We start from the raw sequence: 121896 nt of genomic DNA, 5'->3' as shown, positions 1-121896 counted from the left end.
AACACTATTTGCAGCATTGGTACTTATCATCTTTAAATAATAAAGTTATCCACCTCCTGTGCAGCCCCCTCACACTCAAACAGCTGACCAAAGCTAATTGATAGTTCGACTCAGCTGACTGAGCACAGCCTGCCATGTTGAATCTGAACCTCATCCTACCGTATACTGACCCTCGGCAGGAAGGTGAAGTCGTCTCCACAAGTCTCCTTGAGGAGCACCAGGCCTTAAGAGAAGACGAAAAAAATGTTGAGACTTACCAATCAGGAAAGGGTGACAAAGCCACCATGTCTGAGGGTTCGGGGACTTTGTGATGGGCAGGTGATGTGTCTTCCTGATTTTTTTTAGATAAAGATCTGAAGCTGCCAAAACCGTGACATCTGGTGGGTTACAGACGTTGTGGCCGTCGTGAGGTCAATTCAGCCTGGAATGGCACATGCAAGTCGTTGTTGACCATGTAGCTTCAATCAGACAGGTGCACGAAAAGTCTTAAGGCCACACTCTGTGTCCACTTATAATAACCGTGTTGTCATTAAAATTATGCCACAAATGTACATCTTAGTATGGGTGTAAGTTTTCGACAGTGTAATAATACTCCCCCTAAGGGTGACCTGCCTGCGAATTCTATGTAAGTACAGTTAAGCCCGAGTCAGACTCGAGGTGACGTGTATTGAGCCACTTTACAGTGTTCAGCTCCAATAAGCTTCAGGACAGTATTCTGCTGCCACCTAGTGGATGAAATAACATCATACTGTAAAAAAAAATATTTCTAGGTGTTCTGACACTCTATGGGAGCTCATCAACAACTTGTTTCTTGTGTAGCACAGAATCACAGAAGGAGTGCTGCCTAAAGACAAGAAGAAAAAAAACCCTGTAGGGAAAAAAATGGAAGAAATCTTTGGAAGGCCAAGTCAGAGAGAGAGACCCCCTTCCAGGTAGGTTGGGTGTGCAGTGGGTGTCAAAAATGGGGTAAATGCAACACATAAAACAGAACACAAGTGAATCCTCATCACAGAGCTGAATGGCCAGGCGGTCATTGCCACCTCAGGAATACAGCAGTACAGTAGTAAAAGTACAAGCTCCAAACCAAAGCACAAGGCTAGATGATATCACATCAGAGGATTACAATTTGTTCAGAGTCCTGGTGACCTCGGCCAACCCTACTGGGCATTCTATGGCTGAGTCAGTGTAGGCCTGACCAATCAGATAAAATCAATGATCCCAGTGCTCATTTATCAGAGATGGCATCAATATTCATGAGTGGGTGGAGCCTTCAACCAAAAACACAACACCAAGTGCAAAGCTGTAAAGCCAGGTGACACTTTGCTCGAATTGAGTGACAGTAATGTTGATGTGAATTGGTCGTCATACATGGACACCGACGGTGAAACTGACATCTGCTCAGTAGATTCTGACCTGCCAAGTTTCTGTGATCTTTATGTTTGGTGTCAGGCTCATAAAAACTGCTGCCATTCCTGTACCTCCTTGTTGCCCATTAATGTCTAAAGATGCCTGTTGATCCTAATTAGCTGAACTGTTTACAATTTGTTGATGAGTCTGTTGGAGAAAATGGAGAAACAAGCTGCTATGCGGAGAAGTGTGAGGATCATCTGGATAGAGAGGTGAAGTGAAAGAGGTGGCAGAATGTCAGGTTAAGTTTGATACCTTCCTGACCAGACGAGTTTTAATTTTGTTTGTTAAAGGAATGATTGGACTCAGCTGATCTCATTAACTTCGGGAGGTCATTCCAAAGTCAGGGCGCTATACAGCTGAAGGCCCCGTCACCCATAGCGTGCAGGTTAATGTGGGGCACAACAAGATGGCCAGAATCAGAGCACCTTGGTGGGCGAACAGGAGCAGAGTGATGGAGAAGGTCACTGATGTACTCTGGTGTGAGGCCTTTTAAAACTTTGTAGGTTAATAACTGAATTTTATATTCAATCTTGTAAGACACAGGGAGCCAGTGGAGGAGAAGCAGGATGGGTGTGATGTGCTCACTGTTGCTGGTTCATGTTGGGACTCTTACAGCAGAGGTTTGAATCAGCCAGAGCCATGATATAAAATTAGGAGGGACACCTATCAATAAAGAGTTACAATAATCAATGGAGGATGTGATAAAAGCAGGGACAAGTTCTTCAGTATTAGGAAAGGAGAGGACTGAGTGAACACGGGATGTTACAGAGGTGAAAGAAGGAAAGTTTCTTAATGTGGGTGGAATAAGAAAGGGAGGAATCAAAAACAACCCCAAGATTCCATGCATTAAGAAGACGGTCTGCTGAGATCACTGTCGAGAGTGACTGTTGCGCTTTAGTGCCCATGTGCAGGTGTTCAGCTTTATCACAATCTAATTATAAACAGTTCTGCTCCATCTAGGTTTTAATTTCATCTAGGCAAGTTGCGAGCTGAGAAAGCTCTGATGAAGTTTCGCTTTTAACATTGAAAATAGAGTAGAGTGTCTCATCTGCATAAAAATGATAACCCAGTCTAAAGCTACAAATAACATGACCAAGGGGAAGTAAAAAGATACAGAGGGCCAAGGACAGAGCTCTGAGTGACTCCTTGTGTGACCGGCGCTGAGCTGGACCTGCTGTTGCCAAGACTAACAAACTCTCACATGGCAGTCAGACAGGACTTAAACCACTGGAGGGCAGTGCCAGAGACACCCAGCATGTTCTCCATTCTGGACAGCAGAACATCATGGCTGAGCCGAGTGTCAAATACTGCACTGACGGTTAACAGAATTAATACGCTGGTTTGTCCAGTCTCTGCGGCCATAAGCAAATCACTGGTTACCCGAAGCAGAGCAGTTTCACGTCGGCACTGTGCCCTGAAACCAAACTGAAGGGGTTCCATCAATTAATTAGGCATTAAGTAACTGGTGAGCTGGGAGGCTACAACATGCTCAAGAACTTTTGACAGAAAAGGTAAGTGAGAGATGGGCCGAAAATTGTTAAGACTGTAAACATCAAGACCAGACTTTAACATTGGGGTTACAGAAGCGATTTTAAAAGCAGCCGGAGCAAAGCTGGTGTCAAGGGATGTGTTTATTATTGTAACGGTCAAGATTATGGCATGAAGGCAGGAATTAAGAAGTGATGTGGGGATGGGATTCAGGACACAGGTCGTGGGCCTCATCTTGCAAAGCAGGTCATTAACACAGACACAAATTAAATGTATGTTTTTATTGTATATTAGTAACAGTAAGTGCAGCTCACTACTCAAAATGTTTATTTTGGGACTCGTCAAGGCTCGACTTCTTGATTATGAGTCTGCAGTTCTTACTGCTGTGCTACCAAAGCAGTCGTGACAACAAGCCCCACTAACCCGATTTCTTTTTCATTCGGTTATATTCTTGAATAAAAGTGCACTTGTTCTGTTATATTTGTACCTTTTGTGAAAGTGCTTATTTGATATTTGGTCTTCAGTTTTCACTCATTATACACTTCATGTCAAAATTCTGTCATTAGTACTAAAACATGAAAAAACTGTTGTCTTTTAGGTATGTGTTCCAACATTTCTTGCAATCCTCCACTTACAAAGATAGACCCGGAACACACCATGAAATTCATGTGCTCCAAATAACGATATATTATTTACCCAATACAACTCCCGGTACCTCACTAACAGATGATCAAGGCTTGAGCTGGGACAGCTTTTTGCCCTTTCTGTGTTGGTGGTGGGGGAAGTGTGCGGTGGGATAGCAGGCTGCTTGCGCTTATTGACACATTTACAAAACAAAAGACGTTGACGGAGAGGTGCGAATGAATTTAAGGTGGGCCGGGATTACAAGATGTTTTTTCATACGCTTCGGTAATTCTAGTGTTAACAAATGCAGACGTGACTGGTGAAAATTTAGAAAAAGCTGGATGGAGTGGAAAGACGGGGAAAGATATAAATGGATGATGGATTTATGTTAGTTGAATTATTTAGATCTTTAAGTTGATTGGGAAAAGTTCCTCCACTGTTTCCTCAGACTTTGGTAGAGGAGGTAATTGTGCCAGACGCAGGCTGAAGTAGTTTATGAACTACACAGAACAAAACCCTCTGGTTATCAAGGCCACTTTCTATTTTTCTGCCATAATGTGTGTTCTTGGCTGCAGTAGGTACATCCCTGTAGGCCCCAACAAGCTAATTAAGGTCTGAGACCTTGAATATCTCCAAATGTTTGTATGGTGCTCCATTCCTTTTTCACTGTACAATTGTACAAAACAAAAACAATACACTAATCAGGCTGAAAAGAAACGTGTCATCTTTAACTTTATGCCTATTGGTGATTAATTCATCTTCTGCTCCCTTACCTATTCACAGTAACAAACGTTTTAAGCAAGGGGGCCCACACTTTTGCATGCCATTGTACATGACAAGAGAACAAGTTAAATCACAAAATGGCAGTAGACCTTGTACATCTTTTAAAATGCTGGCCAGGTCGTCGCAAGCGCTAAGAAAATGGCCACCCCCTGTTGTAAAGGGTAGGGAGGTGCAGCAGAGGCAATGCAAGAGCCTGCTGTCGTGTAAGAGAATCAACCATCTGATGAAGTCACTGTGGAACGTGGCATTCGTGAAACAAACAGAACTTAACCTACTTGAGGACTGCCGTACCACCGACAGCAGGAGCTTTGCTGATACTCCTCTTAAAACTGCTATTTCTGTATTTGTAGGACCTGATATTTGTGATTATTGTCTGTGTGCACTTGTGTTGTTCAAAAGAATGAATGCTCTGAATTGTGAAAGCCACCTTGGAGATTGGTGAGCTTTTATGAGCCCAGATTAAGAGGAGACTGCATCACTTTAGGGGACAGGGAGTTAACTGAGTAAAAGGCAAAAAAAGCAAAGGGCAAAATTACTTTTGGTGACAGGATCATAGTTACGTTTGGCTTGATAAGGCCGGTCCATGAGATGATGAAGGTGACTGAAGTGAACAGGTCATGTGCAAAGAGGTGAATTTCGTGAACAGCAATGCAAGAACACAGCCGCCTGCCAGACTGAGCATCAAGCGCTACCAGGTTGTATGGTGTGGATTGCCACATTTGTTTCCCTGCTTTTAGTTTGCCCAATAAGATTGTTTAGTATTAACATTTTGAACATTATTCTATTAAAACAAACAGGTAACTGGCTGCTTCTCTGGCTCACATTTATATTTACTTCAGTGCCAGGATCAAAGCATATTATTTAAGTCAGCCAGTGCAGGAGCACACTCCAGTAGAAGCAGCACAGTAGTACGACACCGAGTAACATGTGGGTTGTATACGTACCTCAAGTGCTGTTAAAGATCACAGCAAAAGTAAATTTGACATTACACTGTAAAAAAAAGAATCTGCACAAGTAAGAAAAGGTACATGAAGCGGTGTCCCCCCCCAAAGCATTTTCATAATAAAACAATAGCAGCCGGGAAGAGACAAACATAACCAGATAAGTTGAAAGAGACCCTCGCTGTTGCTCTCCATCACAAGCTAGCAACCTCATCAGCAGTTGGCCACGTTATCATCTTAAACTCGCTGCTTTAACCCCAAACTCCTGAGTTCATGGCATAACGGCCATCTCAGACTAGCCACTGGGAAAGGAAGGGGCAACAACAATGGAAGCGTTCTTGGCCGATACTCGTCATCTCAAGCTACCCTCCCCGAGACAGCAGAGGAGAGAGGTGAACATGGGGGTCACCGCTCAACTAAACACAGTGACACGAGAAGTGGGATTCTTCTGCAGTGGAAGAAATGGGATGCAAACTCATGACCTTGGGACTACAAGTCACCAGTTGTACCTCTACACTAAAGAAAATGTCCCTCAGGCAGTGGCAGATATGGTGGCTTAGCTTGTGACAAGGCTTTTCTTGCACAGAGACTCTTTCTTGCAACACCCTCCTGAGTGAATACCGGAGTATAAAAGAAGCATGAAACACAACTGTTCAAGAAAAATTCCAGAAGGCAGCTGAAGTATTAAGGAAATCAATACTTAATTGATTTGACCATCAAACACTGGGTTTTGTAATAATGGGGCACCACTGCTGTCTGCCACCACTCTCTGGAGTGGGCACTCTCAGGTCCCTTCGTATCAGGGGTGTCAAACGCGAGCCCTGGGGGACTGCAGTGGGTGCAAGTTTTCTTTCCAGCCACCTTCTTCATTAGTCACCACTTACTGCTGCTAATGAAACAGCCTAAATATTAATGGACTCGATTTTTATGATTCAAGGACCCTTAAAGGAATACACCACCAAATATTAATTCTTCTTTTTAATTTGTTACTTACTCTGTGTAATGTGAAGTGATGACTGAGAAAAATCTCCTGTTTTCATTGAGAATGATGCTGAACTATCTGATAGAATGATTGTCTATGGTGACCAATGCTGTTAAAAAAACAAAAGCAAGCAATATTAAAATGTCCATGAAAAATCTCATGTTACTCAAGCAACATAATCCACATGTGAAGTCATGCATTAACATGCTGCTCAATTAGCAGCAGTAATTAGTCAATAATTAAGAAAATAGTTATAATGAAAATCTGCAATGACTGTGACCCCTCAGGATCAGCGTTGAACACCCCTGCTTTATATCGCGAATCACCCAAACGTCTTTCTGTGGTTGAATTTGTTAATTTGATATCTCCTTATTTATGTCCCAGGCCTTCCTTACCTTACTGATGGAGCTAATGAACACCAGGACCACTATGGCCCTCACAAAGGCCCCACTTACCTTTCTGGTTGAGTTAATGAACACTGAGACCACAAGGGCTGAACTAGGGCTACTGAAGTTTTACATGTGATCTGGAAAGGAACATTAATGACAAGGTTGTTAAGTTTTCAGACGATAACAAGATAAGTGGATTGGTAGGTAAGAGAGAATCAACATTGAGTCATTACAGAGGGACTTGGACGGCATACAGGCTTAGAAAGATTCGTGGTGGATGAAATGTAAAGATGGCAGTGGAGTTTTTAATCAGGTTATTTAATGGAATCTTGGAAAGTGAGAAGATGCCTGAGGAGTGGAGAAGTAGTGTACTGGTGCTGATTTTTAAGAATAAGGGGGATGTGCAGGACTGCAGTAACTCCAAGGGGATGAACCACAGCATGAAGTTATGCAAAAGAATAGTGGAAGCTCGGTTAAGAAGGAAGGTGATGATTAGTGAGCAGCAGTATGGTTTCATGCCAAGAAAGAGCACCACAGATGTGATGTTTGCTCTGAGGGTGTTGATGGAGCAGAAGGAGTTACATTATGTCTTTGTGGACGTAGAAAAAGCATATGACAGGGTGCCTTGAGATGAGTTGTGGCACTGTATGAGAAAGTTGGGAGTGGCAGAGAAATACGTGAGAGCGGTACAGGATATGTACGAGGGAAGTGTGACAGTGGTGAGGACTGTGGTAGGAGTGACGGATACATTCAACATGGAGGTGGGATTACATCAGGGATCGGCTCTGAGCCCTTTCTTATTTGCAATGGTAACGGACAGGTTGAGAGACGAGATTAGACAGGAGTCCCCGTGGACTGTGATGTTTGCTGATGACATTGTGATCTGTAGCGAGAGTAGGGAGCAGGTTGAGGAGACCCTGGAGAGATGGAGATGTGCTCTAGAGAGGATAGGAATGAAGGTCAGTAGGACCACCAAGACCAAATACATGTGTGTAAATGAGAGGGAGGTCAGTGGAATGGTGAGGATGAGGGAGTAGAGTTTAAATACTTGGGATCAACAGTACAGAGTAATGGGGACTGTGAAAGAGTGGTGAAGAAGAGTGTCAGGAGTAATTTGTGACAGACGGGCATCAGCAAGAGTGAAAGCGAAGGTCTACAGTACAGTAGTGAAATCAGCTATGTTATATGGGTTGGAGACGGTGCCACTGACCAGAAAGCAGGAGACAGAGCTGGAGGTGGTAGAGTTAAAGATGCTAAGATTTGCACTGGGTGTGACGAGGATGGACAGGATAAGAAATGAGGACATTAGAGGGACAGCTCAGGTTGGACGGCTGGGAGACAAAGTTAGAGAGGCGAGATTGCGTTGGTTTGGACATGTGCAGAGGAGAGATGAGGGGTATATTGGGAGAAGGATGTGAAGGATAGAGCTGCCAGGCAAGACGAAAAGAGGAAGGCCTAAGAGAAGGTTTATATTGTGGTGAGAGAGGACATGCAGACAGCAAGATGAAAAGGACAGGAAGATCCATATGGAACAAGATGATCCGCTGTGGCAACCCCTAACAGGAGCAGCTGAAAGAAGAAGTGGACTCGACAGTATCAACTTCCAGATGGTGTCATTAAGGCGGCCAACAGAATGTGAGATTATATATCACCCTGATGTGTAGAATACCAAGGAGGTTCTGCTCAAGCCTTAATATTCAGTGGTGAGGCCTCATCTGGATTATGGTGTGCAGTTTTGGTCTCCAGGCTACAAAAACGAAACAACAGCACTGGAAAAAGTCCAGAGAAGAGCAACTCGGCTGATTCCAGGAGAACAGGGGATGAGTTATGAGGAATAAGATCTGAGCCTTTTCCATTTAAGCAGAAGATGATTAAGAGGAGACCTGACTGAAGTGTTTAAAATTATGAAGGGAATTAGTCCAGTGGATTGAGATGGTGACTTTAAAATGAGTTCATCAAGAACACAGGGACACAGTTGGCAACTTGTTAAGGGTAAATTTGCACAAATGTCAGGAAGTTTTTCTTCACACAGAGAACCACAGGCACTTGGAATAAGTGACCAAGTAGTGTGTTAGACAGTAGGACTTTAGGGACCTTCAGAACTTGACTGGGGGTATTAAGTTGATAGGATTAGTGAGCTTTGTTGGGTTGAATGTCCTGTTCTTGTCAAAATGTTTCTAATGAACATCAAAACCACTGTGGCCCTCGCAAAGCCCCCACTTACCTTACGGACTGAGGAAATGAACACCAGGACCTGTATGGCCCTCAAAAAGCCCCCACTTACCTTAATGGCTGAGTTAATAAACATGGGGACCACCATGGCCCTCACAAAGGATCCACTTACCAAACTGGCTGAGCTAATGAACAACTGGGACCGCTATAGCCCTAAAAGACCCTCAATTTTCAAAGTGATTGCAGAAAGCCAGTGTGGCACAGACTCCACATTTCTTTCAGAAGTGGGTACAACGTTCTCATTTAATTATTAAAAGCATTAATCACTTAAGTATCAATGATTTATTTCAGTAAAATTGGACAGTACAAGATGATAAATGAAATTAAATTATTTACTAATACTGTTGTTAATTTCTCCTTAATAAAACACTTTCAAAACATCTGTACATCATGGTAAGCCACTACTTAATAACTGCAGCAGTAAATGGGACTCACTATACGTCGCTATGTCTCTGTACAAAGATGTACAATATGTACAGTAACATTCTGTGCAAGCTGTGCAAAGCAAACAAAGCGCTACTCATGCCACTATTCAACAGAAAAAAAAAACTTTAAAATGCATAGAAACAAATCTTTGAAACAGCAGTTTAATTTAAAGCAAGTCATTAATATCTGACAAAAATGTGTGTATATATATATATATGTATATTTTTTATATATATATAGAAAACCACATGATTTTAAGTAGACACCTTGGCTCAAACAACATGCAGCCAATCAGTTCAGTTGAGTCCTGTTTGTGAAAACACTCATCCTGGGTTGCCCCTCGGCTAATGCACTTAAGACCCCTGAGATTCTTTTGAGGCAGGTGGGTGGATTGTCACAACTCCAGAAGACTTAAACTTGGGCAGGTAAAGACCAAACTTGTTCTCTATGCCCGCAAATGTGGCAGCAGCAAGTTTGTATCCTCCAAGATGCTCAGGACTGGCTGGAGGAAGTTCTGAAATCCTGGACTTTGGAGCGGGTTCAGAGCCAACTGGACGGCTGGAAAACAGAGCAGAATTACAGAAAATCACCATTCTGTAACGACTGGCTCAAAATGCCTTGGCCGGCTGCTGTGCTTCCAGGCCTCGGAAAGCTCGGACTAGGCCAAGTCAACACTGTACTCTGTTTGCAACAAATTTCCCAACCTCATTCTCTCACGGTTCAAAGACAGAAAAAACAAAACATAAACAGCAGATATATTGTTAAGAAAAGAGAACATAAAACAAAGTGACCCAAGGTATACAGTGAATTAATAAATACGAAAAGTAAGAAAACATTTACATACAACAGAAAATTACCCTCCCACATTTCCTCATCAAATAAACACCAAACACAGTATGTACATAAAAGACATTAAAGACACACACACACACATTCATATACACAGTCCTGGTGGGAACAATAATTGAGAAGGTGGTCGTAAATAAAGAAACTAAAGTAAAATCCATCCATCCATTATCCAACCCGCTGAATCCGAACACAGGGTCACGGGGGTCTGCTGGAGCCAATCCCAGCCAACACAGGGCACAAGGCAGGAACCAATCCCGGGCAGGGTGCCAACCCACCGCAGGACACACACCAAGCACACACTAGGGCCAATTTAGAATCGCCAATCCTCCTAATCTGCATGTCTTTGGACTGTGGGAGGAAACCCAAGCAGACACGGGGAGAACATGCAAACTCCACGCAGGGAGGACCCGGGAAGTGAACCCAGGTCTCCCAACTGCGAGGCAGCAGCGCTACCCACTGCGCCACCGTGCTGCCCCTAAAGTAAAATGAACACCAAAAAAGAAAAGTCTGAAATGATTGTGCTATGCTCAAGTGAATGAACCAAAAAAAAAAAAAGACCTTTCTGTAACCCTGTGATGAAAAGGATACTGAATTCCCTTGGCACTGCTAGCCATCATCAAAAAAATGTTTCTGCAATCGAAGTCAAGATGTCAGAGTATGAAGAAGATCAAGATGGAATGAAGGAACGGATTCTGCATTTACATGAGTTTTCCAGGTCAGAAATTCCACACAAATGCACTACAAACTCAAAGCTACGAGTTCAACAATTTGGAGAAAACAGCACAACTTGAATTCTCTGGGTTGTGACAGAGCACTGTCCTTTTATCTTGGTCAAACGGATATTATATATAAATATACAGTATAAATAAAAACCTTTACCTGGTCAGCTGGAGACATTTTTTGGTCAAATTGCATTGGGAGCAAAGAGATACACATTTAATTTTTTTTGTTTTATTCTTTATTGCAAAGAAAAATGCCCTTTACCTTTAACTACTTTTTTGTAGAACAAATACAAAATCAACAAAGACCTGACATTTCTCTGTATTGTCTGACTGGAAACCCATGTGAACGACCTGTAGTGCAAAGGTGAAACTTCACAAATAGTTCCATAGCATGTGAACACAGCATGCACCTTAACGTCTTCTATTATAAAGGAATGACCTGGAAAACATTTAATGGAAAGAAAAAAATCCTACCTCAAAGAGTCAGCAGGAGTCAATCACATCTTCTCCATTCTATTTCAATAAGCGATTAGTTTACAACAGGCACTAACTCACAATTATGGAATGGAAAAGGAGAACAGCTAAAAGAAATATCTAAATGCGCCAAACAAATAACAAACTTCATGTAGGCACTGCTAACATTCACAATTATTAGACTACTAATGAATTAAATGAACAACCAGACAGTCCTCACATCTCATCCAGTTTAGATAGCAAGTTAACTCCTAATCACCCATGAGTAACCACTCAGGACACTGCTCCTCTCCTTTTCACATCCTCACTGGCTGCAAACTCAGAGCCTCCGAGTCAGAAGTGCCTGCTGATACATGTGAGCTAAAGGGAATCTCCCAGCACAGCTGAGGAAGCAGGCCTCTTGACGTCTACTGTGGTATCATATTACTTGGCAATAGACCCTCAGCTTCACACACTTCTACAATTATCCAGCTGCTTTGAATAGTCCATGTAGCTGTGACACTACTATACTGCAGACAACAGCATGAGCATTAAATCGGGGCAACAAGGGAAATTCACAAAGTCTGTGTGGTGTGGCGGACGGGCCAAAGCCATGGTATGCAGCACTTCCACCACACCAGGAAGTGCTGCCGGACCAGGAAGCAGGTACACCTGGAGTGCTTCTGGGTGGCCATGCAGCACTCCCACCACACCAGGAAGTGTTGCAGGAAGGTCATCAGGGAGCGCTTGGAGCATTGTAAAAGGGGCCGCCTCGCTCCATTCAGGGAGCCAGAGTCGGGAGGAGAAGACAAAGCCTGAGGAGGAGTGGAGGGAGAAGGACAGGTGGCAAGAAGGGACTGTTGTGTTGGTGAGTTATGCACACTGTGTTTTGTTGTAAATAAACCCGGGAGTTCTGTGGAGCCTGTGTCCTGCCTGTGTGTGTGTCTGGGTTAGGATGGCTGTACACCCCCTGGTGCCGTCACAGTGGCCATAAAACAAAGACGATATTCTTATCTTGAATGCTTATCAATCAGTACGTCACCTGTATGTGGACAAAATCAGCCAAACACAGTTTTGATTTTTAGACTTATAACTAAAACAAAATTTCAGAGAGAGATTGTTGGAACCATAGCAGAACGTGTTAGCCACCTTTGACACAACCCTGCTGACATATGGCTGTACTACTGGTTCACATTTTACATTGACGATGAACTACAAGTACAGAGTTTGAGTTTGGAGAGCTGCTGTATACACGCTTTCAAAAGAGGCTTAAGATAATGCAAACGTTCTTAGTCTCCTCTGTCAAGAAGTTTAATCATACACTGGTACATTCATGCTATTGTTGCATAGTAACAGTCTATAAACTTAACACTTTATTATCAGTTTCAATACTCAAGAACAGTAAAACCTTGGACTGCGACTAACTTGGTCTGCGAGTGTTTTGCAAGACGAGCTAAAATTTTTAATGAATTTTAACTTGATAAACGAGTGAGGTCTTGCAATACGAGTAGTACGCATACGCTATGTCTGCCGAGCACCACGTGATCACAACTGAGCCGATGGTTCTTCTCTCTTCGAAGGATTGTGGGAAATCGTCTCCCATGCTCGGTCTCAGTCGGCGTGCCTTACTCATATAGTCAACATCTGTACAAGCGTATACTGTTTACTATACCATTGTGACCACATGTGTGTGTGCTGTAACGTGTGAGTCCCCGTCTTGCACCCCAAAACACAAAGCTGAGTCTCAATACTTTAGCAACACCAGCTTTATTCAGCTTGAAACAGGAATAGCGCGGTTATTTATTGTAGTGTGATCTGCCACTCTCCTATACACAGACACAGCAGTCAGGCAGAGTCATGCCCAGGTTAGTGGCCAAGTAATCCTGTGCCCTGTGCATTTATAATGTTCCTTACATCACCCATCGACGGAAGGAGCTTATAGCATGACCGTGATCTTTTCAGATTCGCTTTTGCGGCGAACTTCTACAGTGATGGGAGCCTGTGGTTGCTTTGGGACACTCTTCCGCGTTTCGTCCCGTTGGGGGGAATCCCAAAAGAGTTTAGAAACCTTACAGTGCGTAAAGTATTTTTTTAATTTTGTGTCCAAGTGTAGTGACTCTTCAGGTAAAAGCAACTGTCGTTGGATAGGTGTCCTTGTTAAAGTCGCAAAAAAAGAAAAAGATTCCAGTGAGCCAACAGATAGCAGGGATTCTGTTAGTTAGAGTGAAAGTCGTCCTGCACAATAACCCTCCTCCTCCTCTCTTGTCTCCCTCACAATATTTTTGGGTTGTAGAATGAATGAGTTTCCACTATTTCTTATGGAGAAATTCACTTTGATATACGAATGCTTTGGATTACATGCACGTTTCTGGAACGAATTACAAACCAAGGCACCACTGTACTTATTTTTTGGACCATTTTGGTATGCTGTGCAGCTACCAGTTTAAGTTAGTCCCAAGTAGGTTAGCACTGGATGGTCAAACAAATCTTGCAGCTCAAAGGAATCACACAGAGAGAGCCGTGAAATTCACCCAGACCTCCCTCAACCGCTGATATCAATGCACTGGGGGCTGGTGCTTCCCAATGAAATCTGGGGGTTCATCAGCAGTCCTGGTCACAAGGCATGTGAGACATGTACAGTACACCAAGGTTCTTCACTCTTTGAAGTAGCTGCAAACGAGCAGCAGCGATGCAAAACTTAAAGGGGTCTCCATTGTCAAACCAGATGACATGGCTACAATAACTTTGCTCATCCTGAGTTTGTCTGAAATGTTTGAGTCTAAAACACACTTACACTGCTGAGCAAGACAGTGAATGTATTAAGGGTTGGGCAGAATAAAGGACACAAAAAAGTTTGAATTATTTATTAGGAAGATCTTCTGTGTACACGGCACAGAATCCACTGCCATATTCTAATCACTGCACAACTCATAGTGCTATTTGATTTATAGTTCACTTCACATTCCTGTGTTATGTCCTTCTAAATATAATATAAATTAAAATATATTACACACTGATATGAGAATGGACCATGCATAACTATCTGGATTGACTTGCTATAACATATAATGTTAAAACATGCATATCTGCAGTGATAAGGCACGTCTTTAGAACAACTTTCACTATACAGGTGAAAAAACCTGTCTTGTTTCCGTCTATTTACCAGAGTATACATAAGATCATAATACATAACATCTTGTTATACCTGTGCTACTCAGAACCAGTACAAACTACGAACTAGGGGCCTGCTATGAATCTGCAATGTTATAAAAAAAGTTTGCCTCAGCCCAGGGCTATAAGTGAAATCTAAGTTGGAAGAAAATTCAAGGACAAAGGTTGTTGCTAGCTAGAGTTGGTTAAAGGCCTGAACATGAAAACATACGACTTTCTATTGGTCCAAAAGGTGCATCAGTGAAGCACAAGATCAACATAAATTCATAGCTATGCTAAAGACTAACCTCACTCTCTCTCTTCAATTCCATCCAGAGACCATGCTGGGCCACTGACCAACCAGCACATAACATAACAGATGAAAGTGCTCCCTGATCATCGAGGCACTTTGAACGCCTAGACTCCTTGCAAGACTGCTGTATCAGTGTAATCTGTCACACTCATTTTGCTTTGCTTCAGCTTTAGGCACATCAGGAACCTTACATTAGTGAATGCAAATCAACAGTAAAAGAACAAAAGTGTAAACCTCCTGCTCATTTTAGTGTTCTGTCTTGTTGCCTGGGGTTATAAATATAACTGAAAGGGGGACACATTTAGTCACAGTAGCAGTCAACCCTGACATTGACTTTAAGTGGAGGTGCAGAATACAACAGAATCTTTGAGACAGACTGGTAGGCGTAAACATATGAGGGCTATAGTGGGGATTTGGCACACTCTGATAACTTCTATGTAATAGAGTCTGAAAGTGAGAATAGGGTCACCCTAGGCACCCTTATGATAAAACATACACATTAGCACATTAAACAGATTATTCATGTGTATATAATTAAAGTCCTCATCAAATAACTTAAACATAGCATATTAACTGGCCTACCTGCCACCAAAATCAATGTAGATCCATCTTTGTAAGAGCTCATATGTTACCAGAGTAACACCAAACTGCGGAGATGACCGGAACACTCGAGCTGTAAGAAGGAAAAATGACTGTCAGGCTTGGGAACACTTGAAACTAAGGCAGCAAATGTTTTCCTATTTGGTGTCCTCCTTTCAGTACCTCCAGCTCCTTTCCAGAAGGCTCTATGTCCTTCTTCCCGAAGGATTTTTCTAAAGCAATCTATGACGCCACTGTAAGTTGTCTGACCAGCACGGGCTGCCACCTGAAGTCTTGTTTTAATGACATCAGCAGGGGTTACTAAAGAAGCAGCAGGAACACCTGAAAATAAAGGATAAAGGAAAAATAAAAAAACAACTTGTATTAGAACACTGTACATCATTAAATGTACACACACAAGAAATTCTAAGTCTTTAGAGGTGACATGCTTAGAATTAGTACCCCTCAGGGCCGATGGTGTGCATGAAATGTAAAACTTCTTATTCCCAACATCTATAGCACCTTACAAAAATCATTTTTACTTTTAAGTTTTCAATAATGTCGGTACGTTTCTCAACACTTCTGTTAACCTTGGCAAGTACAGAGTCCTGCTGGGTGGGGTGAGTCACTGGACACCCAGTGGTGACTCTATATGACCCTGAGTATTGTGACAGCAAGTGTGGCTAGGCTCCAGCTGTAAAAATGTACTTTAAAAGTAAAGCATAATTAGCAAGGTGGTTAATGTGAAAGAAGTTTATTGTAGCTCCCAACAGCAGTACAAATAACATATTTTGGGCTAAAAAAACCCATTTTGAATATATAATTATAAATAGTAGTGATTGATATTCATGATGAAATTCTTGTCCTGGTGTGGATTTTGGAAAAAAAACATGTTACTGGTATACTAACAATTAGCGGAAAACTTGCAAACACAATTAAACATTAAACACAAAACAAGCATGTGAAAGGAGATGCAAAATGTGTTTTTATGTTAATGTGTTTAGTTTCTTAAAGGTCATGATTTTGCGTATAAACTAGGGATGTTAAATTAGCCAAAAACTAAGGTTCAAATACAGTGGGTATAGAAAAGAATCCCCCCTTCAAAATATTCCCTTTTTTTTGCTTTACAGCCTTAAATGAAAACACACAGACCAATATTTTTTCCAGCTTTACTTATTCAATGTAATCTCTAACATCCAAGTGAAAGATATCACAGCTACAGTTCAAAAGAATTAAAAAAAAAAATAAAAAACAAGAAATACTGAGATGAATAAAGGATCACCCCCTCCTAAACTCAATCAGGTGTAAGTGCCCACCATTTCCATTGCGGTTACTGGCTTCCGTTCACCTCCGACCAATTGTAATCAGTGGGATTAGTGAAGCTGTTCCTGGAGCATTCATTCCCTTGCGTGGTAGTGCAACTGACAGCAAACAACTGACTATGGGTGGCAAGTCACTTTCAAAAGATCTCTGGGATGGAGTTGTGGACAGACATAAGGCAGGAGATGGAGACAAAAAAATCTCTAAGGCTTTATCATTCCCAAGGAGCACAGTAAAGCCCATAATAAAGAAGTGGCGAGTGTTTGGTACTACTAGGAAACTCCCTGGATCCGGCCGTCCCTCCAAACTGGATGGAAGAGCAAGGAGGAAACTGGTTAAGAGAGGCTACCAAGAGGTCAATGGCCATTTTGAAGGAGTTACAGGATTTTATGGCAAAGAGTGGTCATTGTGTGCATGTGACAACAATTTCACAAGTGTTCCACAATTGTGGCTTGTTCGGGAGGGTCGCAAGAAAAACGCCACTTCTCATGAAAGGCTCATTTGAGCTTTGCCAGAGGAAGATTTTGATACCAAGTGGAAAAAGGTCTTATGGTCAGATGAGACCAAAATCGAACTATTTGGCCTCAATACCAAACGGTAAACCAATGCAGCTCACCATCCGCAACACACCATACCTACAGTAAAGCATGAAGGTGGCAGCATCCTGTTGTGGGGGTGTTTCTCTGCTGTAGGGCCTGGGGCTCTCGTTATAATAGAAAGAAAAATGGATGGGGCAAAATACCGTCAAATTCTTGAGGAAAACCTGCTACCCTCTGCCAGAACGTTGAAGATGGGCAGAATGTTCACCTTTCAACATGACGACAACCCGAAGCACACAGCAAAACTGACCACACAGTGGCTGAAGGAGAAAAAAGTGAATGTCCTCGTGTGGCCCAGTCAGAGCCCAGACCTAAACCCACTGAAAATCTGTGGAAAGATTTGAAGATAGCAATCCACCAACGGTCACCATCCAATTTGACCGAACTTGAACAGTTAAACTATAAAGAAGAGTGGGCAAACATTGAGTGGGCTCAATCTAGATGTGCAAAGCTGATAGAAAAGTATCTCAACAGACTAAAGGCTGTCATTAAAGCAAAAGGTGGGTCAACAGAATATTGACATTGGGGGGTGATCCTTTATTAATCTCAGTAGGTCTTGTTTTTGAGTTCTTATAAGTTTTCTGAACTGTAGCTCTGATATCTTTCACTTGGATGTTAGAGGTTGCATTGAGTAATTAAAGCTGGGAAGAAATATTTTTTGTGTGTGTTTCCATTTAAGGCTGTAAAGCAAAAAAAAAATGGGAATATTGCGGGGGGGGGGGGGGGGGGATTCTTTTCTATACCCACTGTATATTCACATTTTTTTTTAATGATTTTGGCCATTACATATGTATATATGTACCTGTACATTTACATGTGCTTTTTTATTCCTTATTTTATTACAGTAATGAACGCACAGCAAGAACAAACCTCTTCCGAAAATAAATAAATAAATAAAATCCTAGTGGTACCTGTGAAACTCTTATTTAAATACACATTACAGTACATTTACAGCACAGAGACACAAGCTGAGTTCTACAAGACCCACAGAAGATTGTCATAAGCACCATGAATGAAAAAAGGTAAAAAAAATTTAAAAAATTAATAATAATATAGGAATGCAGTGCTAGCATGTGTGGCTTGTAAAGGTTTAAGCTTCTTTTTGTGGCAGCTTTAAAGGCTCGCTGTCCTGACAGGGAAGCACGAGGAATACGGGTCAGTTAGGAAGACCGCAGCAGGGTGAGAATAGAGAGCAAAGTAAAAAAGCAGTAAAAGGTAGGCAGGTCGAAGGTGGGTTTGTTTTGTTATTTTGGAGGTGCCCAATAGGCAGTAGCAGGGTACAGTTAATATCACAGCATTCACAATAAAAAGCCTGTCGGCACCTGTGGACTGGACCAGAAAAGAGGGTTTTGTGTGGGCTTACAGGATCGTTACAGCATCAAGTCATGGTCTTAGCATTAAACAAAAGTCAGGGAAATCAGGTTTAAGAGACAGAATCAGATGCAAAATGACACTTTCAGGGTACTGCTCCAAGTAGACTTGTGGGTTATATTAAAAAAAAAAAAAATACACTGTGAAAAGGACAAACTGTAAGTTTTACTAAACATTCAAAATTACGAAATGGCCGATCATTGAAAAGAAGTGCAAATCAGATCTACACAAAACTGAAGCTCTGCCTAGCACATCTGTAGTAACTCAAAGACAAAATTAATGCGGATAAAACAAACAACTATACTTTTAAAAGCGAATGTCAGCTTTTGCCTTTGAATAAGACCTTTTTAAAATAAATTAGAATTATATTCGAATAGCAATGTTTGGTCTGACAGGCTTAGTATATACTTGTATGTGAAAGTGTGTGTAATAAGAATGTACCCTCTTAAGAGAATCACCCAGAATGCTGTGCAGTTCAGTCTGATTGGTGAGTCAATGTGGTCAGGAAGAAGCAGTGTCTTCTGCTGTGTTTGCTTCAATGGAGTCTAGCAGTAGACCTCCAGAGTAATGCTCCATTGATGAGCTAATTAAATTGTGCACATCCTAGGACGTTTAGCATCCTTTGCTTTATACATCAGTGATGTTTTACGATACACCCAGTCACTTGTGTCTTTCTCAATAGACCCATTTTGAAGGCATACCCTTGTGCTTCATTCTCAAAAAACATCTTTACACTATGGTTAAGATTAGGGCTGTGGGAAGGTTATCTGGCTCATGAACGATGATGACTGTCAAGTTGGAATGGCTTTGTAAACCAATGTTAAATAAACATGCAATTGGATTGGCTGTTCAACAAAGTTCCTGAATCAAGGAGCTCTGGAGATCTGCAGCTAGACCCTTCTTATTTGCTTAGTATCAGACAGGGTAACAGAAAGACAGAACAAAGCTTTTGTCAGTAGAAGCAAGAAAGGTGAGCAACTGCAATCATTTTTTTTTTTTTAAACAAGAATTTTAAAGTACAAGAGATGCATCTTTGTTAATTAAATCCATCGTATATTATATACTTATAAAAAAAAATGCTCGAGTCTGAAAAGTATATACAAATACATTACACCTTTATCTAGTGAAACTGTCAGTATGGATTTTAGGCCATACCATCCACTTCTAATTATAAAAATGCAATACTCCAAAAATCTGCAGTTCATTTTCTCAGAATGAAATATTCACTAGTCAGTGCAGTTTTTCCAATGGCATGAGTACACCCAATAGTGGCAAATTACCTGCAATGGCACCAGCAGTTAGCAGCTGCAATGGACCCAAGTGCCCTTTCTCATCAGTCAGCAACAGCTTTGTGTGTGCATACACTGGGAAGTAAATTGCTGAGAATGGGATGTCTCTGAGGAAGCAAGCTTTAGCACCCTGTCAAAGGAAGCAAAGAAAAATGCTGAAGTGCTACATTCCAAAAAAGCCTTAATGGATTTAAGCAACATCACAAGAGAAAATTCCAACTTAATAAAACAAATTTGTTACCGATCACGTTAATAGTAATTTCCTAAAAACCTCACTAATCTAAAACGTTAAAGAGCAACATGTGGGGTCGCCAGCTCCGGTCCTGGAGGACCACCATAGCTGCAGGTTTTCATTCTAACCCTTTTCCAAATGAGTGACCTGTTTTTGCTAATTAACTTCTTTTGAATTAATTTGAATTGACTTGCTCTTGAAGACTCAGGTGCCTTAATTGTTTCTTTTTCCTTAATTAGCAGCCAAACAATAATGAGATACAAAATGAGCCAAAACAACTGGTATCCATCATACAATATTTAAAAATAAAGGAAGCTGAAGGTCTCAGGAATGTTGATCTGCTCAGGTCCCCAAAACATTTTAACAGTGGTCTGAGAAAAAAGAAAATCAAAAATTTCAGTAATGTCTGTTAATGCACCACGAGAGCAGCAACAAGCCACAGAATTAAAGAACGGGTTTAATTAACAACAAGAATCGGCGCCTAATTAAGCAGCTGGTTGGAGTTTGAGGCCCTGACTTAGTTGGTCTTCTGTTAGCTCACTCACTTCACATTTCATTTCTGTTTGGGTGCCATTTAAGGAAAAAAAATGAATTCAGTGGAATGATGAAGAAATTCAGGGGAACAAATCTTAGAAAAGTAATTCAATTAAAATTGAAAGTTAATTAGTAGCACAAATAGGGCACCCATTAAAAAAAGGGCTAGAATGAAAACCTGCAACCACGGTGGTCCTCCAGTTCTGGAGTTGGCGACACCTGGTTTAGTTCAATACAAACACTTGAAATAAATCATTTAGACAGAATTTGGACTTGTGCAGAAATGTGCCAGATACAATTTCACATACATTACTACACACAGAAATTAAAAATATTAGATTGGAATACACAATGGTAAATTTGAAACCAAAAAAGTGCACCTTATGAAAAAGACCTATGAGCTCTTATAGACTCGTTATTGTGCACAGAAATGTCCTAATAGGACATTTGGTTATATAGCTCCTAATGTGTGGGGTACAAGTCAAAGGAGGATATTCTTAAGGTACATAGTGCCCTAGGGAGGTCTCACCTAAAAGACATAGCAGCACTACAAAACGTTCATAGGACAGCAACTAAAGTGATTAAGGACCTGAGTAGTAGGAGCTAAAAAGAGAGGCTGAAATATCTGAGATTAAGAAGTGGCCTACTTTCACTGGGCAGAACAATTTTTACTGGAAAAATTAATCATGGAGGGTCGATAACATGGTTTATTTACCAAATACATCTCTGTGAGCAGAATGCCTATTATCTGATAACCAGGGACCTCATGTATAAACGGTGCGTATGCACATAAATGTTACGTACGAACGTTTCCACGCTCAAATCGCGATGTATAAAACCTGAACTTGGCGTAAAGCCACGCATATTTCCACCTTACCTCATACCCTGGCGTACGCAATATCTCCGCTCAGTTTTGCTATTGTTCTTGTGTGGTCACCCTTTCTTTCTTAGATCCACATTCCTGATGCGGCTTTATAAATACACGGAAACTAACTGCATATTGTTTATTAGTGTAATGCATCTGATTGTAATTAACCTGCAGCAATATAATGGTCCAGGGAATAGCCATAGTATTCAAAATACCATAACTGCTTTAGCGTTGTTACTCTCAATGCATCTTCTTCTCCTTTCAGCTGCTCCCGTTAAGGGTTGCCACAGCAGATCATCTTTTTCCATATTACTCTCACTGCACCACTCGGAGTATTTATATCACTTTATCTGAGTGGGGAATCACAGCAGCAGCTGATTGGAAAGAGAATTATCGGTACACAGCATGAAGCAGATGCTGCCTGAGCCACAGCAAACGCTTTAGTCCCTGTACGGACTTCGCGGTTTAGAAACAGTTTCATCCCAAGAACTATAAACACACTCAATCAGTCCATCAAGTGCCCCTTGTAGAACTGTTTGTACTTATAAGTACAATTACCTCACTGTAAACTTGCACTAGTTATAATATTGCACAACCTGCACCACTTTATAAAGAGCGTATTTACATATGATGATGATGATATCATTTTTAAGATGAAATGCAGCAAAATATGTTGATTATATTATACAGATAAAACTTTAACTTCATTTAAATAATCTGTATTGTTAATAATTAAACATGTGAGGACACGGTGCCGCAGCGCTAGCTAGTTCAGGGATTGTTCCTGCATTGCGTTGTATTCTTGCTGGTGCTGACACGACACTGGAAGGATAAACAGATAGAATAATTAAACATGTACTACGAAGATATTTCAATGTTCCTTAAAAGTTTTGAAGAATCTGTGTTCTAAGCTTACAAATGGCTTCAAGTCTATTACAGAGCTGATTGTGTGGCGATTGGGTATTTGCAGAAAGAAAAGTAAGGACAGGAATTGGAGGTTAGTACATTTGAAAGAGACAGTACTTCTGTAATAAAATTATTTCATCGAAGGTCTTGTAGCAAGCCTTTTGCGTGAGACATGAACACACACTGCGCCACCGTGTTCCCATGTTTAATAACATGCTTTCATTCCTATCATCATGAAAAAGATATCACATATACATCTCAGTATTTTAATTATTCAGAGACCTGTAATATCACGAATGTAATGGATTATGTGTCCTGTTGGAGAAAGAGAAAGCCCGTTTATGAAGCAGGTAGTGATTCACACACAGAGCACATAGAAGATCAAATACAGAACAAAGCATTTAATGTGCTACTTTAGTTACAATGGGATTTGAGAAACTAGTAAATTAAACGATTATAAGATGAAGTTTATGATGTTCAACTTTAATGGCAAAATAAACTATGTGATTAAAGTGGAAATTTCGAGATTAAAGTTGACATTTCGTGCTTTCTTCCCCACTGTGTGACTATTTTTTTTTGTCTGTACCCTAATAAGCTTTCATAGGACACTCAGACAGTGGGCTATGACTTGCCTTTTCACTGCAACTTTGATATGCGGCTTCTTTTTTATTTCGGGCACTATGCGACTTTGTGAACTTGAGCTTTCGAGTTTCTCCGACACTGTCACTCTATCAACTTCCTTTTGTTGATTATACCACTGTTTAAACCAACAAATAGTACATTTTTCCTTTGCCTCCACTTGGTATTCGCTGAAATTGTTATATTTTCCCCCGTGCTTTTCCCATTGTCTTTTGACAGAAAGCTATTTATATTGATTTGCATATTCAAAGACACGTAATTCTGGGAGGAGTTGGGGCGGGACAGAAGGCGCGTGCACGTGCGTTACTTTTCATGCTGATCGGGATTTATGTAGCGGAAGAACGTGGAAGTTTGCGTATATTCAGATTCCTGCATCTGGATTTTTCTGTGTACGCACATTCCCGCTTTTGTGCTTACGCCATGTTATAGTGTGAGTTCTACGCACGGTGTTATGCATGAGGCCCCAGAAGAGCACATGAAAGTCATGAGCTACTTTGTATGCTACAGAAAAAACATGTTTCATTTAGGTCAATGGTTTCCAAATTGGGGCTGCAGCTGTCCTGGCAAGGTTGATGTTCTTTATAAAAATAAAAAAAAAAATTATAAGTATTGTCTTTAAAATGCCTCATATAGTTTTTAAATAAACATATCCGAAATGTTCATTACTAGTTGCATAAAACTACTTCTGTATCACTGTAGTCATTTACAAGAGTTATGGTTCTCAACCTGTGCAGTACGCAAGTAGCTGACAGGTGATATAAGAGGACACAATCAACGTACGTACACCACTGGTCAATCGTTTTAGAACACTTCAGTTTTATGGAATTGCCTGTAGTTTAATGTCTTAATGTTTCATGAAATCAAGGCACAGAACAAATAAACAATGGCAAATAAAAAAAAAAACAAGTCAAGGAATTATTAAGTGTATAAAAGTTTATTCAAATTTTTGAGTCATCAAAGCAGCCACCTTTTAATTGATATAACAGCCAAAGTGTGATAACCCTTTTGAGTCAGAATCCCAGTCACTCTGTATAAGTCACCAACTATGCCTCCAGCAAAAGAACCGCACTTCCTTCTCCATGTTTGACAGTTGGTGTCACACACTGAGGAACCATCCGTTCACCAACTTGACGGCATACAAACACCCTGCATGACAAACTGAAGTTTTCAAATTTTGATTAATCTGTCAATAAGACTTTCTTCCTGCTTGCAAGTAGTCCACAGCTGGTATTTCAAGACCCTGTTTTGTCCTTTAAGGAATGGCTTTCTTACTGCCACTCTCTCTGTCCAACCTGAAGAACAACGTCTCCACTTCACATGCAGATCTAAACTTTAAATTTAAACCTCTGTCAGTTTACTGTCTACCTTTTCACCATTTTATGCCATTCACTGAGTTTCAACTGATTCAATTTGAAGAAAAGCTGCAGAAACTGAAGTGTTCTAAATCTTTTGACCAATATTGTAAATACATTCATTCATACACACATAAACAGGGAAAAATGGCCTCCAAAATTGACCGTTGGTTATACAGTGGCCAAATCCAAATCTCCATGCTCAGCCACATTACAATTTTACTACTCCATCTCAGGGTGCTCCTGCTGTAGTAACAGAATTGGAAACCGTACACAAACGTATCATCTGTTACTATAAGAAAATGACTCCAGACTCTCTTCCATGAAAAAGAGTAATGATTTAAAACCTACTGCTAACTCCACCCAAGGCATAATCACAATGACAGACAGATGGAAAACCTTAGGCTGGTTTGTTCAATCTGTTGACTTAAATCATAATGATCAATCTTTTTGCCTTCTGAGAATGAGACTAAAGTTCGAAACACTCCAAACAAATGACAACTGGAATGGACAGCAGCAAAGACTTGGCAAAGCAGCTTATATGGGTTATAGCTTGATTCGGTTATTGTGTGGAAAAATGGTGAATGCAAAACCCACGGGTTATTACGCTGGAATTTACTTCAGGTTAAGTTTTATCTTGAAATGCAATAGATGCTAATATATAAAAAGTTAAAGCATTCACACACAAATGTCAGAAAAAAAACAATAAAATCAAGAGTTGCCTCATGTATAGCTCTTTATTTAAAACCAAATTGCTAGTTTAAAAGTTAAAAATTAATAGTTTTGACTCTACTGTTCCAACAGTTATTGAGCACACTCTCTAATCAGCCTTGTACACTGAATTATTAGTGACCTACTAAAGCAAAACAATATACATGGTGGAGTGCCTCACAGCACCAGTGTCCACTGTCCAAATCCGAACCTGGGTACAATATGCTTAGAGTCCGGATGTTGTCCCTATATTTGTGTTTTTTCAAACAGAAACTTCAGTTTTGCTTGCACATACCAAACAGATGTATATCACTTTTCAAAGTTAATTTAACACTGGAGATTTGTCTATGTACGTAAGTAAATTTGTGGACTTGTATTCCTATCAAAGGCTAATTCTTGTTTTGTATTGAAACCTTGCGACCCGAAAGATTAAGCAGGTTGGGAAATGGATGGATGGATGGATGGATGGGTGGAAAAAAGATATGCAGTAGATGATGTTAACCAAAAAAAAAACTTGTGTGAAACCCATTAAGGAGTAAGATATTAATATCAAAGAAAAAGGAAAAGTGCAGGAAAGTGGTTTAAAATGATAAAACACAAACTCACAAGCTACTGCATATGCACCCTGTACAACTAGCTTGGGCTCCTTTGTGCCGCTGTCAGAAATAAAGTGGCTTATTCCAGGAGACAGGAGGTCTGCTAGCACACGGCTCCCTGTGGCTTGGCATAAAAAGCCTACGGCGCAGAAGTGAGGGGATTTTTTTTTTCCTTGCTTTTTTAAATAAATCACACTGACCCACAATAATGTGGGTTCTGTTGTCTATTGTGAGTCACGGTAGGGGAAAATTTGGAAAACAAAGACAGTTTTGTCTGCTCTTACTTAATATGTATACTGGGACACAGGATAAAATAATGATGCTTTAAATGGTAGTTCATTCAGAATTTTGATCTGTAATCTACTAAATGTGGACGTACATGTATGTATAAAACCATGTGGATATACATGTGTCCGTGTTAAATTATGTGAATTAAGTATATATACACATATATCATATACATAAACACTTTTTTTTTTTTCTTTCTGTCAGTGTGCTATTAAGTTGAATTCAAATCATTTTTGCATAGCATTCCTAACTGAGCACAGCACTTGAGGAGTTTCCAGCTATAATGCAAGGACAGAAATCATTAAATTGTGCATTATTTACATACAAGTGGAATAAAAAATAACATATAGATTTTAATCAGTAAGTAAATGACTTACCTTGTAAAGTCCAAAAAAGCCCAGATCCCGGACAACATTCAGTGCACTAACTCTTGGGCCAGTTGTGATTTCTCCAGCAACCTGCAATCTAATTTTTACAATCTCCAGAGGGTTGGTGAATATGACTTGGGAACCTCCAGCCTTTGCACAAATAAAAAGACATGAAAAGGCTACATTACTTGCTTGGACACACTCAAACACACACCATGTTCATTGTTATTCTCGTGTACTGAACTTTTCAGTATGCCAACACAAAGCATGCCATTGGCTGTCAACAACAACAATATGACATGGTTTACAAAAATGCAAGTTAATAATGAAAGATCCCATTTCACTATTAAAAGAAGTTATACACTCCCCATCTCTAACATTTCCTTTCTCTCTCATTATACACTGTATGAATGTATATAAATATAGATATATATATATATATATATATATATATATATATATATATATATTTTTAAGCAACTGGTAAACTGAGGTGTCTTAACCCAGTTATTATCAACAGAGTAAAAATACAACTTCAGTGAACACTTTCTTAGGTTCACCGGTTTGTGAGCGCAAACAGCCTTCTTCTCCAAACTGCCAATCATGTAGCTGCATCTCAGTTTACTTAGCATGCATGGTCAGGAGGTTTAGTTGTTCAATAAAACATTAGAATGACCAAGACGCGTGATGTAAGAGACTCTGACCGTGGTATGATTGTTGGTGCCAGACGAGGTAGTTCCAGCATCTCAAACAGCAGCCTCCTGGGATTTTCACGAACTAGAGTTTACAGAGAATGGGACGATAAACAAAAACATCCAGTGAGCAGCAGTTAAAAAGAGGTCAGAGGAGAATGGCGAAACTGGTTCAAACGAACAGAAAGGCCCCAAAAAAAAAAATTCAGATAACAGCGGTGTGCAGAAGGGCATTTCTGAACGCACAATGTACTGAACCTTGAAGTGGATGAGCGCAACAATTTCCACATGTGTCAGTGAAACTACAATGGGCATATGATCACCAAAACTGAACAGGTAAACAGATGATATAATCAGAATTTGACATATACAACGTAAATACATTGATTAATTCTGCTTATGGGGGAATGTTGCAGACCGCTTAAACATCACTTGAGTGCAACAGTACACACAAGCATTGCTGCTGACCATATTTTAAATGGATAATGCGCCACATCACGAAATGCGTATCACCACAAGCTGACTCTACAGACATGACAGTGACTTCAGTTTACTCCAAAGGCTTACACAATCCAAAAATCTCCATCTAATCAAGCATGTTTTAGATGAGGAACTACAAGAGCCACATGATGCTATTAAATAAACTTGGACCATACAGAACTTTCCTGAATACAAGCCTTAAATAAATCAGGGTATTCTGGAGGCAGTGGATCCTGCCCAGTACCGGGGATTTGGACCTACTGCCTTAAAATTGAATGTATAAATTAATTATCATATACTGTATATTTTATGTTAATTTTTCTGGACTACATAAAAATAGATCAACACTGTAATTCATATTGTGTTGGCTTGGCTCATACTTCATTTACTGTATCTATCTATTATATTCAATCTTTTTACCAACTGGTAAACTGGAGTGCCTTAACCTTGCCAAAAGAGTAAGAAAAAATGACACTATAATTGCTTCAAATGGTAATATAAAGTGAAAAATAGCTTCATGCTTTAAGATAACAAACAAACAGTAGAAACGCTAACTCCAAGTTCATTTTTCAGCTTTATTAACTTTAAAGAGGGTGTGACGAGGATAGACAGGATTAGAAATGAGGACATTAGAGGGTCAGCTCAAGTTGGACGGTTGGGAGACAAATTCAGAGAGGCGAAATTGCGTTGGTTTGGACATGTGCAGAGGAGAGATGAGGGGTATATTGGGAGAAGGATGTTAAGTATAGAGCTGCCAGGGAAGAGGAAAAGAGGAAGACCTAAGAGAAGGTTTATGGATGTGGTGAGAGAGGACATGCAGGTGATGGGTGTAACAGAACAAGATGCAGAAGACAGAAAGATATGGAAGAAGATGGTCCGCTGTGGCAACCCCTAACGGGAGCAGCCGAAAGAATTAGAAGAAGAAGATTAACTTTGATGTATTTTAAATTTTGCAAAAGCAAGCTTATGCCACCCTCCATTTACAGTTTGAATCATTACACCTCGCTTTATTAAATTCGCAATTCATATTACCAACTTACGAATATTTAAATTCCAGATTCAGTGACACTGAACTTAGCAGTTTCAAATCTTAAAATACATGCAGACAACTGTAGTCCCCTTCTACGGACACAACCACATTGCTGCAGGCTGGTGAGAAGCGGAATACTTTCATGCTTTAAATGTTTGTGACATGAAAACCATACAAAGAGTTTTGACAAGAGTGTGTCGTTCTGTCCCATTTAAGATGCCCTTTCTAACAAACAAATTTTCTCAAAGTACTGCTGAAGATCTTAACAGGTGCTGCTGCTTTCAGTTACACTATTTAACTACTTGCTATACTGTCCTCTGTGTGAGGAAATATTTCCAAAAATCTTTGAGCATTGCAACGACTTTCCACCTGTGCTCCTGTGTTCTTGTTCTATAACAAACCACCATTTACTTTATATGATGCATTTCTATAGTGAGCATCATGCTAATTACTTATTTTACTTTTAACCGATGGAACACAAGCAGGTTATTTAACTTGTTCAGGGCCGCATAGAGAGTCGAATGTGGGGAATGAACAGCAGTGTTTTGGCTTAGATTCCAGTTCCCCATACAATAGACCCTTCTGTCCATCTAAGAAAGAACTTGCTCAATAATAATAGCTGGCACCCATCCTACTTATGCTATTCCCCCAAAAATCATACCCTGCACCCCTGTTTTAAATATTACTATTTTTTTGTAATATTATTTACAATATGGCTGCATACATTATTCCAGAGGTCATCTATCCAGTAAACTACATTTTGCACCTGGATGCCACACAGTGTACTCTAAGCTCCAAAATCATATTGTCATTTTTTTTATTCTGTGTGTATTCTGGCCAGATGAGAACACAGAGTCGAATCTCTTTCAGAAAGTGTACATTCTGTAATATTTTTAAATATTTTTACTACCTATATGTAAAACTTCACCTCCCAAGGTACTGTCCACATTAGCTGTCCATATTTGCAGGGTTTCTTCTGCTAATCAATACTGTTTGGTGCCACTTGTAAATATATGTTAATTATTGTTTACATTTTTTTAAATAAATGATAAGCATTAGTAGCCTCATAGAGTATAGTTTGATCTTTGACCACAACTAATTATGAAAATGTTTTTCATACTATAAAAGATTTTCTTCCCACTTAAGTCAATTGGGTATTTAATGAGGTACTTTATGAGAGGGATTTTAGAGCTCAAAATAACTATACTTATATAAACAAAATGTGTTTGCTGCTTTTTCATTAATAATCTGCATACCAGTGCAACACATCCTCCCTAATCAAACCCATATTGACTGTCTGCTAAACCAACCTTCCTAAATGGATAGTTTTCCAACTTGTCTTTTAAAATGGCTTCCATTCATTTTCCTGAAATTCAAAAAGGACTACAGGTAGCAGGTTCAGTCAAATGAATGTTCATAAAATGCTCAAAGCTTAAATAAGAATGTATACAGTCTTTACCTTTTTACTCCCAAAAAGCACTTTTACATGTCCTGACTAAAGACTGAACTGTTTATTTATATACAGCATCGGCTGAATGCAATTTTTCAAAGCTACAGGACTCTACCACCATATAAATCAGTTTCAAATGTGGCTTTGTTGTATTTAAAAATGATAAATATTTCCTGGGAGTGTATGCATTACTTCTTTTCTGTCAAATACAATCAGAAGGCACCCTGATAAGACAGAAAACAAATGGGCATTGACTGCAAAGGTCAGGCATAGAATACACTTGGACTGAGAAGTAGCAGAATGGCCCTTCCATTGAGCTACCCCTTCTCACAACGTGACACTAACTAAGCTGCAGGGATCTGACCTTGCCTGTCCGTCTCCTGCCCTTTGCACTTCTTCCTCGGGCATCTCCTGTAGAAGGATGAATGGCCAAAGCTTGGCTTTTTACTTCCTACTGGGAGTTTTGCATCCTGTTGCAAACTATTTTCTGCCAACCACAATTCCCTCCCTTCCCTGCCCCCGTCAGACCAGACAGGACTGAATCAGAGTAATATTTTTGTGCATTCTTTTAGCCTGGAGGGTTCCTGACATCCAGGAGCGCATTTACATGTTGATTTGTTCTCTACTGAAACACAGAGCTATGCTGCCAACAGGAGCCAACCGAGTCACTAATACATATCACAAAAATCCCATTAAATCAATCTGCAGCAGATGTGGTAGTGAAAAGCTTGTGTTTTGCATATGAGTTACGTATTACTCTGACAATAGGATTTTGTAAATTTGCTTCTTCCTCATTTTATTTGTTTCCATATTGCTGATAAAGGTTACAGATGTAGTTCTTAACGAACCTGTGCAAAGGTCATAGCCTACATGGCCATACTGATTGAGTTGTGGTAAATAATTAACTACTGAAAATGTAAAGGTATGCTAAACATACCAAAGAGCTTGTGCATATGCAAAGTAGTCTGGCGCAGTTTCTTTGAATGTCCAGCAAGCCTTAATTTATGTATAGTTACTGGATCTGAAGACAAATGAAACTCTCAACAGGATGAACAGCACATCATGCCAAGTTACTTCATGCATATGCAAAACTGCCTGATAAAGCACAATTTGCCAGAATTACAATAGTTTGTAAATGGATGGGTTAACATATATACCATATTGGTTAGGTATTTCATGTGTAGGAAAAGCTCTGTTTTTTGATTAATTTAAGAAAGCAGGGGTAAAGAGGGGAATGACAGAAATGATCAGAATTATAAAGGAAATCAGTACAGCGAATGCCAGCTGTTGCTTTAAATAAGTTTATCAATAAGAGCATAGGGTCAGATGCAAGCTACTTAAGGGTAAATTCCATACAAACATGTTTTTATTGTATGAAGCAGTGCAGTAGAAAGATGTACACTGGGGACATCTGATATCTGTATTTTGCTGAAGTTAGGTAGGTAAAGACTGGCAAGAATGGCCATTTCGCATGAAAATTATTCTTATGATTGTTAGGATACAAAGGACCAAAGGTACTTAATTCTGTAAGGCATGGCCTGTTGAAACAGTGTGTTCATATATGGCTAAATAGTGAACATATTTAAGTATGCATTTACAGAACTGTAAAAAAAAAAAAAAAAAAAAAAGAGAAATTACACAAATATGTAAGACACTATGTCCTAACAACTAGAAAATTAAGTCAACAAGCATATGTAAAAAAAACACATCCCCATTTTCCTTTTTCAAACAATAACAATTATACAGATTGCTTGAACAACTTTAATTAATTGGGTTATACCCTTCCCAGCAGCCACAAGCTCCCCTATTTTTTGCTAATATTCGCTATCAGTTTTCCTGTGCAGAAAACCATTCCCAAAAAGGTAAACATTAAGATGCAGAAGCAAGATAGCATTTTCTCTTTGCTTGCTTCTTTCTGCACTAAAGGCACGGTCCTGGGTAAAACAGGCACAAAGCGCAGATACAGCTGACTGCCATATTCCACATCAATTGAATTTCCACTGAAAAGGTTCCCATTAGCTTCAGATGCTGCAGGTACTCTGCTTTTCAATTTCTTTGTTACATTTTAAAGCACCAGAACAACTTCATGGGAAAATACTGTTAAAAAGTTATGAATATGACTAACAAGAAACAAACATGTAAGAAATCCGGTTTCATGCTGAACAGAGAGCAAAACACCCTTCAGCGACAATTCTCAAGTCTATTTCCAGATAGCACATGGGGAAAAGGAAAAACAGAGCCCACTTACGGAGCATGCCTTTAAATCTCCAGAGGGAAGAGACTGCCTGTTATAGTCTGACTCAAACAATCGTCACGCACATGCAGAACAGATAGGACAAGGCTCTTCTGTAGCAATTCTACAACTCTAAATAGTGGACAAGAAATCAGTCCTTTAAAAATACAGGATTTGTTAAAATTTAATGAAAATCTCAATGTAAACACATGGCAGCAACATGAACTGGTTTTAGCAGAGAGCACAGATGGGTTTCACAAATACTGAGCATGCCTTCTTGCAGAACGTGAAAATGCAGCAGTTGTCCGACTCTATTCAATTAGTTGCATTCCTTTCACTTAATTCTGAGAGTGCCCTGGGCCACATTTTACTTTTACATATAAAACTCAAGTCAGATTGTAGCATTATATAAAAATAAAAAACAATCATTTATCCACCCTGTGCACCCATCTTCTGGTCTTCTTACCCAGGGTTATGGAGAGAGCTGATGTATTTGTAGCTGAAGCACAGGGCACAAGGCAAGAATAAACACTTGACAAGGTAGAGCACACTCACTCGTGAGGGGCCAATTTAAAGTTTGACAAATGAGAGGAGACCAATTAACCTGACATGCAAGACTTTGGGTTGACACGATATAAAATGAGTGGGGTCTGTTCATCTTATGCCCCGAGTTATATTTTTTACTGTGCAAATATCAGCAAAAACAGCAAGTTTGGTGTAATACATGATGTGTCAGAAACTGAAGATTAATAATTAGTAACTGAAGATTATGAAGTCAGTAGACTAAATGGGAGAGCTTGTGGGGTCATGAGGTTGCTGAAAAGGGATATGTGGCACTCCCAGGAGTCTTTAGAGTCCTGGTGTTTCCTGTTTGCTATGTGGTTGTGAGACATGGACACTATCCAGTGACCTGAGACAAAGACTGGGCTCCTTCGGTATTGTGTCTCTTTGGAGAATTCTTGGGTACCCCTGGTTTGAGTTTGTGTCGAATGAGTGGTTGCTCATGGACTCCCAAATGAGGCACATTACCTGCATTGTGAGGAAGCGTCAGTTACGACACTACGGCCACGAGGGGTGATTGCCAGAGCGTGATCCGGCTCGCAGAATACTCATTGTTGAGGACCCATGTGGCTGGGCCAAGCCAAGGGGATGCCCACATAACACCTGGCTGCAGCAGAAAGATGGTCATTTTTGTAGGGTGGTTATGGACTGCATGTCTGCCTGGGGGTTGCCAACCAGTATCTTGAGCTGTTTCGCCATGTGGTGGGTGCGGCAACTCACTGTACACGTGCATGCTGCCCAACCTGACCTGACCTGAAGATTAGTGTTCAGCAGCACTGTGGACCATCATTAATTTATTTACTCAATACTGCAAGCATTTAGGAATTCAGTTCAAGGTCTTTCCATCCTTAAATAACTGTTAGGGCAGACATATTATAGCAACACCAGCAGTTCATTCCTCAGGATGTAATGTGAATCACACACAGTTTTACAACTGAAATCAATGTTAATAGCACAAGAAAGATTGGTCAGCATTAAGTGATAGTATTTGGTGATTTAATTAAGAGCAATGTTTTCAGAAGAAAATTATGCGCCTACAGAAGTGGAATATCATGCAGTATGAACAAAATCATCTGTCATAACTAAAAAAACATCTGTGTAACAATTTGGGGATATAGTTGGATACTGATACTTTAGAGATGTATAAGACAATCTGATTATTTACCACCAACAAATGCAGGTAATTGTTCATTTTAGATCAGAATAACAAAAGAACTTATGGGAAATCATATAGAATAACTGTTGATGTTGCTATAAGATGTATACAAAGCTATTTGGATTAAACAATTTGCAAATCATCTTAAAAGTAATTAAAATGTATTTGCAATAGAACATAAATGACATTGAAAACATAACAGCAAAAATTTCAAATCAAACAAGCTGAATGTTTCTATAGATAATTGTGCTAAAAAATACCATATTTAGTTAATATCTACTTGTAAACTACATTTTTACTGAAAATGTTCTATCACATATTGTGCTACTTGTAAATGCACTTTCCTTCTGAGATTCAACTATTTCTAATATAAAACTGTTTAATCAAGTCTAAAATATTTAATTTGGATGCAAGGGGACCCCTAGAGTGTACAAATTAGGCAAAAACTGAAATTCTATTACAGGGATTAAAATGTGTTCTACAGAAAAACCACAGGAGCTTAACATTAAAAATTGTATCCAATTACAACCTGACAGCATTTACACAACAGATAGACAGCCAAAATGATGTTAATATTATCAGAATATAAAAGAGAACAGGATCAAAGAGGTAAAATGATTTTTTATATATTAAATTGAAAGGAAACTATGAGAGAACAACAAACACAATAAGGCTGAGCACACAAAAAGGCTCAACTTTTATGTTGCAAGACTTTCATGGCAAACAGCTATAATTTCTCTTGATAGAGGTCTTGATCACAAGTTTCTTCTCAAGTTACTCTACAAGGACACTTTGTACCATTGACAGGTGAAGGCTCAGGTAGGCACTGCTCTGTCAAGCCAAATCAGCAGAAACTAGAAGCAGCTTTATCTGTGACCCTCAGGGCTGCTTCCTTGAATTAAAGCTCAAAAGAGGTCACAACCCATATGCCTGTAGGTCCCGAAAAAAAATGCAAAGGATAAGTGATGTATTTCAGGCCATAGAGGTTTGTTCAACTGGAAGTTATTATGTTTGTTGAGGTTGATCAGAAAAATAGGTTATCCTTTAGTTTAAAAATTCTGTGACCCAATGCCAGGCAAAACGTGCATTTGAAAATAGGACTGATATAAATAGCCAGTTCACAGGCGTTCTGCTGCTTTAAATTGCTCCTAATTGCTGGGTGATCAGAGGGCGACAGAGGTTTGCATGTCAGGCCTACTCTTTCCTATCTGCCTTTATTGTAATAAAGAAAACACATTTTGCCTGATTTAAAGTGATACACCAGTAAACAAGTAAAATATTTTCTCCAACAATTTTTAAAAACTACATATCCCAAAATAAAATATAGATGTTCCAATACAAAAATGAAGTCTACACTGTGTTAGAAAATCATATTATTAATAAACCTCCAATTACTCTTCTAGGTCCAGCCATATGTTTTTCATCCTGGTTATGTATCTTTTGGTATTTTATTAAGGCATCTGTCCATAATTTTACTTACACATCCTCCAGCAAGGATCTCAGCAGGTAAAGGAATTGAGCCATCTTTCTTTGAAAACTTATCCCTCACAAAATCATTTACCTGTGTGAAACAAGAATGACTTTGTTAGAAAGGTCAATGATATGCATGGCACTTAATAAAAGGGACCATAAGCAGCTACTTACTGTAAGTTTTATGGCTTTTTCTGGAGCGACTCCAACAAGCTGTGGTAGTAGACCTATAATGAAATGGTTATATGATTTCTTGCACAATCATATTTATATGTGTCACAGTAAACCTTCAATTTTAACAAACTTATGGGTAAGTAGAAGGGGGCTATAAAGTGTCTAGCAGGTGCTATGGTAATCAGTAAATTCAAAAGTCTTTAGATCATGATTTTCTGCATTAAATAGATAAGTAATATGAAATTGCCATTTACAATAACAGATATTGTTAAAACATCACAATGTAAAATGATAATCGGGTGCCAAACAATCCAAAAAACTTTACATATGTTTAGTTATGGCGACTAAGCTTATATATGAAGTTTTTAGTTTGATGGGCTAAAATGCCAAGACGGGGCGTGAGCAATAGGTAAACTAGGTAAACAGCATATACAGCAGATCATACACAAGTTGTTAATTAATACAAAGACTAAAACACAGATTTCTGTCTACAAAAGGTATGAACCAAATGAAAAACCTCAGCTTTGCTTGTTCAAAACATTTGAAAGACAGGTTCAATTAAAAAAAAATATCCTTTAAATGGAGTGTTTACATAATACACATGATACTACTGTATTTATATTTTACAAACGTATATGTAGAAAGAACATAAAATATATCAAGAGTCACACATACAGCTTAAAACAACTATTTTTTTAAATAGTCCCTTCATTTCAATATGATATACATAGCATGTTTTTTTGTCAAACATCATTAAACACACACAGTGACTCTAGACGCTGGCAGGACATGACAGACCCAATCCATCCTTTGAAAGATTATCTTAGTAGATTTTAGTCTTGTGCAGACAAGTAGTAACTGTTCACTTGCATTCTTCTTTAGGTAACAATTATTGCAATCCACAGTAAACAGCAGTAGTGGTAAAAGGTCAGCAGATGGCAGTCTTGACTTTGTCAGATTGGAGAGAAAGAACAAATTATTTCTCTGGTAGAGATCCAAAGACTTGTTGCCTGCTGCCACGCAATCACAGTGTAACAATGGAGAGGAAGATACGACGGCAACTCTTAGGAGCAATGCTTAATGAAGTATAATACTGCTACATTTTAAATTAAGTTTACTTTTCAAAAACAATTTTGCTTCTAATATACATTTTTATTTCATTGTAAATGGCATAGCTATACTGAAGAGCTTTGTGCTAACAATATATCAAACCTATTAATAAGAATACATGATAACTGTAAAGCTAAAAGAACTGCTCCAGAATAGATTTAACCACATTGCTTTGAAGTTTCAGTCTTCAGACTTGGCAGAATAATCTTTGCATACACAGCTTACATCCATATAAACCTAAATCATACATGATTGTAGCACCACCCTCTGCGATTTTTTCCTGATACTTAATAAATTAGTTCTGTCAGTCTCAATATTTGCATTCACATGTGACATTCATATTTCTAGTTTCACATTTCTGCATCTATAAAAGAAGCAATGGCTATGGATCTAAATAGAAGTTGCTGTCATCCCATCAGCTCACTTAGTTAAACATCAAGTCCCCTGAATAAGTACAGGAAAGTTTCTCTCTTGTGGAGCTTGTTCTTTAGGAACTACAAAATCTTCAACATATAATGGGTGCATACTGTTTTCATAGATATGAACTGGACCCTTTTTACAGATATTTTTCAAATCTTACAGATATTATTAATCTGACATCATTAATATAGATCTACATATTAAACATATACATTTACATGTGTGCGTGTGTGTGTGTGTGTATATTATTTTATAATATAAATATATATATATATATATATATATATACACATACACACAAACATATACATGTGTGTATACATGTGTACACACGTGTGCACACATACATAAACACACACACACACGCATATATAAACATACATATACAACAAAAACCACAACTTGATGAAACCCACCTTACAAATGATTCATAAAATAAAGTGATCTTTCATCTAAAATACAGAATATTTCTTTGATCCTAATAAAACAATGTAAATAATAAACAGAAAGCTTAATTTTTATTTGCACAGGCAGCAATCCAGATTTCTAAAGACAATGTGGCTGAGCGTAACACTTTTTATTTTGAGCAGAAAAAGATATTGGGTTTGGTGGAGTATTAAAAAGGTCAAGGCTCAAGGCTACATGAAATTACATGCTATATTGCTGTCATCTGACCACAGCATCAAACAAAGCACAATTAACCCTGCTAGATTAATAATTTTCCCTGTTTTACCTCTAAAAAAGTTGAGGAGGTTATTTCAATATGTTTTAACACTTTACAAAAATTGCATAAAGTTGCTCATATGTATATGTTTTGAGAAAGTTTAATCACACTGAACATTGCAAGAAAAAATCAGGAATTAGTGAATCGCTAGAAAGTCTACAGTAGAGGACTATGTGAGGTTGTTTTTTCAGTACTACTCCCACCTGTGTGTTCTAAAGGTTTCCTCCTGCCCATGACAGTTTGAACACTAGAATTAGATGACACACCGCAAAGCATTAAGTCAGGTTCCACACTTCCTGCAGGAATGCATCCTCATAAGTGTCATTCATGTGCTGTGTAAATGCAACAAAAGTGCATATTGCTGAAAATTTCAACCACTATGACTTACAAGTTTTCTTTTATTTTTTTTAAATGTCACTTAAATGGTCATTTTTGGTTATGAATGACTCTTTAGTTTATGTTTTAGCAGTAGTGCATGATGAGTGAACATATGTGTGATAAAATTTTTAAACATTTATCACAACAAGCAGAAGAAGGTTTACTTTAACTTGGAACAACTAGTGTTGTCTGCTTGTGTGCCTTTTAGCAGAAATCTGAACACCATTAAATCATGCTTTGGAACTGTGAATTTATCTTTGATAAAATGACTTTTACAATAAAATACTGAAATTCTCACAGGGTCAAGAAATCAATCATTAATTATTCTTCTCTAGTAAAAACACCCCTGCAGGACTTCAGTTGTTTTTCCTGTAAGGCATGTATGGATGGGTTTTAATACACTTGATTACAGTGTTTGATTTGGATCTGTAAAATTATATGTTGTTTTAATGACTGTTTTGGAATGACAACAAACTGAAAAAAACAAATCATATACATTCAAGAAGTACACATATATTCATTCTAAAAACTTTTAATCCTTGACAGGGTCAAATGGGGACAGAATTTAGAAAATATTTTACACTAAAAAAAAAATCAAACACAAACTTGGACAGTGTAAGGTATAAATTAAAGAATCTAGACTTGAACATTTACCTCAATCAGCTAAATTATACATGAAACTCATAATTCATGCCATACCTCTATAGAGTCCAAAGAACCCTTCATATCTCAGGACCTTCTTGGCACAGTCAAAGCTATTTTTATACATCAGCTCCCCAACAAAAGAGCCAGTGGAACGTTGGTTCTGCATTCGCGTTTTTACAAGGTCAATAGGATAGACAGCTGTGGCTCCAACAGCTAAATGACAGAAGAAAAAAATGATTATATATTTTATGTTTAGTAATATTCCTCATTGTTACACCTCACTGTTTGCATTTTTTTCGGGTGTCCTTCTTTAACCAATGAAAATTCACTGGCTAATTACTTTTTCATTTCCTGGCCCCCTTTTTCATGACCTTAGCACCTAAAACTTGGCAAACTAAAGAACCACTCTCCCCAGTCAAGACGCACCAAGTGCTCTTGCTTCTCAGACCAGAAATGAATACATAAAAACCTATTGATCATATAATGTGACAAAGTACTAACAAAAATAATTTTTAGTTCTAGATGTCTGACAATTCCTGTATAGCTTCAAAGGCTACACAAGAGGCTAACCACAATGCACACTCTTTCAATAAATAAAGGTTTGTTTTTTTACAGAGTTGTCCAACTCCAGTCCTGGAGCACTACTGTGGCTACAGGTTTTCAGTCTAACCCTTTTCTTAATTAGTGACCAGTTTTTACTTCCAATTAAATTATTTTTCCTTTCATTATAATTTAATTGTTTCTTAACATTTATTCCTCTGAATGGCTTCATTTTTTCCTTAAATGGCACCTAAACAGAAATGAAATGAGGGGTGAGCAAAATATGACCAGCTACATCAGGGCCTCAGACTCCAACCAATTTCTTAATTAGAATCTAATTCTTGTTGTTAATTAAACCCCTTGTTAAATTCCATGTCTTGTTGGAGCTCTCATTCTGTCACAGCAGACATTTTTAAAATGTTGATTTTCTTTTTTCTAAGAACACTGTCAAAATGTTCTGTGGATCTGAGCAGATCAACATTACTGAAATCTTCTTTATTTTCAGATACTGTATGATGGATACATATTGCTGGTCATGTGCTGGCTTGTTTTGTATATAATTGTTTGGCTGCTACCTAAGGAAAAAAACTAAAAAAAAAAAAAAAAAAGAGGTCTAAGTCTTAAACCACAAGTCAATTTAAATTAAGAAAAAATGGATACTTAGAAGCAAAAACTGGTCACTAATTCAGAAAAGGATTAGACTGAAAACCTGCAGCCACAGTAGTGCTCCAGGACTGAACTTATAGACCCCTAGTTTATTACAATTTAATTTTAAGTAAACACAATTCTTGAAACTATGTATGACACATATAAACTAATTAGACCATTTAATGTCTTTATATTAAAAAAAAAATTACAAAAGTATATGAGATTCACTAATAAGCAACATGAATCAAATATGATCTTCTATCGGGGGAGGAGGGGGGGGAGACAATAAAAATGTGCTTTTATTTGAATTCAAATAAATCTCAGTGCACTTTTGTTCTAAATGCCATAAAAACCATATGGATTTCAGGCCTAATCCTTTTTGGCATTTTCTGCAAGAATTTCTTCCTTTGTAATTAGAGTGAGCTTCTGTACAAGTCCGGAAGATCTGTCTCATTGCTGAGGTTTCACCCTGACGACTGTCTGGAGCCAGAGTTGCTATTCCAACACAACATCAGATTTTCAGATCATCATGGAAATTATAAAAGAAGCCCACCCAGTCTTACAAGTCTTGAACTACATTGCACTACACCTTAGCTGAGCAGTGTCTGTCTATCTGATATTAGATTACATGACATGTAGAAGGCTGAGAACAGCATACAGACATGTCACTCACCTCCAGCGATTGAGCCCAAAGTGAATCTATAAGCAGACTCAGCAACCTGGAGCCAGATTGGCCTACTGACATCACCATAAGATTGCTAGAATGGAATAAAAATGGATTTAACAAGAGAGTAATGGATTTAAATTAACATACATAAATCTTATAGTACACTTGCAGAAGCAGAGCCATTTAGTATGCGTTAGAGTGAAGAATCTGAACATAACAGCAACGAGTCCTTCACCAAATAATGCAAAGCTGACTCTACTTTGCTGCTAAGAGTTAAAATAAAATTTGTGTACAAAGTAAATTAAACCTAACAGTATTTTCTATTCAAGGGTAAACTGCAATATTGTCTGACAACTATAAATTCTAAGATATGTAGCACAGAAATACAGTGGTTAATTCCTTTCATCCTTCCTTGATTAGTGTCTTGGACACATGACCAAAGAATGGAAACTCCCACTTTGCCTCTGGCAATGTCCAAGTCTAACACTGTTCCTTAAGGCCCAGCTGTTCCTACTGAAATGACAATGCCTATGGGATATGAAGCATCAAAGAAGATCTGCTCTTAGTTTTCTATGAGAAACGTCTGGTAAAATTTCCCGTAAATAGTAGGTTTTCATTCTCACGCGCAGACTCAAGAGACGATTACGCAAGCTCTGTATTTCCCAGCCTTCAGAGTTAACCTTTTTTCCCTTTTTGGAACAGTAGACCATACACAAAGAAATATATTTTGTAAGCAGACACTTGTATTTATGTTACAGTAAGCAAGTACTCCCAATCAGACACAAAATCTTACACCTATCTGCGTAGAAAGTGGAGAATAAGTGATGGACGCAATACAGAAAGTCAAAAAATTCCTCTCCAAACTTATGTATAGTATGCTGGGGGATGTAACAGCTTTTGACACACCTTTTGAACTTTTCATCATAAACATAACATGAAACTTTTCACAACCATTTTGAACACTGGAATGTTAGGTTTACCAATATTTCTGTATTCTCTGAGACAGCAGACACAAAGGTGTGCAGCTCTACTTTAACTATATTATATATATATATATATATATATATATATATATATATATATATATATATATATATATATATATATATATATATATAGCAGATTGCTGGCCAACCACAAGCGTTACCTGGTAGGTAACCACCCTTACAATCAGATTGTGACACAGACTTCGAATGCCGTGAATGTAATTACCCCGATCTACATGCTGTCAAATAAACGAACCACACGCCGTGGCGCAACGTTAGGGGCATCGCCTCTGGCGCCGACGTCCAAGGTTCGATTCCCGAGAGGGAGTGCAGTGGAGTTTGTATGCCTGATGAGCCCATAATGAGGGCGAAACACGTGTCGCGTACTCTTTGCCATTATTTGACAGTAAACTATTTCAACCATTCTATGATCTGCTCCTCACAAACTGAGGGCACCGTGGCGGATGTTAGCAGATTGCTGGCCAACCACAAGCGTTACCTGGTAGGTAACCACCCATACAATCAGATTGTGACACAGACTTCGAATGCCGTGAATGTAATTACCCCGATCTACATGCTGTCAAATAAACGAACCACACGCCGTGGCACAACGTTAGGGGCATCGCCTCTGACGCTGACGTCCGAGGTTTGATTCCCGAGAGGGAGTGCAGTGGAGTTTGTACACCTGATGAGCCCATAATGAGGGCGAAACACGTGTCGCGTACTCTTTGCATTTATTTGACAGTAAACTATTTCAACCATTATATATATATATATATATATATGTTGCATAGTTTACCGTCAAATAATGCAAAGAGTATGCGACACATGTTTCGCCCTCATTTGGGCTCCTCAGGTGTACATACTCTACTGCTCCCCTCTCGGAGATCGAACCTCTGACGTCAGCGTTAGAGACGAAGCCCCTTTACGCTGCGCCACGGCGTGTGGTTCGTTTATTTGACAGCCTGTAGGTCCGGAGTAATTACATTCATTGCATTCGTAGTCTGAGTCCCGACCTGAATTGTTTGGGTGGTTACCTACCAGGTAACGCTTGTGGGTGGTCTGCCATTCGGCAAACATCTGCCACGGTGCCCTCTTCAGTTGCGAGAAGCAGATCATGGAATGTTGCACAGTTTACTGTCAAAAAATGCAAAAAGTACGCAACACATGTTTCGCCCTCATTTGGGATCATCAGGCGTACACACTCTACTGCTCCCCTGTCGGGGATCGAACATCAGGTAACCAAAAGAGAGCAGTAGAGTGTGTGCGCCTGATGAGCCGAAATGCGGGCGAAACATGAGTCGCGTACTCTGCATTATTTGACAGTAAACTATGCAACATTCCATGATCTGCTTCTCGCAACTGAAAAGGGCACCGTGGCGGATGTTGGCCGAATGGCAGACCAACCACAAGCGTTACATGGTAGGTAACCACCCACACAATTCAGGACTCAAACTACGAATGCAATGAAAATATTATATATATATATATTATATATATATATATATATATATATATATATATATATATATATATATATATATATGTGTGTGTGTATGTGTGTGTGTGTGTGTGTGTGTGTGTGTATGTGTGCGCATTTGAGTGTATATGTTATTTTAATTTTACTGATTTTTGTACATTACATTAAAGTGAATACTATACAAAGACAAAGGATAACAGATTCTATATCTCATATAGTTCTGTTTCCTCATTCATCCCCTACTGAGTTCAGAGAGAGAGAGACAGAGAGAGACAGAGAGAGAGAGAGAGGTGATCAGTCAATCCAATACAAAATACAGCATTACACATACAGAGGCGCACACACACTGATAAGTTAAAACTATTTATGGATATTTTTGCACAGATAGAACACAACCTGCCAAAAGTACCTGCTCAGTGTAAAACTAGGTCAAGGGATGGAATTCAATTGGTAACCTTAAGTTGAAAGTCCAGTGCCTTAGCCACAACACCAAACTGCCTGCCACTTAGGAACAGAGAATTTGTCTAATAGAAAGAGGCTTAAAAGCAACATTCAAATACTAAGCTCAAATCCTGGACAGCAAACTAACGGTCAGCACAAATTAAAATAATGACAACAACAGCACAAACTGAATGTAGACTCATTAATCTGCTTCTCTCTTTATAATCTTAGTTTTGTATAAATATTCCAATATTATTTCATTTAACGTAACACTCTTCTTATCAGGTATGCGAAAAGACCCAAATTTAGAAATAAAATACAAAAAAACAAAAAAAAACAAATAATATTTCCCAATTCAGGAATAAAGAAAGTGTTAAATCCTGTCTACCTGAAAATGGTAAAAAAAAAAAAAAAAAAAAAAAAAAAACAAAAATAGGTAAATACAGATTTTGGAGCATAACTCTAAATTTATTCAAATTAATTTTTCCAAACCATTTTGTAGCTAAACAAAGAGTATTGAAAAATTTGATTTGGCAGCATACCCTTGTTAACAAGAAACACAAAATTCCCATTACCACCAGAAATTCTTATTCAAAGTGAATACCATTATATTTATCTACCTTACCTTCAAAATGTACATAAAAACAATAAGTAGCAATAATCAATATTAACAATAATCAATTTCAGATTGAAGAATTTCCATTGATATTTTAAGGATACCATTTGTAGAAAAACCTAGTCCTAACTTTTAAAACAAAACACAGTGTTTATCTGCATCAAACTCAGCACAGAACGTCTAGCTTTTTGTACAGTTTTGCTTGAAGTTCAATCTGCAGTGTGGGACTCTCTGTGTACCCTCATTCCTCTCTTTCAACAAGGGACAGATTGAAAAAGAGCCAATTTTTGACAAGAGGCTACAGTAATTTTAACGAAAGGGTAATAGAGTAATGATTTCTCCTATGTAGCCTAGGGTCTTGGTGCTATGACATAGTTATATGAAACATGCAATTCACAACTAGTCAGCAGTGGAAAAAGAAATGCAAGTAAAAAAAACTACCCATAATTTATTTTGGAAACTTGCTTATTCCAAAATAGGGCTAGATGGTGTTAGAATCTATTCTCCTAGTACTGAAAGCAAGGCTGGAGACCCTCCTAGTGTATCACACCGACTATTTAGATGACATTTCCATACTCGCACACCTACACTTACTGATACAGGGTCAATTGACAGTATATACAAACAACCTAAACTTAGACATCGTTGGTATGTGGGAGGTAATATTACCCATAATCTAATACACCAGCTTCAAATTAGTTTTATACATTTATCATCACCGGTTTAACAACAAGAATCCAGGTTTACGCAGGTTAGCCATTAAGCTCCCATTAGAGTAAGATCCCTGTAATATGTCGTAAATGGCAACTAAAGAAGGCTGGTATCAGGAAGGAGCCCTTACCTTAAAACTGTATATACACCAAAGCTACCTTGATGATGAGAAACATTTAGTGCTATATACTGAAAACTAGAATAAATGTCATAAGGAGAATCGGACATATCACAAATCTTTAGCAGAATTAATGAAGTTGTACCTGTCTTTGGATTTCAGCAAGATTATATGGCAAAGCACCCTCTTCCAATGGAGCTATTCTCTCTATGTCTGCCAAAGTAAGCCGCCTGCAATGAGGGTGGGGGGAAAAAAAGTTACATTTTTAACAAAAAGAATATGTATTAGGGATTCTTATGAAAAATGCATTTACAACCCAAAATTCTGATCAAACAATGAAATATAGGATTTTCCTTTAAAGATTTTCATCAAAACATATCCCGGTTGCTTATCGTTAAATTAAGAAACCTGTTTAAAAAATACCAAAAACCTACTGAACAATCACATTGTCATAACAGCATGAAAATGTATTAGTTTAAAATAAACTGAATCAATATATAATTGAAAATAAATAGTTAAAGCTATATTACGTATGTGATAGTATGTTATGGGGAAAACAATATCACTAGAATTAATAAAACAAGCCTGACTTTTAAGATTAATTTAAATAACTTCACACTACCTTAATTACATACAAGAAAATAAACAATAAATAATTACCCAGAGTGAGTATGAAGGCTAGAAAGCTGAAAAAGAATGTCAATTTCCAAAGGTGTGATTTGACCAAACTTATTAGCAGCATGAACAAATTCCTCTGTAACATAAATTGAGAGATAAAAGAAAATTATATCAGGCAGAGCAAGTTGGGAAAAGAAAACCACATGAACACACCATCATCTCACCACCTTTACCATTCTAAATAACAGCAAAGATCTAATGTATGTGTCCATTCACAGGACTTTTCTTACACAAAGCTATACTTTTAGCAGTAACACTGCACACCTGGGCAGCACAGGGGCAAAATGGATTAGCAATGTTGGACTTACAGATCTATTATCCAGTTCAAATCCTACGCCTGCATGGGGTTTGTATGTTCCTTCTATGTCTGCACAGGTTTTACCTCAGAGTGCTCTGTGGTTCTTCCTACATCCTCAAATGACATGTTGGTGAGCTTAAACAGTGATTCCGAACCAGCTCTGTATAAGTGCAAGTACACATAATTGAGACAAGCCACAATACAAGGGTTGCTTCCCGCCTTGAGCCTCAATTGGATTAAGCAAGTTTGAGAATATGGTTATATTGCATGCCAATATTTTATTAAGTGAAATTCAATCAAGATTCATATCTAATTAAAAGTACTTATTCTTCTTCCCTACATGATCTGTGGTTGGAGCACAAATGTGTGCAAAAAAGGCTAAATTCATGACCCACACACAGACATCACTCCAAATGTGGTCAAATCAAGTTTTAAAGTGTGAACTTCATGAAAACACAATAAATAACTGCAACTAATCTCCACCACCTTTGTTTTATTTCACTTTGCAAATTCTAAATTACCCATAAAAACACTCTTCTACATTGAAAAAAGGAATCTAAAGCTGTGAGATTGGTTTTTGCCTGAACCTTGCATGATGCCCAGGCAGCCAAATGAATGTCTTCTAATTTAGATCCCGTAAAAGAATATACTGCTAGCTCTCTCTTGCCCTCCCCACTTGAATTGTAATCACAGGCACCCCCAGCTTCTACCCTTAGGCATCCAGTGCCACAATACTTTTCTTTGGCAGTTCATTTTCTAGCAACAACATGTGCTACATATTAGATGGCCTTGTTGCAGAAGCAGCTTAGTGAGACAGATGATGACAAACAGGAAGCCACAGAAATGGGCTAAGCATGAAATCTGACATGACATCATGAGAGGAAGCTGTCAATGTTTCAGTACCACAGGAAAACTGTACTGAATTAACAACAATTAAAAAGTGGATTTCAACCAGCAGTTTCCGAAATGTCAAAAAGCATCATTATATACATAGATTTTTACAAGTGAAAAGGAATGGTGATGGGCAACATGAAAACAGCTTTTCCAGTTGTCAAATTCTTGAAATACTTCCATCTTGTTAGTATTCATAGCCACTTACATTTTTTTTTACATATATTATGCTAAACCAGCCAAATCTGCAGTAATAAAACCAAGCTTTTCTTTGATCTCATAAGCTAGCAGTTAAATTTTTTTTCCTCCCTCATTTTCTGGATATTGTTGCACAAGTTCAACAAGGCAACAAATGACCTCCAAGGATAAGGACCTCGAAAGTATACAAAATGTTAGTATTTTCTGGCCTTTTCATTTAAAATAAAAACATTTTATCTGCAACTCAGTGCCCTTTAAATCATTGTGATCATCTCATATTAGCACAAAGGCACTGTTTACAGTTGAACTATAACCATGCTGCACAGAGCTAATTTTTTTCTTAGTTTTATTAAAACTAGGGGGGCTCTGCCCCCTGCTCACTTCACTCGCCCACCCCTGTGTTTGGTTTACTGGATATACAATTTAAAGAGATTGTTATTTTCATGGGAACTGTTACATATGCATTATTTTCACTTTTACTTTAAAAACTTTTGTAAAAACAATACTTGTCCTTTATTTCCGGCCCCTGCATGGTTACATCTCTTTCTTGCAAGACGTATAATGCTGCTCACGTTGTGAAGGAGAGGGGGAGCTGAACGCATGCTATGGATATGCCAACGGATCATCTGCTGTCTTTCTGCTGCTGCCAAGCTGCCTGTTCTGCTTGTCGCATATCGCTGTTTTAAGAGCTGGGAGCACATGATGCGTGTCTGCCAAAAGCAATCCAACAACTGCTAGGTTAGATGTCCGTGGACTTGTTTTAAATGATGGCTCACTGCCTTGTCTTGCGTGACGTTGTAAAAACAATAATTGTCTTTATTTCCGGCCCCGGGCATGGTTAAATCTCTTTCTTACAGGACGTATAACGCTGCTCGCGTTGTGAAAGGGGGGGGGGGGGGGGGGGGGGGTGGAGATGGGGGTCAGCTGCTCTAGTGCTGCCTGTCCATCATTTTAAAGCCTGTATAGCCGCTGTCCTTTTTGCCACTTCGTGTCTCTGTTGCTCGCGTTGTGATCACTTATCCGTGATCATAAATATACACCTGACCAAATTGTGTTTTCTTTGAAATTAAACTTGTCGTTGCTTTAACTGTTGCGGGACCACAGATTCTCATATCGTATGGTCCATTATTGTGTAATTCTACGTTTTATGCATTGAATGATGCAAAGGGGAAAAGACTTTGTTTTCTGCTCTTTGCCTTTTATTTCTGACCTTGCTTTGTCCTCCTATTTTTTCCAATTACACCTGGTCCTGATGATTAATTTCCTTTTGTTTGCGCTAATGCGATCTTTTAGTCGTCGACGTTTCATTTATAACGTATTGTCCTTTATACGCTTTATATGCACCGAGACCCCTGGATCTGTGTGTCTTTACACTACTGATTTTTTTGTTGGCCGTGCTCTGATATTGCTTGTAAGTAGGGCGTGTCTTGCAAGAATCTCATGTTCTATATCCCCGCGAGACGCTCCGTGACCATTCTCTTTCATCTCATGGGTCTTTTATTTGTCTTCCATGATCGTAACGTGAAGATCATGTATCGTCTCCTAGTCATTCCCTCCCACAGGATTTTTTTTTATAATAGAGAGATTAGTGGTCTAAAACATTGTTAGTATATTACAACTATCAACAATCTTTCACAACAGCTGGAGCACAAGCTAAACAACTTTGCTCAATGTCACAAAATACATAATGGGGACTGAATAGAAAGCTGTGCAGCATACAGATCAATTCCATAAACACTACAGATGAGCAAAAAGTTAAATTAAGCTATTGAGGTGTAAATAACCGTACTATTTCATGCTTAGGCTGAAAAATACAGTAGTACTGACATTTATAAAGTGGTTAAATGCAATTAACTTTACAGTAATTTTTTTCCCTCACATTAGTAAAGGAAAACAGATTACCAGACTTATTTTAGAAAGTCCAAAAACTCTCTATTTTTTTTTAATAACACCCTAAATAAATGCATACAAAAAAGCTAACAGTAAAAACTTGACTGCATCACAAATGCTTTCTCTCATATTATATGTACTAGGGATGTGATTTAAAAAAGTTCAAATTTTTAACCAAATTCATGTTGAAAACCCATTTGGAAAAAAAAAGGATTGTATGTAAGACCCACCCCATCCTACCATTACCCCAAATCACAATGCGTTTTATGAAGAAAACAGTTTCAAAATAGCCCCCTTGTCAAACTGCAGGTTGATTCTACCATCAAATTTTCACAATTAAATCAAATCAAATGTAACAACAAAGCAACCTCTGGCAGACCCTGGTAAAACAGGTTTTGAAACAGTTCCTCACTGGTCTTCCTTAAGTTGAATGCTCTAATGATACACATAATCAAATAACAACTTATTTTCCCAGTAAGTGCTCCCTCACTAGGGCGGCACAGTGGCACAGCAGTAGCGCTGCTGCCTCGCAGTAAGGAGACCTGGGTTCGCTTCCCGGGTCCTCCCTGCATTGTATGTTCTCCCCGTGTCTGTGCGAGTTTCCACCGGGTGCTCCGGTTTCCTCCCACAGTCTAAAGACATGCAGGTTAGGCGCGTTGGAGATCCTAAAGTGTCCCTAGTGTGTGCTTGGTGTGTGGGTGTGTGTGTGTGTGTGCCCTGCAGTGGGCTGGTGACCTGCCCGGGGTTTGTTTCCTGCCTTGTGTCCTATGTTGGCTGGGTTTGGTACCAGCACACCCCCGTGACCCTGTAGTTAGGATATAGTGGGTTGGATAATGGATGGATGGATGGATGGATGCTCCCTCACTAGCAGTTGCACTTTTTAAAACACAGGCAAGGAAGCATACAGTATATACAGTATAGATCGACAGACGTGTAAATATATAAAGTATATAGTGTACAGTATATTTAGAGCCCCAAGAAGATGTCCAATGAGGGATTACAACCCCCTGCTCCTTGCGGTTGGGACACCATAAACACACACAGCCCCAGTAGGTGGCGTCTCATTTGCAACCTGAACTTGAGTACATAAAGATCTCCTGGGTGAGAACTACAAAAACTCAAACTCTGCAGAAACCCTGGCATTGGCTGATTTCATCCTCCATCTTATTTGTTGTGCAACCTTTTGCGTTAAATGGGGGTTTACCGGGTTAGTAACCCAACGAGTTGGTTATTACCACTGGTCACTATATATATATATATATATATATATATATATATATATATATATATATACACACATATACATATACTGTGTGTGCATATATATTTACATCCTCAGTAGAGTGGATGTAAATCTTTGGCCATGAAGTGTCACAGTTAAGGCAGACTCTTCAGATGCAGAGTCCTGAAAGGATGATGAATTCAGAACTTTTTGAATTAAAGTAGCTGCTTTGTGCTAGAATTTTGGGTAACTTTTTTCTTTATGTACTCATAACCGCCCTGATGCGCATACTCAAAACATTGAGCAAATGCCTTGCTCGCCTTGGGAATCCCATGACACGTAGCACCTAGAGGCAGGTCTCTCATAATAACTCAACCAGTCACCTTGTATGTTGATGGATGAAAATGACAGATTCATTTCAAGCTGTAGTTCATGTTGCATGTGGTGCCATGGAAATAAATACATTCATAAAGTATATAAATTAGCAATAAAATCCATATTTCATGACACATTCAACTTATTTTGTTATTTATTGGCACATTTCAAAAACATTTATTAATGTGCATATGTATTTATTTTGGACAAAACAAATCCATATACATACTATATATATACTGCATCTTTAAAAACATAAAAGGCTGAATGTGCATTTGTACAGTATGCAAATACATACAATTGAACCTCTCTCTGCCAAAACTTTTCACAAATTCTTAATTTGTACAGGATGAATACCACAGACTATGCTTCTTTCTGAAATTCGTATCTCTGGGGAACTTTATGAAGGAAATGCTCCAAAAAGCAATTTTGGGACTTGCCACAGATGTAGAAATTGCTCCCTACAGTGGGTATAGCCAGTGAAATTTTGGCTGGGGACCGAATTTCTTCTCCCTGGTGAATTTACAGCTTAATTTTACCCCAGGCCATTCTGGGCACCCCTGCTACTGTATTTATGTATAAATATAAAGGGAAGGTAAAGGCAAAAAAAAAAAAAAACATCCAAATGACATTTTTAGTGACTTGCTTTTAAAGATATAGATGCTCAAACCATAATTTTAAATCACTGCAACTAACCACCATCCATTTCTTCATAGGCTTATTATTTCATTGTACAAGTTATAAAAAAAACAAAAAACAAAAAAAAACAACCACCACAAAGCATAAAGTTTCACATTGTAATACAATGGTATCTAACAATATACAGATGCATTGGCTAAGTCAACAAGCAGGTGCAAATGGAAAGGGCAAAAAAAATCTGCCAAAAGATTTATCCTATCTTCAGAATTTACAGGACGTGGAACTATAATTTCAAGAGAATTCTTAGTTTTGAATGCAATAAATACTTACAAAATACATTACCTTTAGTGACTTCAACATCTTTCTTTGATCCTGCTAAAATACTGTACATTTTCCTAATAAGTTCCATGTTGTTAAGCAGAGAGTTAAATGCAGTGAAGTAAGAAAAGCTGACTTGATGTGAGATGCTTCCACCCGCAGCCTGTAATTCAGAATAGAAGTATGGAAAAAAGGTGCAAACTTTTAGGCAAGCAAATTTCAAGGTGTTGAAATTGAAATACAAAAATACTTCTAGTTTCTCCAAAGACTGTTACATTTGACTACAAATTAATTAAATAAAAGTAAATAAAGAATATTGAGTAATATAACAATCACATGGCTGGAACCATCTATGTGAATAAGGAAAAAAAAAACTAACATTCTCAAACACACATAATCCAAGTCTGCATCTCAGAAGGACTGGGCACTAGAAAATTAACAGGCCCAAACAGGTTGCCAGTCCATCAGAATGTCCACCACACCCATACTCAAACCAAGCAAACATGGAATCACAGATTAACCTGACCTACATGTCACTGGAGATGTGAGAGAAAACCCCATAGATATTGAGAGAATATGCATATCAATGAAAATAAGTAGGTGCAGGATTCAGACCCAGAATGATTCGCTTATCCATATGACCCAAGACTGGATACACCAAGTTTAGAAAATGGACAGCTAGATCTATTCATGTCGGTAATAGCCTGTTAAAATACATTTTTCATAGGTTACATTCAAAAATGATACACAGCTCCCATCAAAAATCTAAACATGTATCAGACTTTTACTGTTTCAATTTAACAAGGAAATTAACATAAAGGTAATTATGTTGTAGACATCAGTGCTAGCAATGCAACAGTCCAATTGCCTGTATATCGCTAGTAATTATGCATTCAAAACCATCTATTGCTCTGAAAAACAGTAAGTACTTACAGACACTAAGTTCTCTTCCACAAATGGTGTTAGCATATATGAACGAATAGTAACCATAATGTCACTAAAATCCAGGGCTGAAATTGATCCGCTCTTGCTCTTGTCCTTTTGGGCAAAAGCTTGTCTGGCATGTTCCAACTGTAATTCCTATAGAGAAAAAAAAATCATTAATAAAGACAACAAATTTCACAATGTCTACCTTCTCACTATTATTATTATTTAGCTAATGCCTTTATTAGATTAGATAGAGCTTTATTTGTCCCCTTATCCAAGATGTTTTATAATATTTGAGAAATGGAGTTGGTGACATTTCTTTCTGGTTTTCCAACTGGAGCACAGGCAGGTGACGTGACTTGCTCATTGTCACACAGTGTCAGTAGTGTGATCTGAACCCATAACAACAGGGTTTGAAGTCCAAAGCATTAACCACTACACACTGCTTCATTAATGCAAATATCTTCCTCCTTCTCCAAAGCACCAAATCTGTGGCTTCAATTCAACTTAGATAGCATGCAAATATGGTCCAGAGATGTGTTGACCAAGACTTGTCATCTGAATAACTTTAACTATGATATGGTGGTTGGTGCCAGTCATGGCAGTTCCACATCTTCATATCAGAGATTTTCATGCTGTGTAGTCTCCAAAATGTAAAGGGTATGGTGCAATAAATAATTCAAAAAATAACCAGTAAAAGAAAGTTCAGTAGGCAAACCAGAGAGGTAGATCAGAAGAAAACAGACAGGCACAGGCAACCTAACAGATAGTCACTATTTGAGTAAGTGTGGCCTATTTACAACACTAGAGTGCAGAAGGGCATCTCAGATAGCAAATCATGTTGGGCCTTGAACACTTTCAGAAAGCCAACAGTGGGCACATGATTGCTAAAACCACACAAGTGATGTTATAACATGAAGATCTACCATCGGCCATGGATTCATTCTGCTCTTTATGAATGGTAATGGGGTGAGAAATGTTTTCTTTGCACACAATAGACCTCTTAATAACAAGGGTGCATCATGAGAATGATGTTGCATACCTAAACACTGTATGTGACCATGTGTATCCCTTTGTTACAACAGGCAACCCTTTTAAAATATGTACTTCCAGAAAGCCTGATAATGTGTCATGTCAGAAATATCAACAATCATAAGTGGGTTCCTCACACAAGACAATGACTTCTATTTACCCCACTGATCGCAGGTCTTAATCCATTTAAAATTCTTTGGGGTTTATAGGGGTGTGGGGAGTTGGGGAATGTGTGGGCAAAAAAAATCAACTGTATGATGTCATAGAATGGAACAAAAATTTTTTTTGAATCTTTCCACCACATTCTGAAATGGGAATCATTTTTTTTTTTGTATTTTGTGTTTGTTTTTGTCAATCGTGGTTAAATACTGTAAGCAAACAATTGACTACTGCACAAAAAAAAAACTAACACTATTTGTTCTGTTAGAAGTTGTCACAATAATCAGGGAAATAAAAAAGTAGAAACTGTTCCAGGAATGCTTCAATCACTTGACGGTAAAGTGATCAGAAGGTGGCTGCACCATTGGATCATCACCTACAGACTAAACATGAAAACAGCCTCTGTATCTGGCTGAAAATGCTACGTTTAAAGAAGGCACCAATGCAGCCATACAGTATGTACTGTATGTTCTTGTTCAATACACAAAAAGGGCCTAGCCCAGTACTAGAAGAGTAGACCAAATAAACTGCCAACTGAATGCATATTTTTATTTATATATATTTGCTGGATTAAATATTATATACTCATCTAGTTCCAATCTGAAATTGCTCTAAAGCAAAATTATTAAATAAGAGAATGCTAAAACTGATATATGAGGCTATATACACATTCACAGAAAATTCCGCCAATAAGTACACGATTAACTTATCAATGGCCTTTGTTTGTGCACAGTAAATAAAATAAAAATTCAAGTCTGTTTTGGAATCTAAAGAAAATGAAAAAATAAAAGAAAATTAAGCCTAAAAGAGCTCACAAAGGAAGCCAGAGCTCATCGGATAAAAATGCATAGATTAGTGAAACGACATGAAAGAATGTGAATCCCCTTCTGTGCACTACAGACTCATTAATGGAAAAAAAGGAAACTGCACCACACAGAAAAAGAATATGGATTAATCATACAACTAAGACATTGCTTAATAGAGAATAGATGTTAAAAGTCAGCATCTGACCAAAGTGACGTATGAAGGAAGCCAATGACATGCCAACAATCACCTTTAACCAGCCACAAATATCTGTAGCTGTTTCATGAAGTGAAAATGCATTTGTCAAAAATATTAATAGCTCTATTTAACATGTTTTGGGGGGTCGGGGGGCAGAGTGTCAAGAAAAAAAAGTTATTCATTAAGTGTAAGTTTAAGGCACAATAAGGAGAGGCATTTGTGAGAAAGGTGAAAGATGAATCAAGTTACATTTTTGGAAAATTCAAAGTCCTATGATTGACTAACACTGGTAATGATCCAACAATACTGTACGTATACTGTAGAAAGGTATGGTGGCAGAAGCACCTTACTATGGAGGATGCTTCTAATTAGTAATGATTGGGCAACTTGTTATGGATGGAGAACAGTAATGAAAAATATTGGAACAGAGTTTATTAGTCTACTAAGCAAGTGAACACTGAGAATATTCATTGATCAGCAGAACAATAACCCTAAACATGTGGTGAAAGGAACACTGGAGCACTTCAAGAACAGAAATATAAAGTGCCACAGCCAAAGTCCTAACCTCAGGCTCAAAGGCATTATTTAAAAATATGCATAATCCAATGCATTTGAAAGAAATATAGTTAATTTGCAAAGAACAGGCAAGAATCACTCCTAACCAGTTTTTAACGCTTTCACACACGTAGCCTAAAAACTTGGATCTATTGTTGTGGCAAAACATTACTTTTTGATTTGATCTGATATACTCTGTTAATCCCTGATAGGAAATGGTCTTTTTGCATAACCTTTGGGTATCACAGCACAGGGTCAGACAGCACCCTGGAGCACTTTTTAGATTAAGGACTTTGCTCGAGGGCCCAACAGAGCAAGACCCCTTCTGGAAGTGGGATGGGATTTGAAACGGCAACCTTTCAGATACCAGCGCAGATCTTTAGTCACAAAGTCAACACTTGACCAAATGTTAATGTATGTAATCTGAATATGCATGAATGCAGCGTATTTCAGTTTATGACTTTAACACATTTGCTGACAAATAAGCAAACTGTGTAACTTGGCAGCTTCTCCATAAACATGTGGTTTGTAATAAAACAAGGAAGATGTTTTAGTGTGATATGTAATCTAGGAACATTTAGAAACTTTCAAAAGGTCTTAACAATTTTGTATGTGTGTCCCCTCAGTAAGTATCCCCGAGATCCTGAATGAGTCACTTAGTTTGATGTTCTCTAACTACAAGGAACTATATAAAAATGGTAAACTAAAAGCTAAATAACACTGAACAAAACATTTTGTCAAATTTAAGCTTTAAGCTGATCACTAATATAAATTTCAAGTATAACCGGCCTGTAACATTTAGAATTTTGAAGAAACATTTAAAATAACTTTTATTTAATTTAGTCTGTTTACCCTCTTAATGATGCTGACAAATTATATTAGTTCCGAATATGAAAACTGACTCTTTATTGCTTAAATCCCTAAGCTGCTACAATGATCACAACTATTTAACACTAGTCACGTTATTCTACTGCCTTATTTGACCTCATTTTTACAACTCCAGACTATTGCACGGTATTTGGTACTCCGTAGCTTAGTATTTATTATTCTGTTTTGTTGAATTACTGCACTGTTAAATGTGCCAATAACTGTCAGTCAATGGTTGTATTCTGTGAGGTGGATACTCAAATAAGAATTCCATTATGCTAGTACACTGTACTCTGTATATACAGTATGACGATAAAGCTTTGATTTGATTTTGACTCGATAGTTGAATGCAGTTCAGTAAATTGTCAGTTTTGCTTCCAATTTTCATTGGAACTCAGCACTTGATGGTTTTCATTTCAGTGTTCAACAATAGTTAGCTAGAAATGATGGATTCTATTTGCCCTGATCCCTTTAACATCATTGCAATATCCCAGTAAAACCTTTCACCATGTTCACTGACGATTGCATCAAGACTAGAAAGGAAGAAGGCCAAGTGTAAAAGAGGAAAATGAATCTTTAGCAACATGTTGCACTTCATTGTGGTATATGCTTGAAGTATGTGGTCACCCAGCTTTGATGCTATGTAGTTGCAACATCCTTGAATGGCTTCCATGTGATTCCTGCCTGCGCCACCAGCAGATTTTTGAAATGTTCCTTACTGGTGACATACTATTCTGTACATGTATACTTATAATATGATAGGAAAATCAGAGGAATATGTAAAGATGATTTTTGTGACCGGCAAACCAAAATCCATAAGATAAGGTTCGTAAGTGCTTAGGAGGTAAAATCTTGTTGTCCTGGGTAATTAAATGAGACATAACAATGCATTATCAAATCCCGGAAAAACAAATTGTAACTTAAAAAGACAGGTAGTACAGAATCATAGTGGTTAGCACTGATGCCTCATAGATCAAGCAGAATGGATTTGAATCTTGTACCTTGCTGCTATCTGTGTGGCATCTGCACATTCTTTCCTTGTCTATGTATATTTTTCACTCGGTACTACAGTTTTCCACTAGCCCAAAAATGCCTGTGTTAGCTTAATTGAACTTTCTAAAATAGCCCCATTGAATGCACCCAGTAGGAATCGGGGCTGAAAATGTTAAAGAAATGTTTACTTGAACATGAGGCTAACAATCACTAATCCAAGCCATTAACAGTGTAATATGTTTTCAAATCCAGCTGAATGCAGTCACACAGAATCATGGTCCCAGTAAGCTGTCCAAGCTTATTCAAATGCAAAGGAACTCTGTAAGAATAAAATGAGTTGTGTGGATACAAAATGTATTATACAGGTCAAAAACTAAATGCATAATTGCTGGCAAACTTCCCGGCACAGGAGCAAAAACAGGAGAAGCAGCAGCAGCAGTGGATACAATTATGTGAAAGAATTACCACTGAGAGCATTAAAGTATTACTTAAAAATATATTCTAAAGGCATCAGAAATAAAGTATTGGTTATTTTCAATTTTATCAACTTGCTAGGCACACAATAATATTTGGCAAGACATCTTGCATAAATCTCTTTCCAAAAAGATGGTCTAAAAGTAATCATTTTCTATTATTCCCAATCCATCTCCACTTTTTACAATGTTAGGAAGTAACAGACCAGTTTTAAAAGAACACAAAGACAAACTGCAAAAAAAGCTCTACTGGGGTGTCTTTTTTTTTTTTTTTTTTTTTTTTTTTTTTTTTAACTGCCATACACAGAAAGGCTTACTCAATGTGCACAACAACCTAGAGAAAACTGTATTAGAACCCAATTCCCACTGTCCTTTTTCCTTCAGAGCAGCCTGAAATGTTAAGGTGCTGAAAACACTACTTAGGAATTTTGACTCAAGACCATTCTGCAGATTTATCAGCCAACACCTTCATGCTGCGAATCTCCCATTCCATCTCAGCCCAAAGGTGTTCCATTGGACTGAAATACATAGATGGCGCAATTAGACTAAACCAAAACGACTGTCATGTTCGTGAAACCAGTTTGACACTATGCTGTTTTGGGACATGGCACCCCATCCTGAACCATAATAAGCAAGATAAATGTGCCAACAGACTTACGATGAGTGACAGCAAATCTTACTCAGGATTTGTAAGACAGGAGGTTATTCACCCATGACTTAACACTTCCATAAAAGAACCTGCCACATTACTAAAAAGCTTATTTGAATAAAGAAATGCATGATTCCCTTGGAAAAAGAAAAAGAATAATAGAGTGGTCATAACCAAATTGTCTATTTTAGTAAGACAACTTACAATTCAATTTTCCCTGTAGCACACAGGTGCAAGTAATTATTATTAGTTTGTTGCACTTAATAAAACGGGGGGAGGAAGTGCTCTAATAAGAGATGTGTACAAAGAACCAGAGTGTTATGTTGTTGTAATTACCGCTTCTTTTCCTTAGTAATCAACTCATCAGTGAAACAGTGTCAGGCTTGGAGTCTGGCTGACAATGACATGTGAATCATTTATTAGAAGATAAGTCTGATTACAAAGATGCAAGTCCTCCTGAGGACTCTATTGTTACACACCCCGGTTGAAAACAGAAACCTCCCACAGACCCCTGACTCCTTCTTTTGTCTTCATTTTTGGTCCCAATTAACTGACAGAAAGGCAAATTAATCATGCACTTGCCTCCCAGGAGTTTTCTTGATTATAATATTTGCAAAAAAACACACAATGTGAAAAAAAACTAACCACACGTTCTACTGTGAAAGGCACAAGGCACCATACCACACCATGCACCATGACACATTTCTTTTCCTCCATGCTGAAGTTTATATGTTAATTTTTCATAAACACAACATGTATCTTTTAGTTTTCATACCATTTAAAGCTACATCCATCATTAATTTTCTGAACAATATTTATGACTTTTTTCACCCCTACATCTCCAAAGATTAGGTTGACAGTGATTCTAAATTCACCCAAAAGTGGGGAATCCAGATATGGGTATACAGTATGTTGATGTAGTCTGTAATGGACGAACATCCAAGTCGGGTTCTCTCACTTGTGCCTGCTGCTGCAAGAATTGGGAGCAATCACATTAAGCTGGTTCAGAAAATTAACGGATAGCCACAACTTGTATGATCTAGGCATAACAGGTAATTTCACTGGATAATAAAAAGCTATTAAATAGTGACCCTGCAAATATTTTCTAAGTGCCCAATAATTTAGACTACTAAAATAAGAAACTATGTAGCATAGCTGCTTGTAGAGCAGGCTACTTAGAGCAATACAACGGAAGACACTGCTTATATTCAAATGGGAAAGGACTCTGTGCTTATTACAATGTGTTATCAAACTGATGCTATTTAAAAACAGACTAGCGTACCCTTCAAGTCTTTGTGTTGGAGGTATGGATAAAAATACTTCTCCGTTATTATGACATATGCTAATTAATTGGCAGATTTTAATAACCACAATATAAAGCTAAAGAGAAAAAAGGAAACAGTTGAGTACATTATGGAAAAAAAATCCTTCTGAACACAGGTGAATCTTCACAGGCGTGGTCATTAGGATAATTAAGCCGTTAAAATCCTATCATGCACAAGGTCATGTTGAGCAGACTCAGTTGCTCATTATGTAAGAATATTTTAGTGACACTGATGGTGGGCTAATTGTTGAGGCATGTTTGGCAAGGACTTTAGAGGTAAACACTAATCATTTTTCTGATTTTTTTTAAAAGGAACATTGGGTAAGGTGGTGTTGTAATGAGAAGGAAACATCAGCAGCTGGAGAGATGTTAACAAAAACACAATTAGTTTATAGTAATGTGCTGCACTGACTTGAGATGTTAAGAAAAAAAAAAAAACAGGCAAGCAACTCTGCAAAATGTCAGTCTGAAGTGGAGGAATAGCTTTCCTCATAAGCGCCACACAAGGTAATATAATAGTCGGACTGTGGAGCATAAATTGCTTCTTACAACAAAAACAAAATGCTTCTGGGATAAATTGTTGCAAAGAATGCAAGCAGTAGTTACTTAAGCAGTGAAAAAAGTCATGGTCAGATGATTCCTCTTTTACGTTCTTTTTTTGCATGTGTTGAGTGCATGAAAAAAGAACTACAAGTTCAAATTCTTTTTTCTACAAAACAAAGGTTTTGGTGGTTCTGTTATGGTGCAAGTATAATTCCTTGACACAGGTCTACAAAAGGCCAAACACCATCACATACTAAGTAATTCTAATCACCCTGTAATAAAGTATTTCTATCCAGACAGGAATGGGATTTTCCAGGAACACAATGCAGATGACACCATTTACAAGCAAGGTATCATAGTAAACCATATACGGTGCTCTATAATGTTTGAGACAAGGACACATTTTTCCCTGATTTAATCTCTGCTCCACATTTTAAAATTACAAATCAAACAATTAAGATGCGATTAAAGTTCACATTGCAGAATTCCATTTAAGGGTATTTGTATACATTTCGGTCACACCATGTGTTATGCCTACTTATAACTATTATTCCAACGCTAATCCATAGTACTAGGGTGTTGTACCGTGTTAGCCATTATGAATGTAGAGGAAAGCCAAGCAAAATGACACCTTTTATTGGCTAACTAGAAAGATTACAATATGCAAGCTTTCGAGGCAACTCAGGCCCCCCAAGATTACATCTTGCCTGAAGAAGGGGCCTGAGTTGCCTCGAAAGCTTGCATATTGTAATCTTTCTAGTTAGCCAATAAAAGGTGTCATTTTGCTTGGCTTTTCTCAACGCTAATCCAGAAAGAGAAAGTATATATGGTTTCCAAATGCAAGATTAGTTTATTTAACAAGGGGATGATAACACACAATCTCATAAAAAGTAAATAAGCAAATGTTACGGAACCTTAAGTTACGACTGTGCATATAGTACGTTCCAAGCCACATTCTTTCCTACCATTACACCCTTAGTACAGTATCTGCATTTGTGGATAATGACATCAATATCAAGACATGTTTTAAGTACTTGCATAATAAAGTTAAACGACCATGCACTGCACAAGCACACAATCAGTAGTAAATGTGTTAAGCACTTAAAAATCTGGTCAAAAAAATATTAGAAATTAAGACAGTTTCACATATTGCCAGCATTTTAACAAACTGTAAAAAGTCTAAATCATTGTGTTCAAAGAACTGTAATGGCTTATTTCATGAGGTAGCGGTACATAATAAACAAGAATAGTTGCGTCAAATATTTGAAACATTACAATATGTGCTTCAATTTAAAATGTTTAAAGTCTAAATTGACTTGATTGTAATAGTAATAGCAATCTGATGGAGGACTAGTTCCTTAGTAAAGGATCAAAAATAAATCAAAAATTTGTAATCACTGACCTTGAAATCATCTAAAACAATACTCTACATACTTATGTTTTGAATTTGTCATTTTTAAACTTCCAGGAATTCTAAAGAATCAGATGTCAAATATATTAACACCAGTAACGGCGCACTGCACAATGACATGCAGTGAATCCACTTGACTTATAGTTTTCATCCTCTTTCTCTGTATGTTTAGCATTCGTTTGCTCAGAGGTTGATGCTTCCTGAGCAGCTCTTCTTTTCTCCACCCTAGCGGCCCGCTTCTTCTCTTCTTTCATTGGCATCTTTTCATGTTAAAACTGATTAAGTCGGTGTTTGTGTTGCAATTACTTATTACGTTTTCTTTAATTTTTCACTTAAGTTGGCACTTAAGTCTTCAATCTGCCCCAAGAATGATTTAAGATGTGAAGAGGTAGGGGAAGTTACGGCGAAGGTGGTAGGGATGAGAACGGTGCCCGTATGCATGCGCCACATGGCCACCCTGCTGGTTGATTCTATAATAAAATAAAATAAAAAAATAAGAGGAATAACTTAGGACGTCAATAATCACCCCAAAAGCGGATAGTAGATGTAATGTAGTATATGTGCACCAAATTTCAGGTCAATAGTTCAAACGGTTTGCGAGCTACAGGTGATTTAAAATCTTAAGACAAACGAACAGCCACGGTAGCATATTATATAAGAAGATATTTGCTTAAAACAACCCTTGACGTGGCTATATTACCAACCATAGTGTTTTACAGTTTTGTGAAAAGGAGTAACTTTGAAACCTCATATTCCATTAGGGGGTGAACCCATGGGATTTGTTGATATTGCCTGCACAAGTCCTTTCGATCATTACTGCTAATGTTACCTATTAGTTTATTCTTTATCAGAATGGTATAATTTTGTGCAAAAAATATGGTCCAAAATGGTCTAAAGATGAAGGTTTTTTGGGTCTATGGAGAACCAAAAATGGGGGAATCCCTGAAAGTTTGATGTCTCGCATTAACTAGACACCAAAATAATTTGAACAGCATATCATACATAAATTGGGTTAGAAACTACAGTAAGAGGTTGCTATCACTTGTGATTTAGAAGGGGTACACTAATGACTATTAATTGTCAGAAGGCTAATAATTTTGGCCATGCTAATTTTGTGTTTTCCTTGTTTCAATTAAGTACATCAGTAAAATATTTTGATAAAACTTCTAGGAAATTGTGTCTCTGTTCTTCTGGAAGCAGTTCTCATAAACTTTTTAGATACTAGTAATTTTTCTTAAGAAAAAAAAAATAATGATTTTGTTCAATTTTGGACAGAAGGCTACTACTTATGACCTTAACTATAGTGCATTGTGACCTTACTTTCCTTTTTTTTTTTTACTTTAAGAATCAAATATTTACCTTCGATAACAATACAATATTTAAATATCACCTTGTCAGCCTTCAAAGGCTCTAGAGAGAACAAAAACAATGCACAATACAGTCACAATTGCAGACTGCATAGGAAGAAAATAAACAGAACACTCAGTTGTAAGTTATTTAATGATAAACAATGAAATTTTTTCTTGCACATCTGGCCACCATGCAACACATTACCACTCTCCAGTGCCACACTAAAAAAGAACATATTAAATATAACAACTTTATTTTATTCATTAGCCAGGCAGGAGTACCACCAATCAAGATGACTTCCATGAAGCAAGAGAGAGACCTATGACTGATACCAACAATGAATGACTCATTGGTCATTGAAGACAAGCAACTCATATCCTCTCAATCACTAGCTTCAAGCAAATAATTCATAACCTTGACTAAATCTGTAACAGAGCTGTTACAGCACAGATACTTGCTGGAGAGACTGAGACAAATAAGTTTTATGCATACATCCCTGTAATAAGGGTAAAGCAAAACATTTAATATGTTGACAAAAAAAAAAAATCACCCTCCACACCCTGCTGCTTGATGTCTGCCTTTGTATTACAATGGATTAACATTTGAGTGCTGCCTTGATGAAATTCATTGAGCCACCCAGCTTTAGGGCCTTTTCTCCAAGCCACCTAGAAACTGCTGAAGAGTCAAGCACTCGTCAGTAGGTGAGATATTCTAATGTACCAGAGAAACTTGTTCTTAATGATATGCTACTTTCCAGTGCCTTGACAGCTGTGTCAGGAAGTTAAACTAGCTCTAAAATTCAAGCTAAGTACCATTTTCTTCTCTTAAGTTCAAACGTTTTGTCCCTCCATTGCCTGATTTCAGTTGTAATTGTGAAAGGATCAGGTAATTAGCAAAGCCTACAAGATAAAAAGAACCTATTTTTCAGCGATTGCATAACACCTGAAAAATACCACCTGTAGCCGGTGTATCTAGTTTCTGCTACTGGTCCCATAAATATTTAGTTCTTTTCAATCTCCAACTCAATTGTTTACATACACACATAAAGAATTGTTTACACCTGCTTACCTAACAGAACTACAGATGAAACCAACACCAGTTGTCAGAAATCAAATTGTTGGTACTATTATGAGGGTGTCACCATGACCTTCTTGCTGAGAAAAGGGATGTGACAATAAGCAAAGACACAGAACATAACTGACAAGCTCATTTGGTTATCTAATAGCTCAGCTGTCTTAGTATCTCACCCACATACTTCTTTAACTGTTGTCATGTTTTCTGTTTCAACTACATGACTTGGTAGTTTGTTCAGGATTCTCTGAACTTTGTGTAAAGTGTTTCTTCGCTTTAGTCTTAAATTCCCCTTAACTTACACTCTTGTACTTGTAGTACTAGGGTGTTGTACTGTTTTAGCCATTATGAATGTAGAGAAAAGCCAAGCAAAATGACACCTTTTATTGGCTAACTAAAAAGATTACAACTAAAAATTACTCTTGTACTTGAAAATTGAGGCCTCCACTTTAAGAGGTTCCAATGCCAATCCAATCTACTACATAATAAAGGTCTTTGTGTCCAGTCTCTCTGAGCAATCTGATTGGTCAGTTTGGCTTTGGATATGCAATAAAAGCAGAAGTGTGACTGTAAGAAGGATAAAGGCATATGAGGCATGCTGAGAGCATTGCATACAAATATGGCAAGTATAAAATCAGACAGGAGACAAGAAAGTGTCTCACAAATAATGAGAGTACTAGAAGCAGGCTTTACAGGAACACACTCAAGAGAGAGAGAGCCGGAGAAGAGATGTTCTCACAGATACAAAGGAAAGGTGCCAAAGGTGCACGTAGGGCATGAGAAAGCAAACATTTTTTATTTACTCTATTACCTGACTGCAACAGGTACTGTGGCTAATGAAAAATAAAAAGGTTTAATCCCCTTCGCCAGTCAGAGCAGAATGTGCCCTTTATTCCCAAAGTGCAATTGGTTGCTTTTCTCTTCACAAGTTTAAGTGCTGCATAACGTTTTTTTTAGCATTGTAACCAGACCTGGACTATACTCCAAATTTGGTCTCAGTGCATCATTCAGTTTGACCCTAACATTCCAGGGTTTAAATTCAACAGTTTTTACAATGTGAAACAACCTTTGTTTTATTATAATTGATCCTCCACAATGCTTAGATAAGAAGAAAGATGTGTTAACATAAACTGCTAAATCCTTTTCAGAGGCTGCTTCCTGTAGGAAAGCCTGATACATCTTGTTCACCTATAGTGTGAATCAACAGAACAGATGGATTTTCTTTTAGAATTTCATGATAATAAGAAACAGAAGTATGTAGTTTTAGAAAATACAACAAAGAACAAACATGCCTTCAACATGAAAGGAATCATCTGTGAAGCATATAGCGGCCTGCATTTGGCACCACCTTACAAACATGACTCTAAATGTCTACAGCACACAACATATCCCGCTCCAACGACAATGTGTTTATAATGAATGCCTTCAATATTTCATTCAAAAATCTCAAACACTGGGCTTTGTTATTTTCTATCAGCCATATTGATCTATGATACCATCTCAGGCACAAACAATTTATAGACAGAATTTTGAACCTGCAGGCCTGGAAAGACATAAAAAAAAATAAGAAAAGAGTTTCTACTGTGTTTGGACAGGCGTGTGACCATGAAAATCACAGGGGTTAAGGAAGAACAGGACTCTTAGGCTTGAATGAGCGTGCAGACCCCACCTAGCTGTATTGAGGGAAACAAAGAAAAACAAGCATGTAGTGTAAAGGGGTTAGAGGCAGTGAGACTTGAAAAGCCCACCATAAGAACAGTAAACCCATAATGAGCAGAGCAAGAGCAGGTAATAAGAGTATGGGCAGGCACAAAATGACAGAGACAGCATCTGAGATTAAGAACAATATATACATTATCTAAACCTGTTTATCCAGAGCAGGACCACAGGAACCTGGGGCCTAACCCAGCAGGTTTGGATGCAAGGCAGGAAAACTCCCTGGTATGTAATATGTATGATATGGCTGATGTTAAGAACAAAAAGAATACGATATTTCAACTATCTGTTTTGAGAGAGAAACATTGAAAAAACAGATATTTTAAAGCATAATTCTTCTACTGGATTATTGTCACAACATCAGGTATTTTGAGCTGTGAATATGAACTAAAAAAGATAAATTAATAAATATAGAATAAATACAAAAACAAATTAGTATGTTTAGCTTTTCACCACTTGGCAGACTCGCTTCCCCCACCTACCTGTAGTTCAGTAGAGACATTGCCAACTCAGGGATTTTACAAGGTTTGCATTGCTTCATTGTTAAACGACGTTTTTAAAGCAAAAGTGATTGGTCAGCAACAATATGCTGATCTTGTATGATGACGTTGTCAGTCTCTCGATCAGTGCCGTTTTATTTTCAAAAATCGGGAGTGGTCTCCCCTAGACTTTCTCGTGTACTCAGATATGGGGATGGATATTTGAGGAGTAAACCGCAAGACAATGATTATATTATGTACAATAAAGAACCACCAACAACAAATCAAATCAAATTAATAATATATTGAACAATTATTATAAAAGTAAAGTTGAATAAATCGGACTCTGCAGCTGCATGAATAAAAAAAATGAATATTTGTTTAGGTAAAGTATCACTTCCGGTTAATGGATTTGGCCCAAAAGTTAATACAGATCTACAATTCTGGTGTAACAACCACATGGCAAATTTCATCCATCTATCTAGTTGCGTTTTTGAGATTTCGTGTTTATATACACACACACACACATATATAATTCCAAAAAACAGTAATTTCAGACTTGGGGAGTTCTAAAACGTAAAGATTCATCAAAATGTCAAAGTCAAATTTTTTTTATGATTAGTACAGTGATCCCTCGCTATATCGCGCTTCGCCTTTCGCGGCTTCACTCCATCGCGGATTTTATATGTAAGCATATTTAAATATATATCGCGGATTTTTCGCTGCTTCGCGGGTTTCTGCGGACAATGGGTCTTTTAATTTCTGGTACATGCTTCCTCAGTTGGTTTGCCCAGTTGATTTCATACAAGGGACGCTATTGGCAGATGGTTGAGAAGCTACCCAACTTACTTTCTCTCTCTCTCTCTCTCTCTTGCGCTGACGTAGGGGGGTGTGAGCAGGGGGGCTGTTCGCACACCTAGACGATAGGGACGTTTCTACCTTCTGTGTGCAGCTGCTTCCTGAAGGACATGCTGCACGGTGCTTCGCATACTTAAAAGCTCAAAGGGCACGTATTGATTTTTGACTTTGTTTTACTCTGGCTCTCTCTCTCTCTATTTCTCTGCTCCTGACGGAGGGGGTGTGAGCTGCCGCCTTCAACAGCTTTGTGCCGCGGTGCTTCGCATACTTAAAAGCAAACAGCCCTATTGATTTGTTTGCTTTACTCTCTGTCTTTCTGACAGACTCTGCTCCTGACGGGCACTCCTTTGAAGAGGAAAATATGTTTGCATTCTTTTAATTGTGAGACGGAACTGTCATCTCTGTCTTGTCATGGAGCACAGTTTAAACTTTTGAAAAAGAGACAAATGTTTGTTTGCAGTGTTTGAAATAACGTTCCTGTCTCTCTACAACCTCCTGTGTTTCTGCGCAAATCTGTGACCCAAGCATGACAATATAAAAATAACCATATAAACATATGGTTTCTACTTCGCGGATTTTCTTATTTCGCGGGTGGCTCTGGAACGCAACCCCCGCGATGGAGGAGGGATTACTGTATACTTTGTCTATACTTTGTATACTTTGAGTGCGAAGTGGCAGGTGAATTACTGTCAACAAAAAGCAGGCACCTGAGAAATAAACTGAAACGTTACTCACTCGTGATTTTTCTGTCCATACGGTAAAGTTTTTGTTGAGCAGCACATTCCAATTTCACGCGTTTGAATTACATCTTGATATACAACAAGTGCAAAGAAAGGTGACACGTAAATCGCTTTCAATTCCACACGCTTTACACGCGTATTCAGCTCGCTCTGTTACCGCAAATGCTGTGTGAACACCCGGCCTCCATCACCAGCCTCCGTTCACTGGATGAATACATGCAGCCGGCTCGTGGTGGATGGCTTTCAGTTTTAGAGTTAAAAGTTATAAGGGTTAAAAACTAACAGCAAGAAAATTAATTCAAAAACGAAAACTAAAATTATGTTTAGTAAATTATTATTTTATTTCAGTTAGTCTTTCCAGCTACTTTAATAGTTTTAGTTTTTCCAATTCAGTTTTGTTAATTATTTTATTTCAGTTTACGAAAATGTTTTTTTAATAATAGTTTCAGTTTTGATTTTAGTTTTTGTTAACTATAATAACCTTGCTGTATCCTATTGTCAAAAAACTGCTGTTTTAGAATGAATGAAACAACTTGGGAAAAACTTTTACTATTGGACAGGTACTACTAGGAGTTATTATTAAACCACTATAATAACTTTTAGTGAGAAAAAAAAAACACATAAGGGATAAAATTTTATTGCATCAAGAACCAGCTCTAATAGCACTATACACACAGAATTTGAAGTCTCCTAAGTCAACCACCCTATGTACTTACTGGGACCTACTCATTCATTCATTCATTTCAGGAAAATAATTTTCTGGGTTGACAGCATTCAAAGATTACTAAGAAAGAGGGTGGTGATCCTGAAAGGCTTACAAAAGGCCCGGCAAACAGCAATAATTAGGTAAATTTATATAATAATGCAACATTCTCACACCCACTTAATCTGATTAAGTAGGTCTGAGAATTTTGTTTGTTTATTATATATTATATATAATTTATAAGAATTTATGGATAGTAACAGAAATAGTTCAATAAAAAGTACACACAAAAATAAAGCAACAAGAAAGCAAAGACGTATAGCACTTGACTTCTTTTTATCCAAAAACTGCACAAATCAAGTTTCTGTTTTGCTATAATGGAAGAGATTTTGAAATGGACAGATCGTGTCCAGTGCTAACTAGGCTCATCAGTTTAATCCTTAGCTTGAACTGAAAGTAGTTCGTTAATTTCACAGTGCATCCTTTTTACTGGCATTTTCATATAGCTAAATTTGCAAAATGTTACAGCTATTCTTGCCTTCTATATGTCATCATTAATATATCTTACAACTGCACCACTCTAAAAATGTTAGCACAACTTAAGTGAGACCACTGTGACATTTGCGTTCTTGACCTGGATATTTTAAAACGTTGCTCACAAATAAGCAGATCGTGTAAATTCCTGGAAATTGCACTAGGCATTGACCTGGGAAATGGCCTAGTCATGTTTCTTGGGATGTTTGGACTTGCTTTGTTAACACACACCCTTAAACTGGCAATAAGCCAGTACATTCTTAGGATAGATGTATGAATGGAGCTACTGTTAAATACAATAGCTACTAAAGTGCTATTATGAACTTTCTAGTAGCGATCTTGATTTACCCAAAAAGCAACTAGCATTTGCATGAGTATCTAATTTACATAGCCTGTGATTATAATGCTAGAAATCCAGTTTATGAACTGTGATGAGCAACTATCAGTTGTTTATCAAATACATATTTGGAGAAAATCTTAGCCAAACTTCTAGTTTGTTTTTCCATTGGCAAGAAAAATATGCATTGCAAAAGGAATGATTAGTTCTATTTAAATTCATGAAACATGCACTTTTATCCTTATTTATATAACTAACCCCATTCTATACATCAAAGAACTGTTTACACAAAATGCTACAGTAACTTAAAAAGAAATTATACATTTCAACATTTTTCGAAACAATGACAGTGAAAAAAACAAGTTACCAAAATATAACAAAGGATTATTTAGCAGTCTGCAGTTTTATTAAATCACATACCTACAACGACTGAAGCAGACTATTTATTTTCTTACTATTTATTAGGTGACAAGTAAAAACTAACACAAGTCAATGACTGCTTTAAAGATTAAAAAAGAATCATCTGCAGTAAATACTGCATATACATTCAGTAAATTTACTTTAATTACAGCATAGATCTTACCTGTAAAAATTCAGTAAATTCTAAATAGCTTAGATGTTTCTTTCGATCATGCCCAAAATGAAGCCGAATAAACTCACAGTCCCAATTGAAAGGAATATGATGATGAATAATAGTCTGCCCAAAGATGTCTTTGACATTTTCTGTTAAGTAAAAGAAGAAAAGATGGGAGTGAAAAAAATTACTAAATACTACTGTAACTACTGATAAACATTGCATGAGGTGTGATAAATTTTGTTTTAATGCTAATTAGTAAATTGGCCACATTATTAGGTATAAATACTTGATAACACAAATAACCTAAATAGTCAATTGTATGTTTTACAATTCAGTGTATACAGCATTCAGATATGTTTAAGAGGTTCAGTCTTTGTTGGACATTACATTACAACTGTCAAGACGTGTGACTTTGACCATGATATGATTGTAAGTGCCAGAAGCAGTAACTCCTGATGGCCAACTTTGATTTTCCTACACTACAGTATCTACAGTTTACTGAGATAAACATAAAACATCTAAGAAGGGGCAGTTATATGGGTTAAAACATCTTATTAATTAAAGACATGAAAGAAGACTAGCTAGAATAGTTCAAACTAACGGAAAGCCCAGAAACAGAGGTACAGCTCTATACAACTGTTTCAGGCAAAGGGGTAATTCTGAATGAACAACACAATGGGCTGTGAAGTGAATGGAGAGCAGCAGTACACAATGTTCAATTACTCAACTGTAAGCTGACAATAGGAAGATGGAGGTGCAGTGGGTATATATTCACCAAAACTGAATAATTAAAAGTTTGTAAATTTGTCAGTTGGGCTGAAAAAAACTTGATTTCAACTGCAAAATGTGTACTATAAGGTCACAATTTGGCATTCTGAATTCACCTTTGGATCCATTTGGCCTTATGTCTAGGTTGTTGGTTGTGGGGCACTGATGTGAAGAACATTATCTTTGCATCAAGGTCCTTTAATCTTGCATTGTTGTTGCATTATTTTATAGCCACATTCTATACTTTTTCAAATGAATAACATGTCATGTCATGTTGCTTCAAGCTGATTCCATGAACATGACATAAACCTTATTTTACTTAAGTTGTCTGCCTAGTTTCCATCTCTGCTTTTTTATTTTTTATTTTCTTTTTTGCTAATGTAAGGCCTTTGGAAATTGGCAGCTAAACAATTCACTACACATTTTACTGAGTAAAATTATATGTGACAACTAAAATTTGTTTTAATCTGGTTTCTGACTGACTGGTTTATGTTTCTGCAAAGTAGACATCTAGAGCATTTTTAAGAATAAACAGAAAGTATATTATCATCTGCACCTAAAAATGTGTACAAGAACAAAATAATGTAATATTCATTTTGATGCTGCTTAGTTGTCAATATAAAAAAAATGTTCACTTGCATCTTAGCACAACTCTGGTCTTAATGTCTTTGATCTGGATTGCTAGTTGCTTATTTCATTATTTGAGGAAAAAGATACAGCACCTACATTAGTAGCTTATCTATCAGTCTATGTGTCATTTGTCAAAAAGACTACTTACAGTGAGACAAGTTATTTAATATATTTCCTTAAGTCAAAAGAAGTAGCAAAGCTTAAAGGTATAGTGAGATGTATATAATAATTTGATTGGCTCCTTTTCAATAGTCCATGCACTCATAAGCAAAATACTGATATACTTTATTTTGGAACATCCACTTTATTCTAACAAAATTCCATAGTACTTCATAGTACTTCTGATAAAAGTGCCTCTCTGAATTCTGCAAAAAATAACCTCTCCCTCTTACCTGCTACCTCAGAATAAAAAACATGAAAAATGGACAAAGGAGTCCCAAATTTTATTTACTAAACCTAACTTTTGCTACCAGCCATTCATTGGAAAACCCATTTGCTCTTTGCCTTTATGTAGGAGGGAGTTCATCTTAACTTGTCAAACACCTTCCTTCCCAATAGACTTTCATTTTGAAAAGACTTATGCTTCAGGACTCTTATTCACTACTATATATTTCTTACATAACTTAAATTGAATACACATTTTTATATCCAGTTTGATTTAAATAGAACATAACTTACACATTGTCATCTATTTTCTTTTCACTTATAGCTCTTTTCCTACCATTTTAAATCAGACAATTTTGAGCATTCTGGTTTTACAGTTTTCTTCTCATCGTTTCATTTATTTTCAAATAAATTTCTGTAAACAAAGCACCTCCCAGAAGGTCTTAACATATAGCTAAACAAATATCATATGCAAAGGACCACAGAATGTAGCCTCCACTCGCAACTGCCCTTGGTCACCTCCCTCATTTTGCAGCTTGTCAAGCAATACTGTAATAATATAACCACTTGCATCTTGATATTTTACGCCTAGCATGTTAAACACTATTTTAACTTGCAAAAACAGGAACTAAGCAAGATACCACTGCACACACATCCTCTCCAAGTTCAGTGTGCTATATCTAGGACACCAGCTGCAGAGCTCCCTTTGGATCTAGTGCTCATGTAGCGGCCAGAGAGATCCCCAGGTTGTCTCTAGATGGTTCTGTAATTTAATCCCTTGATAAAATTATACTCCTTTCTCCGTTTTAAACAATGGAGACTGCTACTCCAGTCTACCATATCCAAGACTTGATACTGAAGAGGGATGTTAACCATAACAACCTTGCAATATTCAGCACTTTCAACCATATCGTACACACCCCTGCAGTTTTGTCACCTTGGAAGTTTTTAAATGATATGGTAAATTCAGCCATAGAATTGACTTAACACCAACCAATGCTTCTGGCTCTGTCTTATACAATGGGGATGCATCCATTTTGTTTAGGAAGACAAATTCCTCATTCAAACTTGATTAGGCATTTCTTTCAGAGGAGAGCACCCCTTATTCCTTATGAAGAAAAGCCTTTGCAATATATGCCCTGCTTCAACTTCTCAAATAAATTAGATCTTTTGCCAGAAACATTTTGGTACGACTAAATATTACTCTACATGGAAAACCAAACTTCTACCACACAATCAGTTAACCTCTGATTACAAATGAAGCTTCCCAATTGGCCTACTGGCACCTTTACATCAGGAATGTACTCCCTGAAATGATGCATCTTGGTGATTCATGAGCAACAACGAGAAAAAAGTCAGTTTTGTGGTATTCATGAAATGAAAGTACAGGCTTCAATGGAATCAGGATTTCACATGGGACATTACTGCTAATATGTGACTGGGACTTCCCAAGGAACACTCTCCCCGCCTGACTGCTTCAATGTGATCAGAAATTCACTGGGAACAAAAACCAATACCCCCACCACGATTCAATTGCTTCAACGTGATCAGGACTTCATGGTTTTATGAGGGAAGTGGTGCATAGTGGTGCACAAGGGAGGCAAGCAAATATACGGTGCATCAGAGAGGACGGACTGAGATGGGGAAAATTCTGCAGCAAATGATATGGTTCCTGCAAGTGATAAGTTTGACTTTAGTGTCAAAGTTTTATGTAAAATGCTGACCACTTTTGAATATGTTACTTTACTTTTTAATATTTTTAATTCTTTTAAACAGGTCAATAACACTATATTTAATAAAACAAACACAATAGGATTTTATTTTTTAAAAAACGTGCCCAAAAACACTGTGAGAGTCATCTGTAAGCAAAATGTTAAGTGCATAGGATCTGTGATAAAAAGAACAACACTTGTAACCAACAACAGTTGTTTGTTCTGCTTTTAAGAAATATCAACACAGTTTCCCTGGTAGTGTAATGACTACTCAATACATACAAACAACAGCTACCTATTGTGGTATAGCGGGTCCACAGCTCCCATCAAAGGCCAGTTTTAAATAAATAAGCACCACGCTCGTGGCTTGGTGAGGGGGCGTGGTGGTTGTGTGGCTGAAGCGGTTCTCAGGGCGATTCGCGATGTGGGCGTTTCTCACCCAAGTACACAGGTGAGAAACCGTCCACATCTCTGATTGTTCCTGGGGCTGCTGATTTGCCACAGCTGCCATGCCCTCTTGATATATGGAAGCGCGAGTTGCCTAAGGGGGAAGGAGAAAAAGGAAATAACGAACGGAGGTTGCAGGAGAAGGCAGGAAGCAGGTGGAGAAAGTCGATGTGAGCGAGTGCAGGCTCACGTTGCAGCTGAACAGGGAGCCTAGGTGTTGGGCCGACACCCGGGGAATAGTAGTAGTGATCACTCCCGCTGAGTGATCATGGAGCGGGAATGACCGGAAGGCGGATGACTCTCTGCGTACGGCAGCGGGAGTCGGGACTTGGGGAGTGTATTCCTCAGCGTGGGCGCCCTGGTCGTTGAGGAACCCAAGTCGCTGTCAGGAGAAGCCTACCGGAGCCAGGGATCAGAGAGGCAAACTGAACAGCTGAAGTTGGCAAAGAGAAGGTCAGCTGCAAGTAGGGCGACTCCCCTGTTGAGAAGCCCAGATGGGAGAAGCAAGGGAGCCACCAGGTAGAAGACACCGGGCTTGTAATGTTTTAAAAGACTGCTTTCTGCATGGTTTTAACCTCATTGTTTTTAGAAGACTTTTTTCTATTGTTTTAACCTCCAGTTTTCAAATCTGTTTTTATGGATTTATTTAATGACTTTTTGAAGCACTGCACTTATTTATTTGGACATTGTTCTGTTGTTTTAATAAAAGCACTTGGCACTTTTATACACCATCCCCTTGCTCCATTGTTGTTGCCTCACTGTCTAGCTCATCAGTAGCATTACCGACGGTGCATACAACAAACCCGCATTATCACACCTATATGACAAAATGATAAGTGTTTCAAAACTAAAGAGTGTGCAATTGATTAGGAAAGCCCACAGTAATATATAATAATAATATAACATAGGCAGTAAGGATTTTCTGAAGAGCTCAAGAAAGACAGCTATTACAGAGGTCCCAGCCTTGAGGCGAGGACTACAAAATTATTTATGACATCTTTCCTAATTAACTTACTATTGCAATTTGAAAACTTTCTAAAATAATATTATGCAGTATGTATGTACAACAGAGTACATCTCCCAGAATATACTGCATGCAAACATCCCATAACTTAACCACCATAGACTTCTGGTGGATAAAAGAATACTTGATAGTTTATAAATAAGACATAATAGCCAGTGCATCCTGGTATTCGTAAAGTACCCCTCTTACTTCTCAAAATAAAGCATACGATTTTACAACGGATTTCTATAATGAAGCATACCACCTGTTCCTTATGCATAATTTCATCTAGGTTGTTGAAAGATTACCTGAAGTAGCTGCCCATCCCATACTACACATAATGCCCATTTTCATTCAATCTGACCATTATCAGAACTTTATTTCAAAAAGCATTAAAAATAAGGCTCAGATTTTATGAAATACAAATCAATTCTAAAAGCAACCTTGAAACATCTTATTTTGCAAAGCACTACCTTTACTGAAATTTTAATTCTAGACAGAGCCTCGAAATTTGAATTTCATCACAATATTGGTTGATATTTTCATTCTGGTTCAAGGTCCAGTTTAAAAAAAATAATATAAAAAAAAACAATTTATGGTGTTAATGATACTTGAATAGCCTGGGTTTGACACTGCTATAGCTTATATATTCAGATTTTAATATTTGCAAGTACAAATGTTCACTACACAGAACTAAGACATCAGTGGGACTGTAGTGTCATACAGAATATGGCTTTTGCTGGTTTACTTTAAAATTCTAATCAAATTGTTTTCAACACACATAGAACTCTGATGGTTGTACTCTCTCACACTTTCTTGTGTGCAAACGGAATGGTTTTCCACAAAGCTAAGAGCTAGGGCCAATTCTCTGTTGTTTTGTATGATGCCATTAGGAGATATAATTTGAAAACATATTAACCTATACTTACTTTCTGATGACACTCAGTAAATCCATAAAACCAAATTATACATATTTAATTAAAGTAATAATTACACTTTTTAACAAGGTCAAACAATGGATGACTAAGAAGTATGTGTCCTTAAATTAACTAACTTTAACTGGCTGGCAATTCTGCTAGTAGTGTAGCATTGCTGAATGCTCTTAATTCCAAGGACTTCACCATTAGTGTTCCTGAAATCACTAAACATTTACATGTTTAAACATGGATTGAACTTTCAGTTTCATATTTACACACTATCCAAAACTTGCTCTTCTTATTTTGCAAATTTTCTAAATTAAGAAAATTTCATTAAAAGCAGGGTGTATAACTAGAATTGACACTTTACTTTCAGATTGTTCAATTATAGAGTACAGTTTATTTAGTTACAACACAGCAATAAAGATCATATCTAGAAGTATGTTCAGTTGTCACTTCAGCTCTTTAATCACTACACTGCCTTCCAGTTAAGTTTAAAAGGTTTTAAATTCACTTTTTTCCATACACAGAACAGAAATAGTTTACCCCCCCATTCACCTTATTCAATGTATTAATACTTATACTCCAAAGTATGCTGCAATTACATTAAGTTAGTTCTTTTAAAATTTTAACTATTATACTATATTCAGAGCGTTTTAATGAATTTTAATGAATTGACTAAATATGCAACTAACAAACTGTTGAAATTTGCCAGTGGTTTATAAATCAGGTATACAGTATTAACATATATGACAGCAATGTAATGCTGTGATTAGTGTGGCTACCTCCCATTTATGGTTTCAAATTACTCCTGATTGTTGCCTTTTGCCATTCTCTTTGTGTCTGCCTTTTCTCAGAATACTCTGGTTTTCTGCCCATATGCCAAATAAGTTCAACTGGTCCTTGTAAATGTGCCCCATATGACTGTAAGTGTGGGATTGTGCTGGGAAAGGCACAAGCTCCATGAAATACTGAATGTAATTAAGCACAATTCGAGATGGTTGTATTGGCATATATCCTAGAGTAGTTAAAACCTGCACAAAGGAACAAGGACAAAATTCAAATCTGAATGTAGACAAGACTGATGTGGTTCCGTGTAAGTAGAAGTCTTGTACAAAGGAACAGAAAAAGAAAATAAGTATAATGATACAGCACTGGCTTTTGAGCTAGAAAGCACTTCTTACAAGAAATGGTTAAAATTAATTTAGACTAATCACTGGCCATGATCAGAGTGTACAGAAATAAAGTTCATGATGTACAGGTCAGGGCAAGCTGTAGGATAACTTTATAACACACCTGAAAGTTCACATCTGGAATACTACACTTCAGTTTTGGTCTCCATATTAAAATGAGAATATAGCAGCATTTGAGGATCCCATCAGCAACAACTAGGTTGAATGCAGGACTATAGTTAATGAAGCATGATAGAAAAAATAAAACAGCTGAATTATTTCAACTTAACCAAACAAAGCTTGAGAAGTGGCGTGATTGAAAAAGTGTACAAATGGACTCAGCAAGATGTCAGCTTTAAGTTGAAAATGACATCTTAAATAAGAATTCAGGCACAAAGATGCTTTTAAAGGTTGAACTTTGGAAGAAGGATAGGAAATATTTTTGGAGAAAAGAAACCATATTTACACAGCATATCTAGCACTGTTGAAGAGTAGCATCTTGAGTTCATGATATTCTTCTAATTTTAAGCAAATAAGAAACACCACACTATGTAGGCCAGAATAACTGGTTCTTGGCAAAACACTTGTTATGTTCTCTTAGCAGTATCTTGTGGTGGTGCTAGGTGTAAATGCCATCTTTGATCAAGCCTGTTCTCGCTCTTTTCCCCTCTCTGCTAACCATTTACAGTTTTCTGCCTAATATGTCCTAGGAGAGACTCCATGATAATTTACTCAACATGTGATGGAATTTGTGTAAACAGGAAGCCTTCTTTTGACTTTTTTGCCAGCTAGCCTTAACTTAGTATATTCATAGTGTTCCACTGTTTTTATTATTCAAAAAAGAGGTGCTTACATTACTGTGTTTCTATGTACACATTCAATGGCTTTGCATTGTTATGTGTACTGCATGTTACTTTGTATTTTAACTATATTTGTTTATGTGAATAGTGCTCTGAGCTTGCAAAAGAAAGTTTACAGTATAAACATATATTCATGTGAACTGCTGTTGTGATGTAAGATTTTGCATATAACTTGATAAATATTTTGTATGTCTTTATTTGTAATTTAGGCAAAGCAATGTAATTTAGTTTTAAATTAGTGAGAAGCATTCATGTTTACCCCCCCTTTAGGAATGGGTCTCTTTGAATTTTACAACAGAGTTGGGGGAGGAAGTGTCTTAAACCAGTTTGACAAGTGTTACTCGGCTAAAGTCTTTCAACCCCTGCAAGAAAGCCAAGCTACCTAACTGCCAAGCTTTACCTTAACATATGGTCTTGGGGGGTGGCAGGTGTTAAGATGTTCTATTCCCCCATTGGTCTGAAGTATGGCTGTTTGGAATTGGCTTGTATCAGAAGCCTTTAAGTACCATGATGTGCTATTGGCTCTAGGGGTTGGACAAAGAATCTATAAATTTACTTGCTTAACCTCACACTCTCTCTCTTACTAACATCTGATGAAGACCAAACTGATGAACTGAAAGGACAACACAATGGCACAGCTCGGCAGCCATATTGAACAGGCAAGCGGCCTGTTCTGAAGAAAGCTGACCACAAATGAACTAGAGACATTTTTAAATAACTAACAAGTCTGTGTGCCACCTGAAATTACACATCACCATTTAATCAGGTTGTATGGTTGCCAATATTCAAATGCACTTTGCATATTGTTATTATTTATGAATATTACCAATAATACATTGTTTAAATTGTAATTTAACTCCTGCTTTTCTTTTACTATACCTAATTGCCTGAGGGAAGGTGGGGAGACGTTATACACTATAATACCTTCTAAACAGTGGTAAGTCTGTGGGATTCTGAATCGTAAGTCTGAGGCGTTCCGACAGAGGCTACATCTTAATAATACAAAGGGGAAAGTAAAGCAATATATTACTCTACCAATACAAAACAACTGCTTATTTGTTTCAACAGCATAACCAGTTTGGTGCTTCCAGACAATGGTCGCAAAAGAAAGGCTTTGTATTTTAGATATACATTTTCTTAGATTTTGCAAGGTACATACCTAAAAGGCTTGATAAACAAGGAAGGGGAAGCTTGCCACATTTACATCATCAAAATTTCTGAATACATACAATTTGGCTTTTCACAGTCTCTAAACAGTCATCTTTCTTATACTATTAACTTAACTGAGTTGTACACCTGTTGGTTTGTAAAAGGCATCTAAAGTTAGTTTGCTGACCTGAACTGGGGAGACCAATTTTGGCTGCAAAGCACAGCAATGGCCGCAGGTTTAGATTCAGTAAATCGATTACAAGATAAATTACAGCTATAATTTAACTTCTTGTTTATTTGGGATCATTGTTTAATATGACAAGTTTTTACTTTTCAGTCATGGGAGTCCATTTACAGTGTATTGCTTTGGGACTGAATTGTGGTTCTGTTTATGAACTGTAAATGGTGGCATATTTGCCAAGAACATGAATTACTATCTGTAACAAGACACAGAATTTGGCTCAAAAATGTTCAGTACCCCAGGAGTTTGTTTTCTCAGTACTCTTAATGTACAACTACTTGGATAACCCATAATATTGGATTATTTCTGTTGTAGTTTTTACAACATAGCCTTCCTTTTAGTCCATTTTAATTAGTCCATTTTAATCTTTTTTATTGGTGAAATGCTTAAGTAAATGCACACGTTTGAGCAATTACAATTATCAATACAACCCACCAAATCAATGCCTCAACAATAAAGTGATTTGCACTTTTCCAGTGTTAGCCCACTTTGGACATGTGCCTTAGTCTTTTTGTTTATTTTACTTCTTTTCCAATACATTTTAAGGTGATTTTAGAATTTCAAGATTTAACTTCCAATACTCTATATGTAAATTGTGAAGAGTACTTAATACAAGTTTAGAAAATTAATTATTCCACTTCATTTTCATGCATTCCCTGAATATCCTGCCTTATGTTTACATACTATGTGTATGAAAAGTACTGATTTTTCAGTGCTTGGGAACAATTGAGAATAAAAGAGAATAAAATGCAATTCCAAAGTAAACATACCAAAAGACACATCCCCTGTACCATTCTTGTCAAACAGTTGAAATGCTACAATAAACATAGCATCAGGAGCACAGAGAACAGACTCAAAAGCCAGGAATTCTTGGAAGGAGATCAACCTGTTATTTAGAAAGGGGCGGGGAGTTCAATTAGAAAAGTCATCATATTATATCTCATTTTTCAAACTATACAACTAGGGTTAAATGAAAAATAATACACATTTATACTACACAGTTACAAATTTCATTTATTTCTGTAAAGATAAAAATGATGCCCTCTTAGAATTGTTTTTTTTTTTACTATTTCAGTAAATTAAAAATATGCAATATTTTATGCAACCAAACAACCTTCACATTTTAAGACAGAACATAATTAACGGTAATCTACAAAAAAGGCCAGCAACCTTTTGTAGACTCAATTTAATTTAGGGCTTTATTGGCTCATTTATCATTGTGTGTACATGATATATCAACATTCTTACTTCCATCCATCCATCCATTCTCTTCCGCTTATCCGAGGTCGGGTCGCGGGGGCAGCAGCTTGAGCAGAGATGCCCAGACTTCCCTCTCCCCGGCCACTTCTTCTAGCTCTTCCGGGAGAATCCCAAGGCGTTCCCAGGCTAGCCGGGAGACATAGTCCCTCCAGCGTGTCCTGGGTCTTCCCCGGGGCCTCCTCCCGGTTGGACGTGCCCGGAACACCTCACCAGGGAGGCGTCCAGGAAGCATCCTGATCAGATGCCCGAGCCACCTCATCTGACTCCTCTCGATTCTCTACATTCTTACTTGCATATGTTAATCAACGTGTGACACAGTTAACTTTTTTGTATTTACAAATGTGGATAGAGTGTAAAGGAGACAGGCACAAGTCTGTTGTTAATATGATAGCTCTACCTTTAATTTTGCTCTTCTTTAGAGAGAAACAAAAAGCAAAGCTTTAATTAGGCAATGAACTGTTGGTTATAGTCTGGAATCTCCTCAGCTGCAAATGTTCTCTCTCTTATAATATAAAATCAATTGGGAAATAATTGTCTGTCCATCTAGGGACATTAGGCACTTGTAGCTATGAAGATATTTAATCTGCAGCTGATAACCTCACCTACATATTTAAAAAAAAAAAAAAAAAAATCACACCACTGCCACTCTGTGTTTCTGAGCAATGAATTTCACCTGAGTATGTTCAAATTGTTGAAATAGTTTTGAAAAACGTTTTCATATTCATAAATTTTAGATATTTCTTACATACTCTTAGCTATTTAATGTGTTATAAATTTAAATTCATGTTGCCACTTAATAAGTAGCATTCAAGCCATACCATATACAAACAGTCTCTTGACTCGATAGAAACAAATATTAGTTCATGAGAGAACATGACAAGTTAAAGTCTTTTTTTAGCATTATAAACCAGTCAACCCTAGACAATCTAAAGAGTATCACTCACCCATCTTTTGTAGTGTCAGCTACACCTGCCAAGAGCTGGACGGTCCTTGGGTTATGATGTGGCTCTGTGTGCAGACTTAAAAACTTCTGCACAAAATCTGCCGGGGTCATGTAACGCTCCCCATCTTTCTCCGCACTTGCATACTGTGAAAAAATAAAGAATACATTTCAATGTGCATTCTCTTTACGTCCTCTGGAAAATCTAACTTTTTAAATTTTTAGAGCTGTGTACTCTTCTGACTAGTAAGGCTTAGAATTTATACCATTCAGTCTGTATTTCACAACAGCAAAGAAACCGATATATGACAAATGAATAAATGTTTACTTGAAAAGGGATAGTAGATTGTGCAAGATATCCAAATGCCTGTTTTTCTAATGTATACCACTTTTAGCAATCTCTATGCAGGAATTGACACAGCCCCAATCAAGAGAAGAACGGAGCAACATACATAAAGCTAAGAAGAATCAGAGCCAAATCTTCCTGCTTTCTATTGTAAGTTTTACTTTCTCCTAGATTCTTCGCAAGGAAACAGATGATTGATTTTTGTTTCTCTTTGCTGTTTATTTAAAGAGATGTGTGCTCATTTATACAAATAATGAATGCTTTTGTAATTTACTGCTACTATTCTATTATTAATTTTATGTAAATGCTCTAAAGCAGTCTTCAATACTATATGCAAAAAATGAAGTGAAAAAGAATTACTGTAAAAAATAAATAAAATTCAAACAAAGCAAATTTGAAAACTGCTATAGTCACATATTTCCTCCAACTGGATAGCTGTTAATAAACTTATTTTTACTCTTTACTGTATTTTGGACATCACAACAGAATAAAGAAATAATTTGAAAATGCATGTAGCCAGCCCACTTTTTAAGTGAGAGTTAACACTTTGTCAAGTTTATATAAATCATTCAACTCTTAATCTTCAAAATATACAAAATACATAAAACAAGTTACACACAAAAAGAAAGCAATACATGAAGAAAGACAAATTATTGAAGTCCTTTTGTAAGCTTAACATGATAATGTCAGAACAACCTTCAAGTCACCACGGCAAGGGCAAAGGATTGAATTTCAAGAGAGTATGAAAGATGGCTGAAGAGCCTCAGGCTTAATAATGGAGAAAGGGCAACAACTGGTAGAGTTCCAAATCATATGTCTGTCTTTCTAAAGTGAGTTCCAACTACTTGCAAGCAAAATCAATTCACCACAAAATTTAAGAACATGTGTTTACCTCATGTTGTATATTAAATCCAAAATTCTTTTCTACTCAAACACTTTGCTTATCCTGAACAATTACAGTACAAACTGCTTTTTATAAATGCTGTCAGGTTTAAGGTTTACTTTAACTGTTTTATGACCACAGTCAAGATATATTTCAGATGCACAGAAAAATAAAAGAATACTGCACACACAACACAAAAGCCGTCAAACGGTAAAGCTGAAAGACGACTTGAGAGAGAGAGACAGAGACTAAAATCACTGGAGACCAATGGACAGAACAAGGCACGCTGTGGAGTGTCAGTGGGGGCAGGATAATCTCAAACAGACACCTCTACTTCAATGCACTGTCACAGTTCATTCCACGACTGCAGGTTCAACCATGGCAGTAAGGTGCTTTTTTTATTTTTGTTACTCTGACTGTTAATAAAATGAAGCAAAAATGTGCTTTATATGATTGCTGCCGGACTTCACTAGGAGAAACAAAAAAGTTTAACAAATATCACATGGAAAAATGTAAAATATATGTAAAATAAGTTCGGCTGAAGAAAAAAGTTAGTATATTAACTATATACTAACTAACTATATATAAGTTCCATCCATCCATTATCCAACCCGCTGAATCCGAACACAGGGTCACGGGGGTCTGCTGGAGCCAATCCCAGCCAACATAGGGCACAAGGCAGGAAACAATCCTGGGCAGGGTGCCAGCCCACCGCAGGACACACACAAACACCAAGCACACACCAAGTACACACTAGGGCCAATTTAGAATCGCCAATCCACCTAACCTGCATGTCTTTGGACTGTGGGAGGGAAACCGGAGCGCCCGGAGGAAACCCACGCAGACACGGGGAGAACATGCAAACTCCACGCAGGGAGGACCCGGGAAGCGAACCCGGGTCCCCAGGTCTCCCAACTGCGAGGCAGCAGCGCTACCCACTGCGCTACCGTGCCGCCCTATATATAAGTTAGGATATTTAAATTTTCAGCTATTCGAAAGACATCATAATGGCATTGCAGTGATTTTACATAGTGGTAAAACCTATGAATTAACTATGAATAATTCATGGTGAATATTCTGCTCTAGTGAAAAGAAAATTAAAAATGCCTCCAGGTTGAGCATTTTGTAAAATAAGTGCTTTCTGGAAAGAGTTACAGAGAGTAAATGCACATATCAGCTTTAGAAACATTGAAGGATGCTTTGGCCGCGTTCAGCTACACAACCTTGATTCCAGAAACATATCACACTAATTGTTGCACTGAAGAAGTCAAATTAAACGTCTAGGTATCACAGGGGATTACCAACTGCACAACCTCCTCGCAACTTTCCGCACTGTCACAAATTTTGAAAGTATCGCAAGCTCACCGCATTTGACAGCCCATTTCTTAGCTGAATGACAGTGCCAGAGGAAGTATTCATTTTCTGGGTATGGCAAGCTTAGCCGCAATCGAATACCACTCTGTTGTGGTACAACAAACACAAGACACTAGACAAGCACCTCTTCTGTGTGGTCAAAAACATTCACTTTGCCTTTTTCCCTTAGAGGCTGTATGCATTATACTTACTGTTGAGTGCACATTGGTGGCCAGCTCTCGCACACATAACGGCCCACCTCTATGACTAGTGACAAAAATCACAACTGCTTCAAAATCCTGTTTGATTTTTTGGGCGCTATGAGTGAGTTGCTGGGGATGTCAGACTATGAGACTGGTGAAAATGGGCATGCGTCACAACTCTCCATTATTAGCAAAGACTACGTAAATGAGAGCTACGATTGATAATAGTGGAAAAGTATGGTGACAGGGACATTACAGAGAGAATGTTGATGTCAGCAAAAATACCAGCCTTAAGTTTGAGGAGATTACCAGAGTTGGTATCACACTACATGCTTTTATTTACATAATCTTAGAAAGTCAGAGTGATGTGGACGGTCACAATGTGAAACTATGTCATGTAATGTGACGAACCCTCACCCCAACTCATAACACACCATGACTTACTACAACAAAACCAAACAGTTTTGATTTTTCATAGTGAGTCATCACATGTCACATGGATAGGCTCTTGCGCATGAGAGAGAGCAGACAGCCAATTAAAGATTAACTAAAAAAGCAATGCTTATAATTCCCATTAAAAGTGGGAAAAAAACAGCAGCTACAAGTAAAGAAGGAAATCACGGTTTTTGGACTGTGCAAAAGGATGGGACCAGCAAACCTTTGAGTTAACACAGATGTCTGTTAGTTCAAAATCAAATGGGATGGCAGCAGTACTTAATATACCTAGAACTTCTTTACCCCCGAAGCTAATTATAGTAGTTCAGGTTGACTGGGTGACAAAATAAGAAGATCTCACAATACTTTTGGAGCCTAAAAGAAGACTTAGAACTGTGTTAAAAAACATAAGGTAACCAGGGGCCTCATGTATAACGCCGTGCGTAGAACTCACACTATAACATGGCGTAAGCACAAAAGCGGGATTGTGCGTACGCACAGAAAAATCCAGATGCAGGAATCTGTGCGCACGCATACTTTCACGTTCTTCCACTACATAAATCCCGATTTGCGTGAAAAGTAACGCACGTGCACGCGCCTTCTGTCCCGCCCCAACTCCTCCCAGAATTACGCCTCTTTGAATATGCAAATCAATATAAATAGCCTTCTGTGAAAAGACAATGGGAAAAGCACAGGGGAAAACATAAGAATTTCAGCGAATACCAAGTGGAGGCAAAGGAAAAACGTACTATTTGTTGGTTTAAACAGTGGTATAATCAACAAAAGAAAGTTGATCGAGTGACAGAGTGTCGGAAAAACTCGAAAGATCAAATTCACAAAGTCGCACAGTGCCCGAAATAAAAAAGAAATCACATATCAAAGTCGCTGTGAAAAGGCGAGTTGTAGCCCACCGTCTGAGTGTCATATGAAAGCTTATTAGGGTACAAACAAAAAACATAGGCACACAGTGGGAAAAAAGCACGAAATGTCAACTTTAATCTCAAAATTTCCACTTTAATCACGTAGTTTATTTTGCCATTAAAGTAGAACATCATAAACTTCATCTTAAAATCGTTTATTTTACTAGTTTCTCAAGTAGCACGTTAAATGCTTTTTTCTGTGTTTGATCTTCTATGTGCTCTGTGTGTGTGAATCACTACGTGCTTCCGTTCTTTCTCTTTCTCCGACAGGACACAGAATGCATTACATTCGAGATATTACAGCTCTCTGAATAATTAAAATACTGAGATGTATACGTGGTATCATTTTCATGATGATCGGAATGAAAGCATGTTATTAAACATGGGAACACGGTGGCGCAGTGATTGTTCATATCTCACGCAAGAGGCTTGCTGTACCATGTGTGACCTTCGATTAAATAAATTTATTACAGAAGTACTGTCTCTTTCAAACGTACTAACCTCCAATTCCTGTCCATACTTTTCTTTCTCCAATCGCCACACAATCAGCTGTGTAATAGACGTTAAGCCATTTGTAAGCTTAGAACGCCGATTCTTCAAAACTTTTAAGGAACATTGAAATATCTTCGTAGTACATGTTTAATTATTCTATTCGTCTATCCTTCCAGTGTCACGTCAGCACCAGCAAGAATACAGCGCAAGGCAGGAGCTATCCTTGAACTAGCTATACGCTGCGGTACCGCGTCCTCACATGTTTAATTATTAGCAATACAGATTATTTAAATGAAGTTAAAGTTTTATCTGTATACTATAAGCAACATTTTTTGCTGCATTTCATCTTAAAAATGATATTGTCATCATACGCGCTTTATAATTATATACATGGTTTATATTATTATAACTGTAGTGCAAGTTTACAGTGAGGTGATTGAGTGCGTTTAGAGTTCTTGGGATGAAACTGTTTCTGAAACGCGAGGTCCGTACAGGAAAGGCTTTGACGCTTTTTGCCGTGGTTGAGGTAGTGTGTACTTGAAACTATATACCGATAATTCTCTTTCCGATCATCTGCTGCTGTGATTCACACTCAGATACAGTGATATAAATACTCCGAGTGGTACAGTGAGAGTAATATGGAAAAAGATGATCCGCAGTGGCAACCCTTAACAGGAACAGCAAAAAGAAGAACAAGATGCAGTGATCGTTAACAACGCTAAAGCAGTTCTGGTATTTGGAATACTATGGCTATTCCCTGGACCATTATATTGCAGCAGGTTAATTACAATCAGATGCATTACACTAATAAACAATATGCAGTTAATTTCAGTGTATTTATAAAGTCGCGTCAGGAATGTGGAGCTAAGAAAGAAAGGATGAGCACACAGGAACAGTAGTTTGACCATTCTATGGACCATTATATTGTTACAGGTTAATTACAATCAGATGCATTAAATTTATGAACGATATGCGGTTAATTTCAGTGTATTTGATAAAGCCGCCGCCGTGGATGTGGATCTAAGAAAGAGTAACCACATAGGAACAGTAGCACTGCTTTGACACTGGGTGCCGCCAGTCTGCAAAACCGGGCGGATAAATTGCGTACGCCAAGGAATGAGTTACCGTGGAAATGTGCGTGGCTTTACGTCAAGTTTAGGTTTTATACATCGCGATTTGAGCGTGGAAAGGTTCGTACGCAACATTTCTGTGCGTACGCACCGTTTATACATGAGGCCCCAGGTTATCAGTCACCCCTAGTGTCCTCTGGATGTTCAGTTTACACCCTCCGAGACAACAAAATTCACAAACTACAGTCATATTTACGGTGCTCTCCAACTAGAAATCGTGTGGAATTATACAGTGTGACACAGGCTTAAAGCGAATATTATGCTCTGGCATAATGAAAAATACCTCTAGACCTGCATGTTGGAGTTCTGTATTAGTGTGTACAGCAAAGCAGTCGAAGAGTTACACGTGAACATGTAAAAGGAAAATGACCAAGCATCATCAGAATTGACAACAGTGACAAAACAATTATCCCCAACACAGAAAAACAGCTGTAATGGTGCTATACCTAATTTCATTGTTGGAGAAAGTCCAAAGTCATTGGTATGCTTGTGAAGGCAGCAGATACTAATTTTAAAATGTTCAAAATTAAATCAAGAGGCACACAGTATTCTAAAAGGATTTCATGAATATTTCTATCCACACTGCAATCCAAAATTAAAATCTAAATACCAGGGTACTCCTGTGTATAAAGGGCACCTAGAATTTCTAGAAATGTTGAATTTTAAAGAAAACAATTATTTATAAATATATAAAAGATCTCATAACGTTCTCAAATAAGACAATGCAGCTCTGGGTAACAGGCACCCAAAGCCTGCACTTACTGTAGCTCAAGGCAATAAAAAAGCCTTACAAAGTTTTTAAGTAGTAGCACAAATGCACTTTATCACTCATAAATGGATGATGAGAAAGATAACATAAATAGTTCATACAAAAACAACTATTTACATCTTTGGAATATACTGTATTTGTAATGTAAATGCATGTAAAGTAGGGGTGCTTGAATGGTTGAATTTGTAAACATTCTAGATGTCATGATGTCAAAGCTGAAAATTCCAGTTAAGAAGCAATAATGGTCACTACCAGCACTAAACATTTTGTTCAGTTAGGCCTGACCTTCCAAATGTGAAAAAGTGTATTACTCTGAAAGGGAAAAGGCCTCTCCTACCACATATCCACTATCAGTAGTTTAATTCAGTCCTTGGTTGATCTAACTAGTAACTGTAATAATGTTCCTCATAAAGAGAAGAAGAATGAAGTTAAACTAAATATAACGCTCAACTAATCACCAATGAAAACCAGCAGACACATTAGCTAGATAGACAGCTAGATACTTAATTAATCCCAAGGGGAAATTCACATACTCCAGCAGAAGCAAGTACAGACTCTACAAACTACCAGTAATTTAGATTCAAACATAACAAAATTTACTGTAAGATATAATCATGTTTTCTTAGCCAGACAAATAAATCAGGTGGAGAATTGAGCTCTTCAAAGGAAGCCACTGGAACCATTACAAATGGAGTGAGGATGCCAATATAAAGTCTCAGTTCTGCTACCGTGATTTTTTTTTTAAATGTTATTAATTGTATTTGATATTTTTTTTTTCAATTGCATTAGCAGGTGTAAACATTAATTTAATCACGCTACTAAAGTCTTCTGCAATATCTGCTTAGAAGTATAATTGCCCTTGTAGTATGTAAAATATGAGGAGTATAAAAGTCCAAATAAATAAATATATAAATATGACAAAAAAAACATTCTCTGTGTACCAGCTCTGCAAAAATATCTACAAACAATTGTCAACATTCCTAAACTCAAAGGTGGCCTTGGTTAAAGGTACCAGCCATGATACTGATAAGCACATCTCAATGTTTTACATTGTGGAAGTTCAGCCCAACTACAGACAGACACCAGGACACACGGAAGTCCAGACACACACTTATTTATGTTCTTCTTTACAGCACCTGACACAGTGCACCAACAGCCACAATACAGCTTTCTTTCCTTCTTCTTCTTCTTCTTCTTCTTCTCTGCCGCCCTCACTCCTCCACTCACAAGCTCCGTCCTCTGCCTCCCTACTCCAGCTCCTCGAATGAAGTGAGGTACCCCTTTTTATAATGAATGTGCTCCAGCTGATCCCGGATGACATTCCTGCAGTACTTCCTGGTGTGGCAGAAGTGTTGCATGGGCACCCGGAAGCACTCCGGGTGCACCTAGTTCCTGTTCCGGAAGCACTTCCTGGTGTGGCAGATGTGCTGCAGTACAGGGCTTAGCAAATGTCCAGTCGCCCCCTGGCAGTGGCCACAGGCCCCCACAGGGTTGAGCTTCTAAGCTGTGTTCCCATGGCCCCAACACCCACCAGGGCAGCTGCCCTCTTGTGTTCCAGGGGAGATTCTGCTCCTTTCCCGGTCCTTCTACTCTTTGGGTGTTCTGGCTTGGCACAAGCCCCTGACGTCCGCCACAACATTTAAAAAAAGAACGGTTATTGAACTAATACCAAAAAAAAAAATCACTATCTGTTTATAGACTTAGTTGTACATTTCTTTAAACAACTATGGTGTTTGGACAGACATTTTAAAATAATAAACATTCTTTTCTATATCTGAGCAACCTAATCATGGTCCTAGGGAGAAATGTGGCTGTGGATTCTCTGAGCATCTAATTTCTTAATCAGCGTCTGTATTTAATTAAATTCCCTCTTCTCCCCTCCTTTCTCTTGTTTGTCTCGATTTGCCTCATTTATAAGAGACGTGCTTCTAACACACAATGGGCTGTGAACTTTTTCCATCATCACATATTTCAATAAAGCAGGTTTAACCTCAGAACATGTTGACTACAAAGTTTCATTTCAGCGACCTCGTCTTTGCAAACACCATGCCATGCTGCATTCCAGTGCTGTTCTAAAGCAAACATTAGGCAAAAACACTTTACTGTATATGTGTTGTTCGATGAAAATTAATTCATGTCACATCTACTGTCAGCAGTCACAATGTTATGAATGATCCCCAGACTGTGGAAAACAAGATTCTCTGGTCTGATGAAACTAAGACTAGCATCATTTTTGCAGGAAACCAAGCACCCCTCATCACCTGTGCAAAATCATTCCAACAATGAAGCATTTAGGTGGCAGTAGCATGCTGTATGGTTGTTTTTAGTGGCAGGGACTGAGAAACTAGTCAGGGTTGAGAAAAAGTTGTACAGACATATTCTTAATTAAAACCTGTTCCAGAGCACTCTGGACCTTAAACTGGGCCAAGACTTCACTTTCTAACAGGACAAAGCAAAGACAAAAGACGAGTGCTTTTGGGTCAGCTCTGTGAATATTTCTGAGTGGATGAGCCAGAGATTGGACTTGAACCCAAACAAGAATCCTTGGTGAGACCTGGAAATAACTGTCCACTGACCATCTCCTTCCAAACTAACAGAGCTTAAAAAGATCAACAAAGAATGGCAGAAAGACTCAAATTCAGTTATGGGAATCTTGCTGTGTCATATAAAAGAAGACTCCAGGCCATGTTCGCTGCCAAAGATGTTTAAATGAAAAAATGAGTAAAAGTTCTGAAAACAGTTTTTTTTTTGTTAAATAAATTAGCAAATATTCTCAAAATCTTGTTATTGCTTTGTGAATAATGAGGAGCTTGATGAGGGAAAAATTAATTTAAATCATTTTAACATAAGGCTGCAATACAGCAAAATGAGAAAAAACGTGAAGGGGTCTGAACACTTTCTGAATACCCTGTAAAGCACATACTTATTCTCAAATCTATCATTCGTGTTTGGAAGGTTCATTCACCAGCTTTCAGCACCTGCTTATTCCAGTAAAGTGCCACAGGTATAACCAAAGACTATCAGAGCAGCATAGCAGCAGACACTGGGTCAAATTAGAGATGGCCAATTAATACAGTACATCTTTGGGAGGAAACCAGCATACACAGAAATAAATGTATGTGGATAATGAAAGCAAATGTAAACTTCACGCAATTAGTGATTGGGTATTAAACCCTGGTCAATGAAACTATGAGGCAGCAGCACTAAACATTTCATCATTCTGTCACCTTGACCAGAGGGAGAATAAAAAGATACACATTTCTTTAACAAAACTGTAAATGCAATTCATTTTAAAGTATTTTAGTTTCATCTCAAGATGTTTGCTTACGTACGAGCTATGTAATCGAGAGGAATTTAATCACTGATTGTTTTGCTTTGTGAGCCAAAATCCACATTTTAACCATAACTGTACTACCCCTACGATAATTAAAATATGCGAGTCCATATCCAAGGCAACGTTTAACATTTCAAGTTAAACATATGCCCTAATTAAAAATTGCTATAAAAAGATGTTCAAAAATAGTTTCTCTTCAGTGAGTGAAAGAGACATTAAAAATTAAGCTCTGTAATCTTAAATAAAAACATTCTTATTATGCTTTCTTCTCCATTATGATATACATACACATTATACAGGTAAAATTCCGTTACAGCGAACTGCAAGGGACCTAAAAATATTTTGTTGTAATGAGATTCTGTATTTGTTGCATCCAGGCGTTTGCAATCATTTCAATAGCATCTTGCGAGTTAATTTTAATATCCTCCTTGCTACAAGTTATGCGGACGATAATTTTTCTCAGCATTTTCTTGCGATAATACACTTTCAGGGAGCGAATGATGCCCAAATCCAGTGGCTGAAGAACTGCCATGCAATTAGGTGCGAGGAATTCAATGCAAACATTATCTAAATGTGGAAGCATGTTGTGGGCAGTAGTTATCAATCAGAAGCTGAATCATACTTTTCTTCTTCTTCATATTGTGAGGTTTCTGAACTCTTTTGGGATCCCCCCCACCCAACGGGAACAACACACTGAAGTGCATCCCGAAGCGCGATTGCTGCGTCTGTGTAAGATTGTTTGTCCGTTGCCGGGGCAGGGCAACAGCAGGCTCACAGTAGTGCAGTGAGGCGCCACAGAAGTGAATCCTAAAAGATCGGGGTCGCACTATAAGTCGCTGTCTTACACCCTAAAACACGAAGGCTGAGTCTCAGTACTTTAGCAAAACCAGCTTTATTCAGCTTGAAACAGGAACAGCAGGTTATTTATTGTAGCGGGGTCTGCCACTCTCCTATACACAGACACAGCAGTCAGGCAGGATTGTGACCAGGTTAGTGGCCAAGTAATCCTGTTCCCTGCATTTACATTGTTCCTTGCATCACCCATCGAGATCTTTTCTGTTTGCTTTGGCGGAGAGACGCAGCAGAGCTGTGAGCCTGCTGTTGCCCCAGCAACAGATAAACAGTCTTCCACAGACGTGGTGATCGCATTTCAGGACGCTCTTCGGCGTGTTGTCCAGTTAGGGGAGGTCCCAAAAGTGTTAAAAAACGTCACATTTTCTTGAATAAGTGCCGCATTAACAGGAATGTTTCTTGAACGAGCATCACTGAACCACATAAAAACGGCTTTATGGACATCTTCAAATGCAGCAGTTCACATACGTTTGCAACCAGAGATTTTTTTTTTTTTTTTTCTTCGGTCTTTCAAGAAAGTTGACAGTGTCGATGGCAGAATTCCGAATTAACTAGCAACGTCTTTTTTCTTTTTGCCGCAATCGAGTGCTGCAAAAAATTTTGTTTTTTTTCTCTAATATGAACTGTTATCATTTTTTCGTGGCTGCCGTTTCAATAGGAGGGTGACAATGAGTTAAATGCCAATGGATGTTTTTCAAACAAAATGCTGACAAGCGATAAGCAAAAGGTATCACTGAAAACCACCGAACAGCAAAAAAAACAGTTCGAGCAAAGTTCGAAGAAAGAGAAAATTTACAGTGTTTCTGTTTGGGGATCGTTGTGCACAACTGAGCTGCAACCACAGAACTAACTGCTCTGTAGATGATTCATTCAGGCATTTCAAGGTGTTCTGGGCACTTCGTTGTAATGAATGTATCTGATGAATGTACTTTTTAGTAACGAGATTTCTATAGACTCATGTCATATGGGGAAACTGTTACTTTGTTGTAATGAAAGTTTCGCTGTAAAGATATTCGTTGTAACAGAATTTTACCTGTATTTGGTTTCAACTTTTTTCACATTGCACATAATACCTGAAAAATCATTTATGAACATGACAACCAGATCTTTAAATCCTAAATTCCACTCCAGATTACTTATGTTATTTAAATACATGAAACACAGGGGTGGACAAAAATGGGTTTACAGTTGTTTGTATGGAAAAAGACATTCAGGTTATAATTATTACATTAGCTTTATTAACTTTATTAACTCAAACGAATGTTACAATGGCACAGTGCAATTACCGGCCTTCATTATTTACAGATTCTTGTAGTCTACTTGCTACACTCAAGCACACTTTGGCGCACAGTACAAAGACAAAGAATTTGCTATATGCACAGGGTAGTGCTGACGTACTTCCAGCGAAACCTTAGCCAGCTCAGTCACTTCTGTTGTCCATACTGCAGTAGTGATTTTTCTTCAGTGGAGAGAATGTCTGAGAAAAAGAAGTTTAAGTTTCAGCGTACAGATAGTTCCACAGTTTGAACATTGTTGTGTACCTTTATGTCAAGCTTCCAGTAAGTGTAACAAGGTAATCAGTTTTCATACATGTCCCTCCAATGTGGAAACCCAATCTAAATGGATCATCGCTATCTGAGACAGAACTTTACGGTTAGTATTGGCATTAAAAAAAAATAAAGAGAGAGGACTTTCATAAGTCAGGGTGTAAGTCAGAGTGTTGAATGTTGAAGAAGTAAGTGCTTATTGCATTGTTTCACTTTCAAGACCAGGGATTTGGGAGAGGAGAAAGCGACCGATGCAGAACGACACACCGGCCAAGAAGGAGGACGATGATAAAATCCTCGAAGTCCAGGACTATACTTTGGCTCCAGATCCAGCAGTTGTCAACCTAGTGCTTGATGAAAACTTGTCTCTAACACAGGAGATCCTCCAGCTGAGGAAACCAATTGAGACCCTTAGAATGGTTTGGCATTGACAGTTTTACTGTCTCAGACAGAGACAAATTCTTTTTACAAGATAAGACGTCTAGCAGATTTGTGTTATTATGTATTAAGCTTACATACATATTCAACTGTCCAAGGTTAATGACTAATTATTGAAATTCTATTCTTTTAAAGAAGCCTAATGTAATCACACACCATCATTAGTCTGTTTTGATATCAGCACCAGAAGTGAAGCAGCTGGCTGACTCGGAATCGACAAGAGAGTGTGCATATAGCCTATACAAATAAGTAATACAATAATTAATAAATAATATCCAACAGTAAACCTACTTTTGCCAACCCCGTATACAATTATGCAGGTTTTGAACAAGTTATTACTGCAAAAATTAAAGACAGAATATGTGCTATTCATTTTTTTTTTTACTGTGAAATTAAACAAATAAGTGGCTTTCAAAGAGTGACAGTATATGTTGTTTAAATAACATGTTAACATGTTGACAATCACACAAGCATGGCAAGGTTCTTGTGGGGGTTGACCTTAATTCACATTGGGAGAAGCGACAAGCTGCAGGGCAGTCACTAATTCAGTCTCTGTTTCCCTCCCTAGTATAGAAGAAAAGCTCACAGAAAAAGACATATCTGTGGGATATTACAACAAGGTTGAACTAGTCTCTGACCGTTCTGGTCAATTTATATAGAAGAATGACCAATGGACCTGAAAGGAACAACATGTCCAAGCCAAAATCATTTTCAGCCTTCTTTTGTTCATTTTCTCTTTTGCCTTTAAAATAACAGCAATTACCATATATACTCGCTGTGGGAACCAGCCCGGACACAGACAGGCAAACACTGATGGTTCAAAACCACACACACGTTTATTGTACATATTTACAGTAAAGTCCACAACCCAGTGCCCCTGCACCAAGCACCCTCAATCCAGGCCTCTTCCAATGCCTTCCTTCACCACCTCCACTCCTCTCTTCCACTGACAAATGGAGGGAGGCGGCCCCTTTTATGTCAACCCGGATGTGCTCCAGGTGCCTCCAGATGAGCTTCCTGTGGTTTTTTGAGACCTCAAACCAAAACCTCACAAATCACACTGCACTTTTCAAAGCACACTACAGACTAACCTCCAAAGTTCAAATACTGCAGAAACGTAAACAGTTTACGATTACGACAGTCCTTTAATAAAGCCTTATTTAAGAAAATGTTTGTCTTAAAACACACAGGTCCACAAGAGTAAAGGTTCAAATTCAATCTATCCATTTTCTAAATCCATTTATTCACATTTATGATCCACGGAAGGCAGAGCTTATGCTGCAATTAACAGAAAAAGGCAGGATCTCTGGATGAGGTGTCACCACTTGGTACACTAACTCAGACTGGTCCAATATAAGATGGCCAGTCTTCCTAAACTTTTTGGGATGTGTGTCAAAAGCAGTGTTGGAGAATGTCACTTTTAAAAGTAACCTGGTTACAATACTCATTATTTACCACAAAAAGTAACTAAATATATCATATACTTATTACAAAACATAATCTGTTACAAATAAAATAATTTTGCATTGCTTTTTCCTCCTTTTTTTTCTTCTTGGAAAACTTCACATTTCATTGGTTAGCATTGGTTACTAAATCCTAAGCACATACTGTATATGAACCTACATGAAACTGATCAGAAACACTGCAAAATCTTGAGAATTTTCTGTTTTAGAAATGTATTTAGTCCTTTGTGTACTGCGAAGTAAATGACATCCACCTCCTTTTTCCATCTCCAACGCAAACCCCCGAAAATTCACGGTATGAACATTAGCCATGGCATCATTAGCTCACACGGTTTAAAATAACTATAGCAAATGACTGGATATAAAATAAGCAGACACTTTGTAGGTTTCTTTTATTGGATTGAACGCATTCTTTTCTGATTGGCTCTGCAACTGAGCCCTGCAAAGGACTAGCGTGCCATTCACCACGTTTGCTTCTTTGCTTTAGATCCTGTGCTTCTCTGATAAGTACTGGCTCCCTTTGACCCTAAACTGGGCTGCCAAATGCAGGATTAGAATGTATATCTAAAACTTTTATTCAGTTCTTTTCACTTGATTACATGCTACGCACATGCTTAACCTCTCCCTCACTAGCTGCCACCACCATACAGACGGAGCGGGTATGTGCATGGTCATACCAACAGCAAGAGGGAAATTTTTTTGCAAACAACAGCAATACTTCTGTGAAATAACACAGTAATTGTTGTTGTTTGAGTGACAAAAATAAGCTTCTGCAGTAAGATTAATCTTTTTTTTAAAGTAATGCAGGTAGTTTTACTTTATAATAAAATAAGTATTGCGTTAGGTCAGGGGTGCCCAATTCCAGTCCTGGACGACCGCAGTGGCTGCAGGTTTTCATTCTAACCCTTTTCTTAATTAGTGATCTGTTTTTGCTGCTAATTAACTTCTTTTGAATTCATTTTAATTGACTTGGTTTTTAAGAAATGTTTCCCTAAATTTCTGCATCGTTCCTCTAAATTGCTTCATTTCTTTCCTTAAATGGCACCCAAACAGAAATTAAATGAAATGTGAAGTGAGTGAGCCAACAAAAGACCAACTAAGTCAGGGTCTCAAACTCCAACCAATTTCACTCCAACCAGTTGCTTAATGAGTTGCTTAATGGGTCTTGTCGTTAATTAAACTCGTTCTTTAATTCCATGGCTTGTTGCTGCTCTCATTGTGCGATAGCAGACATTCCCGAAATTGTGGATTTTCTCTTTTCTAAGAGCAGATCAGCATTTCTGAGACCTTCACCTTTCTTTATTTTCAAATATTGTATGATGGTCACAGTTTGCTGGTCTTGTTTTGGCTCATTTTGTATCTCGTTACTGTTTGGCTGCTAATTAAGGAAAAAGAAACAATTGAGGGGACTGAGTCTTCAAGAGCAAGTCAAATAAAATGAATTCAAAAGAAGTTAATGAGCAGCAAAAATTGTCACTAATTAAGAAAAGGGTTAGAATGAAAACCTGCAGCCATTGCGGCCCTCCAGGACTGGAATTGGGCACCCCTGCGTTATGTTATTCATTACTTTAATGAATAAATGAATGTGTGTTACTTTAAACACACAACCCTAAACACTGGTGGAAACCCAAGCAAACTGACTAAGCATGGACACATACCACACTGCATTCATAAGCAGACTGTTTGTGGTTAAAGACTTCAGCACTTACACAGTCTAATAATAATAATATCTTGTCAATTTTAATTAAAAAATACAAAAATAAAGCAGTGTAGTTGTATTTTGCTTTCATGAAACATTGTACTGAACATTGAGGTTTTCTTCTGGCAAATTAAATATATTAGGAGTTAACAATAAACTTTACAAGACAAAAGATGTATTAATTCATCTTGCAATATATACAGGCTTTCAAAGTCTACTGAACTCCATCCATCCATTCATTTTCCAACCTGCTATATCCTAACACAGGGTCACGGGGGTCTGCTGGAGTCAATCCCAGCCAGCACAGGGTGCAAGGCAGGAACAAATCCCGGGCAGGGCGCCAACCCACCGCAGGACACACACACACCAAACCCACACTAGGGTCAATTTAGAATTGCCAATCCACCTAACCCTACGCAGGGAGGACCCAGGAAGCGAACCCAGGTCTCCTAACTGCAAGGCAGTAGCACTATTATTATTATATTATTACCACTGCGCCGCCCATCTACTGAACTAGTATTCAGAAAACAAAAATATTACTTTTACAACAAAATATATTATGTTTATAAAGTGGTCAATACAACCTTAAATAGGTAAAGGCAAATTGTGACTTTGAAGAAAAAAAATTTAAAAAATAAATAAAATAAAAGCAAAACCATCAAAGCCATAAAAAAGTCATTCAGCTCGGAAGGTGTTTCTCAAGGCTACAGTCTATAAACACTACTGGGAAAAGTACCAAAAACACTAATATCGACATTTTTTTGGTTAATGAATAAAGGATTTTTCCCATACTTTACAAGAATGGCTCACTAGTAAATAAATCCGTACCAAAAGAAAGATAATTAAAGATAACATATAATATTGTTTGAAACTGCTTTTATTTCATTTTACTTCCAACTGCTTAGTATGTTTTCCTGCTTTTAACTTTTTTTTTTTTTTTTTTTAACTACAGTGTTAATATTTTTGTGACTAAATCAAATTCTTTCTGTACATTTTGACAGTAAGCATGTATTTATTTATAAACTTATATTCAAAATGAAGACAAACTTACACAACTCCACTATGATGGTGACATTTGGATGACATGCACCTGTCATCCCACTGACCTATAAAAACTGCAACCATGGGGCTTGACTTTAAATATAGGTATGAGGAAAACTAAATAAGGAGAAAGAGAAGTTATCAACCTTGAAGAGCAGTGTAATGAAGTTATGTTGACAGTAGAGGTTAAAAGAGTAAGCACTGGAAACAAGAAGGCGTATTAAAAAAAAAAACAAAAAAAACTTTCAATTATATGAAATTTAAACACTGAAATATATGTACTTATATATTCACACAGTTCACATTGGAGAAAAAGAAGTACTATCGATCTACAAATCATCTAGCTAACCTGTAGTCTACCAAGGCATGCTGCTGTTATTTCTAACTAAACACATTATGCAACGGTAAATGGAAATATCATATTACAATCAACCAATTTTAAAGAATAAAAAGCAGCTGAATAAACTGAATTGAACTGACACTACTATATATTTTAGAATTGGTCCTACGACTTACATATCTCTTCACTAATACCGACAGTAAGTCATATCAAGATAACAACCCTAACAGAAAAAACAAATATACAAAATATGGTCCTTTGTTATTTAAGTACAATTTAAGAGAAGAGTCTACACCTTGTCAGTTTAATGAATCTTGCTACTCTACAATACTAATGTAAAGAATCTGCCACACTGTCAAGTATATTATACAATTTTTTTTCCACAGTGAAACTATGTATCATTTTCAGACCTGCTTAAAACACTTACAGGTGACCAAGAAGCAGTTTGCATTCTGATAGCACTGGGTGCAAGTCGCACTGTGTAGGAACCAGTCCATTGTAGGATCCACTCACGCACACAAACACAAGGCCCACTCAGAGCTACTGAGAAAAGTTAGCGGCACCTTTTTGGGAAAACTAGAGCACCTAGAGAAGAAGCCATACAAAAATGGGAAGAATGTAGAACACACACATTGAAAACAGCCATGGGAGTTAAACTCAGACCTCCATATACATGAGGCAGAACTACTAACCACTGAGCCATACACCGTAACAACAATCAAAACTGTATATACTACTTTTCATATCAAGCAAGGTAAAATGGTGTTTTACAATGTAAACAAGAAAATAAAATCCAACAAACATGAAAGGATACATTGCAAAGTAAGTGAAACACAACATCAATCAGAGCATCAAACTAGCAAGGAGAAGAATGGAACAACATACAGAGGGATAACTAAAGTTAAACAACAAAGTGATACTAGTAACTAACTAACTGGATGACACAAAACAGGAGCCTTCCCCTAGAAAACTGAAAAAGAAAATACCCTTAGGCTATATATTGATCACTTGTCTTTAACTTACAAATATGAAACATACCTTTAGAACCGCATTATCCTCTCTGCCTATTCAGACAAGTTTGCTTAAGGCCAAGTCACATTACGGGACTTTTATTGCAATTTCCAGTTGTACCCTTCATTTTTATAATCAATAGCAAGTTGTAAGCAGTCAGCAGCGGGTTCCCATGAAACAAATTGCACAATGTGACATGCCCAGTGACTTATTACAACTAGTCCACGACTCACTCCATCAAGTCTTTAGTCATTGGGATGGGCTCTATGTGCATGAGAGCCGACAACCATGATGCAACAACATCATGGAATAGAAAGTTTTGGACCTCACAAAAAGAAAGAAGCTCAGCTTTTGTAGCATGACAGAATGGACATAAGAAAAGGGTAGAGACTGCGACTGAACTTGCTGTACCTGCTATTCCTTCTAACAGCATCGGCTCCGTCAGGCGGCACACTACTGGCCATAACAAAAAGCAGCACGCATGGAGGTGCTGGAAGGGCAGCACGTAGTTGGTAAATTCAGACATGCTCACCTATCTTAAGTCATTTAAGTCAACAGGATACGGCAACATGATTAGCAACTGCAGTTGTCAAACCTGATATGCCCAATGAATAAAAGTCCAGCATTGTGACATCAGAATTAGGAAAGTCATTCGTATTGCAGCCATAGTTAACTTGTATGACAGTGGACTAGAACTAACAGGCATCAAAAAGTAATGTGAATAAAATGGATGCACACTTACAAAAAAAAACCTGATGTAAACTGTTAACAACATATGCTAATTAAATAATACATGTACAAAGGAAATAATCCTGAAGTAAGGAAGAAACAAACGAAACCTTACAAATATGAACGGAGATTTTCTGTGATATAAAAGAAGCTTTTGGACAAGGCATTCACTAAGCTGACTTCCTAAAAATTAAATAAAAAATTGCATTCATCTGACCATTTTCTGAGATACCGGAAGTTATTGACAATTGAATACCCAGAGTTAAGCTCAACAGAATACTTATAATCATACCTTAGTATCATCTTTCACATGTATTTTCAACCTTGGTGAATAAAGACTATGTATTCCTTTAGTCTTTTTTCTTATTTTTTGGAAAATACAGTATTGATGGAGTACTTCAAAAAGTCTACTATCAAAATGTACAATGTATTCTATACAAAGATTTTACCAAAAATCAAAAGAGAGGAAAAAGTCAAAAAGTAGTTTTCTGCCAGTGGAGTAGCTAAGGCTCTGGACTTTAAACCCCATGACGGCTGGCTCATCTGACAACTATCGCCCTGTAAAAAAAATAGATCTTCAAGAAAAGGAAACATTGCATCTGTTTAGGACATCCTGGATAGGGGACTTAGCTGAAAATAAAGTGAACCAGAACAAAAAAAATAAAATTTTCTTCAGTAAAACAAATAAGACAGCTTAAGGCATCTGCCAGGTGTTTGCTAATGTACTATATTTAAACTGGTAACCAGCAGTTGGGCACGAGTACCAATGTGTCCTCAGTTCTAAAAACATTAAGGTCACATATGCTACCTTCATAATAGATTAAAATAAAGTAAAGCAGTACTCAAACACTTTTAAACATACTGTTCTCTAAAACATATACCCGCCTAACTGCATGTTTTGTCAGTTGTTTATTTCTTTACTTTGAATGCATCCTCCCACATTCTAAACACATACAGTTAAGTGGATTGGAGTCTAAATTTGCCCATGTGAGTGAATGAGCGTAGGTGAGTGACTGATTGTATCCTATGATGTACTGGTGTTTCGCCCAGAGCCAATTCTTACAGTGTAATAAAAGAGCAGGTTCAGAAAATGGGTTAATAAATGAAGGATTTCAAACCTATCACCTTAGGTCAAAAGTTGTACTTCACCCAAAAACCATTGTTTTTTCGTAGCTTCTTAGATAGAAGGGATCATGTTAAGAAGTTCCAAAAGAATAGTGGTCATATTAAAAGCAACACGTATTAAGAAAGTAAACCATTAACAACAAGGCAGTAACAAGAATGCAAGAGGAATAGTATTACTTTTATTACATAGTTCAATTAAAAATGTGAGAGGATATTAATCTTCCTAAATGCAGTTCAAGTTGTAAGTTTCTTTTTCAAAATCACAAAACAATGAACTTGAAGAACAAGTATTGTAACATGACACTGCCAAATGTTCTGTAAAGCACTTTTCCTTATGCTTGTCATGCAAATGGATAAACAAATGACTGATTCACTTCTCTGCAAAGCAATTCATAAAATTGTGTTCATAGCATTATCATTTGACATGACTAACTGCAATGAAAAGTAATCTGCAATATTGTCCTTTGCAGAATGCTTTTCACACTTGGTGAACATCACTCTGTGGCATTAATAACCAAAGGCCATGTTACCTTATACAACCTTTCCAGAGATTTTCAGTCATATCTTTCATTTACTAAATCTTAGCGAGACAGTCGGCGGCACTGTCTTGTGAAGACAGTTGAATAATACGACACGCCCAGAAACTCATTCCAACTTGTTCAGGACCTTCTCCGAAAAACTTCAAACTGGTTTTATTTTGATTTCAGCCATAGCAACAGGCTCTGTGCGCATGACAGCTAACAACTAATGAATGCTCATTCAAAGTACAATATATATTTTGAAGCAACAAGGAATAAGGAATATGGGTAGTTTGGACCTCACAAGCAAAATAGAAGCTTATCTGTCTGTTGTCTTGAGTTTTATGAACCAAATAGAATGGAGAAAAAAGAAAAAGGGCAAAGATTGCTAGTGAACTTGCCATACCTGTTAATCTTTTGTACAGTATCAGCTCTGTCAAGAAGCATGTCATTGACTGTCAAAAAAGGGGCAAACATAACTGCACTGGAAGGTCAGTGTACCTGTACTGTCACTAAATGTGACAGGGCCAGCAATTTTCAGTCATGTAAACACAGTCCAGAAACAAGATCAACACTAGCAGTCAGAAAATCTGACACACCCAGTGACTGAAAGCCATGTAATGCTTAAGCGTGGTTGCTTTCAAAAAAAAAAAATAAAATAAAATATGATACTGTTAATGGGGAAAGGTGATAAAAAATTACTAATTTATAGACTATCTACAATGTAAAGAGATTTGACAGAGTTTTTTCATAGTCAGTCATCGTCCAACCCGCTATATCCTAACACCGGGTCACAGGGGTCTGCTGGAGCCAATCCCAGCCAGCACAGGGCGTAAGGCAGGAACAAATCCTGGGCAAGGCGCCAGCCCACTGCAGGACATCACCAAGCACACACACTAGGGACAATTTAGGATCGCCAATGCACTTAACCTGCATGTCTTTGGACTATGGAAAGAAACCCACGCAGACACAGGGCGAACATGCAAACTTCATGCAGGGAGGACCCGGGAAGCGAACCAGGTCTCCTTACTGCGAGGCAGCACGCACAACCACTGCGCCACCCTTTTTTCATAGAGCTGTATATAATCTATTAAATGTATGATGCGACTAAAAGTGTGATGATAATTCTCCATTGCTGTCGGGTTTGGTTCAGCAACAGTCCACTCCAGAAATAAATGACAGCACGTTGTGAGTTCTACTGAGGAAATAATCTGCTGTGCGCTTCCATCTGTTACGGACCAGTATGCATCTACTGTGATAAACCATGCCAAAAATGGATCACCACGGACTCATCTTACCCAGGCCATCACTTATTTCAAAAACTCTCCTCTGTCATAAAGCACACTCATGCACACAACCACAGGTGTACAATTTAAAATTCCTAATTAACCTATCATGTCTGACCAACTGCTTAGTAGAGCACTCTGCAGTAATATTCTCCAAGAAAAACACTAACATTTCAACAAAGTACTTTATTTCACACATACCCCTATGACAGCATCATATAAAATATGATGGGTTAATGAGTTTGTGAAGTATGTGGCATGGATTGTAATAACATAAAAACTGACTGAGTACAGTACAAAACATTTCTGCTCTATATGGAATGGACAAGTTAAATAACTTTCACACTTTAAACGCTTTAAGACAATAAAAACTAAAACTAACAAAGCTAACCAGTTTCTCTTCCACAGCCGTCACAAACCTGTAATTTAGCCTGTCTTCCTCATTTATTTGTGTGTTCTGTCATATATAAAGGTGTGTGTGTGCTTGTGTGAGTTTACGCATATGCATATGGATGTGTGTGTGCATACGTTCTAAACAAACACATGCTTTAATTTGCACATCTCCTGCATAACCGCACTATTCTGCAATTGTTTATTATGTATGTTGTTTAACTTATAACAGAAAACCTCATCACATACATGCAAATAACATTAAGTACCTCCAAAGCTACAAAGTTAAATTCCTGTACACTAAGTACTGGTGAATAAAAATTATTTTACCTCTGATGCGATACTATTCCCAGTACAAGACACTACATGGCATGGTTGGTTTACTGTTTGCTTGCACTGAACAGTGAGCTGCATAACACAAAATTCTCAAACTAAGTTAACTGAAATAGGGGTCAAAAGTATTGCTGGAAATACCCTTGCCAACCAGTCATAAAACCAAACTCATGCACACAAACAAAGGAATACAGTTTAAAATTCCTAATTAACCTATCAGGTCTGGCCGACTGCTTGGTAGAAGAATCTGCAGTACAATTTTCTAAGAAAAACACTATGTAAAACTTCAACAAAGTATTTTATTTCACACTTAATAATAGTAATTCTTTACATTTATATAGCGCTTTTCTCACTACTCAAAGCGCTCTCCACATAGGGAGGACCCGGGAAGCAAACCCACAATCGCCTTACTGCAGAGCAGCAGCACTACCACTGCGCCACCTGTGATGGCATCATATAAAATCTGGTGGGTTAATGACTTTGTGAAGTATTTAGCATGGATTATAATATAGTATTAAGATTAACTGAGTACTGCACATAACATTTCTGTTCTGTCCGGCATGGACAAGTTACATAACTTTCACGCCTGAAATGCTTTAGGGCAGTTAAAACTAATATACACATAACCAGTTACGTTCCGTTCCCAGAGCAATAGCCCTCACAAACCTGTAATTTAGCCTGTCTTCCTCAGCTGCGTTCTTTCATATATGAAGGTGTGAACATGTGTGCATGCACACTAAACACACACATGCTTTCATTTGCAATCTCCTTTATAACTGCACTATTCTGCAACTGTTTATAATGTACAGTATGTTGTTTGACTTGTTTTATGTAATTGTGATGTTGCTTTCTATTACAAAGCTACCAAGTTAGATTCCTGTACATTATGTACTGGTGAATAAAAATGACTTTTTGATTCTGATGGGATACTATTCCCATTGAAAAGACACTACATGGCATGGTTGGTTTACTGAATGCTTACATTCTGAAGTGTCTTACAGTCTGCACTGAACAGTGAGCTGCATAACAAAATTCTCAAAGTTAACCGAAAGAGGAGTCGGATGTATTGCAGGAAATATCCTTGCACAGAATGCCAACCAGTCATTCAACCAACTTATACACACAAACAAAAGAGTACCATATACAATTTCTAATTAATCTATCAGATCTGGCCAACTGTTTGGTAAAGCAGTCTGCAGTACTATTTTTTAACAGAAACACTAGGTAAAAGTTCAACAAAGTACTTCATTTCACACTTATCCCTGTGATGGCATCATATAAAATATACTGGGTTAATGACTTTATGAAGTATTTAACATGGATTGCAATATACCATGCCTCGCAGTTAGGAGACCTGGGGACCTGGGTTCGCTTCCAGGGTCCTCCCTGCGTGGAGTTTGCATGTTCTCCCTGTGTCTGCGTGGGTTTCCTCCGGGTACTCCGGTTTCCTCCCATAGTCCAAAGACAAGCAGGTTAGGTGCATTGGTGATTCTAAATTGTCCCTAGTGTGTGCTTGGTGCGTCTGTGTGTGTGTGTGTGCGTGCCCTGCGGTGGGCTGTCGCCCTGCCCGGAGTTTGTTTCCTACCTTGCGCCCTGTGTTGGCTGGGATTGGGTCCAGCAGACCCCCGTGACCCTGTAGTTAGGATATTGCGGGTTGGATGATGGATGGATGGATGGATGCAATATACCATTAAAATTAACCAAGTACGGTACTCGAACATTTCTGTTCGATCTGGTTTGTGCAATTGAGGTATGCAATATACAGATGTGGACAAATTTGTTGTTCCTCTTACAGCTCATTGCAAAAGTGCAGTATGGCTCTTGAAATGTGTGCAAATGAACAGCAATTGCCTCCTGTATCTCTGCATGCCTTTGTAGGTCATCAACTAAAGCAGTAGTTCCCAAACTCAATCCTGGGGACCCACTATGGCTGCAGGTTTTTTGTTTTAAACACTTGAGGACAGTTAATAAATAAAACTAATATACACATAACCAATTCTTTTCCCAGAGCAATAGCCATCACAAACCTGTCATTCAGCCGGTCTTCCTCCCTTATTCATGTTTTTTTCGTATATGAAGGTGTATGTGCGGCACGGTGGCGCAGTGGTAGCGCTGCTGCCTCGCAGTTAGGAGACCCGGGTTCGCTTCCCGGGTCCTCCCTGCGTGGAGTTTGCATGTTCTCCCTGTGTCTGCGTGGGTTTCCTCCGGGCGCTCCGGTTTCCTCCCACAGTCCAAAGACATGCTGGTTAGGTGGATTGGCGATTCTAAATTGGCCCTAGTGTGTGCTTGGTGTGTTTGTGTGTGTCCTGCGGTGGGTTGGCACCCTGCCCAGGATTGTTTCCTGCCTTGTGCCCTGTGTTGGCTGGGATTGGCTCCAGCAGACCCCCGTGACCCTGTGTTCGGATTCAGCGGGTCAGAAAATGGATGGATGGATGGAGGTGTATGTGTGATTGCATGCACATTAAAACACACACACACTTTCATTTGCAATCTCCTTTAGAACTACACTATCCTGCAACTTTTTATAATGTACATTATGTTGTTTAACTTGTTGTATTTATTTGTGATGTTGCTTTCTGTTACAAAGCTACCAAATTGAATTCTTGCACATTAAGTACTGGTGGAAAAAAAAAAAAATTTTGATTCCCAGTGAAAGACACTACATGGCGTGGTTGGTTTACTAATTGCTCACACTTAGAACTGCTTTACAGACTGCACTGAATAATGAGCTGCATAACACAAACTTAACCAAATTGGGGATAAAAAGTAAGGCAGTAAATACAGAATGCCACCAAATCATATATAGCCCACTCACTGCACACAAACACCAGAGTACCATATAAAATTCCTAATTAATCTATCAGGGTTGGCCAACTGCTTGATAAAGCAGTCTGTAGTAATATTTTCTATGAAACCAACTACGTAAAATATCAGCAAAGTACTTCATTTCACACTTATCGCTGTGATGGCATCAGATAAAATATGCTGTCTTAGTGACTTTGTGAAGGAAGTACTTAGCATGGATTGAAACGTACAACTAGAACTAACTGCACACAACACACAACATTTCTGCTCTATCTGGTATGAACAAGTCAAACAACCTGCACATAAACTAAAAGGACAAATTCAGGTCAAATTATGGTCTGATGCATACATAGATGGTTACCCAAGAAACAATATTAAACCGAGTGACATGCTGAAATAAGTACAGTACGCAAAACATCTGCACTATCTGGTACAGGCTAGTTAAGCAATCATTAGATAAACTAAAAGGACACAATGAACTTGAGGCAGTGTTAGATATGAAAGTGGTTATCCAAGGAACAAAACTGTGATACAACAGGACAAAAGTAAAACTTTTTTGGCCAAGGTATATACTAAACTGATCTCCTAAAAATGTTGTGTATAAAAAAAAAATTATATTAACAACTGGCTTCATTTGACCATTTTCTGAGATATTTGGTATTGAACCAAAACAGAATACTTCTTGTTTTTTAATTAACAGTTATTACTGTTGACATAAGAAAGTAATTTTTGACCAAAAAATGGACAATAATCATCCATCCATTATCCAACCCGCTATATCCTAACTACAGGGTCACGGGGGTCTGCTGGAGCCAATCCCACCCAACACTGGGCGCAAGGCAGGAAACATACCCTGGGCAGGGCGCACACACACACACACATACACATACACACACCAAGCACACACTAGGGACAATTTAGAATCGCCAATGCACCTAGCCTGTATGTCTTTGCCACCATCTACCCAAAGCACCATGATGTTCCAACAATGATGGATGGATTAAAAGCCAGAAGTCTGTATGACCATCAGCATCAAGTGACTCCGTGAAAAACCCGAACTACCAAGAGGACTATTTCATTTATGTTAGGTAGAATGCCCAAAGGGGACTGGGCGGTCTCGTGGCCTGGAACCCCTACAGATTTTATTTTTTTCTCCAGCCTTCTGGAGTTTTTTTTTTTGTTTTTTCTGTCCACCCTGGCCATCGGACCTTACTCCTTTCTATGTTAATTAATGTTGTCTTATTTTAATTTCTTATTTTGTCTTTTATTTTTCTTCTCTTCATTATGTAAAGCACTTTGAGCTACTTTTTGTATGAAAATGTGCTATATAAATAAATGTTGTTGTTGTTGTTGTTGTTGTTGGACTGTGGGAGGAAACCCATGCAGACACGGAGACAATAATCAAACCAAGTCATATTTAGGACAAATTCAAATCAACCCAATGTTAGATGTTAGCTAAAAGAACAAACTATCTGAATGTCATCTGTAAGATTCCAATAGTTATGGCAGTGGTGGTGGTAGTAATAGTAGTAGGAGTGCCCTACATGACAACAACATATAAATATTCCAGTGGTTTCAGAAATCAGACTTTCCACAGAACATAGAATAATAACACCAAAACTGTTACATTTAAAATCTGTAAGGTTCCTTACCTTCAGAAAAATCCCCTTCAGCTCATTTGGATCAGCTCTCCTTACTGACAGCAGCTGAAAGGCGAGAAGAACAAGATGTAAGCCAAGTATACATAAAGACATTAACAACTTACAGAAAAGGGAACAATCACGAACATATTCCTGTGCCTGACAGAAGTTCATTTTAACCTGTTAGATGGCAATGAGGTACAATCTATGAACTACATGAAGCTGGCATCCACAGCGCAGAGGGGGGATTTTTTTTGCTTTGGAAAGCAGAACATCCCCCCGCGTGTACACTTCCTCCGTGCCTACTGGTTTGTCTTTTGCATTTTAACTTGCAGCCGATAATCACAAGCCAAAGCGACGCTGTTCTCCGCAATCGGTGACAAAGCATCCAGGAGGAGCCGGAGCAGCAGCCGAGAAGAAGCACTCGGGAGGCTACGAGCTTCTGTTGGCGGTACCTTCCTTATCAGCAAGCAGGCACGATCGATAATGAACGAAGTGCCTGGCACGCGCGCTCACACAAGCCGCTACACAGGTAGACAGGAAGGCACAGTTGGTGTCCCAGCTGCACGGGATGAGCATGTCGCAATCCCAATCATATCATAAAGCGGTTAAAAGCACAGCAGCTCAAGGCCGGACTTGAGGGCCAACAGTTGCAGAGATACAGCAGAGCCCAGGCAAGGCAATTGTTTCTTGTCTTTAACACACTCATATCGCATGACTCACGGCGTCATTTTCTGATTATCCTCACGCTTTATAGCTGCCCCGGATAACTGACAATACAAATGGTTACATATTCAAAAATAAAAAGTAGTAAAGAGTGCATAAAGTGGTATAGTAGCCAGAGTCACCTTGACCGCCATGCTGGGTGTGACGTCACGAGTAAGTGGCGCAGGCGCTTGCCTCGCGTATGCAAATGAGAGTTAAAGAAGCGGGTGGGGCTCGATGGCTGTTACCGAGTGGCGCGAAAACGGGGTTACGTCTGAGCCCATCCGGGCGGGCACAGGCGTGCCGCGGCTGGTTAGTGGCTGGTTAGTAGCTGACAGGCGGGCGTCAAACGCTGCTTAGTAGGTGTAGCAGCAAGTTTGAGGTCGGCCGGGATTTCGCTCTTCCTGAAAGGTCAAGAAGCGTGGAGCCGATTTCTTCAGCCGTAGGCGAATTGTTTACATAGTAATGTACAGGAAAAGTTGGGCGTGAGGCGCTTTTGCATTTTTTTTTGTACCTCCAGGGGATGAGATTCGGCATTGCCGACCTGGAGGCGATCATTAAAAGAGCCTGTAAGGATCTAAGTGAAAAAATCGGGAGTGGACTCTCCTTGACTTTCTCGTATTCTCAGATATGGGGGATGGATATTTAAGGAGTAAACCGCAAGACAATGATTATATTTTTATATTGTGTACATTAAAGAGCTGCGGTGGGTTGGCACCCTGCCCGGGATTGGTTCCTGCCTTGTGCCCTGTGTTGGCTGAGATTGGCTCCAGCAGACCCCCGTGACCCTGTGTTCGGATTCAGCGGGTTGGAAAATGGATGGACATTAAAGAGCCATCAACAACAAATCACATCAAAATAATATATTGAACAATTATTATAAAAGTAAAGTTGAATCAATCGGACTGTGCAGCTGCATGAATAAAAAAAGTACCACTTCCGGTTAGCAGAAGTAGCTCAAAAGTTGATCTAAAGCCACGTTTTGTACCTGATACTTGTATGCACAATTTCGGACTCGGGGAGGTCTAAAACATTGAGATTTTGTTGAATTTTTAAATAATTACAATACTTTCCCTGGAAATATCCTGGAGACGTGGAGATCTGCTCTAGGGAGGAGAGGAATGAAGGTCAGTAGGAACAAGATAGAATACTTGCGTGTAAATGAGAGGGAGGTCAGTGGAATGGTGAGGATGAAGGGAGTACATTTACATCATTTAGCAGACGCTCTTATCCAGAGCGACTTACAACAGTGCTTAGTAGTCTACGACTGTTCTTCAGTCTTTAAGGCTAGGATTAAAACTACTGTCTTTAAACAAGTTACCGCTGACCAAGTTGTACACAAAACCATGCTAGAAGAAAATAATAGTAAGTTGTTAGTACAAAATTTTTTTTTTTTTTGAGAAAAAGGTAGAAAAAAGTATGGGGACTTTAGTCCCCCAAGTGCTGTTTAAAGAAGTGTGTCTTCAGACGACGTTTGAAGACAGTGAGGGTCTCCGCTGTGTGGAGTAGAGTTGGCGAAGGTGGATGAGTTTAAATACTTGGGATCAACAGTACAGAGTAATGGGGACTGTGGAAGAGAGGTGAAGAAGAGAGTGCAGGCAGGGTGGAATGGGTGGAGGAGAGTGTCAGGAGTGATTTGTGACAGACGGGTATCAGCAAGAGTGAAAGGGAAGGTCTACAGGACGGTAGTGAGACCAGCTGTGTTATATGGGCTGGAGACGGTGGCACTGACCAGAAAGCAGGAGACAGAGCTGGAAGTGGCACAGTTAAAGATGCTAAGATTTGCATTGGGTGTGACGAGGATGGACAGGATTAGAAACAAGGACATTAGAGGGTCGGCTCAGGTGGGACAGTCAGAGAGGTGAGATTGCATTGGTTTGTACATGTACAGAGGAGAGATGCTAAGTATATTGGGAGAAAGATGTTAAGGATAGAGCTGCCAGGCAAGAGAAAAAGAGGAAGGCCTAAGAGAAGGTTTATGGATGTGGTGAGAGAGGACATGCAGGTGATGGGTGTAACAGAATAAGATGCAGAGGACAGAAAGATATGGAAGAAGATGATCCGCTATGGCAACCCCTAATGGGAGCAGCCTAAAGAAGAAGACAATACTTTCCCTAGACTTTGTATACGAGAAAGTAAAAAGAACAATTATGCAAACACATGTTTAAGTTAAATGTCAGCGTGGTTGTGTACGCAAACAGAGGAATACAATTTAAAATTCCTAATTAACCTATCAGGTCTGGCTAGGGTTCCATCCGAAAGGCATTGCCTATAAAAAGGTGAAAATGGCCCAATAGAGTGTAATTGCAGACCGCAGTACCTATGAGGTCAGTCATGTAATCCCCCAACATCATGAAACACCCTCAATGTCAGTCATGTAACACCCATTGCATTAGACTATGATTAGCATTAGGGTCCTGTTACGCTATGGTTAAGATTAGGGTTGTAGGAGGGTTACCTCAGTCAAAGGGCATTTTGTGACTGACGCTGGCATTACCTGATCTATGTCATAGGTATTGTAAGCTGCAGCTAGACCCTTCTCGAAAATGGCCGGCTTTCATCAATCACTAGGGTTACCAGATGCAATGAAAACTTTAAAAACAACTAATTTGACAAATCTCAAATGAGTCATCAGAAATAAAAGTTATAGTATAACTATGCAGTTGCATATTTTTAGATGAGGTGACTTTTTGCAGCAGTTCATCGTTCCTGGCAACGCAGGCATGGAAGTCCAGGCAAAAATGTTCTTAAAATTGTACTTTGTAAAAAGAATTCCTCTAACAGAGTGTGGGGCACAGGCCGGACACAGACAGGCAGACATCGTTTTGTCACCCAACACACGTTTATTTACAGACTATATACAAGTATGACACACACAAACCCAGTGCCGCAGCACTAATCACCCCAAAGTCTAGGCCCTCTACACAATGCCTTTCTTGAGGTCCTGACCGCCTCCATTCCTCTCCTCTGAGCTCCGTCCTCTTCTACGCGACTTCAGCCAACGAACGGAGGGAGGCGGCCCCTTTTATAATCACCCGGATGTGCTCCAAGTGCTTCCCAGCAATCTTCCACCGGCACTCCGGTGAAAAATATGAAACTGCATAGTTATACTATAACTTTTAATTTTGATGACTCCTTTATTTCTAAAGTTTTTATTGTAACACACGGTTAACACTGTGTTTCATGAGTGGAATGGGATGCATTTTCCTTTGTCCTCCTTTATCATGGCATCAGTAATGGCGGACTGCATGATAACATGCAGTGAATACACTTGACTTATAGTTTTCATCCTCTTTCTCTGTACGTTTACCATTCGTTTGCTCAGATATTGATGTGCTTGCTGCTTCCTTAGACTGCCACCCTAGCAGCCTGCTTCTTCTCTTCTTCTGTTGACACCTTTTCACGTTAAAACTGATTAGGTCAGTGTTTGTGTTGCAATTATTTAGTATGTATTCTTTAATTTTTCACTTAAGCTGGAACTTAAGTCTTCAATCTGCCTCAAGAATGATTTAAGATATGAAGAGGTAGGGGAAGTGATGGTGAAGGTGGAAGGGATGAGAACGGTGCCTGTACGCATGCGCCACACGGCGGCCCTGCTGCCGAGAGTTGATTCTACAATAAAATTAAATAAAAATGAAGAGTAATAAAATTCACCACCCCAAAAGCAGATAGTAGACGTCACGTAGTATACAGTTAGGTCCATAAATATTTGGACAGAGACAACTTTTTTCTAATTTTGGCTCTGTACATTACCACAATGAATTTTAAATGAGACAACTCAGGTGCAGTTGAAGTGCAGACTTTCAGCTTTAATTCGGTGGGGTGAACAAAACGATTGCATAAAAATGTGAGGCAACTAAAGCATTTTTGAACACAATCCCTTCATTTCAGGGGCTCAAAAGTAATTGGACAATTGACTCAAATGCTATTTCATGGGCAGGTGTGGCCAAGTCCGTCGTTATGTCATTATCAATTAAGCAGATAAAAGGCCTGGAGTTGATTTGAGGTGTGGTGCTTGCATGTGGAAGATTTTGCTGTGAACAGACCAAGGTTATTATAGTTAACGAAAACTAAAATCAAAACTGAAACTATTATTAAAAAAACATTTTCGTAAACTGAAATAAAATAATTAACAAAACCAAAATGAAAAACTAAAACTAAACAAAACTATTAAAGTAGCTGGAAAGACTAACTGAAATAAAATAATAATTTACTAAAATATTTTTAGTTTTCGTTTTTGAATTAATATTCTTGCCGTTAGTCTTTAACGCTTGTAAGTTTTAACTCTAAAACAGAAAGTCATCCACCACGTGCCGCCCGCATATATTCATCCAGTGAACGGCGGCTGGTGACTGAGGGCAGCTGTTCACACAGCATTTGCGGTGACAGAGCAAGCTGAGTGCGGGTGCGTAAAGCGTGAGAAATAGATTTCCATGCCGCCTTTCTTTGTGCTTGTTGTATCATCAAGATGTAATTCAAATGGCTGAAATCAGAATGTGCTGGTCAACAAAACGTTTACCATGTGGACAGAAAAATCACGAGTGAGTAATGTTTCAGTTTATTTCTCAGGTGTCTGCTTTTTTTTAACAGCAATTCACCTGCCACTTTGCACAGGAGAAATCGTTTTTACTTTCTCATATACGAAGTATAGTAATCATGAAAAAATTCGACTTCAATATTTTAATGAGTCTTGACGTTATAGACTAACCAGTGTCCAACAATACTGTTTTTTGGAATTGTGTGTGTACGCGCACGCATGTATGTCTGTGTCTGCCTGTGTGTATAAACACAATAACTCAAAAACTCAACTAGATAGATGAAATTCGGCATGTGGATGTTACACCACAATTATAGATCTGTATTAACTTTTGGGCCAAATCCATCACCCGGAAGTGGTACTTTACCTGAACACAGACTCTGCAGCTGTATGAAAAAAAAAACGAGTATGATTTTTTCAACTTTACTTTTATAATAATTGTTCAATATATAATTAATTTGATTTGTTGTTGATGGTTCCTTAATGTACATAATATAAAAAATAATCATTGTCTTGCGGTTTACTCCTCAAATATCCATCCCCATATCTGAGCATACACGAAAGCTGAGGGGAGTCCACTCCCGGTTTTTGATAATAAAACGACACTGATCGAGAGACTGACTAGGTCATCGTACAAGATCAGCATATTGTTGCTGACCAATTACTTTTGCTTTAATAACATTGTTTAACAACGAAGCGATACAAACAAAGGTAGAGAGTCTGACAAGTGATGAAAAACTAAACATACTAATGGGTTTTTGTATTTATTCCATATTTATTAATTTATCTTTTTTAGTTCATATTCACAACTCAAAATACCTGATATTGTGAATCTAATCCATTAGCAGAATTATATTTTAAAATATTTGTCTCCCTTTTTTCAATGTTTTTCTCTCTCAAAATAGATAGTTGAAATATCATATTCTTTTTGTTCTTAACATCAGCCATATCATACATATTGCATACCAGGGATTTATCCTGCCTTCAATCCAAACCTGCTACGGTAGGCTCCAGATTTCCTGCAATCCTACTCTGGATAAACAGGTTTAGGTAATGTATATGTTGTTCTTAATCTCAGACGCTGTCTCTGTTGCTTTATGCCTGTCCATACTCCTATTACCTGCTCTTACTCTGCTCATTATCGGTTTACTGTCCTTTATGGTGGTCTGTTCAAGACTCGCTGTCCCTAACCTTGACACTAATGCTTGTTGTTCTTTGTTTCCCTCAATACAGCTAGGTGGGGTCTGCACACTCATTCAAGTCTAAGAGCCCTGTTCTTCCTAAGCCCCTGTGATTTTCATGAGAAAATATTTTAAAAATTATAAAATTGTGTAAAATTGTTCATATTCAGTGTCTAGTTTGATTATGCTTGTTTTTATCAGACAAAAACAAAACCAGATAGTAAACCAGGCAGTGTAGTAAGCTTCCACTAGCATTAAACTCGTATCCAAATCTGTTAAGTGTACAGTTCTGTCTGATTGTGACACAAAACTAACTCCGTAGGCGCTCCATGCCATAATTACTAAAACTAAAACTGAAACTAATATATATAAAAATAAAATAGAAATGTCTTTGTGAAATAAAAACTAAACTAAAACTAAAAATACACAACGAAGGAAAACTAAAACTAAACTGAATTTCCAAGTAAGGTCAGAAAAAATATAGAAATAAAAACTAATATAAAAAGGCAAAACTATAATAACCTTGGAACAGACAACATGCGGTCAAAGGAGCTCTCCATGCAGGTGAAAGAAGCCATTCTTAAGCTGCGAAAACAGAAAAAACCCATCCGAGAAATTGCTACAATATTACGAGTGGTAAAATCTACAGTTTGGTACACCCTGAGAAAGAAAGCAAGCAGTGGTGAACTCAGCAACGCGAAAAGACCTGGACGTCCCGGAAGACAACAGTGGTGGATGATCGCAGAATCATTTCCATGGTGAAGAGAAACCCCTTCACAACAGCCAACCAAGTGAACAACACTCTCCAGGGGGTAGGTGTATCGATATCCAAGTCTACCATAAAGAGAAGACTGCATGAAAGTAAATACAGAGGGTGCACTGCAAGGTGCAAGCCACTCATAAGCTTCAAGAATAGAAAGGCTAGATTGGACTTTGCTAAAGAACATCTAAAAAAGCCAGCACAGTTATGGAAAAACATTCTTTGGACAGATGAAACCAAGATCAACCTCTACCAGAATGATGGCAAGAAAAAAAAGTATGGAGAAGGCGTGGAACAGCTCATTATCCAAAGCATACCACATCATCTGTAAAACACGGTGGAGGCAGTGTGATGGCTTGGGCGTGCATGGCTGCCAGTGGCACTGGGACACTAGTGTTTATTGATGATGTGACACAGGACAGAAGCATCCGAGTGAATTCTGAGGTGTTCAGAGACATACTGTCTGCTCAAATCCAGCTAAATACAGCAGTCAAATTGATTGGGTGGCGTTTCATGATACAGATGGACAATGACCCAAAACATACAGCCAAAGCAACCCAGGAGTTTATTAAAGCAAATAAGTGGAAAATTCTTGAATGACCAAGTCAGTCACCTGATCTTAACCCAACTGAGCAGGCATTTCACTTATTGAAGACTAAACTTCAGACAGAAAGGCCCACAAACAAACAGCAACTGAAAGCCGCTGCAGTAAAGGCCTGGCAGAGCATTAAAAAGGAGGAAACCCAGCATCTGGTGATGTCCAGGAGTTCAAGACTTCAGGCTGTCATTGCCAGCAAAGGGTTTTCAACCAAGTATTAGAAATGAACATTTTATTTCCAGTTATTTAATTTGTCCAATTACTTTTGATCCCCTGAAATGAAGGGATTGTGTTAAAAAAATGCTTTAGTTGCCTCACATTTTTATGCAATCGTTTTGTTCACCCCACTGAATTAAAGCTGACAGTCTACACTTCAACTGCATCTGAGTTATATCATTTAAAATTCATTGTGGTAATGTACAGAACCAAAATTAGAAAAAAGTTGTCTCTGTCCAAATATTTATGGAACTAACTGTATGTGTACCAAATCTCAGGTCAATAGGGGAAACGGTTTGCGAGCTACAGGTGATTTAATATCCTGGACAGACAAACGGACAGCCACAGTAGTATATTACGTGAATAGAATGGGACACGTTCTCCTTTGTCCTCCTTTATCATGGTATTGTCTTCCTTTATGACATTCAGTGTCCTCCTTTGGGTTCTCAGGTATCCAGTAACCCTAGGTCTGCCTAACTGCCTGGTAAGACAATGTGCAGTACTATTTTCTAAGAAAAACAACATGCAAAATTTCAACAAAGTATATTTTTCTAAGAAAAACAACAAAGAATTTTATTTCACACTTACCCCTGTGATGGCATCATATAAAATCCGGTGGGTTAATAACTTTGTGAAGTATTTAGCATGGATTGTAATATACATTAAGACTAACTGAGTACAGTAGACTGCAGACATTTCCAAAACTGTTGATTTTCTGTTTTTCTAAAAACATCGTTCAAAATTTTTTGGTGACCTGAGAGATCAACCTTACTGAGACCTTCACCTTTCTTTATTTTCAGATATTGTGTGATGGGCAAAGGTGACCTGGGGCCTCATGCATAACGCCGTGCGTAGAATTTACACTATAACATGACGTAAGCACAAAAGCCGAAATGTGCTTACGCACAGAAAAATCCAGATGCAGGAATCTGTGCGTTTGACAACTTCCTCATTCTCCGCTACATAAATCCCGCTCAGCGTGGAAATAAACACATGTGCACGCGCTTGCTGTCCCGCCCCAACTCCTCCCAGAATTACGCCCCTTTGAATATGCAAATCAATATAAATAGACCTTAAGCCCAGCGTTCTGTGAAAAGGCAATGGCAGAAGTACAAGGAAAAATAGAAGAATTTCAGCGAATACCAAATGGAGGCAAAGAAAAACGTACTATTTGATGGTTTAAACAGTTATATAAGCAACAAAAGGAAGTTGATCGAGAGACATAGCATGTCGGAAAAACTCGAAAGCTCAAGTTCACAAAGTCGCACAGTGCCCGAAATAAAAAAGTTGTCACATATCAAAGTCGTCGTGAGAAGGCGACTCGTAGCCCACCATCTGAGTGTCATATGAATGCTTATTAGGATACAGTGAAAAAAAAGGCACACAGTGGTGGAAAAAGCACGAAATGTCAACTTTAATCTGAAATTTCCACTTTAATCATGTAGTTCATTTTGTCATTAAAGCAGAACATCATAAACTTCATCTTAAAATCGTTTAATTTACTAGTTTCTCAAATCCCATCGTAACTAAAATAGCACGTTAAATGCTTTGTTGTGTATTTGATCTTATATGTGCTCTATGTGCCTGAATCACCACGTGCTCTTCCTCCGACAGGACACAGAATCCATTACGTTCATAATATTACAGCTCTCTGAATAATTAAAATACTGAGAAGTATACGTGATATCATTTTCATGATGATATAAGTTAAAGCATGTTATTAAACATGGGAACACGGTGGCGCAGTGATTGTTCATGTCTTACAGCAAGATGCTTGCTGCGCCATGCGCGACCTTCAATGAAATGCTTTATTACAGAAGTACTGTCTCTTTCAAACGTACTAACCCCCAATTCCTGTCCTTACTTTTCTTTCTCCAAATACCCAATTGTGACACAATCAGCTCTGTAATAGACGTTAAGCCATCTGTAAGCTTAGAACGCCGATTCTTCAAAACTTTTAAGGAACATCGAAATATCTTCGTAATGTTTAATTATTCTATCTGTCTATCCTTCCAGTGTCGTGCCAGCCACAGCATGAATACAGCGCGAGGCAAGAACAATCCGTGAACGAAGCTCAAGCTCGCTAGCGCTGCGGCACCGTGTAGTTAAAGTTAAAGTTTTATCTGTATAATATAATCAACATATTTTGCTGCATTTCATCTTAAAAATGATATCGTCATCATATGTAAATACGCGCTTTATAAAGTGGCTCAGGTTGTGCAATATTATAACTGTATCATAAGTACAATTACTTCACGGTAACTTGCAAGTACAAACAGTTCTACAAGGAGTACTTGATGGACTGATTGAGTGCGTGTATAGTTTTTGGGATGAAACTGTTTGTGAACCGCGAGATTCCGAACAGGAAAGGCTGTGAAGCATTGGACAGATGAGAGCAGTTCAAATACCGAATGGCTGAAGCAGCGAGTGCTTGATGCTGTATACTGATAATTCTCTTTCCAAACGCTGTAGATCTGTGATTCACACTCAGATACAGTGATATAAATACTCCGAGTGGTGCAGTGCGAGAAATATGGAAAAAGATGATCCGCTGTGGCAACCCCTAACGGGAGCAGCTGACAGAGGAAGAAGAAGGTGCAGTGAGAGTAACAACGCTAAAGCAGTTATGGTATTTAGAATAGTTTGACCATTCTGTGGACCATTATATTGTTACAGGTTAATTACAATCAGATGCATTAAATTTATGAATGATGTGCGGTTAATTTCAGTGTATTTGATAAAGCTGCCATCGTGGATGTGGATCTAAGAAAGAGTAACCACACAGGAACAGTAGCACTGCTTTGACGCTGGGTGCCACCAGTCTGCAAAACCGAGTGGAGGACTTGCGTACGACGGGGTATGAGGTACCGTGGAAAAGTGCATGGCTTTACGCCAAGTGTAGGTTTTAAACATCACGATTTGAATGTGGAAACGTTCTTACGCAACATTTCTGTGCATACGCACCGTTTATACAAGGTCATGTGGCACCTTGTTTTGGCTGCTAATTAAGGAAAAAGAAACAACAATGGGGTCGGAGTCAAGTTAATTAAAATGAAGGCAAAAGAAGTCAATTAGCAACAAAAACTGGTCACTGATGAAGAAGATGGTTAGAATGAAAACCTGCAGCCACTGTGGCCCTCCAGGACCAGAGTTCGACACCCGTGCACTATGCAAAATTTCAACAAAGTACTTCATTTCACACTTATCCCTGTGATGGTGTCATATAGACTATGTTGGGTTAATGACTTTGTGAAGTATTTAGCAATATTGTAATATATCATTAAAGTTAACCAAGTACAGTACACAACATTTCTGTTCGATCTGGTTTGTACAATTGAGGTCCATAGATGTGGACAAATTTGATGTTCCTCTTACAGCTCATTGAAAAAGTGCTGTATGCCTCCTGAAGAGTGTTCAAATGAACAGCAATTGCCCCCCGTATCCCTGCATGCCTTTGATAGGTCATCAACTAAGGAAGTGGTTCCCAAACTCGATCCTGGAGACCCCCTGTGGCTGCAGGTTTTTGTTCCAATCAACTTCCATTTTTCATTGGACTCTTAGCATAATTAAGTGAGTCACTATTTCCCAGTTTCTGTGTTTTGGAGTCAATGTAGAAATTACCGACTAAGTATGGTAGATTTTTATTAAAATTTAATAAGCAGTTATATGGGGAATATGTAGTTTTTTTAAGTTGTTAACAGCATTTTCAACCTAAATTTCATTCTGCTTTTCCAGTTGTTCTGGTTATTTAATTGATTCTTTACTAATTGTTGTTGTTAATTGTCACTATTAGGGGTTAAGTGAAAGGAGCAAACTACACAGGGAAAGGGGAAAATAATACGAAAACAACAAAAGAGAGTTAAGCATTTATAGCTTTAGAAAAAAAATATAAATATTTCTAAATGTGTTATAAATGTAAAAAACCATAACGTTGTGTTTTCCTGAATGCAGAATAAGAGAAGAGTAAAAAAGACCAGCTAATTAAATGAGATCAGTTGTTACTGATTATTATCACCGATTGTCAATCTGGTTGGAACAAAAACTTGCAGCTACAGGGGGTCCCCAGGACCAAGTCTGGGTAACCACTGAACTAATGCAAATTAAGCATGAAAAAAGGTAAAAGTATCACTTATTCTATAATGATATTCTAAAATTAATTTGGAATTATTTATTTGTACCCTTAGAAAAGAGCCTAAATAACTAAACTCCAGTGATTTTTTCAGACTAGCTGTTTGCTTTAATTAGGATCACACATGTCTCCAATCGTGCAATCAGTCAGTCCGACGATTTAAATGGAGAAAGTTGTCACTCAGCTGTTTGGTGTCATCGTGTGTCCTACACTGACCAGAGACAGAGACAGAGACAGAGACAGAAACATCTGAGGAGATCAGAAAGAAAATGATAGACAAGCAAATTACAGTCAACATGTTGACTTTATTCTCAACATTTCCACTTTAATCTCGATACTTATGTCGAGAATAAACTTGACATGTCGACTTTATTCTCGTAGTTTATTTTGTTATTAAAGTAGAACGTTGTAAACTTCATTTTAAAATCAATGTTTAATTTTCTAGATTTTCTCAAACCTCCGTTATAAGTAATGTAGCACATTAAATGCTTTGTGTTAAGTGTTCCCCAAGCCATGTTAATCTGTACGACTTTCTTTTCCACTAAGAGGAGGTGCAGGCAGCAATCGCCACACAGAAAACATTAATTTCATGATATTCCTGCTCTCTGAGCATTTAGAATGCTAAGATAAATACTTGATATCATTTTCATGATGAAATGCATTAAAGCATGTACTAAACACATGGGGTCACGGTGGCGTGGAGGTTGCACTGCCACCTCGCATCAAGAGGGTCCCTGGTGTTCCCTGCCTTGAGTTTACATGTTTTTTCTGGTGGGTTTACTCGGCGTGCTTCAGTATCCTTTCAAAGTCATGAAGGCTGTGGGGTTTTGTTATGCTAAATTGACCCTGCTAGTGTATGCGTTGCTCGTATTCACCCAGCAATGATCTGGCACCCCGTTCAGGATTTGTTCCTGCCTTATGCATGATGCTCACTGAGATGGGCACAATCCTGAATGGATGGCATAATTAAACATGTCTAATGAGGATTTTTTTAATGTTCTGAACACTCTGTTACCTAAGTTTATAGCTAGTTTTACTTTCACAAAGACGTTTATCATGTGGTGATTGGTTATGTGGAGAAAGAAAATGAAAGGATAGGAACTGGGGGTTTGGTACGTCAGATAGAGACAACACACATGCAATAAAGAAAGCCCACTCAGAAGAACATCTTTTGAATTCTGTGTTCGTATCTCCAAACACCAGATCACGAACAGTTAAACCATGTCGACTTTAATCTCGACATCTACTTTTT

The 121896-nt window shown here is 38.1% G+C and overlaps 1 protein-coding gene across 2 annotated transcripts; it reads right to left on the bottom strand.

Moving 5' to 3' along the window:
* Nucleotides 1-9116: 9116 nt before the first annotated feature.
* Nucleotides 9117-109511, bottom strand: slc25a12 (solute carrier family 25 member 12). 2 transcript variants are annotated; one of them, XM_028806300.2, is made up of 18 exons: nucleotides 109367-109511; nucleotides 108531-108584; nucleotides 81441-81583; nucleotides 80007-80122; nucleotides 69960-70099; nucleotides 52587-52733; nucleotides 51678-51816; nucleotides 45805-45898; nucleotides 45290-45374; nucleotides 40799-40883; nucleotides 38992-39150; nucleotides 35661-35713; nucleotides 35497-35577; nucleotides 26424-26564; nucleotides 19912-20050; nucleotides 15525-15683; nucleotides 15345-15435; nucleotides 9117-9833 (listed from the first exon to the last, which is right to left on the bottom strand). In XM_028806300.2, exons 1-18 carry the CDS (start codon nucleotides 109376-109378, stop codon nucleotides 9629-9631), a joined length of 2043 nt encoding a protein of 680 aa, XP_028662133.1. In that variant the 5' UTR covers nucleotides 109379-109511; the 3' UTR covers nucleotides 9117-9628. The 2 variants fall into 2 exon arrangements, with proteins under 2 accessions (XP_028662133.1, XP_028662134.1); XM_028806301.2 differs by lacking the exon at nucleotides 109367-109511 and adding an exon at nucleotides 109242-109357.
* Nucleotides 109512-121896: the final 12385 nt, after the last annotated feature.

Source organism: Erpetoichthys calabaricus, chromosome 8 (assembly GCF_900747795.2).
Source record: "Erpetoichthys calabaricus chromosome 8, fErpCal1.3, whole genome shotgun sequence".
NCBI classification, from domain to species: domain Eukaryota; kingdom Metazoa; phylum Chordata; class Cladistia; order Polypteriformes; family Polypteridae; genus Erpetoichthys; species Erpetoichthys calabaricus.
Note: the sequence above shows the minus strand (reverse complement) of the source record. Positions and strands in the feature narration are given on the sequence as shown.

Excerpts from the sequence above, each read along its gene's own strand:
- slc25a12 (XM_028806300.2), bottom strand. Across the intron at positions 70,100-80,006 it reads TACAGGGGATGTGTCTTTTG|AAAATGTCAAAGACATCTTT; the intron begins GTATGTTTACTT and ends TTTACTTAACAG. Across the intron at positions 45,375-45,804 it reads AGCCTTCATACTCACTCTGG|GCGGCTTACTTTGGCAGACA; the intron begins GTAATTATTTAT and ends CCCTCATTGCAG.